Here is a 143,325-nt window from a genome sequence, read left to right on the forward strand (position 1 = left end):
CAGTCAATAACAAAGGAATTCGGAGCGGTGGAGTGTGCTGTGCTCTCTCTTTGCTAAATAAGACATAGTTTGTTTTTTTTTTCCTGCTGGTGTAAGGAGCTATGAATGGACTATTTCTCTCTCTCTCTTTTTTCTTTTCCCCTCCAAATGAAGGGAGCAAAGAAACAGCTATATTGTTTAAATCCCACCTCTTCATTTCCAGGACCATGGATCTAGCCAGAAGGCAGCAGAGACATGGGAGAAGTTATCCCTGATCTAGTTGAGGTGGCTCCAGCAAGCATATGTATTTCCTTTCCATGCACCTTTTAAAATGCTTTACTGTTTAATAAAACAAAGTCAAACTGCAAGGGAACAAAATGATTTTCATAAACATTGCTGTGGGCACAGGGGCCCTTTGGATAATAGAACTTTTATCTCTGTTTTTGAATCTTCAGGCTGCCCTAAATGCACACAATAACAGTAAGTCATTCCCAACATGCACATTCTCCCAGAATTACTGTATTAAACAACTGTGTTAAACAGGTGGGGAGGGAAGGTATATCTCCTTTTATTATCCCTGCACAGAGAAGCTGACGGGGAGGAGCTGGCCTTGCTGTCAGGGATGGAGAAGGTCTGAGCCTGTGGAGGTCAGCTCGGACGCTCATCATTTACGCTCGAAGGCACTGTGCTGTGCTCACATAAAACTGCAGGTGCAGGGATGGGAATAAATGGGGATTTTTGGGGAGCAATGGTGGGGGAAAGGGCTTTTTATTTTAAGGGCAGAGATTTATACTAACAGGCTGCAAGAAAAACTGGGGAATCCTGGGGATGAGGTTTCACTCTTGCTTAGAAATGCTAAAATAAATCCTCCATCAGCAGTCTCTGCACAACCTGTACTGCTTACAACTAAGGTCAGGCTTTGGCTAAAGCTGAAATGGCTTTTTATCATCCCAGCTGAGTCACAGAACTGGAGAGCACTGTGTGAGCTGGTGAGGATGGGGTGGGACAATGGTCCTCAGAACCTCTCCTTGTTCTGGCTCAAGTTCCTTCTGTAAGAGGTCGTGTGCAGGGAAGGGGCTGTGGCTGTAGAGATGGATGTGCTCCAGGGGTAAAACATGGGCATTCCTTGATGCCAGCCCCTGCTGAGGTGTGTGGAGAGAGCTGGGACAGAATCACACTGCAGTGCCACTCCCTGCAGCAAAGAGCCCACAGGGTCACACAGGGACCCAAACTGGAGTCCCAGCCTCTGATCTCCTGCACATCTCAAGGGGCCAGACTGAAAGTTTCTTTGCCTTTGTTTTCAGTGTGAGTAGAATCCTGTGATTGAGAAGTGCTATTGAAACAAAAGCCTTTTCCATGTAAAGTTTGGGGTCAAAATATTGATTTTTTAAAATAAAATTCCATTTTACATCCATGGAGTATACATCCATCTCTGTCCTGTAGAGATGAGTCTCAGTGTTTAGAAATCTTGCTGAGAAGGAACATCACATGCTGGAAATATTTCCTGCCACATTGAGAACTCTTTAATAAAACATTGGTAGAAAATAATTTTTAATTCTTCCTTTTCCCTTACAATGTAAAACTTTTGCTAGCACACCCTCAAAAAACAAACAAACAAACAAACAAAAAACACTGACAGAACTGAGGTGAAGCAAATTGAACAAGCAGTTATCTCCAGGGCCTCTTCCAGACTCCCTTTATACAGAAAGCCATGATAGTTAATTCTTCACTTATTTCTGGTGATATGAAGTCAGGGGTTTGAGTTACTATGGACTGAAAGCTTCCATTAGAAGAAGGTTGATCCAAGGGTTAGGAAACAGGGGTGATATTTTGAAAGCAACAGTTAAATTTGCTGTCTGGACACATCTTTTCTATGTTACTTTACAGATAAGTGCCCTCAGTCTGTCAGGTTCTCATCTATAAAAATGATAAGAATATTTCCACCTTATCCTAAATGTGTTAGGAAGTAAATCTAGAAGATTGAGGCTTTCTGTCTGTGTGAGCACATATATCTACCTGCAGTTCCTCCTCCCTTTCCACAGAGACATGACTTCATTCTTGCCGCAGATTCCCTGATTGCAAGAGGCAAAAGTGTTGGCTTTTCCCTGAGCCTCCTTTTTAATTTGCTGTGCAAAATAACGTTCTAAAGATGACACAAAATTCTGCCACCAGACATCAAGTTCATGGTGCTCTCCCTGGCTGAGGCACTGCCTGGGTGAACCCGACTGTGAATAAGATCAAAAGAGGAGTTTGTCTGTCCACGTTGTCTGGATTGAGTGGTGCACAGTGTAACAATGTGGGTCACACATCCTTTGACTGCATTTATTAATTGTGGTTATATATAATATAACCATATTATATAATATGGTTAATAATATAACCATATACTATATTATATAGTATATATATATTAGCGGAATTAGTATATTAGTATATTATAGTACAATATAATAATATATAGTATATATAATAATATATATAATACATAATTTGCTTAAAATTTGAGCATTATCTGTGTACTATTAACTATCAATTATAATTATTATTTTAATCTAAAGAACAATAATCTATTTTGGCCTAAACAATGGTGCTTTCTTCTTTTATTCTAGAACAAGTTGATATTTATTTCTACATGGAGAACACAAAGCCTGAGATTGCAGTACTGGGCTGAGAAAGCTAAAATCTATTCCAGTGATCCGTGGGGCAACTCTGATTAATGCTCTGACAGGTTTTGCTTGAGTTTCCCTACCTGCTGAAGTAGTTCAGATACAATGTCTCATAAGAGTGCAGCTGAATTTATGTTTAATTGCCTCCAGAACAGAGGTGTTTGGAGGTGCACAAAGAAAACTGTGCATCTCTGCACATTCTGAGAGCCTGGAAGAGGCTGTAATAGGATACTTTGCCCAGTCAGAGGATTTGAAACCATCTCACCTTCAGCATCAGGGTCAGAACAACCCCATGTCCTACATGGTGCCATTGGGAATACCTCACCCTGTCACCCAAGGGACCCTCAGGGTGCTGTGGAGATGCCAGCAGGCTCAGACCATGCTTGAAGTTATCTTTTGCACAATTTACCCCTTATCAATTTGGTGGTGAATGCACCAATCACGAGTTCTGTCTGTGACTAAAAACCCCACTTGAAATTAATGGGAGTCTTCCAGCGAGCAGAATTTGAGTGCAGGAGTTTGTGAGACCACTCGGGCCTCTCTGGATGAAAGGCACAGCTCTGCAGTGCAATTCAAAAAAAATCATTCTTCCACACATTCCTATTTACAGGAATATACGTGCCTCCATCTACTTCAGCACATTGAAAGGAATCTGCTGCAAGAATAAAGCTTATCAAAGCCTAAGCACATCACAATCAGCCTTCTGTGTAGATGCAAAACCTTACTGAGCAGCAGCAACACGAATTAAACCCAACAGAGGAAGACAGAGACTCATTAAAAGGACTTATAACAAATCAGTTATCAGACATTTAAACTTGTTAGAATAAACCTGTTAAAGAAATCCTCAGCAAAGCTAATTAGGTCGGTGTTGCAGTGGCACAATGGCTCCCTTCTTCCACAGAAGACTTAATGGCAGCATAAGCCTGTTAAAGGCATACACTAAATATACAATAAGCCAGCTATTTATAGGATACCTCAGTCAGTTCATCCTCTAAACTTGACCTACCTACAAATTGCCCCTGGTGAGAGAGCTCTCCTGGGCTCCAAATGCCTATTGAAAACCCAGGACCATATGCCTTGTTGTTTGTGAAAGACATCCATGGATGTGCCCCTTTTCCCCAAAAAAAGGGACTGGTGATGGCTGTGGAAGAGCGACATGATTGAGGGATTTTGTTTTCCTTTCTCTCTGTGTTGTACTCAAGGCACAGATTAACCAACAGAACCTATTCTCAGAGCTTAAATGACAATATTGATTGAGTATTGGTGAAGCAGCAAGGAAAGAGAATAAAAATAATTACTTTGCCCCTATGGAGTGGTTTTTGTCAACATGTGTAGAGATGGATGATTTGGAGATTAAAGACATTTAACCTAGGTCTGGAAGTGGGTTTTTTCCAAGTTCTGACTCTGGTTTTGTGTAAAACATGTTCTTTCTAAATCCCTCTCATGAACAACAGGGTCAGTACTGCTTCCTTTTGACTTCACCTGTTGCCATACTGAGGTTTGTGAGGCAAACCTTAGAACTTCCCTCAGGATGACCTGCAGAGCCCAAAGAGGCTTTGGTAGAGGGTGTTAGAATTCCCATGGTGGTTTAGTCCTGCTGGTGTGGATAACTGCAAACCATGGTGCTCTCAGTTGTAACATTGCCCAGAAATACCTCAATATATGGCTGCATTCATGCCTTTATGTTGTGTAGGCAAAAAAAATGGGTGGGCAACTGCAGTTAGCTCAGCCTGGCTTCCAGGTGGAAGTTACACAAACACAAATAATCCTGACAAGAGTATTAGATCTGTAATTTATCTCTTGTATTACACAGATGCAAGGAGAAGTGAGGAGGAGTAACGTGATTCCCTTGAGAATATGTGCCTATCAGCAGCAGCAGAGCTAAAAATAGATCCCAGGTGTCCAAGTTGGTCCTGAACATTTTATACAATAGATCACTCCCTCCAGGGGTCAGCTGGGTGATTTTCCTCAGGAAATGTTGGAAGAGTTAAATGCTGGTTGTCTGGGAGGGAATTGGTCTACAACAAACAGGGAAAGAAATGTTTATTCCTGGAGAAGGTGTCACAAGCATAAGAAGAGCTTGAAAACAAGAATTGAGTATGACAAAAAGAAACACTTGACAGCCACAGCCCTTTCAGCTGCCTGGAGTGTCTGTGTGCAGAATTCACTGCTGGCAGAGACTGAGCTCAGGGTATGAATCTATTGGGACACTGGGGATGACAATGCTCTCGAGGGGACATCTGGGCTGGTTCAGAGCTTCCACGGGCAAATGGATACCCAGAAGGGAAAACAGAGGGAATAAGAACCTCTAGGATTCCCCAGACTTGAATTTCCGCCTAATGTTTAACCCACAGAGAATGAAGTGATTGGTATGGAAATCTGAAACCTGCTGGTACCAGGGCATGTCTGGGCAGCAGGAAGTGAAGAAGGATTGAGGCAAAGTTCCTTGTTAGGAATATCCCCATTTCCATGGAAAAGCAGCAGCTGCGTTCAGGACTGCACAGGGAGAGGTGTGCACACACAGAGTATGTAGCAGTCTTTGCTTTGGGAAGCATCCAAATAAAATAAACGAACTGGAGTTTTTATACTTGCTCTTTAACATGCTGCTTGGGAAACAGTGCCATAAAAGCTGCATCTAAACAGCGGTGTTTCACACAAAGATCGTGGTCCTAGACACCTGGATAGGGGACACACACCACGGCTCCTTCTTGGTTTACCTGACCACGTTTCTGTAAATAGATTCCTGAATATTTTGATTTGTCCTTTCCTGCTCTGGCCACTAACCAGAATAGCCCGAGGGGCTGCATTTATGCAGAGTTTTTTTGTGAAGCACTTTCAACATAGTTCCTGAAAATCGATGGCATCACTTTGTCTTAACCAGATAAAAAGTCCCTGTTGTAGGTGAGAAATAATATTGCTCAAGGCATGTGGTTACTGTGAGGTAACAACAGCTCCACTTCTCAGGGTGCTGGAATGCACCAGCCATCAACCTGGTGACTCACTGCATACCTGAGGCAAAATGCACTTATCTCAGAGTAGCAGCATGCTCTAAGACATGGCATTCCTCACTGATTCAGATTTTCTCCTAAATAAATAACAAATAATACCCAGTGGTGGAAAAAAAAAAAAAAAGTTACTTTCTATTCCACCCTCTAAGTTCAACACTTGCCAGGTATATTGGTCCAAAGATAATGGTGATGGTCCATTCTGACCTGGACTTCTATTGTTGAAAAAAGTGCATTTAGGTTGTATGAATCTGTTGGAACATGCTGGACTCCCTGTCCTGGAGATTTGGACCTTAGGCTTCAGAAAACAATTTCCCTGCTGTGTTGTGTGGCAGAGAGCCAAGTGACTTGGCTGTTATTTGTAATCCAGGGAGAAAAAGACAAAGCCACCCCTTCCAGAGGCTGAAAACAACGTCCCAGACAGTTACAATGGATCAGATCAATTGAACAATCATGGAGTGGGATGTGTGTTTGTGGCATGACTTGGATTTCTTCTGGGGGTGGTACCATTATTCCGTGCTCACATCCAGTGTAGGGCCTCCCCTGCTGGATGGGGAAATCAAGAACAGAAGCACTGACCCTCTGACTCTCATCAGAATAAGCTCAGACTCTGGATGACAGTGGCTCTTCTGCACCTCTTTTAATCAAACTAAACCCTCTTTTTCTCATGCCTGCTTCATAATAACCACGTCTCTTGCTTTGCCATCTCCTTAGCAGTGAATTTTATGGGGGATCTGTGAGACATGAAACAGTTACAAGAACACAGATATGTTGGAGTGAGGAATAAGAAAAAGAAATCCATTGAACATTCTAGTCTCTGCATTTGACTGCACATGGGTTTCATCTGCCAACTTTTTTTTTTTTTTTTTTTTTTTTGAGTGGTCTGAAGTGCTGAGTGATTGCAGATAGAGGCAGAGTGAGGCTTGAAGCCTTCTGTGCAGCTCATGATGGGCTGGGAGTTACAAGTAGTTCCCTTTTGAAAGTCCTAGTCCAAGTTCAGAAGGAAACTAAACTGCAGGTGATGAATACTGATGACTTGTGCTTGGTCCCACACAATAGCAACAATAGTGAATATGAAAGACTGCTAATAAAGAATATGGATATGTGCCTAAATGGGAAAATCAGCAGATATAAGCTCTAAAGGAAAGTATTCAAATCCTCTGGCTTCATCCTTCTAAAATTTAGGAATTCATCTAAGCACTGATTTGGTTCCCTTTAGAGTCAACACAGAGAGAGACAATTTCAGAAGGAAATTCAAGCCATGTCAAAGACACTGTCTAAGATAACAGGAAGATTACACCTGTAGAGTTAAAATTACCACTTTCTGTTAACTGTAGAGAATGTTTAGATGAATACCTGAGACCAAATGTCTGGCCTGTTATAATTCCCCACGAATCCAATGGATCAAATCATTAATTTGCATCATCTAGTCTTGTGCCAGGAACTGTCATATCAATGACAGTTGAGAAACAGTCTTTGGAGCTGGGAAACAACCAATTCCCACTGATCTTTCTGCCCACTATATTTTCCTAGATTTGACTTCAGAGCGGTCACTGCCTTATTTTAAACTTCAATGGAAGACAAATCACTATTACTTCTTTCTCACAAGACGTCTGCTAAGAAGCAAAGCAGCAGGAAAAAATACAAAAAAAAAAAAAAAAAAAGCTAATTAGAAAGTTGGATCTCAGGAAATTGAAAATCCAATTCTGCAACCCCAGAAGGTCATGGTGCTCAGAACAAGTGTCCTGAAAGGTGGGTGCCCAGGACAGCTGGAGTTCAGTTCTGATGTTATGGCATTTCTGCCTTCGTTAGTTTGAATTTGGAAAGGGATTTATCTAAATGGATAAATTTGGGACATGTTAATTTAGGAACAATGCAAAGATGGGGAAGCACCTATTTGGAAAGATGAGTGAGTTCTGAATTTTTAAGGTATCTAAGAACTGCACTGAGAATGATTATTCAGTTTAATGCAGGGGAACTAGAAACTCCTATTAGAAAAAAAAAAAAAAAAACCCACCAAAAAAACAACCCCAAACATTTCCCAACTGCTTCTTCCCACTCTGTTGAGACCTGCCTGCATTTTGTCTTGGCCAGGGATTTCAGCCTTTCCCCAGCCACTGCAGAAGATTCAACTTAAACCTTTAAATCTGCATTTGGGGGTGATGGAAACAGGCTCTGCATGCTCCTTGCCTCTTGGCCTGACCCTTGAGCCCATTCACAGCCTTGCTGCCATCCATTAGAACAGCCTGGCAGAGCCCTTTGTGTCACCCATCCTACTTGGGGAACACTGGGACACTCCTTCAGGTGCTCAGGGATACCAGCAGCAGATGGATCTGGCTGGGGAACAGGATATCTCTGCAGCCAGCACAAAGCACAGTCTGAGTTAGATCACTGCTTGCTGTGATATTGTTTGCAGAGGAAAAAGAGGAAATATATTTCACAAGAGACTGGGAGAGCACCAGAATATCAATACAATGCTCACGAAGCAAGTTTAATCCATTTTTAGCCTGTAATAAACAATGAAGTCTGCGAAACCTTGACAAGAATACATTGTGCATCCTCAAGGAGGACAACACAACAGGATATGTGGGAAAGAAAAGTTTGCCTGTAGCATGAGAAGAACACAGAGTGGAGTCTGAATATCTTCACCAGCTCATGGGACTCTGGAGTGAGCTTTGCTGTAGAATCACAAACAGAGATGAAGAATTCACTGTGTGCAGCTGGCACATACAGCTCCTTTTGCAAGAGATAATAATGGCACTTTGTGCTGGCCTGTTCGGGGTAGAGTGAATTTCCCCTATAGCAGCTCATAGGATCATGTTGTAGGCCTGTGACCAAAACATTTGTTGCTAACACACTTGTGATTTCGATAATGAACATCTTGTTCAGCAAAGAAAAGGGGGAAAAGAGGATTTTAGATTAGTCATCTTTTGTTTAGGATCCAGCTGGGTATTGGTCTACCTGTGGGACATGGTGAGTGGTTGCCTTTGTCTCACTTCTTTTGTTTCCTTTTAGTCATCTTCTACTGCTTCAATTTTGAAATTTTTTTCTCTTGATCACCAAGTTTTCTTGCTTTTATTTGCCCTTTCCTCTTCCCCCAGGCCCCTGGAGTGTGGGCTGGAGGGCAGTGAGATGATGACTGTGCTGTGTTGAGCTGAACACTGGGGTTAACCCACACCCACAGCATACCTGGAACACACCGAGGAAACCTCTTTGTCCATCATTGGAAACCTCTTTGTCCATCATTGTGGCAGCTCTTAAGTGATCAACATGGACACTTCTCTGCTTTCTAGGTCTTTCAGTTCCATGTGATTTCTTCCTAAACTTCTAATAAAGAGTCTAAATTACTGTTTCCCCATCCTCACCACTACCATAATTTTTTGTTTGCCCATTGCATGCAAATTGCAGACTCTCTCTTTTCACCCAATGTGTTGTGAATTTCTGTTCTTCTTCTGATAGACTGGTTTCTATTTTCATCACAGGAACAATATCATAGTTTGAAGAACTCCAAACATTGCTTTTAAGATACCTGTGGAAAGAAGGGTGAAAAAAAGGATTGGACATGCTAAAATTGTTAAAAGCTCAAAAAAAAAAAAAAAAAAAACCTTACTGGAAGAAGAAATAAAAATCCTTGTTCAATGGAGCTTTGCTGATTTGGGGTGAAGATCAAGGCTTTGTTCATTGTAGGGAGAAGGTGAGTTGAAATACTCAAGACTAAAAAGAAGAGACCACTGAAAAGAGAAAGCTACTGAAGTGAAATAATTTTGTTTTTAAAAATGGCATCCAGAAACCTTATCTTTGACACATAAGAACAGACACACAGCCAAATATGCTGTAACCTGCTTAGGCTTCCAAAGCAGCAAATTAAACCAGTGGACTATGCAGTGAGTGTCCATTCAGATGAGCAAAGCTCATTGAACACAACAATACTGTAAGAGAACATGTTGAATACTCAATGCACCAAATAATCCGCTTTCGATACAGAGACAGTCACAGCTTTGGAAACGAGGCAGCAGTGGTGTACGTGTGACTGGAAGGGGGGAGACAGGGAAAACATTCTGGACAGGAAAAGCATCAGCAAAACCACTCTTTTTACATTGTTTTATCTTTTCCTCTACTTATATTTTTATTATATTGATGGAAAATCTTATTTCAAGGCAGGACATCTGCCCCAGGAGTTGGTTGACTTGGACTGTCTGAATGGAAGTGTTACTTCCTAGAGAGCTGTTATCACAGAATTACAGAATCATGGAATACCCTGAGTTGGAAGGAACCCACCAGGATCATCCAGTGCAGCTCCTAGCCCTGCACAGACACCCCAACAATCCCACCCTGTCGTTGTGAGTGTTGTCCAAGCTATCCTTCAGCTCTAGCAGCCTTGGGGCTATGCCCATTCCCTGGGGAGCCTGGGCAGTGCCCAGCACCCTCTGGGACAAGAACCTTTCCCTGATCTCCAGCCTGACCCTCCCCTGACACAGCTGCAGCCCTTGGGCAATTAAATGTTCCCTAGGTCCATGAGACCTTTGGGTGCCTGAGGAGTATCATCTCACTTGTTTTCTTTCTCTGCCTCTTCACAGGAATATGAAATATCATTCTGGGTGGTGCCAAATCCTGCTAGACCAAATCACAGAAGCCTTCTCAGGTGTAGTGAGTAAAGACACCCAGAACTGTTGCATTGGTTGAGTTGGCAAATCCTATGTGGCTGCACTGCAGGTTCATGGAGGCTTTGCTTTAATTTCAAACAGCCTCATGTAGGACACAAAGGCTCCTCTTCTACTTCTGGTAAATGCCAAGAGCATAAATGAAAAAACACACTGATAATAACCCCAAGTGCCATTTATTTGTTTAAACAGTGGCTTTGACCTTGTTTATTTGTTTTGTGTAAGACCCAGTTCCTGAATTTTCCCTGCTGTGGAGTTTCCTCTGTGGTCTTGCACCAGGGGAATCTGTGAGAATCATTTCAGTCTTTTATTTGAGCCAGTGTGACAGAATCCAAGGTGGCTCACCAGGAAGTATGCTTTGTGGCTGAACAGTTCCTTGGAAAAAGGCACAACTCTGGAGGTTTGGGTACCCTGTCATTGACATAAGATGAGCTTCAGCCCTGTCAGAACAGCTTGGGGTTTAACGAAGCAGCTTCTAATTCTGCTTAGGAAAGATTTGCTGAAGATTTAGCTTAAGACAATGTTCTGTAGCCACAGGGGAGAGAAGGACAGAGTGTCCTTGCAGGCCAGAGAAGGACTTATCCTTGCAGGAAGGAGGGCATCTCCCATTGCCCTCCTTGCCCCACACACCCTCTGTCAGTACTGCCCAGCCCAGCCCAGCCCATCCCTGCCACTGCCTAGGAGTAGTGTCTGGAAACCTAGGGGTCCCTGTCTGGAAGCCTCACATCACAGCATTGTTAAGCTCTGCCCCTACACTGGGCTGCCTTTGCTGCTCTGCTGAGGTTTATCTGGGTGGGTCATGCCCTTGAATCAGCCCCATCTCCATTCCTCATCCCAAGCCATCCCCCAGCCCAGCGGCGGGACTTTCACCTGGAGGGCACCGCCGGGCCGGGAGCGCAGCCGGCTGCCTGCAGAGTTAGTTCGGCTCGGTTCTGCTCGCCTCAGCTCAGCTCGGCTCAGCTCGGCTCAGCTCATCCTGGCTCATGTTGGCATGGCTCAGCCGGGCTCAGCTCATCCCGGCTCAGCTCGGCCCGGCTCAGCTCGGCCCGGCTCAGCTCGGCCTGGCTCAGCTCATCCCGGCTCAGGTCGGCCCGGCTCAGGTCATCCCGGCTCAGCTCATCCCGGCTCGGCTCGGCCCGGCTCGGCTCGGCCCGGCTCAGCTCATCCCGGCTCAGCTCGGCCCGGCTCAGCTCATCCCGGCTCAGCTCGGCCCGGCTCAGCTCGGCCCGGCTCGGCTCATCCCGGCTCGGCTCGGCCCGGCTCGGCTCGGCCCGGCTCAGCTCGGCCCGGCTCAGCTCGGCCCAGCTCAGGTCATCCTGGCTCAGCTCATCCCGGCTCAGCTCATCCCGGCTCAGCTCGGCCCGGCTCAGCTCGGCCCGGCTCAGCTCATCCCGGCTCGGCTCGGCCCGGCTCGGCTCGGCCCGGCTCAGCTCGGCCCGGCTCAGCTCGGCCCAGCTCAGGTCATCCCGGCTCAGCTCATCCCGGCTCAGCTCATCCCGGCTCAGCTCGGCCCGGCTCAGCTCATCCCGGCTCAGCTCGGCCCGGCTCAGCTCGGCCCGGCTCAGCTCGGCCCGGCCCAGCTCGGCCCGGCTCAGCTCATCCCGGCTCAGCTCGGTCCGGCTCAGCTCATCCCGGCCCAGCTCGGCCCGGCCCAGCTCGGCCCGGCTCAGCTCGGCCCGGCCCAGCTCGGCCCGGCTCAGCTCGGTCCGGCTCAGCTCGGCCCGGCTCAGCTCGGCCCGGCCCAGCTCGGCCCGGCTCAGCTCGGCCCAGCTCAGGTCATCCCGGCTCAGCTCATCCCGGCTCAGCTCATCCCGGCTCAGCTCGGTCCGGCTCAGCTCATCCCGGCTCAGCTCGGCCCGGCTCAGCTCGGCCCAGCTCAGGTCATCCCGGCTCAGCTCATCCCGGCTCAGCTCATCCCGGCTCAGCTCATCCCGGCTCAGCTCGGCCCGGCTCAGCTCGGTCCGGCTCAGCTCGGCCCGGCTCGGCTCGGCCCGGCCCAGCTCGGCTCTCCCGGCACGGCCGGCGCTGTCCGCGGTGCTGAACCGCGCCCGCCCGGCGGGGACGGGGAGCGGCTCGGCCCCGGCCCGGCTCCCCAAGGGGCGCTGGGATCAGGCCGGGAGCATCCTGCTCTCCCATCAGCTCCCGGCTCGGCCGAGCCAGCCGGGCGCTTTCCGGGAGGAGAAAATTGAAGGCGTGGGGGTAGAAATAAAAAAAAAAAAATTTAATAGATGGGGTCTTCCTGGAATGGCAACCGGCCCCGCTGCAGCCTCCTCCGCAAAACCCCTTGGATCCCCCCTCGGCAGACAAGTTTCGACCCCTCCCGCAGCCCCATCCCTCGGCCCTTCCCGATCTCACCCTCCCTTCCCACGGCCCAGGCTCCGTCTGGCCGGAGCTTAAGTCCCTCCTTTTTGCCCCCAGCTCCTCCCCTTCTCTAATTATGTACAAAACACTTAGAATAAAATGGCCAAGCTGGGGCCCCGCCTTGCTTTCCTCTTCCCCATTCATCCTCTCTAGCCCGCTCCAAGCCCCTCCCCCGGTGGCAAGCCCAGCCTCTCGCTTCCCTCCTGGAGCTCTTTTCATTTTTATTTCTAACCCCCTCTCCATTCTCCCTGCTGCCTCTGCTCTTTCCCCCGATGGCTACGAACTGAGCAGCAGAAGAGAGGGGGGGGGCACAGGAAGGGGGAAAAAAAGCAAGAAAAAGGAAGAAGGGGAGAAGCGGATTTTTTTTTCCTTGCCTCTGCCCTTAATGCCCGCGATCTGGATCAAGGAAGGGGATTTTCTGTCTGAGCATGAAAAGGACTGCTAGAGCCCCAGGATTTTCACGCCTGCAGTATCAGCCCCGCACCCAGTATGCGAGCTGGACAGAGAAGCTCTCCCACAAGTTCCTACCGAGCCGAATAAAACCCACGGACGAGCCGATCTCCGCCACAGAGGCACATTAGCATCAGGTAAGGCGAGCGCTGCGCTGCGGCTGCGGCGCTGCCCCTGCCCGGGGCCGGCTCCCCCGTCCTGCCGCGCGTTGTGTAACGCGCCCGCGGCCCCTCCGCCCCCCCTGCCCGCACCCCCGCCCTGGGCAGCGCCGGCTGACGAGGGGGGATGGATGGCCAAGTCCCGCAGCTCCCTTAGCCGTTCTGCGTGCGTGGTGCTGAGCGAGGGGCCGAGATTCGCGCACTGGGAAGGCTGGGAGCGCTGCTTTTTACTGGGGCAGTCCCCCCGGAGGATGCTCGGCAATCGGGGCTCAGCCCCGGCTCGGCTGGGCTGGCGGCCAGGCGGGGTGGCGGTGGGGTGGGAGGCAGCCAGGATCCATCTGTATTCCGGAGTATCGATACATCCCGGAGCAGGGGGGGGGACCGTCCCCAAGGAGATGGTGTCATCTCCACTTAATCCGCTGCTCCGCTTTCGCAAGTGACAAGCAAATCGCGGAGGAAAAGGAAAGTCTGTCGCCTCGAATCCCACACTGGGCTGATTGACTCTACTTCCAGCGGAGATGGGAGACAGCGGCAGAGCCGGGGGAGGGTAGGGATGGCGGGGAGCTGCACCCCACGGTGCTGGAGATGGGTTTTCCCCACATTCATTTCCCCGTTCAGTGCTGCTTGCGAGGCTGGTGTGGAGCATAACTTTGCCTTTTTGCAGTCCTTGTGGCATGGCGGGACGGAGGGCATCTCCATGCCATTGCATCATCCCCGGGGTCCAGCACAGGCTGGGTCTAAAGCCCCAGAGACCACCTGGAGAGAGGAGGGGGGGGGGATATAGGTGTGTGTGTTTTGGCTTTGGAGAGTTCCCCCGTGCTGGTACCTGAGAGTGGGGAAGGGCAGGAGGTGTCACTTCTTGGATGCAGTCTCCTCTTCATGGAGGGAACCCAGCAGCAGATGAAATGCTGGCAGAACTGGTGTTTGAATTTAGCCCTGTGATTGACATCTGCACTAGGCAGGACGGAAGGGTCCTTCATGCTTTACTCTGGCTGCTCATCTGGCTGCATAATAATAATGTGTTCATGGCAGTAAATCTGCTTTCCCAGGAGTTGTAGAGAAGTATTTGGAAGACAGTGAGAGGAGGAGGGAGCGAGTAAAGAGGAGATGTGGCTTTGGTGTAAGGAACATGAAAGGCTTTTGAAAAAAAAATTCCTTATAAAGGAAAAATATCGATCTGCTCTGCTTGTGAGTAGCAGACAGACAGCCCTGGACTCTCTCCCTCCCACACACCCCAGACAAGCCACCGCGGTCTCTCTGGAGCATGTACACGCCGAGCACACCCAGCACATGCTGTGGAGCTCACAGCCCACCCCAGGCTCAGACACAGCACCCCGGGCTCGCTCTGCCGTGGGGGCAAACCCCTCTCCAAGCTCTGCGGCTCCACAGCTCCCGCACGCTCAGCCACACAGGTGGGATCCACACACACTGAACGGGCAGAAATAGCTGCATTGATATTCTTATTATGTAAATCAAACCTTCAGAAGTTCACATGAGCACACACATGCTGTCTTCTTCGCAGGGCTCGCAGTAGGTGGTTTGTTCCTCCAGTGTAGCTTTCTCTCTTGTAGTTGGCTCCAAGCATTGATTTGGGGTTTGTCTGACTCCAAAGCCCTTTGCAACTCAGCAGAAAACCCTCTACATTTGGTGTGTCTACGCTTGTTTTATGGCTCTTTGCAGATTCCCAGGACTCGGGAATGATTTCACTCCTGGAAAGGCAGACGAGCAGCAGACAGGGAAGCAGGGAAATGGCTGGGGAGCGGTGGCATTTCCATACTCATCATGCCTTCTCTGATCAAGAGCTGGAGTCTGGGAGTATGGGAAGAGCTCTGCTGGAGCTACATAGCTTTCAAATATGTGTGAGTGTATATGAGCAGAACCACACACACATCTATGGCTAAAACACACAATGCAAGGCTCCACTTCAGTCTTACCCTGGTTCAGAGAAAAACCCTCCTGCCCTCAGGGGTAAGATACTCCCTTTGCATGCCCCTTTGATCAGAAATGACAGAGTGGGCACAGGGGAGATGATGTCACTGGTGTTAGAGGTGCTTAACATCCCCCTCTGACCTTCCTCCTCTTCCCCTCTTTCCATAGATCCTAGCGAGGAGACAGGCCTCCAAGAGCAGGAATAAAATGAGGCTGACTAAAGTCTGTGTTAAAACTTTGGAGAGGAAGAACATATGGTGGATTGGCTTGTTTTAGGTAAAATGTGTCCCAAAAGAAATGGCACGGGATTTGTCTCTGTTCCCTCCGAACCACCACTGTTTACTACACTGGAAGTGTGTGTAAGGCGGATGCTAAACACTACGTGGGAATGGGTCTGCCAGCAGACAATAGTCATTGTTGTCTGTGTGACAGAAATAGTTCAAAGCCAAATCCTCCCATCTTTGTGCAGGCAGGAGCCCCACCACCTACTCCAGGTGAATTGCTCAGGAGAGCATGGCAGGAGCTGACTCCAGAACCAGGGATCCGTACCCAGCTCACAGGAATGGATATGGATTTCTAGACTTTACCCAGGACTTGGTATTTACAGCTGATGCAGAGATGTTGAGAAAGCAGGAAAAAATTGATGGGGGGCGGGGGGGGGGGGGGGGGCGGAAAAAATCACTGAAGAACATAAATGAGGGTGAAGAACCCCCGAGCACCGCGAGACACAGCGTTTGGAGGCGGGAAATCAGGGAGGGAACCCCCAAAAAAGGGAACACACCCCGCTCAGCCATGCGTGGCCCCACTCAGCCCAGCTCGGCCCTGCTCAGCCCAGCTCGGCCCCGCTCAGCCCTGCTAGCCCGGTTCAACACCGTTCAGCCCCGCTAGCCCAGCTCGGCTCTGCTCAGCCCGGCTCAGCCCTGCTCAGCCCAGCTCAGCCCAACTCAGGCCAGATCAGTCCAGCTCAGCCCAACTCAGCCCCGCTCAGCCCCATTCAGCTCCGCTCAGCCCCATTCAGCCTAGTTCAGCCCCGTTCAGCCCCGTTCAGCCTAGTTCAGCCCCGTTCAGCCTAGTTCAGCCCCGTTCAGCCCCGTTCAGCCTAGTTCAGCCCCGTTCAGCATAGATCAGCCCGGGTCAGTCCCGCTCAGCCCCGTTCATCATAGATCAGCCCAGATCAGCCCGGGTCAGTCCCGCTCAACCCCGTTCATCCCCGCTCAGCCCGGCTCAGCCCGGTTCAGCCCGGCTCAGCCCGGCTCAGCCCGGCTCGGCCCGGCTCGGCCCGGCTGCGCCAGAGCGGCGGGCGGTGTCGCCGGGCCCAGGAGGGGGCGCTGTGGCTCCACGCAGCGCCGGGCGCGGAGCAGCGCGGAGCGGAGCGGGGCTCGCCCGCACCCCTGCCCGCATCACCGCCCTGCCCGCATCACCGCCCTGCCCGCATCATAGCCCTGCCCGCACCCCTGCCCGCATCACCGCCCTGCCCGCATCACCGCCCTGCCCGCATCATAGCCCTGCCCGCACCCCTGCCCGCATCACCGCCCTGCCCGCATCACCGCCCTGCCCGCATCATCGCCCTGCCCGCATCATAGCCCTGCCCGCATCACCGCCCTGCCCGCACCCCTGCCCGCATCACCGCCCTGCCCGCATCACAGCCCTGCCCGCATCACAGCCCTGCCCGCATCACCGCCCTGCCCGCATCATCGCCCTGCCCGTATCACCGCCCTGCCCGCATCATCGCCCTGCCCGTATCACCGCCCTGCCCGCACCCCTGCCCGCATCACCGCCCTGCCCGTATCATCGCCCTGCCCGCATCATCGCCCTGCCCGCACCCCTGCCCGCATCATCGCCCTGCCCGCATCACAGCCATGCCCGCACCCCTGCCCGTTTCATCAGCCCTGCCCGCATCATCAGCCCTGCCCGCATCATCAGCCCTGCTTACACCCCGGCAGCCTCCCCTGCCTGCACCCCCACCCTCAGCCCTGCCCGCACCCCTGCCCGCATTCCCCGGCATACAGTCATCCTCGTCCGCATCCATTCCTGCATCCCTTCCCGCATCCCTGCCCTCAGCCCTGCCCGCATCCCTTCCCGCATCCCTGCCCGCATCCCCCGCCCCTATCCCCAGGCACAGATAAGGCGGAGGGGCCGGGGGTGGGCGCTCGGTGCCGGCGGGGCTCTGCTCCTGGAGCCCCGGTGCGGCCGGACGGGTGCGGGCCGCGTCTTCCCGCTACGGAGCCGCGGGGCGAGCAGAGCCTGCGGGGAGCCGGCCCGGTGCGAGCAGGGATCGTTCACCCGGTGATGAAATGCAGCTACTTCTGGGACAGAGCCCAGCAGCTTTTCCGTGCCAGCAAATACTATAGGGGAAGTGAAAAATCACTTCATGCATTGGAAGTGCAGAGATGAACTTAGTGAGGCAGAATATAAATTACCCAGACCGAGGAAGCTTGTGCCCAGTTGTTTGATTTACACCATCCTGCTTGCAAAAGTATCATGAGATTTTTAACTGTAAGGACCTTGGCCCATTTCCTTCCAGACCACACAGAGCATCTTTTCAGAAAGGGAGAATATCCACACACACACACACACACACACACACACACACACACACACAGAGAGAGAGAGAGAGAGAGAGATCTGGCCTCTAAACAGATCCATGGACTGGGGACTGGTCCTGCTGTTCTCCCTCTCCCCTGGAAGATGGCTGCCAGAACAGGATGCCGAGTTAGGGAATGGTGCTGAGCTGAGTCAGGGCAAAATATCTCCTCCCGGCAATGTGTGTACTCCAGAGTGTTCTTGGATTCCAGGGAAGGTTTTCCCCTGATTGCTGTGCCTCTGCATGGCCACGTCCAGCTGATGTGCTGGGCCTGGAGCATGTCTGGCCAGGGCTGCAGCGGGCTTGTGGCTGCAGATGGTGTGGAAAAGGGAAATGCTATCAAGGAGAGAGACCTGGAGAAGCAAACTGGATATATCTACCAGGTACTTTTGTCTCGAGAGAGGATGGGAAGAGATGGACCAGACAAATAAGATGACATTCCCAGGGTTTGGAGTAGGCACAGGACAGCTGTTGCTGGCTTGATGAGCTAAGCTATGCAGTACCAGGGAAGGAAAAGTCCTGACTAGTGGGAGGGAGGAACAGGAGAAAGAGCAGAAATCGAAGGAGCAGCTGATTTAGGGTGAGCTGAAGGCTATTGAAGGACTTAAGTTTATTTCAGGAATGCTGGATCACATCCCAAGTGGAGGTGGCATAAACTGGGTATATGAACATGTCATTTTGGAAAGAAAACAAGAGTCAGGCCCAGGATTCCCCTGAGCCTGGGCTGGGGAGTTTAATACAACATTTACAGCCCCCTGCTTGGGGAGTTGTTTTCCTGCAGCCTTGAGGCAGGACCTGCAAGCAGCTTCACAGGAGAAAGATGCTTATTTGTTTTTGCTATTTGTTCTTCTGAAGTCATGTGTTCTACATCCATTTTATTGTTGCCTGCATGGTGCAGCTGGCAGAGCTCTGCTCTGCACAGAGCTGCTGCTGTGTCCGCTGCAGGGCTGGCTGAGTGGGACCCACGGTGGCACCCGTGGTGGTGGCATGTTTCTGGGTGTTGACATAGCATTTCCCACTGCTTGAACTCTCACACATGTGATTCCTGGCTCCTGTTCCAGAAAAACAGCCAGCTGCACTGCTGATGGATCACCACTTGCAGTGGCAATAGGAATAACAGTAAGTCATAGAGGAGTGAATAATCTAGAGAGGGTCACCTGCAGAGGAGGATGGAGTGAATTGCCTTTGCCAGGCACATGCTGTTGTTCACTGATGGAAATGCTGGGCAGAGGTAGAAACTGACGTGCCAGAAGCCCCAACAGAGCTCTGCAGCCCTAGAACAATTCTGTGTGTGTGTGTTAGCAGTGGGCACTATTTGGTGTAGTATTTTCATCACAGAGACATCCTCCCTCCCAGACAGTCATGAATTACAGCAAAGTCAGCTCACAGCTGACACACCAAGCTTGCAAACCAAGCTATGAGAGATTCTCACACATAAGAGAAGCTACAGAAAACCAACAAAACCCCAACAATTTGCTCCAGGACTTTTTGTTATATATCAAAAGAGAATATAGGAGTAGAGGGAGCTCTCACTCCCCTCTGTTCTCTGTACTCCCAATTTCCAGTACAGTAGCTCTGGATTCTGTAGTATTTTCATGCCTGGGACCTGTCTCATTGCTATCCTGATAGGAAGTATGTCCTTTACCCTGGTATTTAGAGAAGACACATCCTGAAGCCTTACGACAGGTCTTCTTACAGCCTGGACTTTAATATCTTTGCATATTACAGCTGGAATATGTTGTACAGCAAGTTCTTGTGAAAAGCTTGCAGCCTCTTGCTGTAAATCACTGCAGCCTGTTGAAGCCAGGGCTGTTAACTGGCTCTGTGGTGAGTGAGGATCTCTTTCTTAGGCTTTGATTTAGGGTGTGATTTAGAACCTGGCCTGTGCTCTGGACTCCACTGTGTCCATCATGGTTTTGGATGCAGTTTTGGCCAGAAGTCCTGAGTCGGCACAACCGATCCCATTTAGCCATTTCTTTACCCTGCCCTAGCTGTGTGTGTGGCTGTCAGATACATTGCTAACACTGGACACCCCTGTGGTAATTTATCTTGCAGCTGTAGATGCTGACTTGCTAAGCAGGGTAGAAGACAGGGAGGGTGAGCTTTGAAACCATCACCTCGTGCAGGCAGCGCATTCCAGGTGAGGCTGCGGGACCAGAAAAATAAATAAAAGGAATTTGTGGGAAATTACAAAGCAGCTCAAGCTAACCAGGGAAGAATGAACAGAAATGAGCTGTGACCCCAGGGAGGAGGCTGGGGATTCAGAGCAGGCAGGAGGACCAGGATGAGCAGGTGTGAATCCTTAGCTGGACTTCTGGGATCAGTGGAACAGACACCAGCAAGGCAGGACGCGGGTGCTGGAGCAGCCGGGCTGCTCTTGGCGCGTGGCTGCTCTTCAGGCAGGTACAGATGGCGAGCGGGTAAGCAGAGCCCTCAGACATATGCTGGGGTACATATGTGGCTCTGGGTCCCTCCTGGCTCAGACCACCTTCCTGCCTGGAACAGGAATGTTATTGCAGCCATTTCCCACACTGCTCTGTGCTGAGCGAGGTTTGCAGTCAAAATCAAAGGCATGTTTTGAGGGAGCAGCGAGAGCTTAGGAGATACAAGCTGAGACCGAAGAATGCCTAAGAAAAACTGAGAAAGTCAAAGGGAAGAACTAACAAAGCACAGTGTTTGTGCTAAAATTGTGAACAGAGAGAAGAAAGCAGCAACAAGGATCCCTATAACATAGCCTTAAGACGAGCAGCTATTTCTAGAATTGCTTATTGTCATGTCGTCCAAATTCGAAGTTCCTTCTGCAAAACTACTCCAGGCTTTGCTGTTTCATGCTGGAGAATGCTGATAATGTGTTTATCTGCCATTTCCAGTCTCCTAAAAGAGAATTGTAAAGTATTTGAAAATGATGGACCCTGTTTTAGGCCAGTGAATAGATAAATCTGGTCAACCAGGGAAAAGAGACCGGTTAGGATTTCCCCCCAGTATTTACCTAAAGTAACCAAAGAGTGGAAATTTGAGTTTATAAATATTTAGATAAAACTCTTTTTGTGCAATTAGAGATACATGTACATCAATCCTTTTATTTGCTTCTTGGGGGGAAGAGTTAAGGTGAAAAGACTGATTGGAGCTGGAAGTGTTGCTCAGGGAATTTGTTGGAGGATGAGAGATGAAGGAGGGATCTGTTTTGCTGATGAAGCTGGATTGGGCCTTGTTAAGACTGGAAAAAACTGAGAAGTGCTCTAAGCACAACAGTAGGACACTAAAGGGATCAGAAAGACATGGATGAGCGCTGTCACTCTTGGGATAACCTTTCACCTGTGTGGGGACATGCAAAGTCAGTGCCAGATGGAATATCCTGTGTGTGACTATTTCTTTATTGATTCCTTTCATGCTTTGTGTTTTCATAACATTCTGCAGTAATGGAGTAAGTCACGAGTCATCTATGGAAGTATTTTTGGGGGGACGGTTTAGACCCAGTACCACATAATTTCCTTGGGTGTCTCCCAGCTTTCTATGAGAAAGAGAAGGGGTGAATAACCATATCTCAATTTTCTCCCCTCTTTGTGACTGGATAGATGTCAAAATCACTCCTCTTGTCTCAAAGGCCCTGCTGCTGCAGATGTGTCACTGAGTGCTCAGATATTGCTCAAAGTTTACCATACACAGACTTTTTTCACACCTGGGCTCAATTGTCACCGAACCAGAGCAATCAGAACCACAAAGAGCCCGATCCTGCAATTGGAATCACACAGACTATTTTTTAATTACAGCCCTATGGACATAATGAAACTGATTTCCAAGACCAAAGCCTAAGCAACAGCAAATCCATACACACGCCGAGTGCAGAGTGAATCATGTTTATGGTTCATCAGTGTGCAGCTTCTTTGTTCCAAAATGCTGGTCAGGAAGGCAGAAGAAATATTCCCTGGGATATTATAAAGACTAACATATCATCAGAGGGAGAATCAATGGAGATTGATGGCAAATTAGATGGACACTTGAGACATTAAAAGGAAGGATGGAAAATAGAAGTGATATTATAATTGAACCATATTAATACATTTTAAATTGCTTTACAAATATTAACAAGTTAAATAAGGGAAGCCTGGAAATTATAGTTCATCTAGTCTGGGAAAGCTGGGAGTGAGGAGGGACATTTGGGTTCCAGTACAAAGGTATATGAAGGTTAAAATGAAAAGTGATCAGAAGTATTTTAACACTTTGATGATAGAAGAACAAGGGGATACATCAAAATTAAAGGGCACAATTTTTAAAGCAAATTAAAAGGAAATAGTCCTTTCTTCAGTGTATAGTGAAGGCACACAATTCCCTGCTGCAGGATGTCACTGAGATGAAAGTCCGGATGGATTTGAAGGCTACATAACTTTGTAGCAATTAATAGCATTTGCAGCCCTGCAATCTGGGACAATGGCAATCAGGTCTCAGGCTTCAAAGCAAAGGATGACCATCTTCTGGGGTCAGGAAGGACATTTTCTCTCTGCATAAAAAGAACATAATATGGTTGGCCAGGTAATGTGACTGCCTATGGTCGATCCCGCTGGAAGCTAAGTCAGCAAGAGATTAGCAAATTGCTTCTGTGGGTGCTGGATTAAGGTATTATAAAAAGGTTTTCATCAATGCCAGACAGAATATCAATCCAGCAATCTCTTCTTCTGTGTCAACTCCCACAAAAGTAATTTCAGTGATTAGAATAGATATTGAAGTGGGACATGAAACGGGTGGTTACAGGCAGCAGCAGTGACCCTGAGCTGCACAGCTCAGTTTCCTCTATCAGCACCAGCTTCTGTGGGATGGCACAAAGCTGGGATGAGCCTGGAGTCTCCCAGCACCAGGTTCTGTAGGGATACAAGCTCCCTATGCCCAAGGGCCTGCTGCCTGGACAGAGGAGGAGAAAAAGAAACAGAGAATGCTGTCACCTCTGCTCAGTACCCAAGCAAATGCAGCACAAGGCTTGGAGAACAATTAAAATCTTGTCAGTAGAAGCATTTCAGTTTGCAATTTTGCTTTGACAGATTTTGAAAGTAGTTGGTGACAAAAGGTAGCAGAACATTATAGAAAACAGGACCTTCAATACTGCCATGGGATACGGGGAACAATTGGAAAATCAACGTCCAAGGTGTTTGTAAGATGTCACCTTAAAATATCTGCCCAAGCTGATCCAGGGAGGCTGTGACAGAGATAAGTGGGTGCATGAAATCCTGAGACTCAACCAAAGCAGCTTGGTAGGAGTGACAGGGTGGACAGAGATCAGCTATGGAGCCGTGTCCTCTCCCCATGTTTTCCCCACAGTCCCATCCTCCTGAGAGTCCCAGGGTGACTCCCCCCTTCTGCCTTGTGTTGGGCAGAGTGCTGCCCAGTCATCAGCGTGCTGCTGGGAGGGAGGAGGAATGTGCCTGTCTCCATACCTTTCCTCTCCCATCAGCCATTCTGTTCCTGTTGCTGAAGGCAGAGGTCGGGTGAAGAGAAACAAGGCTGTTGAGTACAGACAGGGAAGTTCAGCTTCAGCAGGTGAAACTTAGTGAGGGCCACTTCTGCACTGGCCATGAGCATCTCTGTTCACCCAGAGATGCTCTCCCATGGTCAGGTGATAAAGCAGTGCTCCCTTCAGAAAGGTGGGAAGGATGGGCAGCTGATGGCTGTGAGGAAAACACATCAATAGATGGGATACAGTTCTGACAGGTGTGTGACTGGGAGGAGGGAGCGGGGAGCTGGCTGCTGGCAACAAAAGGTTTGCTGGTGGGGCAGGTGTGAATGCTCAGACAAATTGCCACATGGGGAGGAACGATTCCTTTGTTTCCTGGATGGTAAAAAAGAAGGAGATGTGAGTGGCAGGTGCAAATCTGCCGGTGAGGTGTTGTGGAGGTGTGATGATTACTGTGCTCATGGCCTGGGCTGGGAGGGATGGATGAGGGAGTTTTTGTTCTGCAAAATTCACCAGAAGGATGCAGGTAAAAAAAAAAAAAAAAAAAAAAAAAAAAAAAAGTTGTAAGGTAGGACTGCAATTTACCTGCATTATTGAAAGATTGATTTCTGATGAAACGAGCAGAGAAAGGAGGGGAATAAAAATTTATGGATAGCAAGAATGGGGATCAGAGGTCTAAAATGGCAGCTGTTAGTATTCTTGAAGGATTGGTTCAAATGAGACTGCAGAAACCAGTGCAAGCTTCTGATTCCCACCCATCTGCATATCTGCATTTAGGAAAGAGAGGGAGACCAGCAGGCTGGCCTCGGTGCAATTCTGCTGGATTTCCCCCGAGAATCAGAATTGTCCCTGCATTTCAAGTACCTGAAAGCCTTAAAACACTGACAAGGCTGAAAGGTGAGGTGAGGGTCAAAAGTGAGAACGGCTGGCAGGAATAAGTAGATTGTAGTCTAGGCTGGATAATTCAGGGATCTGTAATAAAAGTGCCCAGTGACAGATAGTGAATAAAAGACTACAGGTATATTATGGTTTACGGAGCACAGGACAGATGTGTCTCTAAGGAGGATGAGATAAGGAGAGGAAGGCAGCAGGGGCTGCTTTGGGATGCAGCAGCACCGTGTGAATAAAGCAGCGCTGTAGCGAGATAGTTCAATCATGGTTCTGTCACTGACATGTTATATATGACCTTGAGAGGGTCACTTAGGCTGGGAGCTTTGCAGAAGAGCTTTTTAAATGCATGTGTTTCCGTGCACAGGAGCTGACTCCCTTCAGGGCTGCAGCTCTGAGGCTCCAGCTTGCACAGCGGATGGGAACTACCCAGGGAACTTGGATCCAAGTTTGGCATGAGGGAAAATCCGGATTTTTTAAAGAATTCAGTAACCTCTGTCCTCAGGAAATATAATCCCCCAAAGACTGGTAGTCAGCTATGCTGACTCTTTACATTTCCAGTGCTGGGCAAAAGCAGTGCTGGTTTGCCTCTCTCTCCCCTCCACCCCAGTAAAATGGTTCCTTCTTCAGAAATCTGGCCTGAATTAATCTCTCTCCTCATCGCCTGAGATCACTGGCAGAGCTGGCTTTTTACTGGAACAGATAAGAGAAGAACACGCTAATTGTATCTGTTTGCCTCCCTTGCACACAGAAATGAGTATTTTACATGCACAAACCATAAAATGAAGTTTGCAATTGCACATACACATGCACAGAAACTTGTGCATTGTGCTTTAAGAATGCTGAATCAAGGCTGCTGTTTCATATTAATCTTTTTACCAACTTCAGCATTTGCAGTAAATAGCAATTAATGATAAAGCTGCCTGCATTAAATAGAAGAGCAAAAGAGGCTGACAAGTCCTTCCTACCAGTGGATCCTCCTGCAGTGCTTCTCATTACTTTGTGAAGTTTGAAGACAGAGATTTTGTCCGTGGCTGCACTGTTTTTTCCTCAATGCTGCTCCTCTGAGGCAGCTCTTCTGTAAAGCCTTGACAAAGTGAAGTGCAGTCCCCAAACCCTCGTGTGTCACATCACAGGGACATGCCTTTGATGCTGGGGCAGGACTCTCCCTCGGGTGCTGTGGCAGTGGTGGATGGAAGGGCTGGGGACAAACACACTCTGCTGCCTTTGCACAGCATTGCTCTGGTCTCCAGACCTCCATCAGTAATGTTTGGACTCGGGAAGAGGAAATCAACACTCTGGACTTTATTTTTAGATGTAAGTTTAAAATTCCAGGCACCTGAAGGGATATAAGGACTGATTCCCAGCTCAGTAACACAGAATTTTTGTGTTCAGACACTCAGGATGCATTTTCCTTGCCCCACGTGCAGAGTGTTCAAGCATGCAGCATGTGCTGGGACAGTGCTGCAGGACTGTGGAAGATGACAATAAACCACTGGAGGATTTGTGCTAGCTCATATTGCCCAAAACTGATGTCAATAAAGCAAAATATACTCAGAACTGGGTTACTTCTGAGGGGAAGCTGATTTCCTCCTCCTGGAGAAATTCCAAGAGCAAACTAATACAGGGAGCTGAGATCTTTGGCAGTGTGGAAACATCCAGAGATATTTAGATGCTCAGATCCTACACACATAGCTAATTTTCTTTAAATCCTCTGCATGCAGGGAGCTGAGCAGGTGCTGCTTCCCTAAATACCTCCAGGACCAAGACTGCTGTGAGCAGGGTCCTGTGCTGGAGAAACCAGGCACAGAAATGGGTGCAGACTCTGCGTGAGGAGCAGGATCCCTGGAACAGGCTGTGCCCATCCTGCGTGCCTGTGTCTCATTCCGAGTGCTCTTCAGGGTTTGAGTCAGGGCTGGCTGATGGAGGGAGCTCTGCTGGGTTTTTTTTTGTTTTTTTTTTTTTTTTGCTTAATGTCACAGGCACTTGGACATCACATGTTCCAATTTTCTGTAGGGACTTTGTGCCTGTTGGGTTCTGTGGTGATTAAAAAAAGAAAAAAAAAAGAAAGCCAGGAGAAGTGAAAAGGAAGAATTCACAGAAATAGAGGGTGAAAAGGGATGGTGCCACTGTCTTAAAATAAACCAGCAGCATATGGCAATTTCTAATGGAAAAAGTAAATTCACTCTCAGATTATTTCCTGGGAACTTTTCACTCATTTTTGATACAGGGCTTTGCTCATCTATTTTGCTGTAAATCTAATTATTTCATTTTAAGTTCTCTGTTGAATGCAGATTTAGACTAGAAGACAACAAAGGACTCTGAAAGTCGTCAGCTTAAGAAACTCAGAGAAACAGCCTTGCTGAGATCCCTCATGTTGTTATGAAGATCTGACAGTTATTGGAATTCCTAGTAGAAATAGGTGAATAATGATTTCTCTCTTTTTTTTTTTTTTCCATCAGTTTAGTTCTGGAAGAAAAAATGAAGGGAAAAAATTACTTTTAGGTATTTAAATATAATTAGAGTGGCAGGGGAAGAATGAAAAGGTTTTATATTTGAGACTAAAAGGAAAAGAGAGTAGAAAATAATTTCAAAACTTGCATTTTGTATAAATGAATAACTTTTTTTTTTTTTCATAAGTGTATTATTTCACTTTTGGTCGGTTTTGGTTTTTTAACATTACCTTCTAGATCCACTTTATAGACACCTCATCATGAAGCATTTACATTAAGAAATAATGCAGTCATGTACTTTGATTATTTTAATTTTTTCCCATCCCACTTTTTGACAGTAACTATCTAATGAATTCAATCTGAATTAATAAACACTGGCAGACAATCCCCAAGCACTTTTCTGAGCCTAATTTTAGGATGTGTTAAAAACAATGTCTCGCATCCTTTAGTGCCTATGATTGCAGTTTCCTTTTTGCTGCACACAGTTAAAGACAATTCCTACCTCAAATAACAGATACTCAAAGGGTCCAGATTGATGGGAGATAAAAGGAGAAAATAAAAAGATCTGTCTGAAATCAAAGTAAATCAGGAGCAGAGCCATATAGAGGAGAGTATGGTCTTGACTTCATTCCCTGCTTTCTCACCAACCTGGGGATTAATTATAAATCTCTTTCTCACCCATTAGATTTGCCTCATACTCCTTCTACTCCTGCACTTTCTCATTCACACCTTCAAGTCTTTGCTACTCTTCCTTTAATCCAACTTCCCTGACTCTCCAATTTTTGCACACTTTCCTCTTTTCTCCTCTGCTCCTCCTGGAGAAGATTGCTAACGAAGTGGCAAGTGTTAATAATGTGTCTTGGCTGTGCCTGCTGCGATGGAGAAAGGAGGAGCAAGGTGGGTGAAGGAAAGCTGCAAAGGAGGAGGAACGGGATGATCTGAACAGATTTCAGACCCTGGACAATGGTGCAGGAAGGCAGAGGAAGCCCCTGCACGCTCAGAAACCTCATTGCAATGGGAGCAGAGTCTGAACTGAATGTCTCAGGAGGAGAACATCAACCTATCTGCAAGGTGGGACTTGTCTCCTTGGGGATACAGGGGCCAAAGCAAAGATTCCAGGACTGGGAGATGTGTAAAGGGAACCAGCAGACCCCTGCTCTGTGCTGTGACGGGAGCTCAGACCAGGACATCCTGCACTTGATTTGTGTGGCTGGGTTTGGGCACAGGGACGTGGGGCACTGGAGGAACATCACCTGTGGATGTGCACATCCATTGAGACAGCGGTGATGATGCTCCCTGTGCTGGCAGGGGTCCCACAGCCACAGCCATCTGCTCTGGGCCACAGAGCCCCACCTGAGCCCGGGGTGTCACCACACCCCTGCCAGCTTCCTGCAGGATCCTCTGTTTGTCACTGCAGCCTCTGCTGCGTGGTCCCTGGGAAAATCTGGGCAGAACCTGTGGCTTTAGGGGACTGAAGTGTTTAAGGAGGAGAGCCCCTGTTTTGGGCTGGCAGCTGCAGCTCCCTGAGGAGCACAGGCTAAGCCCACAACAGCTGGTGGGGACAAACTGTGCTGGTCCTATGGGAACAAAGATGCTTTCTAGTCTGCAGAAGGAGGGACAAAACAAAGGTGTAAATTAGAAGGAAGCTTCCTTGAGCTGCTCTGGTCTGAGAATATTATACCTGGAATAAAATGTCCAAGAATAGCTGTCTGCATTGTAAACAGTCACGTGACCCATGATAGATAACTTCAGGCTATGTCTTCATGAGCACAGCAGACTCTAAATACTTTTCTTTCTTTGGAAACTCCTTCCCAACACCTTTGATTTCACAGGGATAAGCCAGCTGCACTCCTATTCTGCATTTAATTTAACACTCATACAAAACTATGTATCTAGCCAGCTATTTATTATCTAATTCGATGTCTGCAGTTGAGGAAAGACTATTTATCCTTTTCCATAGCAGTGTCTCTTTCTCTGGCAGCTCTGACTTTCTGCTAGATGCCCTGGGGAATGTCAAAGCAGAATTAATTAATCATGACCAGCCATGGAGGTGTTTTTCAGATTTGGGTTTGGCCAGCTGATCGCACAGGATCTTTCTGGGAGTCAGGCTGTTGAAGACACAAATGTGACACTTGCTCTGGATTGCTTTCAAAGTCACTTTGGGAAGCTGCAGAGGCGTGCAGGATCCATCCAGGGTGAGGGGTTCTAGCAGGAGGATGTGTGCAGGCTGGTGGAGGGGACTGCTCACTCCCTTTGGCAGGACACCATGCCAAGGAAACTTTAAAGTACCACTCAGCATGTTCTGTCCTTCCCCCAGCCCACAAAGGTGTGAATCTCTCAGCATTCCCGTGGAAGCCTTGTAGGCATTCATTCTGAATGTCTCCCTTGGAGCAGGAGGAGCTGTGATGGCACCTGGTACTTGCCAAACTGGAAGTCACCCCTCAGCCTGCCCACAAGTGATGGCAATGCTGGCCAACTGCACAGGCTGAGCTGAAACCGCAGTGTTTGTTTTACAAATAGCTCTCAGTTCTTCCAGACCTTCTTGCCTCCCTTTGTAGAGCCTGGTTGAGCATGTGCTGTTCTTCCTGGTCAGTGATCTCCTCCTGGCACTGAGGAAAGGTCAAGTGTCCATGCCAATTCTTTTGGCTCTGTCAGCAGCTCTCAGACCCTCTGGCGATGAAGGGCTCACTGTGATTTGCAGCGTCTGGCACGGATGGGCAATATCTCCCTGCAGGAGCATTCCTCCTTTCCAAAGACACTCCACAGTGTAACTTGGAGCAATGAAGCATTTCCCTCAAGGACTCTTCCAGAGGGTAACTCCATGCTCAGTTGTATTGTTGCTGTCAGAGGGATGAGGCTCCAATGCTACAGCTGTGCTGGTGACAAGGGGTAAGGTCAACTTTCAAGTAAATTATCCACAGTTTTCAAAATTGATCATCCTCAAACCTCCTTTCCTGCCTTTGACTTGTTCCATTGTTGCCTAACACAGAGACAAATTGAGGCACTTTGCTCCTTCCCCACCCCAGAGATGGGTCCATAAGCACAGAAATGTCAGCTGGGATGGGATGGAGCCATTTGTGGGGCGGGGAGGTGGAAACATCGGCTTTTAATGGAAGTCTCAGACTCCAGCAGGGCTCACTATTAGCCAAGAGCTGTAATCCATAGTGACAGGCCAGCTGGAGCACGAGGACTCTTCCAGGCAGATCTGCATTCAGAGGTGCACTCCTGGCAGCTGTATAGGGGAATTCAGATTTCCAGGCATGTCCTGCTCAGAGCAAAAGCAGACAGAAAAGCCCCTCTTCCACTGTAAGTAAATCTCCAAAAGTTGGGGATGCCTCTTTTTATTCCCACTGCACAAACACAGCTCTCCCTGGGAGAGGTGGTGAGGACTGATCCATCTCTCCCAGGGTGCTGAGCCTTCCTTCAGAAGGAGCAGCTCCTAGAGTGTATTGGGACTTCCTTTATCCCTGCTGAAAGGAAGGAGAGGGAAGGAGAAAGGTCATGCATGACCATGCTCTGCTCTTTCTCCATCCCCATCCCACACAGGAGTTTATTTAATAGAAAACTATTTTAAGACAAAGTTATTTACTAACAGTATATCCTATAAAATAAACAAATCAAATTCTAATTCATTTCTCAATTAAAAATTGTGGTGACAAGCAAATCCATTAATAAGTTATCATTATTTATCTTCAACTCCCTAAAGTCTCTCAGGCCAGTTCTGGGAAAACTTATTTAGTTTTCTCACTCTCTGACCAGGCTGTCACATCCACATGTGACAAACATTTTTTGAGTAATTATTTTTCCCTTGAGTTATCCTTTAACCCTTTTGGATGAAGTGCACCCAGAAGGTGGGGTCCTGCCTCTCTCCACGTTCAAAATGGGCTCTGTGTCCTCCACAGTGCTGCCTCTGTCTCTTACCCAGCCTGTGGCTGCTCAGGGGACCTCGGGGACGTTTTCCTCCCAGCAATGAGGAATGGATGGAGTTGCCTTGTTGCAGGTTCAGCTCCTCGCCTTCCCTTTTGCCTCTTGCTTTGCCCTTCTTTTCAACCCACTTTTCCCACCACCTGCACAGATGCAGCGGTAGAAATTCACAGAGAGTGATTCCCCTCTGCGACGTGCAGGGGAGCAGAAATGTGGTTTCAAACAAGCAAAAAAAAAAAAAAAATCAGGTAGACTTCCAAGAAGTCTACATCTTTTAAAAGTACGTAAGAGGTTTGGAAGACAGAGGTCCCAGGAGGTCAGTGGTATTCAGACTTTTAAATCCCTGATGCTCATGAAAACATTGCATACAAATTCCATTCCAGGAAAATCTGCATTTTCTTCTTCTTCTTTTTTTTTCCTTTAACAAGTAGAGGAGTTGGTTTTCTGGTGTGCAGAAGGGAGAGAAGCTGTACTTTGCTGTCATTGAGCTGACAGAGCTGCTTGGAAAATGGACAATTTCCTTGGGAAAATCTTGCCTTTTGATATCTGGTGTTTTTTTATAAACTTCAGTGTGAAGGAGAACCATGATCCCACAAGGCTTTTATGACCTAAAAATTTAAAAGCAATAATAATTTGAGATCATTGATATCTTGTGTTCCTTAGTGCTGAAGCACTAAGATGCTGTGGGAAATATTTAGCATTGTATGATAACACATAAAATAAACAACTTTATGCAATGTATAATACATTCTAAACATATATCAATACAATACACAATATGCAAAAATGTCTAAACAAATTAACTGAAACAACACAAAAATAATGTGTTTATTTCCTCAAAATTAAACATTTCAATATGACTGAAATGAAGAGAGAAAATCAAACCAATTTGTTTTGACACTTTAAATGTGAAAAAAGTTTGTCAAAATTGACATTCCCATGCAACGTTTCGATTTTGAGGGAACTGCGTTTTCCTGCGAAAAACTGTTCTGTCAAATTTTTTTGACCAGCTCTACTTACAGTCTATCTAAATAGACAAGCATCACAGCCAAGACTCTCAAACGCTCCAGGTGGTCAGGAGATGGATTAAGCACAGAGCAGAACAGTCTCAGAGAAGGAAATAAATAAAGCTCACTGCTCGAGGTGGCCTCGAATGTGGGTAACAAAGGGCTGCAATGCTTGAGATGCTCAGGCCTGAATGGTGTTGAACTTTAATCCCAGAAAGGACTGAATTCCTCCAGGTTTTAATTTTTTTAGCACATCTGTGTTGCAGAACTGGTGCACTGATGGGAGGGGGTGTTTGTGATGCCAGTGCAGATCCTCAAGATCCTCTGAGATTTTCTAGTTCTTGGCTTTGGTTGGAGTCAGGCTGGTACGAGCCTTCTGTGCTTGACAGATTAATACTGGTAAGGATGAGATGGCTTTATTTTCCACACATCCTTCTGTCCCAGTGGAAATCCCAGGCTTAGGGCTTGGGGAATGGGTGGAAATGCAGTGCTGCAGGTAGATTGGCTCTGGGATTCAGGGCTGCTGAGAACAGCTTTGGGTAGCAGTTCTCCCACCTTCATGATACACAGATTTTAAATCTTCTCATTATATAAATGCAGTTCCAGGTTAATGTGAGTTTCTAATTTAATACGCTGTTCCAAATTAAGAGTTAATATGGTATTTGATTACCTTTTTGCAATGAGATCCAACCCAAGGCTCATTGACTTCAATAGACTTTGCAGGAAAACCTGCAATGGCAGAGCCTGAGCTCCAGATTTCTGACTTCTGCTGCAGAAGCTGCCCATGAAATGCTGTTATTTGGGGCTAATACTCATTCTAGCTCACATTTCTAGCCTGAATTGAAGTGTAGTGCATCTAACTTCTCCTCCTTGGGGTGGCTGGGCTGCAGAAGGGGTTGACCCTGGGTGTTTCCAGCCTCAGAGCAGTGCCCTGCATACCTAGACCAGTGATTTGTGTCACTCACCTCTTAAGTCATCCCACAGGGAGTTGCAGGGATATGGAGCTCACATCAGGGACCAGCTGTGCTCACCCTGGCCCTACCTGCAGCTCTGTTCCCTGACAGAAGCCTGAGCCATGCCATCCTTGGGAGGTCCCACCCTGCTTCCAGAGTACCCTGGCAGGGGTCTGAGACAGTGGCAGGTACCAGGGGGACTAAAAGCACAGAGTTTTATGGCCACTGCAAATTCCTCATCCACTCAGTGGGATAAGGAAGGTGGAGCTCCCCAAGGCTGGAATTTGCAAGTGACAGCTCAGAGTCCCTTTTCTCTCCCCTCTTCATCTGCCCCTGCTTCTCTTGGCTCCATCCAGCTGAGTGGTGGTGAAATGTGGTGCCCAGAGGAAGCTCCAGTGGTGCCTTTCATCCTGGCAGGCAGGCTGGCATTATCCAAGCAGTAGGAGAAGGAATGGCCTGTGGATTTTAACCCCTTCTGCTCCTCCACTCTTAGAACACAATAACACAGCCAAAGGCTAAGCTCCTTTTAGAGAGACAAGACAAAAGAGAAGATAAACCATTTGCGAGGATTAGATAACCTCAGCTTCTTTTGCTGAAAGAAGCAGTGGTAGTTTGCATTTCCCAAGCCCTGTGGAGTGGGATCACTTCATGTGGAGCTTAGGTGACAAAGTCTCTTCCCAGGAATGAATTTTGGGGCAGAAATATTGCACAGACTGTCAGGTGTGGGATATGAGTTGACTTTCTTGGATTGAATATTACATTATCGCTCTCCAGAGGAGTTTTGGCATCACTTTTTATTCCTTCAGCCTCTCAGCTTACAGGTCCCAGTTGTTGCAATGGAATATGTTAGAAAGGCAAGACTGACACCAGGAAGGAGCAGTTGTGAAAGCAAAAACCAGGATTTCTGGACTCTGGCACAGGCCTCATTAAACTGAGCATTCAGATTACTCTTTCCTGAATTTCCAGTAAAAATTGAATGGAATAGTATGATTTTTGTTCAGTTTATTGTGTCTGGTCTGCAAGTGTTTCTTTTTCCAAACTGCAAGAAAAGTTTTAAATGAATTTGGATATTTCCTCTTGTGCATAAATTACAAAATTTATTTCAGCTCAGTCAAAACACACAGCTTAAGAAAACACTTGATTTTGAATGTATATTACTCAACATGTAATGAAAAACAAAACACAATCTTGAACCGATCCCTTCCAAACTGAACACTCAACACATTCTGTTCCAAAGAAAAGCTGACTTTATCAAAACGCCTTTTTTTCCCCCTTAAATCAACAAATTTCTACAAAGTGTTTTGCCTCGGATGAATTGGCATTTTCCTGACATGAAATGAGCAATCCAAAATAATTCTAAGCAGCTCTGTGGCAAGTCCCTGCTAATTCTGGAATAGTAGCATGAAGGTGCGTGGGAAGGGTACTGCAAGGAGACCTAGCACTGAGCTGAGACGGAAGAGATTTGGGTTGAATTCCTGAAGCAGTTATAAAATGATCTGGGACAAGCCATTAATCTACTCTGTGTCTCAGTTCTCATCCTGCTGAATGGAAAAAAGCAGCGTCTTCCCATCTCCTAAAGCTACTGCAAGGATAAAAATCCATTAACAGTTGTAAGATTACTGGACTTTGAGATGAGGTGTATAAATACTGAGCAAGACAGAAGATAGAGCTGCATTTTTGTGTTACTTGGAAAGAAATTATGGGGAAGTGGACTAACTAGGACAATACTTTAATGATAGTAGAAAGAATTTCAAGTTCAGGGCAGTGCTTAATAGAAATCACTGCTCAATACCCGCCATTTTTTTTTTTTAATAAGCAGTTCAGAAAAGTGCAATTTATCATTATTATTATTATCATCTATATTCATTCTATCTCTGCCACTTCACAAATGAGAGGAGTTCCTCACAAACATCTCCAAAAGCGAGCTCATTATCCAGTCTCCCTATTTTTAACTCTCATTTGTGACAATAGCTATCAAACTCTTGCCAACATTTGGGCTGCTGGTGTGCTGACACCGCTGCTCCGCAGCCCGCTGAGCGGGATTAGCTCACTGTTCCCTTGTGTTCCCCCATCTGTCCCCAGCCATCTGCTGTCCTTGCTCTCCTAAATAGATTCTGAGCTTTTGGGGGCATGGACCGCCTTGCTGGTTGCTGTCTGTGCAGCACCCACTGTTCCAGTCTTGGATTCAGGAGGATTGGTTTCAGAGTCGCAGAATTGTGGAGTGCCTTGCGTGGGAAGGGACTCTCAAGGACCAAAATCCAGCTCCTGCCCAGACCCCCCACCAACCCCACCCTGGGCATCCCTGGCAGCGCTGTCCCAACGCTCCTGGAGCTCTGGCAGCCTCGGGGCCGTGCCCATTCCCTGGGGAGCCTGGGCAGTGCCAGCACCCTCTGGGGGAAGAACCTTTCCCTGAGCTCCAGCCTGACCTGCCCTGGCCCAGTTCAAGCCATTTCCTCCAATCCCTTCACTGGTCACAGAGAGAAGAGATCCGTGCCTCCCCTTCCACCTCCTCTTGTGAGGAACCTGAATGCCACAACTTCTCCTGAGTCCCCTCTTCTCCATTCTGGAGAAACCTCAGCAGCTCCTCCTATGGCTTCTCCTCTAGACCCTTCACCATCTTCATAACCCTGTGACACTTCACCACAAACCTGTCCCATGTACATGTGTGCACGAGCAGAAGTTCATTTTAATTATTTTCCCAACCTATGGAGCACTGTGAGAAGGATCTCCTTTCCACACAGAGCCCTGACCCAAGTGCCTGTAGAGCCTGGAGTTCAGAGCAGTGACTTTGGTACCGTGGCCAGTAGATTTATGATCAGGACTTTGGGGTTTGACTTCCTCTGTCCAGCACCACCTGATTTTGTGACTTGGTGGAGTCACCTACTACTCTTGCTTGGTTTGAAGCCACCTCTCATCCACCTCATCATCACACCAGGAGTTTATAATTAGCTGAAGTGTGGGGACAAACGACCTGAGAGCAGGTACAGAGCTGTTACCATTACAATTCTTACCTCCTTACAGGCAGGGAGTAATTGGAATTTCTGCACAAAAACTGCTCCCTTTAGGCTGCTGGTTGAACTACATTAATAAAAGAGGGTTTGTGGGATGGTTTTGGTTCATGGAATATTCTGATAGTTGTAAGCAAAGTGTTGATAAACTGAAAAGAATTAAAAAAAATCTTTTCTCCTACAAGTCATTTGGGGTCAAAAGTGATATTTTTATCACTCTTCCATCTTTAGGGGATGGAAAGACAAATCAAAAGAAGAAAAACTCCAGTAGTTTCAAATAGAGATTTGGAAACCCCTTGGAGCTCTCACAACCCAAACACTGACATCTCCCAATCATTATTTTTTTCAGCATGAGCAATTTGGCAAAAATGAAGTGAATTTGTGGACTCTATTGATATTGTTGGAGAGGTATTTCTCATCCTCTCTCCTTGCCTTTCCTCACCCAAAATATTTCAGCTGATGAATATCCCACAGGTCTAACCACTCATGCATATTTAAAACTGGAGTGGTTAAAGAATAATGCAAATTTAGACACTGATCAGAGCAGAATTACTGAGATTTGGGGATGGATTAGCCAATCACTCCCCGAAACAGTGAAATCCCACTTCCCTAAAAACCAGCTTTACAACCATTTGGGATGTTACGGTGTTGTATGCCACAGTCACCCAGAGAGTCAGAGCCACTGCTGAGTTGCAGCTCCAGCCCTGAGTCAGTCAGATATCAGTGTCTGCAGTCTGAGCTATAAAGACATCTAGGTCAGAAGTGCCCAAATTCTGTTTTCCCAGAGCTCAGGTTTATCCACAGCAGTTCATATGACTTAAACTCTGACAGATTGGCTTCCCTTTCCATCCACATTGCCTGAATTCCTCTGGCCCTGACAGAGGAAAGGTGTCCCCAGCTTGGTTGGGTTGCTGGGCAGGGTTTCCAAAGGACAAGCAAGGCTGCTCCTGGCTGTTGTCTTTCCAATATTTTCATGGGTCATCTCTCAGTTAGGGGCAGGACAGAAATGTTACTGCTCAACAAGTTAAATCCTAAAGGTGTGGGGCAGCAATTAGCTGTCCAGGAATCTGAGTGGACAAACTCAAAGCAGGCATAGCTGAATAAAAGGTAGAGTAGCAGCACATCCTGTACTTAAAATTAAGGGTACACTTAATCTGTTCTCTGAAATGAGGTCAGACATTCGTCCCTTTCCAGGGCTGAGCTCTAAACTAACATAAGCTGTTTCATCTCTCCCCTGACACTTCAGTCTCTTACTAATTTATCAGCATCCTAAAGTCGTGTGTGAAGTTGCTGAAGAGCAGAACTGTTTCAGATACAAATAGCAATTGTTAGCCTCTTCCCTCTGGTAAATGGCAGCAGGCAGAAACCTCTCTCAACCTGCCAAGAACCAAATGTGGGACACAAGGAAGAATTATTGGTGCATGAAGCTTAAAGAGATACGGGACTTATTCCTGTACTGCAAATAATGTGTTCAGTAATTTCTCTTTCCTGAGTCTGCATTTCTGATGGAAATAGTTCACAACAACGAGCATGGGAAAACAGAAGGGATGTGTGTGAGATCAATTTGGATCTAATAGAAGAGATAAATGAAAGGTACAGGGTTTAGGGGAAAGGTAAGAAAATCCTAGGAGGCAGAGGAGTGTTCACAGCAAGCGATGGAGAGTCTGAGCACCTGCATCCTGCCTGTTTATAGCAGGGATCTGGGGCTGCACAGCCTCCCTTGGATGAAACAGACTTTGCAGTATAATTTTGTGCAAAATCTATCACTCTGAGCTCTCCCACTGTATAAAAATTACCTTTTAAGTGGCTAAGTAGACATCCAGCTCTATTCTTTTCTTCTTATTTCAAGAAACAATGGGAGTAACAGCACTTGCCTGCCTTACTAGAGTGCTGAGAGCTTTAATTAATGTCTCTAATTCAATTTGAACTCCTTGGATAAAAGGCACTGCCTTGTGACAGCGAAGGTATTGCTGAAAATAGAATATAATTAACACATAGATATCAATCACAAAGAAATTAAGTGTACATTCAAATACAACTTGCACTTTACAGAAAATACTTGCCTATTTTTCCTCCAAGAATCCTGAAGACTCATAAGATAAGGAACATTTAATGTTCCAGGCTGAATTGGTATTAAAAAAGGGCATCTTAAGCCACCTAACAAACTCCAAGGGGCTTTAAGAGGGATCTCCATGTGCACTGGGGGATGTGCTTCCATGCTGGATGGTGCTGGAAAATGACTGTACCATGACTCAGAGTCAGCAACATCCAACATTTTCTTCTCCCACTGCTTGTTTGCTGTGAACTGGAGCCATGTCCTGGCTCACCCACGGATCATGTTTATTAACAGATGTGATGATTGCATGATCGTGTTTGTTGACATGAGCCAGAAGGACCCAGCTCACCCACTGCTCTGCTGTGCTTCTCTTCCTTGTGGAAATGGGCTTTGGAGCTGGGTTTTGTTAACTGCTGCACTGCAAAGCTGGCTGAAATGGCTGTCATTCCCTGAAGGACAGAAACACCTTGGGAGCCACGTGGGCAGCAGGTTTGTGTTTCGGGAGGTGCTACAGCCCAATTCTGGCCTCTCCAACAAGTTCATGGTCTAAATGGTCACAAAAATCCCATTGTGACTCCATGCTGATAATTGGAAAGTGAGGCCAAGACCCCACATGTAAGGGCACTGCCCAAGGTCATAGGAGGAGTTTGGGGCAGAGTTGAGCAAAACACTGGATTCTTGGATCAAAACCCAGTGTCTGGCTCCCCCAAGCCTCTCTTTAGCCCACAGATTGCTTCTGTGCCAGATTTAGCTGTTAGCTTGCCTTGGGTCTCCTACCCAAGGGCTCTAGACTTGGAGGCATCCCCTTCCCTGCCTCTTCCCTAGTTCCTTTTGCCAAATCCACAGAACATATTTCACATCAGTGGGGCCCCATAAAGATACCTGAAAAATTAATTTCTGATTCAAGGTTGTTAGGAGGTAGATTGAATGCACCTCACAATATTGTCTTAGACACAAGATAGTCCCACTTTAGTAAGCTTTATAGCTTCCATGGGGACCAGCCCTGTGGAGTGGATTAATCTTTAATGTGAAACAACATCTCTACAGCAGCTACAGGGGGGAAAAAGATACTACTAAAAAATTAAAGTTGATGGTGTGATAGTAGTCTGGACCCAGTTGTGCTCCACCATCCTCCGTTGCCTCGGGCACCATTCCCTGCTCTCAGAACTGATCCAGGCAGCTTCCAGGCTGGAGATGTGATCATTTCTTCAGTGGTCCCGAGGCATCTTCTCCCCATATCTTACCTCCTGGATAAGAACATCACAGCCCCAATCATCCTGACTCCAACTGTGCCCCAAAGGAAAGGAAGGGAGGATGAAGAGCTGTGTGTGGGGAATTAGGGACTATCTCCTCTCTTTCACAAGCTGATGTTTCCCCAGTGTATGATATTCACATGCAGGAGGACACACTGAGATTTCTCTGAGGCCCATTTAGTTTGGCTCTTCTCATATTTCAGTTCTCACTTGCACTGTGCTGGAAACTGGAGGGGGGCTGTCCCCCACGTGGGTACACAAGAGCTCCCTTCCTCTCTCTGCAATAGAAATCCAATAGACAGTGAAATATTTAAGGGAAAACTGATCCAGGCTGGCAGATGAGGGGAATAGCTAAGGGTGAGTTTAATGAACAGACAACCAAGCAAGCTGGGACAACATGTACAGAGCAGCTGATTGTTGTCTGTGCACCCAGCTCATGGCAAATACGCTGAGTTTGCAGCTGATGGGACACGAGCAACCAGGCAGGGAAGGAGCCTGGGTGGAGAAGCAGTAGAAATGCACTCCTGAACTGGAATTTGGAGGTGCTGAGGGTGGGATGTAGCTGGGAGCATTCCCCAGAAATCACCTTGTGCTCATGAGTGAGTGGAAGTTGGGATGTTCTGTGGCCCACTTGGAATGTGTTCTGTTGCCCTCTGTGTGTAGCTAGAAACTCCCAAACTCTACATGACCTTACAAAACTGTTTTGTAAGGTAAAGTAGAACCATTCTGTGTGTGATGTGAGGGACTAAGCACTGAGAACTGCCCTGTTTAGGGGTGAAATAGGAGTCAGTGGTGAAGGCTGATGTTAAAAACATGTCTCCAGAAAAGGAACAACCTTCTCAGTCAGGAGCTGCAGGTACTACCAGATTTAATAACAGAAAATTCCATCTGCAATTAGAAAGAAGTTTATATGGGACCAACAGAAAAATCAAACATTGGCTGACTTTCCCATACTTGAATTTTTCCCCCCCATTTCTTCCTGTAATGCAACAGCTGAGTGTCATCTTTATGACTTACACCACTCGGTTCTGTGGAGTGCTGCTGAGCTTACTGCAGCTCCTTGAGCACATGCTGTGCCCACGTGCAGGCTCCCACTCTCTGGCACACACAGAGGACTCCTGAGCTGCCCAGCACATCCAGGGCTCCACCCCACCTGCACAGCAGCTCACACACTCATTGCCACGGGATGCAGCCCTGCCATGCTCCAGGGAAAGCTCCTGGAACAGAGGGATGGCCATGCTGACCACCAACACCTCTGCTCTGTGCTCTGCTCCGCACACCAGCCAAGGCTCACACACAGTGCTGTGAGTACAGGTACCTCTAGCACACCTCTCCTACACTCTTAGCAAAATCTTTTCTTTCTGGGAGTTGCAAACTTTTAGAGTGCTTGTAGAGGACTCAGGCTCAAAACCAGAAAGTTTTCTTGAGATGTACAAAGAAGCCTGACATGAAATCTCACTGTGGCAAAGCTCTGAGTCACCTCATTTCTCCTGCTTTAAAAAGTATCTGCAGTCTCTGCGCACTGTGTTTTACAGAAACAGGTGGGTATCACCTGTCCTGAGCACAGCTTGTGCTCCCAGAGTCGGGGGAGCAGCCTCAAGATCCCTGCCAGCCCACAGTGTTGGCACACCCTCCACAAAACCCAGAAGGCAGGAACAGGAGCCAGTTGTGAGCATGGAGATGGCTTTTTCCAAGCAGCTCCCAGGGACGAGGGGTACAACCCAACAGGCTGAGCTGCTGCAGCAGCCACGTTGTGCTGTGGAAGCAGGAGAGGACTGTCCTGGGTGCAGGGTAACAGCTAAGCAGGCTCCTCACCTGTCACCTGGGGCACGGTGCCAGCAGTGCCATGGTGCCAGCAGCGCCACGGTGCCAGCAGCCTGGCTGGGAGGCAGATGAGCTAAGGGCTGAGACACTGGGAATGGGAGTCAGGAGAGCAGGGCTCTCTTCCAGCTGTACCCATGGCTTGCTGGGTAACCTTTGGCAGGGCACTTTACCCCCTGATTGCCTTCCCACTCATCATATGTCTTGTCACATGCCTGGGAGAGGAGCTGGCTTGGCACAGGGCTGTCCCCAGCCTTGCTTTGCTGCTCTCCCACCATGGCAGCGAGAGTGTGCCCTGCTGCAGGTGCTGGGAAGGATCTCCCTGGCTGAATGTGCATATTCAGCCTGTCACCCTGCAGAGCCTTGATCTTGGGAAGAGCCTCGAGGTCCCTCCATAACTGAAACAGCAACAGACCCCACCCCCTGCCCCACACAGACCTCCCCAACACCCCAGCAGGAAAGCAGGGTGAGGACATTTTTATCTGTCAGAGTTTGGCAGGATTTCATAGTTGTGTGTGTCTGTGTGTGTCTGCGTGTCCGTGTGTGCTCGTCGCCAAACCTGGGTCATTATTTTGTTTTATTTCTTTTTTTGGCAGCACTTGAAAGTAAGAGCTGGGTCTTTATAGATTGCTCAGGTTGCACGGAGTATGGATTACAGATCATCAGAGAGACATGAAAGCAGAAGACAAGTTTCTCTGGCACAGCATTAAAGGGACAATAAAGGGGTAATTGTAGCCTAGGGTGCAGCCACCTCCTGTGCCTGGCCTTCACTCGCCTTTGCAGCACTGTGGAGAGCTTCACGAGGGAAATGATGGACAAGCTGGGGTGAGGATGTCTCAGGTCAGGACCTGGTTATTTCAAAGGTGGTATATGCTCAGGAGGTTAAAGGCACCACTTAAATACATGAATAAAACACTGCCAAATACTCTAAGGTGTAACACAGGCAAAGTGAGATATTTTAAAACTTGATTTTCCACATCTGTTTTCACCCTGAGAGAAGGTTGTCAAAGGATCAGAGCATTTTTAATCTCTCTCCTTCTCTCCTTCCTCCCCTCCTTTTCTCTTTCTCTCTCTCTCTCCTTCCTCCTATCCCCTCTCTCTTCCAACAGGACTCCACAGAATGGAGCAAGAATGAGAGGAAAAAGGCAGACAGAAAAGCATGAACTGGAGGCTTGTTGAGTTCCTCTACCTCCTGTTTATATGGGACCATATACTCATACAGCCCTCCCACCAGGACCCAGCTGCTACCAACCAACATGTCTCCAAGGAGTTTGATTGGCTTATTTCAGACAGGGGGCCTTTCCACCACTCACGGAGCTACTTATCCTTTGTGGAAAGACATCGTCAAGGATTTACAACCAGATATAAAATATACAGGTATGTCGGCTTCCTGCGGCTGGGATGAGTGTTTGGGTGCTGGGAGCTCTGCCAGTCCCCTGGGCTGCAGGCTGGGAGTCAATGGAGATGCACCACCATCCCTATTCCACCTGGGAATGCTGCTTTGGTTCCCCCTGGCCCCCAGCTGGCAATGCAAATTGCTTCAAAGGCTGGGGTGGAGTGCTCTGAGAGTGAGATGAAGGCACTGCAGTGTTGTGGCAATGTGCACAGCACAGAGTGAGATGAAAAGGAGCTGAGGGGGTGGGTGTTCTTCATTCGTGGTGACAGACAGTTCACAGGCAGGTTCCCAAGCAGCTTTTTCAAATCAATGGAGCTCTGGACAGCCCAAGCCTCTGTACCAAACTCGTACATGTGAACTGCCAGTAGCTGCAGGTTCACATAAAGATGTCACCACACACGTCAGTGTGACAGTTCTCACACTGCTGTGTAGGAGCCTTGGCTGTGTGCTGCCTACCACAGATCTTTGAGGATTTATCTCCATGTATAAGTTGGACTTGGCCCAAGAACTGTGATCTTGATTTTAAAAACTGCAGAGAGTTAAAAAAACCTACAGAGAATAGGCAGAATTTGGATTTTATTTTGCCTTCTAGGTTTTTAAGCCTTAGCTGTTGCTTGTTTCAAACTCTTCTTGCCAGCTGTACTATCTAGAACCACACTTTTTTCTCCTCATTTTAATCTGAAAAGCTGGGGTGCTCACATGAACGTCCTATTGAAGCAGCAAGCACTTTGGAGTGAAGGGGAATAAGCCAGCAAGTGTCAGGAGATTTGTGCTGAAACCCAAAGAGACTGAAAAACTCTCCCAGCCACGTGTGCATTTACATAATTATATGGTCCTGTTGTGCTTCAGAAAGACACTTGCAAACACAGCCATGCACAGTGGTGGGCAGGGAAATGCTGGTGAGCAGCCCGTGGCACTGTGCACATGGAGCCATGGCCATGGGGAGCAGGGAATCACAGGGAATCACCTGTGTGCAGGGAGTGCTGTCCCATGGGCACGGAGCCAGAGTAACAGAGATGTGTGAGGCATCAGCTCTGTGTGGGGAAGAAAAATGATTTGTTGTCCTGCGGCCTGAAGGGAGTGCAGAACCCCCTCTCCTTGCAGCAGCCAGGGCAGATTACAAATATTGTCCTGGCTTGTCCTCTTCAAAACACCTCAGGGGGAAGACAGCCCCAAAACCTGAAAGCTGTGCTGCCTTGTTTCCACTGGTGAGGTCGCAGTGTCTGCACAGAGCAGCAGAGAAAATGCCTTTTCCCAAAAGCCTTTTTCCCTGGCTGTGCTCTGCCCAGCTCCCCTCCTGCCCTGCCTGCCAACACACACAGTGACCCAGCCTGCAGATCCCTGCCCTGCTCCTCGCCTCTGGCACTGGCTCTGCCCTTTGCTAAAGAGCTGTGCAGCCTGGGATGCCACCACAGAGTCTGCAGGGCTGGAGGCAGAGAGCCACACGATGGATGTGTTCAGACATAGCTACGAACTGTCACTGTGGGTCAGGCCACAGATCCATCAAGCCTGGGATCCTGTCTCTAAGCATCACAGAGAAACGGGTCTGGAAGGACCTTGAGAGGTCATTTAATCCATGCCTTTTCCCCAAAGCAGACTCAGACATACCTGTGTCACATGTGACAGAGGTTTGTGGGGAACCTGGAAGGTCTCCCGTGGTGGAGGATTCACACCCTGAGCAGGCAGCCTGTGCCATGGCTGTGCCTCCTCCACTTTTATAAAGGAGCCAAAATCTTGTTTGCATGTGAAGCCTGTGATTTGTTGTTTTATCTGTCAGGGCATAAGGAACAAATTCCCTTTTGATTTGTAGGAAACTAATACGAATTTGAAGTCTTACCACAGTTCAGGATGAACTTTATGTATGGGAAGTGGAAAGAGAACTGTTTCTATGTTTCTGCTATGTGTTGTTAAACCATTTATGAAAGACACGTAGAGCAGGTGGAGAACACAACACCCTCCTCCCCGCATGGGAGAAAACAGGCATCAGCATTCTGTGTGCATGGGAGGTGTCTGAGAGGGGTCTTGGAGATAATGACCATGCTGGAGAAGTCACCATTCCCATAAGAAACTGGAAATAAGACAAAATCCAGTGGAAGTAGTTAGGCAGAGAGTTTAGAGAGGACTGCAAGAGTACCCAGGGCATCTCATGGCCAAGCACCACACACTGAGCTGAAGGAGGGAGCTGAGTGCTTGGGGAATGCCACTCGTATGTGTGGTGCTTGGAGCTGCTGGGAGCTGAGCACTTTGGAAATACAAATCTGGGACAGACCTGCTCCCACCGTGGTCAGCTGAGGAAGAGGGGAAAGCCTCACGTGCTGCAGCAGAGCAGATGGAATGTGCATCAGCAGAGCAGGTGGGAGTCTTGCTGGATGCTGGAGGGCTGTTTATTTCTAATATCTGGCCCTGTTGGCAGGACTGGTCACTTAAAAACTGAGCCCATGCATTTTTAAAGGGATATTAGACTCAGTCTGGCTATGGAGAATTAGTGGAGCCACAGCCAATTCTCGCAGTTAAGCGCTAGACTGTGCACACACTCTCCCAGAACATTCCCTTTTACTGAAACCCACAGGGGTAAAATCTCATTTTGTGGGCTCCTTAAATTGACTCCGAGAATCTGTAAAGCTGTTGGGATTTTGTCAACTGTTTAATTCCAGCATAGAAGCCTCTTTCCTACCAAAAGATGTCTCTCAATTGCTCTTTGCACTAGACTAGCCCAAGGGAGGCACATATCCTGCATTAAGGATATCAATCCTTTCCTTAGAAAAGCAGCTGATATGGAGCATGGGAATTTTCTGTGCAATCTTCTCCTTCAATGCCCCTTTCCTCCCATACTTTTTTAGGCTGGCTGGTTTTTAGTTTGTTGCTCTGTCAGGCAGTTCCTTGGGGCACTTGTGATTTTGCTGAGTGTGGTTTGACCCCTGCTCTTCTCCCAAGGCTGATGGCAGCAGATCTCAAACCAGCCACAGTGACCAAGGGTTTGGAGAGGATGTGAAACCAGTTCAGAGGACTTCACCCACCCCTAACTGAAACACTATTGGCTGTTTAGTGGTGATTTCCCTGGTGTCCTGCTGTGTGGGAACATGGATACATCACATTAGGGCCGTGTCATTTACACTGGAAAACCACCAAGGCAAAGCCACTGGTGGTGCTAAGGGCAGCATAAGGCAAAATGCAGAATTTTCTCCTTTTTGCAGGTGATGCTAAAAAGGAAGGATCATAAAATCACAGAGGAGTCCTCCTTCTACCACTAGTGAAGTCCAGAGCTTGTCAGCAGCAAGCACAGAGCCTGTTGCAGTGAGCAGGGCTATTTTATATTCTGCATAAGCAGAATTGCTGTAGAACCTCAGAGCTGATGATATCTTTCATAGAAAGCCTGGATCCAGGACTAGCATGCTGGCATGGATAGACAGTTCACTGTTACAACCCCCAAAATCTTGTTACCTCTTTCCATGCATTTCATTTCAGTGGATTTTAGGTCTCTTTCTTGTAAAACTTGGATCACTGATTTTCCTGGCACCCTCAGTCAAGGCTTACACCTTGCATGTGGCATTAGGAGGACGGCAAGCAAAGGGGGAGATGTTTTATATTAAATCATGAACAGTAGGAGTGGATACAATTGCATTAGGGAAGCACATTAGTCAGCATTGATTCATACTAATAAGGGTGGTTTAGGGGGGCCTCTGGCAGGAAAATGCTGCTTTGATCATTATCTGTGCACACTGGTGCTAATGCAAAGAGGATGGCAGATGCTGAGAGTGGTTTGTGGGATGTCTGAATATTCATTATCACCGTCCTTGTTGTTATTCCTAGTCATGAGAGCCTGGGGTACGAGGTACTGCAGGAAGGCTGGAGAACAGATGAAGCTCAGCTTGGCTTTGGGACTGGGGTCCTGCTCAGACCAGAAAACATCCTTGTTACCACTGAACAGTTAACAGCCTCAGCCCACTGCTTTGAAGTATGTTGTCATGTTGTCCTTTTTTTTTTTTTTTTTTCTCTCAGAAGTTATTTAGCTATAAGGCAAAGCAAAAAGTGGGCTGAACACTGGAATACTCCATGCAAATTGCCAGGCAGAGGCATTGACAGGAATTTCCCTGATGATGCTGCTCAGCTGAAGCAAGTTCAACTAAAAAACAAAAAACAAAAAACAAAACAACAACCAAAAAACCCCCACCCCAAAACAAAACAAACAACAACAAAAAAAAAAAGCCAAACAAAATAAAAAACCCAAACAACACCACCAACAACAAAAATCTTTCCTTAAAAGAAAAATAAAAGGCTTTGTTGTTCAGTGTCAGAGGTGGAAGGCAAAGAGGGACAAAGTGAGATGGGCACATCCAGCTGAGCAGAGGCTGCCACTGCCAATTCTATGGAAAACAGGGACAGGACACAGAGCCTTGGGAAGAGGAGCCCACAGGTAGAGTGGCGGAGATGTGACACAGGCAGGACCTGGATTTTTGCCTGGGCTTGTGGTGTTGCTGTGGGTGAGCTCATTCCTGCGTGCCCCAATTCCCTCCCCACCCCCTGAGAGAGGGAGATGAGGAGATGACAGCACTTGCCTGCTCTGCATTGCTGGGCAGACTTAATTAAAAGCTGCAAGATGTTTGGACATAAGGGACAGCAGCAATATAAAATGGATGATCACACAGGGCTGCAAGTGGAATGTGCATGTGCAAGAAGAAATGCGTATTTTCCATGCGTGGGAGTTGAATTGCATTTTCTGAAGTGACAGTGGGGATGGGGAAGTCTGGCTCTCTGTATAAGAGAGCAGGGAAACCCTGGGGTATAAAAAGGAGATCTGATCACCTTGTAACTTCTCCTGCAGTGGGACCAGTTAGAGGCTGCCTAATGTCATGAAACCTGCAAATAGAGAATCCTTCTGAGACCTCTGTCAGGTCTGCTTAAAATACACCAGCAGATTCAAAACTTAGTGGGGGAGGTGACACCAAAGCCACTCCTGCCCATTTCCCCCTCTGTAGAGTGACAGGACAGAGCCAATTGCTCATAAAAACACTTGGTACAGCAAGTTCCCAGATAGTTAAAAAGGAAAAGGAACTTCTGAGACAAGAAAGGTTGGGAGTAACTGCCTGCACAAGCTGGACAGAAATTGGTTGGGGTGCTGCCTGGGGGAAAAAGCTGATTTTTTTTTTCTCCCAAAATATTGTTTCCTCAGGAGAACAGTGCAGGTCTAGGACAGATCAGTGGAGAGGTGAGAGGTGTCTCCATCCTTGGTGGCTTTCAAGGCTTGGCTGGACAAAGCTGATGTGCTCAAGAGCTGGTCCTGCTTCAAGTGGGAGGCTGGATTAGGGACCCCTATGGTCCCATCTAACCTCTTTCTCCAATTCAGAGTGGACACTAAACTGTGTGCTCATAAAGGGATTTGCACTGGTGAATGCATTCAGCCACACTAGAGGTTTTTATTTAGTCCTAGAAAACCCACAAATCTGAGCAGCTACGTGGTCCCTAAATGTGTCATTCCCTCAGTGAAGAGGAAGAGAAGGATCCTGAAGCCAGCATCTTTGCTGTGTACGTAGCATGGGCTGCAACAGACTTAGAAATGCATATGCTGTTCTGCTGCTTGAATTTTCCCTTAGAGGAAAAAAAAAATAAAGAAAGGAGGAAAAAAGATTGGTCTCACAAAAATGTCTCACAAAACTTTCAAAGTTTTATGGCACCACAAATTAAAAACAATGAGCCAGATTCTCTGTGACATAAATACGTGAAACTGTTGACTTCAAGGTAAATTCACGGATTTATTGGCTGGTGAATGTGTTCCAGCACACCCAGCACTGCCCAGTGCACACACAGCCCCAGGGTTTGTATGACTGCCTGCCCTGGCTGGGAGGACAAGGAGCTTTTATAATTTCTGAGCAAAAGCAAAATGTGACTCTTACACCAGGCACTGGGCTTGGCCAAGCTGGTCAGTGATTGTGAGGGTTTTATGGCTGGTTTTGTATCAGAATCACAGATCACACAATTGTTTTGGCTGGAAAAGTCTTCCAAGATCAAGTCCCAGCTGTGCCTGATGCCCACCTTGTCCTCAGCCCAGAGCACTGAGTGCCACATCCAGGCCTTCCCTGGACACCTCCAGGGATGGGGACTCCAAACCTCCCTGGGCAGCCCCTGCCAATGCCTGACCACCCTTTCCATAAAAAAATTCTTCCTGATGTCCTGCCCTGGGACAGCTTGAGGTAATTTCCTCTTGTTATTTGTCACTTGTCACTCCTGTCAGGGAGTTGTAGAGAGCAAGAAGGTCCTCCCTGAGCCTCCTTTTCTCCAGGCTAAAGTTGACTCCAACCTACAGAAGTCTGACCTTTCTTGACTGGAACTTCCAGGCAAATTTCATGCAAAACTGTGATTTCTAGAGCTGAGGAACTCACCTGGCAGAAAAACAGTCTGACAGGTAATAAGAAAAGAAAAAGAAAAAAGAAAAGAAAAGGAAAGAAAAGGAAAGGAAAGAAAAGAAAAAAGAAAAGAAAAGAAAAAAGAAAAGAAAAGAAAAGAAAAGAAAAGAAAAGAAAAGAAAAGAAAAGAAAAGAAAAGAAAAGAAAAGAAAAGAAAAGAAAAGAAAAGAAAAGAAAAGAAAAGAAGTAAAATTTTAACTAGATCACTTTCTGGTCTCATTCATTCTGTGGCCAGGGGACAGCAAAGGGACAGGATTGTGCAGATGGAGGCAGGAGGGTGACAAAGGGGACAGGTGAGGCTGCTCTTTCCAGCAGCAATGTGCCTTAAAGTTCTTTTAAAGTGGTGAAGTTGTTTTGGTTGTGCTAAGTTCTGGCACAGACAAAATCTTTTAGAGCTGCTTCCATCATCTTTTCTGGCCGTTCTTCTCTCCATTCCTCATTGGCTGTTTTTGCTGTCTCTTTATTGCATTGAATTTAATCTACTGGTTACTAGAGCAGTACAAAGAATTGATTTTGTGGTTCACTGGCTGTACAGAACAAAAATAATATTAAAAATGGGTTGATATGAAATGGATGTTTGTTCAACTTTTCAGTAAAATGAAAAAAAATCGAAACATTTCATATCAGGCTCAGTGAAAGTTTTAAGCCTTGCCATTTATTTTCACTTTATTAATCCAGTGATTTTTTTCCCACAATTTTTAAGGCACTAAAGTTCATCTCAAGACATGAAGTCAAGCAGTGCCACTTCAAAAATGTCAAAAGAGGAACATTTTGGTTTTGAGTGTATTGTGTTTAGCTGTGTTCAGTTTGTTCTTCAGTTTGAATTTGCAAGGAGTTTTTATAACCTTGAGTTAGGGAAGGACTGAAAAAAAAAAGACTGACTGTCGTGTTCACTCTATGACTTTGAAATCTTGAAATTCCCTAGGGTACAGCTTTGATTTTCCCTGGGTTCAGCATCTTAGGATAAAGAAAAAACCCAATAATAATTTCCCCAGTATGGCTGGGCAAAGGAGTGAGAGCCAGGATGAGCAGCAGGAATGCAGCTGTGCCTGGGAAGGCTCGTGGTGCTTCCCAAACCCAGGCTGGGTGCAGGGACCCAGGTGCTGTGACAGTGACAAACTGCATGGCACAGCTGCGCTCACAGATCCTCTCTCACACACCCTGGCAGGTTTTCAGTCCTGTTCCACTTGATTGGATGTCTGAAGCATCCAAGAAAGCACCGTGAACGTTCTTCTCAAACAGCATTAAGGTGATGCTTAGCTCAGGTATGAATTGATGGGCACTGTTAGGCCTTTTAATCTTTGCTTAGTGTTTTTTAGTCGTGCTGAAGTTCTGCTGACAAGGTTTTCTTATTAGGGTTTTATGCTACGTGTTTAAAGGGGACATCAACTTTTTTGTTTTCCAGTCACAGGCAAGGCTTTTTTAGGAGAGACAGCACGGCAATTGAAGGACAGAGGGAGCTGAGATGAAAAGAAATTCTTTTCTACATGTGAGATGAGCAATGGAAATCCATACAGGCAAAAATACAGAATCTCCCTAGTTTATACTATGCCTGTAAACGAGTGATGTACATTGGTTTGTAATCAGTACATGCCGTGTAAATAAATGTGTGTAAACCAAAACCTGAAATCCATTTCCATAGTGCATGTAAACAGTGAAGCCTCCTAGTGTTGTCTTCGATGTAAATGCTCATCTAAAAATGACATTACTACACGTTTATGCAACTTTATGAAAGCCACAATTTACATTCCTGTCTCAGCAGCCCTAAAAGCAGTTGGCAAACAGGAACCATTCAGTGATGGGCATGAACCAGACAATTCCATCACGCAGCAGCTCCTTCAGCCCCAGCCTTCATTCTTCATGCAGCGCAGGGACTGCTGTTGTTACATCCCCTGCATAATGCAGCTCCCTGCACATGTGCAGCTTTCCATGGATTTGCATAAGCAGAATAAAGGCAGGAGCAGGGGCTGGCAGGGAATGGCTGGGGCTGAGCTGTGCAGGGCTTTGTCCTGGGGTGTCTGAGCAGGCACAGAGCTTGGCCCAGGTCAGGCTGGAGGAGCAGCTGCTCTGGCTGCCTTTGGATTCAGATGGCGACGGCTTGGGAACATCCCTGGCAGCTGCAAGGCTTGAAGAAGGACATATCTCTCCTTCTCTTTGATATTCTTGAGAACAGAGGGCAACAGGAAGGAGAGGTGGCACCAGCCTTTGATATTCCTGGAGCTGCTGAAATATGGGAACAGAAAATCTGTCCAGGCTCGGGAAGGGCAGCCCTGCATCGAAGGCAGCAGCGCACGCCCAGCCACGGGGACAGCGTGGAGGCAGAGCAGTTGATAAGTTCACATTCTGATGAGGCTCCTGTGGTTAGGACACAACAGTTCCTCTGGAGAAAAGCACTCCTGTGAGCTGTGTGCCTGGAAAGGCAGATCAGTGCCTGCCTGCCCTGCCTGCTGATCCAGGGAAGCGCTTAGCTGGATTGGCTGAGCGCTAGCACAGATCTCCAGAGTTGCATCTTCCAGCAGGAAAACTCCCCTTCTTCATCCATAACAAAATATTTTGATCCTCCTCCCGGTGAATCCCAGAAGCAGCACAGAAATATTTTAGTCACTGAACCTTTCCAAAGAGATCTGCATCCTGCTGGGCTTGGATAAGGATGTCCACATCGTGTCCCATCGGAGACCTCCTGCATGGTGGGGGAGTGTTCCCCTCCGCATGTCAAGTGGAGGCTGTGCCCAGCAGGGCTGCTCCCAGCATGCTGTGACAGCAATGACTCTGCACATTCATCTCAGATTCCTCCAGAGCAGCAGACTATGGTCCAGTGACTTGGGAACATATTTTAAAAGCTAACAAGGCAAAGAGAAGCTTTCCTTTCACTCTCTTTCTTAAGAAAAAATATTTTTAGCTGTTTTTTTATTATTTTTTAATAATCTTATTAATTCTGTTTTCAAACCAGGCAGATGCTTATTTCAGCAGAGAAGCTGCTACATTAAAATAAAAAAGTCATCCTGCTAGATAGACAGAATAATTTTGTTCGGGCACAAGTAGCACTGGGAGAAGGCATTATAGGGTTTTTTTCTTTTTTATTTCTCTATCTCTCCAATGTTTCCCTTGGGTTCCAGAAAGGATATTTTTCCCCTTTCTTTTTTGCTGATTGCTAACCACCAGGCTCTGTAAATGGAACAAGAAATGTCCACCAGGACAGCTGGAGACATCCAGGCAACTTTTCTGGGCTAAGCTGCTAAGAGCAGGTACAGAACCCAAGGACACAAAGAAAGCCTGGAATCAGCTTTGCCTGCAGCAGAGTTTGGGTCAGCCCTTTGTGGCAGAATCTGCTCTGCAGGCAGTGTGATATCAAATATTCCTGTGCAGAGCCAGCGCTTCCTTTGTGCCGCTGCCACGTGTGCCCGGGAAGGAGCTGACACAGCACCCAGGTGTCCTGGCACAGCCCAGCTTCCCTCAGGAGAGCTCTGGGCAGGTGAGACCTGCTCTGCTCCAAGGCACGGGGCTGGTGGAGGCAGCATTTGGCTGCCAGGAGTGTGCACCAGGGCTCTGTTAGCTGGTGGCCAAGCCTGGGAGCTCTTGTGACCAAACCCCTCTGACACCTGCAGCTCTTCACCCTTCCAGCACTGGCATGGTGACCACAAAGTCTTTACAAGAAGCTGCTGTGAGGTTTCCTTCACTGTGGAATTACTTTTTTCCTGGTCAGATTCATCCCATCAAGTAAAAACCATGGAGAGAGGGAGGAGAGACAAGTAGGGATGGTGTTTACACCCATCCAGCTCTCTGGGATGAGGCACTGCAGTGCAGGCTGTTGGCGGCTGCTGCCTCCCCCTCCTCCTCCTCCTCCTCTTCCTCCTCCTCCTCCTCCTCCTTCTCTCTCCCTGCCAGACTCCTTGCAGCTGCCTGGCTCTGGAACCACTATTCCAAGACGACAGAGATGCTCCCCATCCCTACGCTCTGTGGCGTGGGAAAGCCTCTGACCTGCTGCAGCACCTGCCTGAGAGGGAGCCTTGAGGTCCAGCAATGGCAGCTGCCAGCAGGGCCAGGCTGGGGCTTCCAGAGGGGTGGGATCCTCTAAAGGGTCTGTGATGCTTCTAAATCAAAGTCCTGCTGACAACACAGAGCACTAAATGCCTGCCTGGGGATCTGCTCCTACAGTCATGTGACGACATCAGAATTTAAGCTTTAATTAAGAAATGAGTGCAGGCAGGGAGGGAAGAGTCTCTAGTCCTTATGGCTACAAAAGAAAGCTTGGAAACATGACCTGAGTGCAACCAACATCTGCTTTAATGTGCAGATGGCTCCCAGCAGAGGGGTGAGCAGCCGGGAGGGGAAGCCATTCTATCAAATCCTCAATCAGGTCAAGCCAGCTTGTGCTTCTGCTTGCAATGAAAGAGCTTTTTTGGAGAGAGAGTCCAGAAAAGCTGTGCTGCAACACAATTAAATAGAACTGTGGAAGGCTAGAGAGGCTTGGATTGGAAGGGACCTTAAAAATCATCTAGTCCAGACACCCTGCCATGGGCAGGAATGCCACCCATGAGATCAAGTTGCTCAGGGCTGTCCTGCAGCTTTTCTGGGCCAGGTTACACACAAGTTTCACAGGAAAAATGTCTGGAGGTGTGAGAGCTGCCTAACTGAACCTGCCAATGGTGCACAGCACTTTTTAGGCAGCAGCATGGAAATTCTCTGCTCTGGGATTGGGGCAGGAGGTGTTTCGCCTCCTGGAGTTCCTTAGCCCAGTCTGAAGGGATGCCCTTAATGTCCCCTTGTATCCACACCTGCTGGCCCAACCCCCACGCTGTGCTTTCTCCTGCCATCAGTTTCAGCAAGGGTAAGGAACAACCAGGAATTCTAGAGGCCAGTTAAGGAAAAGCCTCTGGATACTCTCCATCTCCCAGGGATACACAAGGCTTGTTGAAAGAGAACCCCATTTGATGGCTGTGCTGTCACCAGGGTCTGGAGACTCCAAAATGCTGATATTGCAACAGGCTCTCATTCCCCTGAGTGAGTGTCATGGAAAAGCCCCTGGAAGAGTTCCCCTGTTGCTTACAGCTGTGACCAGTTCTGGACTCTGACTCAGTGAAGCGTCCTGACACTTGGAGCTTGTCATTCCTGCAATAAAAGTGTCTCTTGGCAAGCTGCAAACACAGGTTTCATGGGCTGGTAGTGACTGGCAGCTCTGCTGCAGCGTGGGTTGGGTTTGAGTGCTGATTTGAGATCTGAATATCACAGAGCACTCAGGGCATTCAGGTTGGATGAGGATGCACTGACCGGTGAGGGACACTTCCACCCCATGGCAGCCTGCAGGTGGGAGAAGCTGTGTTATCTCAGGACAGCAACGGCATTTTATTGCCTGTGCATCCCTGCAAAATTGTTTTCATTTTCCGTGCATCCCTGAAAGGTATTTTCATTGTCCATGCACCCCTGAAAGGTGTTTTCTTAGCCCATGCACCCCCACCCAACCTCACTTTGCTTTCCCTCCCCTTTCTCTCATACTGGTTATTTCCTTTTCAGCAAAGGCAAACCTGCCCAACGAGTATTCAGCATTAGGAATGTCAGTATTACCTTCCAGCTCTTGAGTAAAAACCCCAGAAAGAACATTACTTTTAACTTCCCTCAAATGTCTGGGGCTGTCCCTGGGGAGTGCAGGTGCACAGCCAGGGTTAGGCTAATCAGAGAGCTTGGTGCACAGGGAAAAGCGTGTGTTGCATGGTTAAGAGCAAGAGGGAAATACAGGAGTAAGACAAGAAGTTTTTTAGCTTCATCTCTGATTAAAGCAAAATGAATAGTCCCACACTCCTTGTTCTCCTTGTTTTCCTTCCCCTGTGTTCCTCTCCTTCTCCCCCATTCATGTGCAGACTGTGAAAGGTTCAGATTTCCCCCTCCCACCCATAAAAGACTCCTCTCTGTTCCTTGGGAGTATTTGATATTTGGAGTCTGTGCTGTACTGTTCAGCAGTGAGTGTTGCCAAGTCACATGATGAACTGTATCTCAAGACTATTTAATGTCTCTTCAAAGCCCACACTTTCAGAGTCCTGTGATTATGTAAATGTCTCAACTCAATTTTTAAAGTAAGTTTACGGCCCTCATAATTGCAGAGGAAAACTTGATAATACGACTCCTACATACTCAGAAAGCAGAAGGCAAAAAAAAAAAAAAAAGAAAAAAAACCCCTGAAGTTTATCAGATTTTAAAAGTCTCATGAATTTTAAAACCAATCTCTTAATTCTTTTTTTGAGCTTGACTCATGATTTTCAAACTGTCACCAGTGTGGCTGTAGGGATTGTAAGGCTGGTTTGTTATCTTATTAGGTAACTTACATAAAATATCCGAGCCCATGGAGACTCAGAGATGGAGTATTGCATTTCAGTGCTCATCTGGAGACAACGGTGTCTTTTCTTCTGTGGAGTTGCTGAGGATCTCCTCTTAATCCATGTCTCCAGTCACTACTGCAGCATAAATATTTCCCCAAATTATATTAATGTTAATCATATGAATGAGAATAGCCATAATATTGATCTTCATAATACTTAGGTTATTAAATTTGAGTTTGAAGGTAGTTTTGTGGTGCAATTCATAATAGCAAATCTCCTCAGCATGCATAAGCAGGGAGAGCAGGCCACAGAGCAATAGCACTGCAAACCCAGAGAGAAATATATTCCAGAATCTTCCATCCTACCACAGGATTGCACAGGGAACAGGAACTTGTGGCTAAGTTAGCAATGCCACAACTGAAGTTCTGCTAATTGTTTGATGACCTCAGATGAACTGAATTGATCTGAAAGGAGAAAAAGTCCTTTGAATGTTGAAACGAATTGTGCCAATATTTCTATGGGTATATGCACCACTCATGGGCTCTTTATTCATCACAGAATCACTGAATGCTTTGGGTTGGAAGAGATCTTAAAAAAAAACCACAATTCAAACCCCTGCCATGGACAGGGACACCTTCCACCAGACCAGGCTGCTCCAGGCTCCATCCAGCCTGGCCTTGGGCATTTCCAGGCGTGCATTTCCAATACTCCTGGAATGTTTGCAGACACAGAAGCAGGGGTGCTGGTGTGATAAGATGAAGAGGGATCTCCACTGTTACTTGCCTTCTCCACGCAGGTTTACTCAGGCTGTGTCATTCTGTTTAGGAGCCACACACACGGAAGGGTGGGGAGGTGACAGAGCCAACAGGGCTCTGCTGGTCACTCAGAAATGACTCTGTGCCCACAGAACCACTGATGTTTGAGGTGCACGCAGCTGTTGAGGTGTCTGCAGCATCTTGCACAGCCTACAGAGGATTAAATGAAATCTGAGAATGCTTCCCTGTGAAATGACTCTGTAATAAGGGACAGAAATTACCAGCTCTTGCAGCACGTAAAAAAAGAGGAACCAAGAGTGTGCAAGAGGCTGAATGCTACTATATAATAAGCTTACAGGATAATTGCCAACTGTACTTGGACTTAATTTTCTCCTGCAGAAGAGTCATAAAAATAAGTTTATTGTTTTCACTCCGGGGAACTGAGATATTTGGATCAGGTCTTTAAAAAAGACAGTATTTTATCTCCCTCTTGAACATATCAGTTCTGTTGGTGACCATCTCCTGCATAATTGTGAGTGAGCATCCAAAGGAAAAGATTTTCTATGCACAGTGGCAATCCGTGAGCTGGCACAGAAGTATCTCAGCTCCCTGTCAATGTCTCACAAGTGTTTGTAACACTGAAGTAGGATTTTCACTCATACTAGTAGGGATTGTGCACTGACAGAGGAGCAGAACTGATGAAATTCTATGAGGGTAGAAGGAAACAAATAACAGAATGGAAAAGTCTTTGTATTTTAGGTGCAATAAAATTGTCTCAGTGAGGTAGAAAAACATTTTCTCCACAGTAAGGTTTTGTCAAAATGCTTTATTTTGTTAGCAGTAGAGTGTTTCAGGCTGATGAATTGGGTTCAACATATTTTTGATATCCTAGCCTCTCTGGTCACCAGTGACTATGGTGAGAGCAAGAGATCTAAGAAATGAGCTATTTTGACAAAATTTTGTCTAGTGAAAACATTACAAGCTGTTCCAGATTCTTCCAGCATGGAACAAAGCCAGTTTCCGCAGGCCTGAAAGCAGCTACCGAAAGGAATCCTCTCCTGGGCAGCTCCAGCCACAGCTGAAGCTGGAGCTCTCCCAAACGTGAGCGATTTAAGCTTTGTCTGGAGACACAGAAGTGCAGCCCTTACCAATTACAGATGAGTTATCCTCAGGTGCCACGGGGAGAGTGCACAGGGACTGAGGAGTAAAGGATTAGCCAGTGCACACAGAAATATTGAGCAACTCACTACTACCTCCTATTGTGCTCATGCCAGTGGAAATCCTTCTCAGAACGGCATATTTTATTCAATTTTTAAGGGCTCTCAATTTTTCATTTAGGAAGGGAAGCTGGAGCAGCCTCTGATCCGTAATCAATCAGCCCACCCTCACAGGAAAGCTCCGAGGAAGAGCTCTTGCTCTTTGGTCCTTTATCTTCTCTGAGAACTCACAGAAATTGTATTTCTGAATGGGATTGAGAGTGAGGGAGAGGGAAAAGCACAGCCAGGGCAATCCTCAACTAAATCTCACAGACCTCCATCCTGTAGTAAATATCCTGTAGTAACTAACCCTAGGGACAATATCCCAAACAACATTTTTCCAGTCAGAATGTTTCCGATAAGCTTGGCCCAGACTTAAAAAAGGGTATTTAAGCAGATTGTGTGGGTAAATAACTGCCTAAGTACCAAATTCCTGTAGATTTTAGGGGGCATTACAAAATCAGGAATTTTTAAACAGGATCTGCTGCAATCTGAAATGAGGCCATCCATAACATAAGCCATGAATTTATTCTCCCTGGTAATAAATCACTAGAAATACACAATGATAAAAGGAGGAATAACAGACACGGCTCATCCAGGGATCTCAAAGCTCTTTGCAGCCATTAGATTTCTTTAGGATAGTGGAGGAGAAGGCTGGGCTTTGTTTGTTTGTTTGGAATGAATAAATTAATCATTAGTAAAATATTATGCAGTTCATCAGATATATTATTCACTAGCTATTTGTCAAAATAACAGCTCAGTCATATATCATCAGAACTAAACATTTTTAATGTGTGTATATATAGTCCTGAGATGATTTATTCAGGCGTTTGGTGCTTTAGTTTATTGACCAGTTAAAGCTCCATTCCCTTGGGAGGCAGAGATGTGGAAGGTTGGGAGCTCTTGGTGAACTTGGACCATCTCTTTCTGCTGTGGTTTTGTTCAGGACCTGAAAAAAAAGCAGAATATTGCAGCATCTGGGTTTCCCTTTGGCACTGCCTCAATAGATCAGCCTTAATTCTGATTATCTCTAGCCAATGCTAGTCTACCTCAGGTAGGAAAATCCACCCCCTTGTTCAAAATCAACCTGTGATCTGACTTCTCTGCATTCTTGCAGGACCAGTGTCTGACCCCAACACCAAAGTCCTCATCCCTTCTGAGTTATCTCAACTGTTTAGTGTCTCCCCACCTCACAGCTGCTGCACAAGAGGGTTTAGGGCTCCCAGCTCACTGCTCCATGTGATAAATCACACAATTTCAGAAATACTGGGGGAGAACAGAGCAGTCTTTTACCAGGTCCCTCCCAGCTCCCTCTCCTGTGCCAGTGAGCTGGACTCCTTCCAGAAGTGCCTCAGCAGAGTGAAGCTATGTGACTGACACTCCCCAGCTCCCCTTGTCATTCGTGACCAGCATCCCAGAAGGTTGCAGCTCCTTCCAGGCCTTTATTGGAGTCAAACATTGCAGTCTCTCCCCTGGGTTTTATTAGGGAAGCTGGTGCCAAATCACCCAGCTCCCTCCTACTCGATAAAAAATGTTTATAACCCAGTAAATTCTAACATATCAGCAGCTTGTTATGGAAGGAAAAGGTCACTGGGAGAGAAAGGGGAAAAAAAAAGTTACCCTTCCATTGGAAATGCTGGCTGGGCACAGACGAAGGAGTCAGCACCAGGAAAATATCTTTTGATATGATAAAGTCTCATAATAGAAAATGTTGCTGCAATACAGGCGTCGTTTCTACAGATAAATATTTAATATAGATCACTAAAGATTAATCGAGTACAGAAAAGTGTCTCTCCTATGGTTGGTGTAAAGAAAACATCTTCTCGTTAATTTATTATGAAATGAGAAAAATCCTATGGAGAGAAATGCAGGGTACAGTTTCCATAGAGAAGCAGAGCACCACACCAGAATTTATTTAGTGTGTGGGCAGAAGACTTCCCAGAGCCAGCTGCAGCATGGCGTTCGCATGATAAAAAATCCCAGTGTAGGAAGAAGCCTCACAGAGACACTCGTCGTGTCTTGCTGCCCTGAATGCTGCACATCCCAGGGGTTCCTGAAATGGTGAGACCTGAGGAGCTGTGGGCATTCAGAGTCTGCATGAAGGCTGTACCATGGCAGGTGTAACATCCCAGCTGCTCGCTCAGCAAGGGGCATTCAGTCCCTTTGGGGCGAGGGGGTGCCCCCAGCTCACTGTGAGGAGAGGAGCCCCTCACCCTGGAGGCTCTTTGCTTCAGCCAGGACTCCTGACAACCATGTCCCTCGATGGCTCCAAGGCACTGTGGCACTTCACAGTGCTGGGCAGTAAGGAATTCAGGTGCTGCTGTGGGATTCCCATCTCTCACAATGCTGGGACGTGTTCAGTCAGTTCCTCTGCGATGGGTAAAGGACAGGATCCCTCTGCTTTCTTCCACCGTCCACAGAAACCATCATCCCAAACATTTTGCAGCATTAAATAGGACAGCGACAGAGAATAAATCATAAATAGCAGCAGATACAGTATGAGGGGGAAAATAAGAGTCACAGGCAAGGGAGGAGAGATAAAAGATCCAATTTCAGCTGAGACTGAAATGGAACAAAGAGTCAATGAGATAGAGAGATACACGAGGGCTGTTCCAGATGGCCAATTCCACTTATGTGGAGCCTCTGGCACCACCAGTATCTTGTCATGAGCTTGTGAACAAGGGGGTACTTCTTGCTTTTAGCTGAAGTGGGCAGGAGAATCCAGCAGACCTGTCTGTGCTCAGGAGACAGGAGCTCCCTCCTGAAATGTGTATTCTAGAGAGCAGAAACTACTCTGGAGAGGAGGCTGGAACATTTTTCCACCTCTCCAAGAAGGCCACTGCACTATGTCTAGTTGTTTCTCCAGAGGTAAAACTTTCTTTTCCCCCTTGATCTTTCTCTGTGGGCACCTTCCCTGTTTAGGGAACGTTTTTGCCAAGCAGTTGGCAAAATGTGAGCCTGCATGTTTAGCTCTCCCCAGGGGACAGGCTGAGGGGAGGAAGGTTGAATGCCACCAGTCAGACCCTCTGTGCAAGGCTGGGAGGTGAGCAGGGGAGGAGCCGGGAGGAACATGGCAAAACCATGGCTAGAAGGGATGGTTACCTCCATTTCTGTGCCATATGCAGCTCCAAGAGTGTCTTCTGGCTGAACTTGCAGGACACCATGAAATCCTAAACCTCGGGGACACTGGGGGTGCTCTCTTTGCAGTCTGCATCTCTCAAGTCTTGACTGCTCCCAGAACCCAAGGAACAAGCAAAATCCTAAATAATATTTTTTTTCTGGTTCTATCACAGGCTGATGGACTGTATACAGGAGCAAATGAACAGCAGCTCTAAGCTGAGACTATCTAGAAGAAAGACCAACAGATTTTTAATAGCGGTGGGGACTGTTGCAGTCATTTAACATGAAACTATTCTGTGTTTAGAACATTTATTTGTGCCATATGGCATGGATCTGGCCAGGAGAATTACAACAGCTAATTATTAACAATTATCCCACCCATCCCACCCCCAGGATAACTCACAGCTGACCAAGGGGCTCTTGTTTTGTCCCCTGCAAGCGCCACGACTGCACTGCAGCTCGGTCCCTGTCACCTTGGTCTCTGACTCTGCCTGTCATGCTCAGCACTCCCACCGCAGTGAGCCACAGATATAATCTATGGAACACGAATATGATTTTATAATAAGTTTTCTATGCAGCCAGGATAAAATGCCAAACAGAATCAGAAAACAATCAGTCAGTGAGACTCGGCCCGGTGATGGGTGCGCCGCTGGGCACGGTCCAGTGCCCAGGAAGATTGAGGCTTTAAATACAGGCACCACCTGCCCTTCCAGAGACAGGGATAAGTGGGGCAAGGAGAGACAGGCAAAGGAGGTGGGAATACCCAGAGTGACTCCTGTTGGGGAGAAGTTAAACCAGGAACAGCTTCAGAGCTGCACCAAGACACTTTAGGGTCTCCCTGTACATGGAGATGGGATTGGGCAGCAGCTGGGCTGTGGCAGTGGCAGTGGAAGGAGCAGGGACAGGCAGGGTTGGTGCAGGGACAGATCTTAGTGAGATAAATGTGCACTTGTTGTGGAAGCCTCTGGGTGCTGCTCTTGCACAGAGCCGAATAATTCATTCTTCCCACAATTTTAGGAGCCTCCCTGCCCTCCATTAGGTTTCCAGGTTGGGAGAAGTTTATATCAGGTTCTATGTCCTGCCAAAGAATATGGTGTGTAGGACCCTGTGTCTGTCGTGCTCTGCACACTGCAGGAGCTGGGAAACAGAAAAATAAAGGAAGGTTGGGAATTATGAGGAGGGGAAGGAACTCCACCAAAAAGCAGGAGAAAGGAGAAAGCTGGATGCCTTGGTGTGGAGGGAAGTGCTGAAATGCATCCCACTGGCTGGAGCATCACTCAGCTACTCTGGAGATTTATCCTAGTTCAGAGATGGCAGAGCTGTATGCCAAGGATAATGACCTAGTCCAGGGCAAGGAAGCATCCGTTCTCCTGTCCCCCTTCCTCCTGGCACTTGCTCAGGCACTGGGGATTGTGAGGTTTCCAGTCAGTAGAAGAAAAGATCAGGACCCGCTCTCTACCAGACTGCAAAGATATTGCTTTTTATTTTCTGTTCCTCTGGTATTTGTAAGAGTTGCAGGATTCACATTTGCTTTTTTTCCTGTCTTCTTTAAGCACTCCACGCTTGAGTCATATAATTGTATAACTCACAACTTCCATTTAAAAAATAAGAATAGGCTGTCTTTTAGGATTGCGGAGGAAAGCCAGAAAATACAAGTCTTTAAATCTCAAAACACAGAAGGCAAATAAAAAGCATTGCAGATGTTGTTGTTTTGCTCAGTAGATAAATATATACATATGCATATACTTCTAAATTCTGGGGTTCAGTTCATTCTTTGGGAGCAGAGGCTCAGATCTGCAATAGTACATAATCTCTAACTCAAGTGTGTGTGTGTACCTTGAATTAGAATAGGAACTGATAATTTAACTTTGCCCAATCCTCCCCTCCTGAAATAGCCACAAGGGGAGGTTTTTCATGGAATGCCACAATGGTTTGGGTTGGAAGAGCCCTTAAAGATCACCCAGTTCCAATCCTCTGCCACAGGCAGGGACACCTTGGGGTCACTCCTCAGCTTTTCTGCAGCATCTGATGCCCTCAGACTGAATTTTCATCCTCAGAAGGATCCTGTATTTTAACTCAACACAAACTACAAAGTCTGCCATGAGAGAGAGCAGCACAGGAGAGAGGGGAAGAGTTCCCACCCAGACTCAGCAAAATATTCCCATACCACTGCGTGGGAGATGACAAGTGCCAGGGGTGTGCATATGATCCCTCTCACTTTTGGACAGGTCCAACAGCCTCCCTGTGGCATGACTCCAGCTCACTCCACTGCTTGCACATGGCTTTTGTGTGGGATTTGGGAATCTGTGCAGTGGGGATTTTTAATAGCCATATTTCTGACAGGACGTGAGGAAACGGCCTCAAGTTGCACCAGGGGATGTTTTAGGTATTAGGAATTGTGGAACAGCAGGCACTGGAGGGGCTGCTCAGGGAAGTGGTGGAGTTGCTGTCCCTGGAAGTGTTCAAGAACTGTGTGGATATGGCACTTAAGGACATGGTTAATGGTGAATGTGGTACCACCACATTGCTTGTTGATTGTTGGACTGGATGGTCTTGGAGGTCTTTACCAAATTTAATGATTTAGTGGTTCTGGCCCTGTTTCTGTTCTCTGTAGCTGATGTGGGGTTGTGTTTGCACATCATCAGCACCCTGAGTGAGGTGTGGAGGCAGAGATTAACTGAGTCCTGGGCAGGTAAAACAGGGCAGCAACTTTAGCCATGACCCCACCATCTACTTTAGTCCTTACTGGTGAAATACTTTGCCCGGTCTCTACATCTGTGTGGATTTTCTTCTTGGTTGTGCTATATTCTGGATCTCTTCCTTGGAAAAGTTGATCGTCTCCTGCTGCTTTAGCTTTTCCATCTACAGTGACACATTTGTTTAAAGGTGCTTTGAGATCCACATATCAAAGTCACAAATAACAGCTAAAGAAAACATGACTCATGATGGGGAAATTGCCAAGCATGTGCCTGAATAACCAAGTGCCTCAGAGCTTCACAAACAGATCCCAGGAAACAAAAGCATTTGCATTCACAAGTCCCTGTTCACTAGCTAGGACAGGACAAAAATAAAGCTTTTTCTTTATGAAGTGTTGCATAAAAAGCATGGTTATCTTTTCATTGCAGGCCACTTTGCAGCATGCAAAGAGATTGCCTTTCTTCATGAGTTTGTGAATTTTATTTTATTGCAGTCTTTTTATTTTCTCCATCAAAACATGCCTGAGTTTGAAATGGCATGACTAGGAATGAAAATTAAATACATCAAAACTGATTTTTGTAGAAATGAGATTTTGGAGCAACCAGGGAATATTCAAGGCTTTCTCACAGCTTGTGTTCAGTTTTTTTGCTAAAGAGGGATGTAGTCAGAGGAAATGGGTCACCTTTTTCCTAGAGAAAATTTCTTCAGTTTTACTGTAATTCTGAAATGTCATAGGCTTTTGGGGACTATTTTTTTTCTTTTTTAGTCTTGAGCAAAGCACAAATGTCTCTCATTATGTATGACTTGAATTTTGCTGCAGCTATACTCTGCAGCCTAATTTTTTTTAGCCCTTAACCTCTTATCTTATGCTATTTGCTAGTAATTTCAGACTAGTCACCATCTGAAACCTATACTGAGAGGGGACATCCTCTGCACACAGCCACTGTGGATATTCCTGCTTGAATATTGAAAGGCAGCCCTTGGCCAGTGGCCTGAGTGGAACAGCATAGCTTGGAAACCAAAGGGATGTGGAAGCCCAGCTCAGAAGGTGAAGGCACAGAACTGAGTGTCCTGAGGGACCATGAGGAGGAACCACTGTTTTCTCCTAAACCAACTCAGAGGAAATAATGTCCTAACACTATGGAAATTGAGTGTCAAGGATCAAAGCGGGAGGGAAGTGTGGCTTTGTTTTACTATTTTAACACAGTTTTTGTTCACTTGCTCTCTCCTGTCACACTATGACACAAAATAACTCACACATGGATGCTAGACGTAAAAGAGGGAGGAGAAGAACTAAAAGAGAGAACTTTATTTTCTGACTCTAAAAGTGACAGTGGATTGGAGGGTGAAATTTCCACTTCTCCAACCACACTGGTCAAACTACCAGTCTATCAATTCTCTTTACTTACAAAGAAGAATGTAAAACAATCATTAGTTACACGAACAGCGTGAGAAAAGTCAGTAGAAATATGTAAACATCAGAAGGCATAGAAAACTTTTAAAAGAACTTTAAAACTCTCAAAAGAACAGGGTGACACTCTCCTATGTCTGCCATGTACTCCTAGAAGCTTCCTGCAACGGCTGAGATGATGGAGGATATGAGGAAATGAGGATATGAGGGTATGAGGATATGAGGAAATGAGGAAATGAGGATATGAGGGTATGAGGATATGAGGAAATGAGGATATGAGGGTATGAGGATATGAGGAAATGAGGGTATGAGGGTATGAGGATATGAGGAAATGAGGGTATGACGGTATGAGGATATGAGGGTATGAGGATATGAGGAAACGAGGAAATGAGGATATGAGGGTATGAGGGTATGAGGATAGGGCATAATCCCAAACCCTGTGTCATTCTGAGCCTGGTGGCCATCTCATGGATCTGGGTGTGCCTTTGTGAGCAGGCAGTGCTTAGTCTGCCTGTCACACCCCTGCAAGTTGTCTTCCCTGCAGACGCTCTTTGTGCAGCCTGGACCACACCCTTCCACCTGAAGGATGGCAGGGCAGGGGCTGGACCTTCCTCACTGCACTTTATCTGGACAAAACCCCCTCAGCTGCCCTGCAGTGAAGGATCCCTGGTGGGAACAGGTGACTTTGCCAACTGGTGGCCTTTAGGCATCCCAGCCACCCACAGCTCCTGCCTGGAGTGCTCAGTGGTGTCTCCATCAGCTGAGGATGACTCAGGGCCCAGGGGTGGGCGACAGGGGACACTTTCCCATCACTGCCTGCTCTGCCCACAAGCCTGGCAGATGTGCCCAGGTGGCTCTGCCTGGAGCGCCTGGAGGGTTCAGCTGGGTAGAGGAGGCGGGAGCCGCTTTGTATTTAAACATCATCTTCTGTTCTTTTTTTCTCCCCTATTAAATTAGTGAATTTGAGCCTTTGCCAAGTGAGCAGCACAACTGACCGGAGGAGGGGTGATAGCTCCATTTTCTAACAACAACTCAGAGTTTTGAAACATAGTTGCATGCTGTGCTGGAGAAAATTTGGTGCTTTTTTCTTGAGAAAAAGGGCAATGAAAGCTGAATTTCTGATATTACTTTCCCAGTATTGACAAATGCTGTGCTCAAGCTGCCGGGGGTGCAGCAGCCAGGTACCCTTACCTGCCACCTGAAGAATTAAGGTTCAAGGCGACATTTCTCACTTTTTTCATCTGAGCAAACTGCGAATCATGATAAGTACAGAGCAAAGTTTGGGGCTGTGGTGTCACAGGCTGAGGTTATCAGCTTGCTACAGCCAAAATTAGGAAAAAAGCCTGTGGTCCACACACACACCTCTATCTTCAGGAAATGAATCAAGTGCAATTTAATGAAATTATTTGTTCCAAACTGTGTTCTTGTTACAGCCTTTGATTGGTGCTGTTGTGCTCCTTGTAACGCTGGCAGGCTCTGAGTCCTCATGGTGAATTTTGGGGCAGGGTAGGCACCGTCTGCTGACAGGGTCCATGGGGTCACAGGGGCTCACCAGGACTTAACATGTGCCAGTCGCCCCTGGGTGATTTGTTATCTGCTCTATAAATTAAACTCTCCCTGCCTGCCTTCCATTGCAAACTTGGTTACAAAAGATTTAAATATTCTCATGTACCACTTAGCCACAAGAGGAGGGATTTCATCAAGGGTGTAATCCTCTAATCTACTAGAGTCCCAATAAACACATTAATGTGAAAACGTCTAGTTTGTTTTGGGGTTTGGGTTTTTTTTTTCTTTTGGGTTATTTTTGTGTGTTGTGTTAGTTTTGTTTGGCTTTTTCTTTGTTTTGTTGGCATTATTCGTAGTTTTTTCTTGTTTCCCCCCTCCCACCAAAAAAATTGCTACAGCACAAGACTGCATGGTTTGGGGCACTTTTTTCTGTCTATGCCACATGTTCCCATACAGCCTTATTTGTCTCAGCATCCTGTGTCTTGGCTTCCCTTCCAGCCTGTTGTTGGCTGATCTCTGCCCTCATCCCCCTGGATCAGGATTGTGTGCAAAGGAGTGTCCAAGAAGGGAATTAAAAGAAGTGTGGAGAAGAGAACCTACAATCATGCCAGCTATCTCACCTTTCCTCAATAATACCTCAAATTCCTTAAATGACTCAGATGTTTGATTCAAATTGCTGTTCTTTGAAGCCTTGTTCTTGACAGCTCCTTGACATTCCAGGATCAGCTTGATTGTGAATTCTGGGTCAAAGTTCTAGAGACAGAAATCCAGGAGATCCTGCTATGAAAAATAATATTTGTGTAATTGTATTGGTAACTAGAGAACTCAAAATGCCTGATTCACAGATGAGTCTCTCTAGGCTATGTCAGGTATTTTAGTGGGAGAACTGTTCCTGCTGCCTGTCCTGTGATTTTTATCCTAATTCAAGTGAAGGACTGGGTGTCTCTGTGCTGTCCATCCCAGTGCTCAGAGCACAGCACCCAGCAGCCTGTTGGAACAGTTTCTCCAGCAGCTTAATAAACCATGTCTGGTCTGGGTGAGCTTTAAAGGAGCAAACAGCTCCGGAGCAGAACGTTTGCTATTATTAATAGCGTTTGTTAAGCTGCGGCGGTGCGAACAATGCTGGGAGCTCTTGGAGAGATGTCACTCCAGCTTCCAGCAGCTCCCATCAAACCCATGGAAATTACAGTGGCTCAGAAGTGCTGTCAGCCCAGCGTGGAACAGCTGAGATGGTGTCAGCACTCATGGGAACCCTCACCAGCATGTCTGTGGGGTGGCCAAGGCTGATGGAGGCTGGCATTGGGAAGGGTCTCTGCAGTGCTCGAGGTGTGGGGTTTTTGCAAGGAAATCTGCACAAATAACCTTACAGGGAGAGCTGAGGGAATGAATGTCCACGAGCTGTTTGTACTGGAACTGGTGGGTGAGATGGAAGGGCATTGCAGCAGCTGGCTCTGGTGGGATTTGGGAACAGATCCACTATTGCTGGCCGGGGGACTGTGTACAAATCCCGGGAAGGGACTGACGGGACTGCTGAGGAACGCGTCTCCAGCTGTTCATTTTCCAGCACCAGCCTCCTTGCATGGCTGTGACAATGGGCAGATGCCAGCAGCTCACATCCCAGGCAGCAGACAAAGAACTCAATGTTACAACTCACTTTAAAAGCTTTTTTCCCAATCACACAAAGCAAAAGCACACTGAGAGTAGTTCTGTCCAACCTCTATAAGCACATGTACCTTTAGTTAAAACAATGCTCGCTTATTTCCAATACAATACCTGCTTGTGAGCCTTAAGATACAATGCACAGAGCTCCATTATTAACCTTAGAACTTCCTAATATCTCGCTAGATATACTTTTCTATAGCCACAGGCAGCTGTGTTGAAGAAGTTCAGAAGTTACTGTGTGTTATTGAGGATGCAGAAATCCATGACCGGGAGGTGATGCCAAGAAGCTGAAAGGGCAGAAACCTACTGTGCCATGTTTTCATGTGTTTGGATTTGAAGTCAGGGTTAAGAATTGCAGCCACATCCTGGCCATGCTCACATTTAATAATAAACAAATTTAATAATGATCAAATTTAATGATCTATCTTTTAACTTGTTCTTACCTATGCTTAATCACTCTGTTTTGAGTCTCTAACAATTAATTTATTTAAGGTTTTTTTTTGAAAAATCGATCTTTTGGGCACCCAACAATTCCATGTTGCTTCCTAATGCAAGACCCAAATGCAGTCATATCTTAAGAGCAACATTTGGAATCATGTTTGTCTGGCTGGATTTTAATTCAGTGCTGGCACAACCTGTTTACCAAGGGGCTTTCAAGGTCACATGAAATTCCCCTAACTTTGAAGTAATTTTATTTCATTTTGATTCTTGCAATGGCCGTGTTCTTCTGGACCTCTTTTTTACCTCCCACATCCTCTCTCTCCAAAAAAAAACCCTCAGAGCTTTCAACTCTGTAACAATTTAATATCTTTAAGAAAATTATTAGAGAGATGAAAACAAAACTCTGGAGCAGACTGAACTGCTTGCTCAAAAAAGGGGGAGTGTTTGAGATTTCAGACCCCTCAGCCAACACCAAGCACGTGGCCAAAGGACAGACCAAGGGGAAAAGCAACAGGAGATTCTTCCTTTGTCCTTTGGAGCCAGTGGAGGAGGAAGTAGTCCCACAGCATTGTTTAATTTCTGCCATAGGACTGTGCTGAATGATTCAAATTCTGATTGTCCTCCCCTTGCTTCAGTCCTACCCAGGTAAATGCCCTTATAGCCATAAAGCTGCTGCAGACAGCACAGCATTTATCAATAGATCAATAGTCAATTTATTTATCTCATTCACCTGCCAGCTGTCATAAGTGAGCCTGTCTACTTGCCTGGTTGTTATGCAAAATGCTGTTAGACTTTCAACTTAAGTGATTTCTTTTTCATACTTCTCTGGAATTAAATTTTTAGGGTTTTTTGTTGTTTTTTTTTTTCCTCTCTTTCATGGCAGAGTTTCAGCCTCTGTCTAATTTGGAACTAGTTTAAATCTACAGACTGGAGGTTTTTTAAATAGATTAGGGGGGATGAGTGCCAAACCCTCACAGGAAACTAATTCTTGCAGGTCCTTTGAAAAGCTCAGCTTTGAAGAGTGACTTCTTCATGCTGGCCTAGATAGGGAAGAGGCCAAGCTGCAGAGGAAAGTGCTAAAGGAATATTGCACTGCTCAGCCTGGGGCTGTCTGGCATTTTGAGGGCACAGACTATAAATGAAATATCACTGACCCCACCATAGTCACAGATACCCTGCACAGGCTCAAATAAAGCCTGATCTGGCAGAACAAGATAAGCATTATAGTGCTGTTGTCATGCTCAGCCCTGTCCCTTGGCATTGTTTGCAGGATCCAGGGCTCACAGGAAACTGGAAGAGCCATCATCCCAAGGACTGGAGATAATTAGGACTCTGTGCAGCCAGTGGCTGGGACAATTGGGCTGGAAAAAGGAAAGGCAAAGCAAAACAAACCCTCCAAACCAACAGCTCTGTTGTAGGAGCATCTGGAAGGGTTCTGGAAGATTTAGGGCTAACACAGAACATGTTTCTTACCCAGACAAGGCTTAAAATCTGTCTGGTTTGGTTCACACTCATTCTGACAGCTACTAATATTTGTCTGCAGCACACACAGACATGTCCAAAAATATCTCTCTTAATGATGGTGAAGTGCTTGAAGGAAAACAGGGGCAGAGACACCGAAGTCCCAGGGAACATCTCTCTGACACCAGGGAGTCCTGATGACATCACAGTCAATTACGTGGGCAATATGCTGAGGAGAGGGCATGAAATGTTTGTGTCCTGCTGCTACTGAAGAGCATGCTGCCTTCAGGAAGGCCCATCACCTTTGGGAGCAGCTGGTGACTTTCAAGATAAATTTTATTCAAAAAGTAAAGAGCCATGGAGCAGAAAGGAGCTGGTGCCTTGTCCTTGCCCAGTTCCCAGGGAGGGGTAGGGCTGCTCCTTGTCCTGCTTGAGTGTGCACTTGGTGGGATGCTCTGAAGGATGTACATCCAGCCAGGAGGGGCTGGGCTGTTCTGCTTAGGTTTTCTTCAAAGCCTTCCTCCTCTGCTATTTTTTTTTTTTTTCTTTTTAAAACGGTGTCTGTCCTGATCATTATTTAATGCATTCAATTTCTTTTCTTGTTTCAAGCACCAGCCCCCAAGGCCTGTGCTGAATTTGTTTCCTCACTTACATGCTTTGGTTGCCTTGGTCATGTGGAGATGGGGAATTTAATTTGATCTGATGGTCCCTCTCCCTCAGATTTCCCTCCCTGGGTAGAGATGCTCCTGCCCTTGGATCCTGCTGTCCTTTCTGATGGTGCAGACTGGGGTCTGCATGATGTACCTATTCCAGCCTCTTGACTTTTCCTCCCTCTTCTGTAGTTTTTCCCCTGTTTTTCTGTTTCCCTGGAAGGTCATAGTGCTAATGAGCACTGAGACATTCCTAGTGGCTCCTCCTGCCCCTGACACGGTGGCCTTGATGGAAGCTCATTAATGCAGGCTGGAAGGAGCAGTATTTTCTCATCCTCAGCCATATTCAAATAAAGTGTGTCCCCTTGCTGTTACAGGGAGGAAAGCCCTCATTCTGTGCATGTGCCTCCCTGAGGCAGTACTTCAACCCTCATCCCTCTTCCCTTTCACCTCCCTTCCCCCTTCAGCACCTCCTACCCCTTTCAGCCCTTAAAGAAGCTCCTCTGTATTTTCTCTGGAGAGCAGCTGCCCTGTGCTGGCCTGGAAGGTATTCCCTGGCACAAACTGGGCTCTCAGCCCTGTTGAGACAGAGCCCCAACAAGTGCTCTCCCCACTACTCAGACCTTGGGTCAGAGTTTCTCCTTATCCCATCCCTGCCTCAGGGATACCGACCCTTCCTCCTCCTTGCTAACAGGTTTCTCATCTTTCCAAAGCCATTCAAAGCTCCCCTGCTGGCAGAAGTTCAGGTCCTTGCTCGGGATTTCCCCTGAGGGTCAGAAGACTCTGTACCAATCCCAACTGTACCAATCCTAGCTCTACCATGGGGTTCCCCCTAATCCCAGTCGAGCCTTTGCAACTTCTTCACCTGCAAAATAAGTGATGCACAGGGCAATATTCCTCTTTTTAAAATGCCTCAGTATCTGTAGAGGCCTCAGCTCTGTGTCCCAGGTGGTGGCACAGAGAAGTAAAGAGTGAAAGGCAGCCCAGGATGGTTTTGTGAGGAAAGGTTCCAGTACCCTTTGCACCCATTATCCACGAATCCAAGGCCTTGGTAAATCCTCCCAAGATTCACAGGTGGAAGGATTCAGTGGTGACAAACAGACAAGAGTATCGTTTACCTAACCCAGCACTCTGAATTCATTTTGGCTGATTTTCTGCTTCTGCAGAAAATGCAATTAAATCTAGAGTTGAAAGCTAATAGAAAACCTGTTCTTGGAGGTGTTTCTTCAGAGACTTCAGGAGTTTCAGGTTGAAACATTCCCTAAGGTCAGATCTATGCTGTTCCCTGCAAATATAATTTTTTTATGACCTCAATAATTCTAAATTATTTCAGTAGCCATATCTATTAATGTTAAGTCTATTTTCCAAAACTGAATCGTAATATTGGCCTCAGGTGCATCTTGCAGCAGAGGGTTCTGTAGGTTGCATGGAAGATTGCTGGAATTAGAGGTTTGCTTTCCATGTAAAATATTGAAATTCAGAGAGCCACGTTTAAAATTTATTTTTTGGACATTAAAAAGGAAGCTTAACAAAGCCATATCATTTGCTTGACTATTGAGGTTGGAGCAGATGACCCCACTGGTGTTCCCTTCCTTTGATTCCAATCCCAATGAATCAACAGCACACAAAGAAATAAAACAGCCAAATGTTATGTAAAACCTATAAAAAAGCTTGGAAAATGTCACTAAGTAAATTCAAATAATGCATAACTTAGAGGGAATTGCAACTGGTTCATGGATATTCTATGAGCAGAAGATAAACATCTAAGTTAGTTGCATAAATTATTCATCATAACATATTTGCTCATTTTTTCTTGTCAGCTGGGAAAGCCACACATCCAAGCATAGGGAGAGAAGAGCAGAACTGGGCTTTCACCTCCTGATGTGCCCTGGGAGCAGGAAGCCCTGAGGAGGGATGGCATCAATAACAGCTGGGTGGAAAAGCCTCCTTCACTGTCGTGCTTTAGAGGTGGATTCTGCTCAGGGCTCATCTACTGCATGAACGGGGACTGGGATTGTCCCTTGGCAGCAGGAAAGGCTGAAGAGATGACAGTGATTTCTTTTAAACTCCTGCTTTTGCCTCCTGCCAGTGGCATCAAAGGGTGATGTTGGACCTGATGTAGAAAATGAACCCACTTTCCCTTTGGACACATTGTTTATCAAAATGTCATTCTCCTTTCCTGCCTTTTCCTGCCTTCACCGCCCATCAATTCCCAGTTTGCCCTGTCCATTTCCCCACCTTGAATGGAGACACTCTCAGGCTCTGGGTGCTGATACATCCTGGAATCCTGGAGTGGTTTTAGTCAGAAGAGACCTGTCCTGGCTTGTAAGACAAGACCTTAAAGCTCATCCCATCCCATCCCATCCCATCCCATCCCATCCCATCCCATCCCATCCCCTGCCAAGGGCAGAGACACCTTCCTCTGTCCCAGGGTGCTCCAAGCCCTGTCCAACCTGGCTTTGGACACTGCCAGGGATCCAGGGACAGACACGGCTTCCCTGAAGGAGAATAGTGCTCAATACCTGACCAGCTGCACATTTCAACTCTTTACTGCTAAATTATCTATTACAAAGCAGCAAAACCAAACTCTCTGTAATTTATTGGGAACATGAAACATTCCCTCAGCCCTTTCAGAAAACAAGCTGGCTCGGGAGTGCTCTTGTCCCTCCTGACTTTATGGATACTGCAGGGAACAGGAATCTGAATGTGTGCTTGAGTTTTACAGGAAGAAATAATCCTCTCTTTGGAGAGGAAGTACAGATGGCATTCTTCCTATGCTTGCTAGTTACGATCTTTCTGATGGAACATGGTTGTGTCTATTTATTATAAAACCTTGCCTGTCTTTGAGCATCCAGCTCTGCCTCTTCCCATGCAGGACAACTGCTGAAGGGACCATTCCTTCCTCAAAGGGGATTCCCTTGTGGAACAAGGTCTGGGATTGAAACTCTAATCTTGGATGATTAGAGAAACTTCTCTGCAGTGTCAGACAGAAATGATTTGTCTTTAAAGTTTTAACTATCATTAAAATCAACTCTTACACAATTCTGGGACAGCAGAGAACACCCTCTGCTCCATAAAGGGAATACATTGGTGATGTATTTGTTATCTGCAGAAAAACTTGGGAGCAAATGATCTGTTTCAATCACTCCTTGTGTTAAGAACCCATTGTATGGGGGAGGGTTTTGCCTTTTGACTGAGGTTTTTCTAGGAAGGATGGATGTTTCTTCAGATTGCAAGGTTTGACACTAATGACACTTGTAATGTAGTAGGAGGTGTGTTTTGTTTTGGCATTTTCACTTGGCTTGTGAAAGCAAGGAACTACAGAGGGGGCATTAGCTCAGGTGTAAGGAAATATTTTGAAGTAAATAGCTGGCACTTTGCTATTTTGATGAATGTAACTGCTGTCAGGCAGCATGGAGTGTTGTGAAGGGGCACAATCATAATAAATACCTGCATAATTACTTTAAGTCAAATATCCTAACACACACAGAGTGGACTGAGTATAGAATCAACCTGGGCAGAAAAAATCGGGTTTGTGATCCTGGCTTTGCAACTGAGTCTCCTGAATCTGCCTGTGTGTCAGGGTCTCTGCCAGCCACGTGGGGTTGTTGTGTGGGAGGACACTCCCTGATGGGAAGTGCTGCCTCAGGGCCAGAGGTTGTCATTCCTGGTTTGGACTGGGTGTTATGGATTATTCACACCAGCCACAGTGACAGATTTGACCCCAGGATCCTGCTGGGAATGCCAAGTGTGCCTGATGGTTTCCAGTTAGTCTTTGCTGGGTTACAGTGTGAGCTGGGTGCCTGCAGAGAGGACTCCTGTCCCAGTTCATGCCTCAGAATTATACCTGTGCCATCTAATCACCCAATCCTCAAATCCAACCCCAAATCCTTAATTCTAATCAGTGGTCCCTAAAATTTTTTTTTTTTTTTTTTTTTTTTTTTTTTTTTTTACTGGGTCTGGCCTTCTTCTGCAGTTACTTCATTCTCTTGGAAGAGTCTCCTTGGTCCTTATCTGCATTCCACTTGTTTCTCCTGAATTCAGCTTGTTCCTTACTAGCAGCACTAATTCTCTCAAAGAAGTTTACTCTTGCTCAGCTCTTGCACATGAGGGTTTCCTCTGCTTTAGCTGCTGCTGCTGGGCCACACTAATGCTAAACAAGATTATTCCCACAGAACACCGCTGTTAAGTTTCTTCTGTAACACTGGGATAAAGTTAAATTTTTTCCATAGAAGCTGGTACGGGGCTGTGTTTTGGATTTTGCTGGAAACAGTGCTGATAGCACAGGTGTGTTGCTAAGCAGACTTTACACAGGTCAGGGCTCTTCTGCCTCTCCTCCCACCCCACCAGTGCTGAGGTTGGGATGCACAAGGAGCTGTGGGGGGGACAAAGCCTGGACAGCTGACCCCAACTGAGCCCAGGGATATCCCACACCACGGGACATCATGCTCAGCTTGTAGGGCTGAGGAAGGAGGAGGAAAGGGGGATGTGCAGTGTGAGGAAGTCTGTCTTCCCCAGTCACTCTGATGGAGCCCTGGAGATGGCTGATCTCCAGACTGTGATGGGAAGTGGGGAATGAACTCCTTGTCTTGCTTTGCTTGCCCATGCAGCTTTTGCTTATCTGCTAAACTGTTTATCTCACCTCATGAGCTCTCTCACTTTCACCCTGCTGACTCTCCTCCTCTCTAGAAGTCAGTGGCTGCGTGGGGCTGAGCTGCCAGCTGGGATTAAACCACAACACCTATAATCTAAATAAAATATTTGTCTTAAGCCCAAGTCGCAGGAATAGGTGGATGAAAAGTGACAGAGAAGCCTGTGAGCTGATGGTTTGGGAGATAACTTAAGATAGAGCAGGTGCATTGTAGGAGAATGGGTATAAATAACATCCTCTCCTTTAAGGAAGGCTTTGCTCAATATTTTTTGAAAGACAATAATAGGTTTCTCATTTTTCAGGTGCTCAGCTGGTGATGTTTCAGAGGCCTGATTTTTAGATTGCAGGTGTGCACGCTTTTCTCTAGGCATTTCCTTCTGTGTCATTTCAAAATGGATACCTGCAATAAAGAACTGCTTTTGCAAACATTAACTTTATTTTTTCCCAGTTGCTCTCAGTTTAAAAGCATGGATTTGAGAATCATTTAGGGTTTTGGTGGTTTTTTTTCCCTAAAACATGAACAAAACTTCCACTTTCATCCTGGACTCTGCTTATAGCTGAATCTATGCTTTTACATAGTTTATCTCAAAAATTGTTTTCCAAAATGCTCTCTTGCCATACTCATGGTGCTGAAAGATGAAGATGTTTGAAGAAAATGTATTTTCTTCAGCTTTGCTTTGCAAAAGTATGCTAGGAAGGCTTGTGGGCATTACAGATATATCAATGATCAGTTTGGGCTAGATCTGTGGTCTAGACCATTTGCTGACAGAGACCAGAATTTGCTGCTTTATGGAGAAATGAAAGACCCCAAAGTGTGGGAGGGTGAAAGGACCAGCCTGCTTTTATTTTAGGGAAATCCAACTCTCTAACAGACACCTCTGATGACTCCAAGGGCACCTCCTCACCACCTCCTTGTAGTGTATGGTTATTGTGCAGTAATGCCTCACTTTTCCTCTTCTCCTCCCCTTCCCCTCTGACCAGCCTTGTGGCCTCATGTGTGTATCCACGTGGGGGTGTCCAACAGGATTGGCCCCTTCTCCATCCTCCTTTCCTACCCCTGGTGACTCTCCCTGCCCCTCCAGACTGGGAGCCTCACCCCTGTTGTGTTCCTGTGTTGTGGCACAGGGAGTTTGCCCGTTGGAAGGTGAGGAACACAGCCATCGAGAGGAGGGACCTGCTCCACAACCCACTGCCCCTGATGCCTGAGTTCCAGAGGAGCATCCGCCTGCTGGGCAGGAGACCCACCACGCAGCAGTTCATTGACACCATCATCAAAAAGTACGGCACACACCTCCTCATCTCTGCCACCCTGGGAGGTAGGTGGCACCCGGGCTGGTGCTGGTCAGGGGGGCTCTGGGGGGTGGTGAAGGCACTGGGCAGTGCTGGAAATGTGTCCAGTTTGGCATGGAGCTCCTGGAGTGAGCCCAGCAGGAACTGTGGCAGTGGTGAGGGGAGCAGGGATCTGTCACGAGGGAAAGCTGAGGGAGCTGGGGCTGTTCAGTCTCCAGAAGAGATGACTGAGAGGAGACCTCATTAATGAGTATAATTATCTAAAAGGGGCATGGATCAGGCTCATCTTGGTGGTGCCAGCCACAAGGACAAGAGGAACAGGCAGAAACTGATGCCCTGGAAGTTCCAGCTGAACATGAGGAAGAATTTCTTGGGAGCATCGGAACAGATTGCCCAGAGAGGGTGCGGAGTCTCTCTCACAGAAGATGTTCCAGAACCAGCTGGGTGCAGTCCTGTGCCATGTGCTCTGGGATGACCCCGCAGAGCAGGGAAGCTGGACCAAATACCCCACTGTGGTCCTTTCCAGTCTGAGCCACCCTGTGACTCTGAAAGCAGTGGGGGCACAGGCCAGGCTACAGCTCCCCCTCCCAAAGCCCATCTGTGTCCCCAAAGAGCCTTTGCAAATGAATTCAGAGTGTGAGGTGGGAGTTGTGCCTCTGTGCTGCTCTGACCACTGTGTGTGTCAGGAGAAACACGTCCCTCAGCTGGGGGACTGTCCTGCCAGCCCTGCACCACTGCCCTCAGCTTCACAATAGAATGTGTTCATCCCCCTTTTTCACAGGATGAAAACAAATGCAGGGGGAAAACATCCTTTTTTGCTGGAACTGGAGGAATTTTAAAGAGCTTCAGGAAAAGGGAGTTCAAGGAGTTGGGCAGGGAGCGTGAACAGAGGGGAAGAGATGGCCAGAAGGCTGAATGCATTAACATGGAGCAGACTTCTGGAAAAACAGCAGTTCAGTAAAATTCAAAATGTGTATGCAAGGGCTGCAGAGAGGTCTGTGTGTGCACAGAATGTGTCAGGGATGACATCAGAGAGAGCCCTGTAGGGCCATGAACTCCTGAGCAGGCGCTGCTGGTGGTGCTGCAGGAACATTCTGAGTGGCTACTGTTGAGCACTGGAGGGGTGCAAATCAGCAGCTCCTATTGATGTTTACTCCTGGTTCTATTTTCCACTCTGTATTATTTTCATGGTTCTTTTCCCCTTTTGGGGTGTGCCTTTCTTTCATTTAAATGCTCTTCCTCCAAGAACAACTATCTGTGAGAAGGATTCTGCAGTGCTAAAGGCTCAATTTTACTTCAAAATTTATTGTTGTTGCTTCTTCTAATGTACCTCACCTCCCGCCTTGCCACATGGCCATGTTTGTAGTGAACTTTGAGGAATTTCTGACTATCTGTCTGTTCCCAGAGCATTCTGCAGACACTGGGATGAGATTATATGTGTGCATATGATTCATGCACAAATTAGGTGGTAGGTAAATTGGCATAGTTCCCCTGAAGTCAAATGGCCTCTCGTGTGGTGAAGTCCTTCAAAGATCCTTGGGCTGCTCTTCCAGTCCAGGCACCTAAACAAGTCCATTCCATCGGCAAGAAATGTGAGAGAAAGGAGGCTTCCAAGCATTGAAGAGCACAAGTGACTGCTTTCTTCAGGCCTTACTGAAGTCTGGGTAAAGATAAACTGTTTTTTATTGAGGCATTCACTTTTCAGGACCGTGTTTTACAGAGCCCAAGACAGCCAAGTAGAGATTTTTTTTTTTTGCAGGTTTACTTTTTTTCCCATTGACATTCCTCTTTTTCTTGCCACTCACCTCCATGGAAATTCAAAATAAAAAAGACCTTTGATGGTAAAAATATATTTTTAATTTTGCCTGGCTGAGGTTGTAAATTATTCACAGGGGCTTGTTTCTTCTCCTGATTTTACAACACAACAACTTTAAATATGCAGAGACTTGTCATAAGTACTGGTGTTGGAGGGGAGCACTAAACGCCCCACCAGCCCCGAGCATGGTGAGCAATGGTGGAGAGAAAAAGAGGATTTATCTCAGCAATGGCAGTCCCAGGGAAAATGCAGATGGAGCTGGGCATGCATTATGCACGGAGGACACGCTCTAATCACAGTCTGTGGGCTAAACAAGAGCTCTGGGACATAAAAGCAGACATGTCCTGGCACACTGGCTCTCCCAGGACCTGTTGTCTCCCCAGCAGAGCTACAAGCAGTTCTGCCCTGGGTTTGTAGCTCAGCTTGGTGTCTGAGGAGGTGGCAGAGAGTGACAAGCACACAGGAAATTGTCTGGCTTTGAAACGCCAGCTGCTGCACGGTCCCCAGGAGGGTGGGACGTGGAGCAGCACCTGAACACAGCAATATTCACACCTGGCCACAGGAGGAACAGCTCTTGTGCCTTTCAACCCACAGAGCAGCCAGGGCCCCCGAGAGCCCAGTAAAACCCAGCTCTGCTCCAGTCTGGTTCTGGCAAAGGCATTGGTGATGGGTCACTTTGAGGGCATCCATGCTCTGGCATAGAGCACACAGAGCTGAGAGCCAATTTTCAGGAAAATCCCTCAAGGAAAAACAACTTTGAACATATCATTCACTTAATTAAAGGAGAAATTAAGACTTAATAATGCAGGAAAATTCTGTTAACCTCTCTTGATCCAAGAGTTGCTTTCCCATGTGACCCCTCCATGGGGATGCTGTGCTTTTCCAGCTCTGCACAGAGCTACACAAAACAGGTTTTCAGCAGCAGTGTCCCTGCTCAGCACCCCTCAATCCCAGGGACAACACTGCTCCTTCAGGAAAAAGCATCATTGCTCATGGACTTCTCTGTTTTCTTCATTTGGAGGAAAAAAGGACAACTTTTGTGGGGAAATCACTGATCCCCACTGCCCCAGAGCACAGGTTTTTCTCTTCTCTGCTGTGTTTCTTAGTGCCTGGTTGGTGTTGTGCAGGGACCAAATCCAAGAGGAGATCTGCTGGTGATCTGACACCAGTGCTGCTGCCTGATGAGATTCCACCCAGGCTTCCTGCCTGCCCTCTGGCCAAGGATTCCAGCCTCAGCATTCCTCTAGTGAAAATGAGCCAGGCTGCAATGAAAAAATCCTGATTTTTATGCCTTGGCTGTTAATATGAGGCATGATTTTTTTTCCAGGAAAATTTGTTTTTTCCCCGGTTATTGGTGCAATTGATGAAGGGTTGATGGCTATGAATCACAGCTAAGGGGAGAATTATCCCAGATCTTCCTTCTCCTGCCACAGCCTCACAAAATGGTGGCGAAACACCCTTTCTCATTTCTCTCTGCTGCATCTCCTTGCAGTTAAATGCTTCTGTTACATGAGAGACCCAGAAATTCTGGCTCAAAATACACTTTCCCACTGATCCAGTCTCTTCAGTGGCAAATGAGTTAACTCATAAAAACTGACAAAGTTCCTTCAAATCCCCCTGAAAACCACAGAGATGAAACTTGAAAATGCATTGAGAGTGTTCAGTGCAGTGACCACTGTTCCTCACACCAATCACAGATATTTTATTACTCGTGCCTTGCTGGCTGTTTGCTGTACTCACCTGTTGTGTCTCATCAGATACAGGGGGTTAAATCCTCTGGAAGATGGATTGACTTTGTTTGTGTGGACAGAGCCTTGATCTCTGCCAAGGTCTCCTCACAAGCTCAACACATAAAAATGGTAATGGTGATAAAGGAAATCAAAGCTGGTCATTTTCCAGGGGAAGTGTTTTTGTGAGAGGCAACAATGATGACATTGTTACTACCACAGCTTTGATCGTGGTGGAAGGCTAGTCTGTTATTTTTAGCAAAATATTAAAGACAAAGTTTTACATGCCTAACTTCTCCACTTAGGTCCTGCAAAACCTAATTAAAAGATTTCAACTGATCAATTCTTTTGACGAAAAGTACCTACTTTCCACAAAAAAAAAAAAGAGTCCATTTTTCATCTCAAAGCCAAAGGCTGAATACTCAACACAACTATTGCTTGAAAAACTGAAATCTAATAAAAACATTTTGATTTTCAGCCAGAATATTTTTGGTTCGTTTTCAGGCATTTCGCTTTCAGATAAAAGCTGGAAAAATTCCAGGGAAAGTGAGGGGGAGGGCTTACTGGGATTTTGGGTTATTTTTTTCATATATGCAATAAAAGAAATAATTTGGATGAATCAAATTGTTTTAGATATTAAGAATTTTAAAGAAAAGTAAGTCCTTGTTCTCTTAAAAAAATATGCAAAGATGATGAAGAGCAAAATATTTTTTGGCCTTGAAAGCAGTGGTACATATTTTTTGGAGCATGCTTTCACTGCCAGAGGCAGTGTATTCATCAGTGGGTCATCTATCAAACCAGAACAAGCACCATTCTTCTCGTTGAGAGAGTTATGTAGGAATGGCACATTCCTCCTCCATTGTGTCTTCTCTTCATTTATTAAAACCTAAGTTTCACGTGTTAAGGATGCAGGATGGCATTCCACCTTTTAAGACCTCTCACAATGCCAGCCTTATGTTAAGAATGAACTGGATTTTAATGTGCCTCACCCAGCACAAATTGAATTATTAGGTAAATAGTCCTTCTCAGCTGCACGTCCTTTTCAGACATGTTTTGTTACATTCAGGTCTCTGCTGATCTTTATCAGTTCTTAACTGCTTCTCTCCCAGGTTCTCTGTGCTTAGCATTTCAAAATCACCTGCTTTTGTCCATTATCTTGTATGGTACTTTCACTCTTTACTTATATTCCCTGAATGAGACTCTGGGAGAGGAAAGGAGGCAGCAAGGGCGGTCAGTTCAGATAAACTTTCTTATTTGCTCTTTCCTCTGATTAATTCTCTTTACTCATCCCCTTTCCCCTCCTCTTTTGCAAGGCCACTGGAGGCTGAAGAGGTCCAAGAAACATTTGTTTGTCCACTGTACCTACCCACACACTGTGTTCTACTTGCAATCATCATCCATTCCCCCTAGAAGTCAGGTCAGACAGAGACTTGCAGAAAATGAGATCTTCTCCTGTCAGGTGTGCATCATTCTAGAGGTGCTGCCTACAGAGAGAGCGTGCCTCGGGTGGGACAGATGGGCTGAATCATCTCCAGCAGTTGCAGCAAAGCTCTGCTGGCTAAAAAAAATGTCCAAAATGTTGTCTACTCAATTCAGTGGAGCTGCTTTACTTGTCTGGTGGACTTGGCCTTGCTGTCTGAATAGAGGAGGAGGCTTCTGTACGTCCCCCTGGGGTCCTGGTGCTGGTGATGAAGGGTGGATTCCTCCACAAGTGCTCTAGGTGTCGGACTTTTCTTTCTTTAGGTGCAGCAGATGACACCATTTGCTCCTGTTAAGGTGGCCCTGCCTGGCAGCCTGAAATCTCCTTTTCTCTCTGCTGCAGGAGAGGAGGCCTTGACCATGTACATGGACAAAACGCGCCTCGACAGAAAGTCAGGAAACGCCACCCAGAGCGTTGAAGCTTTGCACCAGCTCGCGTCCTCCTACTTTGTAGATCGTGATGGCACCATGAGGAGACTCCATGAGATCCAGATCTCTACCGGAGCAATCAAGGTACCACATACTGCTTTAGGAGGAGGAAAAAGATTGTCTGCCTTATATTGATTCTCTAGGGATTTGGGGCAGGACTTTGCCAGTCTGATTTCCTCTTTGGTCACAAGTTGTTTTGTTCCCAGGGTTAGATTTTCTCTTATTCAATTGAAGAATTGATTTCCCCGGGGCCACTAAAGTCTGGAAAGAGGTGGGCATTCAGTGTGGTGGTTGTGTAGGATAGGAGATTTTCACTAAGTGTGACAGTGACTTCTGGAAGGGAGAGAGGGAGCAGAGGACCCAGATCAGTGATGGAGTTTGGAAGGGAAAGGCAGGTCTGTGAAATGAACAGCCCTGTGCCACCTAGGAGTATTTGTCTCCTGGGGGTGTAAGGCTGCAAAACATCTCTCAGCTGAATTTGCTACAAAAAATGGTGAAAAACCAGGTGTGGCATTACTGAGGCATCTGGGATGAAACCGACTGAGAGACAGCTTGGGGGTTGCAGCAGGAAGGAAGGGAAGCTGCTCAGAGAATACAAAATAGAGAAAATGGCTCTGCAAAGGCTGCCTTCTCTGAAAGCAATCATCCTACACTGGGCAGGGATTTTATTGTTGCTGAGTTCACTCCAGGGAAAGTGATGTGGATGGAGTCGTCATTGTTAGCCATTTCTGAAAGGTTTCAGCTCTTGTTATTGTTCTGTGCTGTCTCATGGCTGAGGCTGTTCCCTTCTGGATGGGAAATTGTATTGAGATATTGAAACAGTGACAGCAGATAATCACCCGTGGTGAATTCCGGAAGGGCTGGAAACCAACAGCAGCAGCACTGCGGGTCATCTGTGCCTCCATCCATCCTCAGCACAGGGCTGGTGTTCACATCTGTTGTGGGAGCACCAGGCACCACTGAGGGCTGGCAATCCATCTCTGTTTCTTGCTTTCCAATAAGAGAAGCCAGGGAATAATTCCTCTACAGGCTTCTGATGTTCTCCAGTGGAGATCCTCTGTGAGAAACATCAATCTGCAGGATCCCATTGCCAAGCCCAGAATAACCTGAGGTACCCTAAAGGAAGCAGCCACAATTCATTCTGATTTTTCAGCTTGCGACTGCACCAAACATTAGCAGTGTCTGTTCAGGGTGGGGCATTTTTTCCCAACTAGGGAAGACGTGTTTTGGGTTATATCAGTTGGTGACAAGGAGTCCTTGAATTAAAAGATTTAAAAAGCCTGGGGAAGGTGTGGTGCTGCAGTCAAAGGGAACATTCTTTCTTCTCTACATCCTCTGTAGGTAACAGAAACTCGGACCGGCCCCCTGGGCTGTAACAGCTACGACAATCTGGACTCTGTGAGTTCTGTCCTTCTGCAAAGCACTGAGAGCAAACTCCACCTGCAAGGTAGGGCCCAGGAACCAGGGAGGGGGGTGGAAATGGGAGAGGACTGCCCTTTTTCTGAGCCTTTCCCCCTCTTCTCTTTGCTGTGTCTGGAAGTTCCCTGAAGCTTCTGGTGGCTTCACATGAGGCTCAGCTGAGCAGAGCTAGGGCTGACCCCAATGAAGTGTCTGTCTCTGCCACTGAATTTTGATGGACTTCTGTGTATGATACACACACCAACATAAAAAAAATGTGACCTCTTCCATCAGTATTGAAGGAGAATTCTGCCCACGTCTCTCCATCCCTCCCAAAATGCTGATTTGTGTAAGAGGTTTGCAGATCAGCTTTCGGGACCCTCTAATGACCATAATCTTTGGGAAAAGTCACAGAGGTTTTATTTGGATGCTAGAAGCCATGGCTTCAGTCCCAGATGGGGAGCTAGTCCAAAAGTCAACAGATAGAGGTCATGGCTGAATTAATAAATAAATACATGCTGGTTAGCAAGAAGTCAACTTCAGTAGAAGGAGGAAATTCACTGGGCATGTAATTCATGAAGGTTATTCCCAAGTTTTTGACAAAATAAGGAAATGTGGGATTTAATTGCTCATTTGCCCAGATGGTTTTATTTCTCAAATCCTTGTACTTGCACAAATTTTAATTTTTCAGATGAATGGGCTACATTACATCTTCCGCTTTGAGTATAATTTGGCAAGTGGTGTTTTAATCTTTGGTTTCACAGAAACTGGGTTTCATTTACCAAGTAATGTTGTGGATATAATATTATTGTTGTTATTATTTGCCTTTAAAAATAATAGGCAGGTTGTTTTCACTATGGCAGTGATTATCCAAATCACTGAGTTCTAGTTCTTACCTAATTAACAATAAGCAGTTTGAGAGGGTTTTACACTGTGATGATAGCTGCTGGTAATGAAAACCCAAGGATGACACATGAGATAAGTGGGGAAGCAGCTAAATCAGTAGGCAGCTCAGGTTATAGGCAGACAAGTGGGTAAATCAATAGATCTCTACTGGTTATCTGATCCTACAAGAGAGGAGATAAACCAAGGGAGGTGGAGGAAGAAGGAAAAATTAGGAGAGAGGGGATGAGGCTGTGATCTCTGATGGGAGCAGTCAGAGGACCTTGGAGGTCAACCACACATGGGTTTCATGGAGATCTATGGCTGAACCCAGAGCAGGGAGAGGCTGGAGCCAAGCCAAAGGAGACAGCGAGGGAAGGGAGGAAGGCAGGAGCTCTTCCTAATAGAACAAAGTGACCTTTAAAGCGCCACCTGAGTTTTCTACCTAATCTGGAGTGTGGTTCTTGGGATAATTACCCAGGATCCTTCCTCTGCTCTGAGAGGCCTCATTACGAATTAGTCACAGGGCTGCAGCAGGTAATGGATCATGACCAAGTCTCCTCTGATCTGATTAGCAGCCGAGCAGGAGCTGCTGACAGAAATCCATGTTCCTGCCTTTGTGTCACTCCAGCTCTGCGCCTGGCTCAATAAAAGAGCAGCTTCTTCGTGACAGGGAGGATTTCTCTGTCTGAACTTGCTGCTGCCCAGCCCTGGGACTTAGGGTTTCAAAGCTGTGCCTTTCAGGAGAGACAATGTGTGGAATGTGGTACTGATTGCCCTGCAAGGTGGCAAGGTGGTGATCAGCCAAAGGCTGGGCTCGATGATCTTGGTGGTCTTTTCCAACCTAAATGATTCCATGAAACCATGCAGGGTTTGAGCAGGTTGATTTTGGGGGAGGATGGTACAGGGTGTCTGTGCTGTATTTGTGGTTACTGGGACAGAAAAGAATCACTAATTTATAAACCAGTATCCTTGTGGGCCCAGCATGCATGACATGCTCTGGGGTATAGATATACACCTATATATACACAATATTTATCACAGAAGGTCTCCCTTTTTCCCAGTACTCCCTGAAGCAGGATCCCTGTGGTGATGCAGGGCAAAGGGAAAAGGGGATTTGTGTTCCTTGGACAAATGTCCCGGGCAGAAATTGGAAAATTTGACTTAAAAAAAGCATCACTTTGAAGAATTTCAGGAACTCCAAATTTCAGAGGCATGTCCTGTTGTATCAATACTGTTATTGACAGTATATGTCAATATTAGAGCATAACATTATTTCAGTGAGGTATAATCCTTCTGTGCAGTTCTAAACTGTGTAACAATAAACAGGAAATGTTGCATATCAGGTTGTTTGCTACATCAAATATGGTCATATATTATAATACTATACATAATGCATGTTGTATACAATACTTATATAATATTAAATATATTTCAATATTTAATATTATATTGTTATATATGTGTAAATACCCTTTTATATTATACATCTGCAACTACATAGAGAGATGTATTATATACCTACATAGCGTATATGATAGTATAACATTAAAATTTACATTACAATTACTATTAAAGCTTTTTCCAAGATGGAAAGAACAGTAATGACAACACAAAACATTTCAGCTTTTCACTGCAGTGAAATGAGGGAGTATGAAAAAATACATTTAGAAAGTCAAAAGTGCTTTTGGAGTCAACATGCTCTTGCAAAATGCTTCAATGGAACTGCATTTTCAACAGAGAACTCTTCTGTGGAAAATGTTTCAAATAGCTCTAATTTAGAGCTGGGGAAATTTACCTCTTTTAATGCAGGAAGCCTTTTATATACAGTCTAAAGCCAAACATCTATCTCTAATAGTTTTTCTAGGTGAATTAAGGACATGTTCCCTTGTCAGATACTTCATATTCTGCTTGTAGTTATCTAAGATAAACCTATACCATATCTGTGCTGCTTTTCATTTTTAAAGAGGAACTTCATGCTTTACAAAGTGGCAGAATTCTTCCTCTGATCAATAAATTACCTTCAAAACTAAGATATTCAAGTCAGCAGCAGACTTACCTTATGCATCTGTTATCAGCTCCTGAGGCTGCTGTTGGGGATGAGCCCACTCCTTGTGTCCCCTGGCTTGGATTGAGGGATTGTCCCCATGGAAATGGTCCAATATCCCAGTTTTTAAGACCAGCTTGTCCCTCTTCTTGGCTGCTGACATGAGGTTGTTTCATCAGTAGACAACAGTGAAAGATTGAAAAAAAAAATATATATATATATGGTTTTTTTGAATGTTTGCAATATCAAAAGAAATTTCTTAGAGAACAACACAGCATTTGGGATATCTTATTAGGGTTGTGGCTGGCAGCAGGACTTTCCCAGCTAGCACAAGCTGCTCAGTAGGGCTGTTATATTCCTTGGGATTACAGCTTCCCTGCTTTACAGGTAGCAACAGAAGCACACAGAACAGTGGTCTCAAAAGACTGATGCCACCTGTGCTTTACTGGCAACCATAACCCACTGAATTCCAGCAATATTTAGTCCCTGGGCATGGGATAGAACCACACATGAAAGAGAGGATGCCAGGACTGGGTGAGGTGCTGCTGCTGGCACAGAGCTTGTAAAATCTCTTGCTGATATCTAATCACAGAGACACTCAAAACTAAAGCAAAAAAAAATTGTATGAATCTGCCCTTGTCTGGGGATGATGAGGAATCTATGAATATTTACGTGTGTGTATATAAAAGTGCTTCTGTGGAAATAGGCACAGCTGTATTTCAGTGACACTGATTTCTTCCACAAGGAAATTCCTGGCTGGAAGATGTGAGTCACATGCAATCCCAGCAGCCTGTCTAAAGCCAGGGGGTTGTGTTTGTAGTGTGCACACTGGTGCTCCAGTGACTGGCTGGATTTGGGTGTCACTTGTACAAACACAGCTCTGAGTGTGGGCTTCTCATCAAATGCTTCAGGCAGCAGATGGGTTCTAGCAAAACTGCTTTCCTGATGAAGTTAAGTATTTATAAAAGTGTTCTGTTGAGTTGGTGCTAAGTGTACAGAGGTCTGATTGCCCTTTAAACGTTAAATTATTTCTTACAAGAGGGTGTTTTCCTGGAATTTTTTTTCCAGAAACCATGAGCTTTATGGGCAAAAAGCGAGTATCCATGTGAAACACTGCAGTGTTAAAACATGTTGTGTTTTGGAGATTACAGGGTATTCATGTTTCTGTATCTGCTGGAATGAACAGTGGATGTCCCTTGCAATGGGACATCAGTTTCCCTGAAACTTCAGTTGCTTTTTTCACTCCTATTCCTTCCACAGAAAAAAAAAAAAAGAAAATAAAAATCTCCAAAGCCAGGATCATTTGTAGCTGGGACCAAACATCTTGTTGTGCTTTATCCAAGTTAGAATTCAAAGAGACACTATGGTGAACTTAAGAGCCTGAGGTAATTTGATCATATTCAAAGAGCCAGAGCAGGTTGCTCCTCCATGAAGCAGAGTGGAAAATGTATTAATGGGACTTGGACCATGAATGAAGAGTCAGTGCACATCAAGAAGTCCAGCTCTGCTCTCATGTGAGCTTGAAAGCTCAGTGAGTACAGCTGCCTTCAGGCTTTCTGGTCCCCTTTGTGAATCGGTTCTCCAATAGCACTGCACTTTCATTCCATCCTAAAGGAAAGTTTGGGATCCTGGCAGGTGGGGCCATCACCAATATCAGTGTGAGGATTTGACAGGGGACCATCCCTCTGTAGTGGTTTTTTCAGATAAATCATAGAATTCCAGAATGCGATTGGAAGGGACCTTAACCTCATCCCATTCCAACCCTGCCATGGGTAGGGACACTTTCCACTATCTCAGGTTGCTCCAAGCCCTGTCCAGCCTGGCCTTGGACACTTCCAGGGATCTAGGGGCAGCCACAGCTTCTCTGGGCACCCTGTGCCAGGGCCTCCCCACCCTCACAGGGAAGAATTTCTTCTTAATGTCAAATCTTAACCTACTCTCTTTCAGTTTGAAGTCACTCCCTCTTGTCCTATCATTACAATCCCTGGAAGAGGCTGAGCTTCAGGACTTCCTGAAGAAGCAGGAAGAAATCTGAGCTTCTTGTTGAGACACATCTCAGAAAAGACCAAAGGGACCTCAAAATAATGATCTCTGCAGGCTAGTTTTGAGGTGTTTGTAGGGATGCTGTACTGGTCAGCTCTTTGTGTGTTCTTTCTAGTCCTCAACAGCAATGCAGAAAAGGCAGCAGGATCTATGCAGAAACAGTGTCTCTGGACTGGAAGTCCTTCCCTGTGCAAGTGTCACAAACACACTCCCAGCTGGAGGGTGCTCCAAGCTCATCCTGCCTGGAGGCAGCCAATGGGGTCAGGCAGAGGGGCAGCTTGCTGCCACCAGCCACGGTGCTCATCCAGACCAGGGGGAGAGGAAACAGTGCTCCCTGTGCCTTCCACAGCCTCCTGAGCCCCCAAACCTGCTCTTCCAGAGGGACCTCATTAAGGCTGAGGTGCTTCTCTGGATCCAAAAGCAAAAGGGTAATGGGGGTCCCAGGGTCACCACCTGCTGTTTTTCTCTTGTCTGAGTTGAACACAACCCATCAGAGATGGGTCTGCACTCCTGAAAGGGGTCACAACCCTTTTTGCCATTCCTGCACACTCTCATCCTCTGAATTATTGTCTGATTTTCATTCCACCCCAGTGAGCTGTCAGACATGGATCTGGTAAGGCAGAGCAGCAGGAACACAAACAGATGGGTTAATTGACCTGCGTGCCTTCATTACACTGCAGGTCAGCACTGCCATCAACTCCTCTCACTGCCCTCCAGTCCCTGGCCTTTTCCAAGTGGGGTCCCCTGAAAGGCTCGGAGTTATTGTCCCCTGCCTCATGCACCACAGACACTGACAGGGGCTGACAGGCAGGACTGGCCAGGTAGAAGCAAACAGCTGTGAATCCTCAGGGAGATCCACAGGGAGTCTGGAGGAGGACGGGATGGAAACCACGTACACTGTGCACAGGGCAAACACTGAAACTGTTATTGCATCCTCTGGTACCTGAGCAAGGTGCGCTTACACTGATGCCTGCACAGATGGATGGATACACAAACACTTGCCATGGAGAAAGGGACAAGGGGATAGATCTCCCTGCTAATGTAAGTCTGCCAAGCAACACTGAAATCATCAGCACTAAATCCATTTGCACTTTTATAGGATTTGGCAAGTAGCCTTCCTAGCAGGGAGCAAGCTGCGAAGGCTCAGGTACCCAGCTCCTGTATTTATGCTGTAGGAGCTGGGCACTTAACTCTGCAAGGGACTTTTATAAATCCCCTCTCGTGTTATTTTCCTTTCTTCTGTTTTGTGTTCCTTCTTATTTTCCCTTTCAGTGTGTATTTCCCTTTTTTCTGTGGAACCAAACCCATTTAGTATCTCTCAAAACAGGTCAGAGCAGCATAATGCTCATTGCTTCTGGACCAGCACTTGGTTTCAGGAGACAAAAAACACCACACCTGGGAATTAGGGAGGCTTTGCATTCAGGGCCTTGTACTATGCTGGGATCTGGGAATGGGATGAAAGAGTTCTGGGGAAGGGGGAGTTTCTTGTCACCCTTCTCCTGCATAGGAGATGGGCTCTGTTCTCAGCTAGTCTCTACTGCCCTGGAGGTATTAAATTTGTACCCTCCTTATTCATGACAGCTTTTAATTCTTCACCATAACTTTCCCAAACTGTTAATGAATTGGGTTTTGAAAGAGGAACAAATACTTGAAATTACTTTTTTATTCACTTTTTTTTTTCCTCCCATAACCCTGTTGCTCTCTCTCCAGGTCTCCAGATCATCTTCCCTCAGTATTTACAAGAAAAGTTTGTCCAGTCTGCCTTGAGTTACATCATGTGCAATGGGGAGGGCGAGTACATCTGCAGGGACAGCCAGTGTGGCTGCCAGTGCTCCGAGGAGTTCCCGCAGTGCAACTGCCCCATCACTGACATCCAGATCATGGAGTACACCCTGGCAAACATGGCCAAGACCTGGACAGAAGCCTATAAGGATCTGGAGAATTCAGGTAACTGAGTAAAACTTGCTTTTTCAATTTGTGGCAGGTCGTATCAGGTAAAAATCTTTTATTCCCTCAGTATAATGCTCCAGTTTGGCTAAAAATTAGAGGATATTGAACTCAAACCCAGGATCTTAGTCTTGAGGGAATACTCTTTTTTTCTCTATTAAACACACAGACAGGAACACACATGACACATGGAATTATGTTTATTATTCCATGGAAGTATATGTTTGGTTAAAAATCTGATTTTTCATACCAAACCATCTCCAAATCTCTCTTTTAATAGTTCTACAGAGAAACTTCCACAACATGAATGATGCAGAAATTGCTTTTCAGATTTGCATGAATGCTTTATTTTGCTTTGGTGGAAGCATTTCAGAGGGAGAAGAACACACGGGCCAGATGACACCTCCTTTGAGGCAGGGAGAAGGAGGGAAAATGACTCTTCTGTCCTGCAGGGCAATGTCTGCTGCTGGGAACATTTCTTTTTCCCACTTTCTCCCCAGGTGAGGCTGGGGGTGTCATCAGGATTTGTTCTGTTTTGATGCTGGTAGTGGGAGTACTTTACCCATAGTAGGTGTCTTGTACTCACAGGATACACATTCCTGAGGGCTTGAGGTAGGAAAGAGCAACATTTTCAGTGAATTCTCTCCTTTAGCAAGTGGCCTTCCTGCCCTGAAACCACACAGGCACCAAGCAGAACTTCATCAGGAACTTGTCCTTGTGCTCTCATCTTTCAGTCTTAACCAGCCACTTTCCAAGGCATTTTCTTCAATGATTTTTGTCACAACTGCCCAGATCTCCATCTCAGGAAGGAAAACTGTGAGAAAAGGACCATCTAGCTCAATTCAAGACAAATCCTTCATAAGTTTTCTTTCTTTCTTCATGTTAAAAGTCACCTTAATCCCTTTAAAAGCTGAAATACAGTAGCCTGTGATGTTTCCTCAAAGGGCTGTTGAGGATTTGCTTCATATTTCAACACGTGGACCCTGCTGTGTTTGTGCTGCTGCACACATCCTTATGTTCCACTCATGCTGTCACCATGGTGCTCAAGCAGCCAGAGCAGCCAGGGTGGGAGTTAATGGCCCAAGGCTAATGACCACCTTGACCAGATCCCCTGGGCACCCTGGGGAGCCACAGGGCTGGGCAGTTCCAGGAGCAGGTCACCAGCTAGCGAGGTCAGATGTTTCCTGTGAGTTTCGATGGGTTCACAGATGGGCTGGGTAACACCAGGGCAAACCAGAAATGTGGATTTCAGGAGCTTTGGCCAGCTCAGTACTACACAAGTTTACAAGGATTACTGGCAGTGCCTGCCAGCACAGCTCTGCCACTGGTTATGTGTTAGCAGTTGTTAGCTCTGGCACAGCATCTTCACACAAGGTGCTCAAGAGCCACAGGTTGGTCTCATCAAGCCCCTTCCCTTCCCAGGGGATCTAACCCAGCACTGAGAAGGTGGGAGCCCTGTGGAGAGGGGAGCTCCAGTCCCACATGCTGTCCTTGCTGCACTCAATCCAAGCACAGGCTGGGGTAGATAATCATATTCAGGCTCCCTCCCCTTGAGATTTGAATGGGGGAAGGTGTTTTTCATTTGCCATGTTAAAGTGACATATTGCAGTGCAATTTCTGCCATATTCCACCCAGGGCTGGAGGCTTTTCAGGGCTAGATGGAGTGATTATCTTTATGTCTAAAGCTGCTGCATCTGATTCATCACTTTGATGCATCATGCGTGAACTGATCCTTTGAGATGGAAGTTGCTATCACAAAAGACTGCAATATTAGTGTTTTGCTTCTTTGTTTTAATAAATATTCCCAATAACTAGAGGATTTTCTTCATTATGAACAGCAGAGGAGAAATCTCTGATGACATCTGAAGGCTTTTCCAATAAAGTGGACTGAAAGGCACAGGAGTGCTCTGAAAGCAAATACCATTTTGCACAGGAAGCCACTGAAAGCCCAAAACATTTGTATTCTGCTTCTGGTCTGTGTTGGATCCTCTGTTAATTTGAAAAAATCATGCAGGGCAAATCAAGAGTTGCTGAGATGTGGAATAGTATCTTCAAAGTCAAGGAGGCTGCAGTGAACTGAAGCTGCTTTGAATCAGCTCAGGATTTTTTTTAGCCCTGTGCTTCACTGCTTGTGGGTAAATTGAGAAAAATAATGCTGCCTTATTCTTGGCATTTTCGAATGGCTGGTCAAAAAATTCAGTGATTGTAGATTAAAGAAATTGCCAACTTTTAATTAAGTCATTTGGTGGAGTTAATTTGTTTGTTTATCAAGACTATTGCTTTCTGATGTAAATGGGATTTTTTTTTTTTTTAACACTGGCAAAAGGAAAATTTCATCTGTGAAAGAAATGTCTGACCTGTCAATTCCCTGTGGTGCCACTTGTGATGCTGAGTCACTGCCATGGGACTGCCTTAGGGATGGGGTGACTCAGCAGACAGAGGCGCCAAGCTGCATCACGGGAGGTGTAGTTCCAGCCATCAGCAAGGTTTGCTGTGCAGAGGAATAAAATAACAACAAATGCAAACAGACTTGTTCATTAATTGGAAATTCTCAGGGTTAAGTATAAACTATTCCCAGAAACAGGGAATATCCCCATCCATACCACTGGTTTCCAGGCAGAGTTATAAATAAATATAAATAATGAAGAAACTATGTTGGTTTTAAAGTACTTTTCTTTTTCTTCATCACCCTAATTTTTTAACAACCCCATCCAGCTTTTATTTTGCCAGATTTGCTGCTCATTTGTTTTTCCCCTAGCGTTGCACTGCGGTAGCAAAATGTGCACACTGCACCGAAATTCCTGCCTCGCCCGTCTCGATGAAAAATGTACCACATTCATCATCAGAGGGAAAAGAGCCTGGGCTCCTGCACAAAAAGGCTTTTGAGGAAATTGATTTATAAGGGGCGGGAAGCAAATGCAAGGCTTTTACTGCTGAAAGGTACCCGGAGTAATCAGCATGGTCAACAGAAGCATTTATACCTGATGGTGGTTTCAGAGGTCCACAGAAAAAGCACAGTCAGGTTTGGGGAGGAGAAGGGCACTGGCAGCAGCATTAAAAACAGAGTGAAAACCCTGAGAGATGACTAAAAAAAAAATCTCTTGGTTATCTTTGGGGAAGAAAGGAGACAAGCAGATGTCCCACGGATGTTGGTAGTGCAGTGGTGATGATTGTTTTTATGAGGAGCTCGGTTACACCATGTGATGAGTAGGATGTGAACATCCATTTACCATCCATGTCAGGATGGGACTGACTAATGTACAGATATCCTTTGTTAGGCAGTTGAGCATGAACTGCAAGTTGATGAATAATAGGAAATCTGTTATGCAAATATCTTTAACTTTGTACTATAGAATTTAAATTATCTGATTTTTTTTCCCACTAATTCTATGGATTATTTCTTTTATTATTTGAAAAGATGTCAGCCTTTACAAGCCCTCCTTTTCTTTCTGAAAATAGGATGAAGGAATTGAAAAAAAAATATTGGGAAAGGATCAGAAATAATGTAGAAAATGTAGAGGAAAAGATGGCTATACCTCTTGTTGGCTTGTTTGGGAAGTTTATGGCAGGGTCCTAGTCCAGCCTCTCTCTAGAAGCAGGACCACAGCCAGCACTAGGTCAGGCCAGCCTTGGTTTTGTCTAGCAGAGTCTAAAATGAGAGATTTTTATACATCTCTGATCATGTTCCAGCACTGCATTACCTCCAAGAGATGAAGTTTTTCAGTAAATCATTTTAATTTCACAAGCTGCAAACTGTGTTTTGCTCCTTGTTATAGCTACTGTCTCTCAAAAGAGGAGTTTTGTTCATATCTGAGAGTACCTTTTGCTGTAATTAAATATCCCTTGGCCGCCTCTTTACCAAATGAGGCCAGTGCAGCTCCCCACACCTGACTTTGCAGAACTTGTGCTCAGAGCACCTTGGTGTCCCTCAGCTCTGCCCTCCCAGTCTCTGTTCATTCCTTTCAGGTGAGTGCCCCAGGTGTAGAACTGCCAAGAAAAGGAGAATATCCACTTCCCCCACCAGGATTCGGCCCAGTATGAATTTTTTTTTTCCAGGGAGAACAGGATGTTGACCCACCTCAGCCCCCAGGGTCTTCCTCAGCTGATTGTGCCCAAGGCTCTGCTGACACGTGGGGTTTTTCTCTCCTGGTACAAAACATTGTTCTTGTTGTTATTGCATTTTATGGAGTTCTTATTGTCCCACTCATTGCATTTCTCAAGGTCTCACTGTGTCAAATATGGTTTTCTAGCATCAAAAATTGAGTTATTTTCCCCTGAGAAAGTTGGAACCATCTGGTTTTTCCTTATCTGAGGATGTCCCAGCCTGGTAATCAGAGTCTGAGCAAACCACCCTTCTCAGGTAGAAAGGAGGGGCTGATCATAAACAGAAACAGTACCAGAATTTCTGATTGTGATGAAAAAAAAAACCCTCAAACAAACCCTGCATAACAGTGGGTTTTTTTCATTATCAAACAAAATAAAATGGAAATAAAGTGATCAAAAAACAACAAACACAACAAACAGCAACACTGAACAATATATTTTTCGATCAATTGGATTTGTTCCCTTTGGTTAAAATTGATACCTTTTGTTCTCACCCGAGCCCTGCAAACTATTTTATTTTATTTTCCTCATTACAAAATGCAACTCATTTAACTTCAAATGGAATTAAATGAGAGGTAAGAATCAGAATGCTCTTTTTAAAAAATGCAAAAGCAGGACATTTTAACAGCATCCAAAGCTTTCCTCTGGAGAATTTTTAAAGCTTTGTTTTTCCCCCTTTTTTTTTAATTACACAGCAAAATGCTTTGCCTTCAACAACAAACAGCATTTCAGGACCAGCTGAAAAACAACTTAAATGAGAACTCTTTAAGTGAAAATGATTACAACTCCCAGCTTTTTGTTTCTAACCCTTAGACTATAACATCATGTTCCAGAGAATTTCTGGTTTGTTTTTTTTTCCTCACTGTGTACATTTTAACTGTGTTGTTTCACCTTGATATTCACTATAGGGCTTTTTTACCTATATGGTATCAGCAACAGCCATGGAATTAGTGGCTTCCTGGGACAGAGGGACAGAGCAGTGAGCTAATGGACATCACCTTCCCCTGCAGAGCTGATGGCCTCGTTGTCACTGCTTTTTCTCCACCCTCTTAATAAAAGCTTTGTTACAGCTTGGAAACCTCCGTATTTCTGCCCATTTTGTCGCCCTGTTCTTTTAAAAGTTTTAAAGTTCTTTTAAAAGTTTTCTATGCCTTCTGATGTTTACATATTTCTACTGGAATTCTCACGCACTGCTCATGTAAATAATGATTGTTTTGCATTCTTCTTTGTGGGAGGAGAGAATTGATGGACTGTTGGTTTGACCAGTGTGGTTGGAGAGGTGGCAATTTCATCCTCCAATCCACTGTCACATTTGGAATTCTATATATTGTGAGGTCAGAAATAAAACTTCCTCTTTTCCTTCTTTTGCATCTTGAGTGGATGTGCGAGTTATTTTGTGCCGTAGTGCGACACCATTTCTTGTGTGTGTTCCAGATGAGTTTAAATCCTTCATGAAAAGGCTACCTAGCAATCACTTCCTGACCATTGGGAGCATCCACCAGCACTGGGGGAATGACTGGGACTTGCAGAACCGCTACAAGCTGCTGCAGAGCTCGCTGGAAGCCCAGCGCCAGAAGATCCAGCGCACTGCCCGCAAACTCTTTGGCCTCAGTGTCCGGTGTCGGCACAATCCTAACCACCAGCTGCCTAGGGAAAGGTACCTCCACCCTTTCTCGGGCATGGGGGAGTTGGGCTGAGGGGCTGGTGGAGCTGAGCTTGGGTTTGAGTCTAATCCCAACAGGCTGTGTATGGACGTAGGGGGTGTTGGCATGGGTGTTTGGGGGAAACGGTAAAATCTGGGAGTGAGTTGAAATTCCTGGAGGTGTAGGTAACTTTTGTCACATTCCTGACTACATTGATATCCTTTCTGTGTGGTTTTACCTACCTGGGGAAGGGCATCACCTATTCTTTAAGTTCTGCAAGAATATGTTTAGTCTGTTCTGCAGCCTAAGCTGTTTTTTTGTGGTATTGCCTCAAGATCCACAGCTAAGCTTTCAGCCTCCACTTGCTTTTAAAAGATACATGTGGAGCACAAGGTGCTTCATCCCATTTTTGGATTGTTCTCCTCAATATCTCCAGAGTGAAAGGAGAAGCTTTAGTTTCACTTGGAATACATCACATTTTTGCTGCGAGATGCAGTGTGAACCTGTAAAACCTCACTGAGCAGAAGCCTTGCAAGGTTATTACAGGTGAAGAGAGCAGATTTTCCATTACTGCTACAGCAATTATTGATATCTAATAATCCCCTCCTGCTGGCTCCTTTCAGCCCTGGATTTTCATAAACATCTCTTGTTGTGTCTTTCTACATTGTCTGGACTGAAGCAATACGAAAAATCTTGGGGGGAAAAAAAATGAGTCTGAGTGCATTTTCTTCTGTGCTTCTCTTGGAAGGGTCAGACCAAGTTAATATTTGAAGAGAAACTGTTTGTCCACTTCCTTCATTGCCTAAATATTCTGTTTCAAGACAAAATTGACAGATACACTGCTGTCTACTGCTCTCATCCAGTGCCCTGGCTGCTGAACACGCTGACTTCATTTCATCACTGTGCAGCTCAGAAAATTCTTCCAGGGCTTAACACCTCTTTAATTACAAAGAAATCTCATGTTTCTAGACAAAAAATTGATGGACTTACTAGGGATGAGGAGAAATATCTATTAAATATAAGAGATTATGAAATAAAGTCTTTGGAGAGCTTCCTGAACCTGGCCCATCCCTGCCAACCGGCTGAGCTGTTCTGACCAGGCTGAGTGCTAGAGGAGCCACAGGCATGTCTAAGGTGGATTTTTATTTGTTTTTGAATTTTTAACAACAACAACAACAAAGTGAAGCAGCAGCGAGGAAACCTCCATCCAACCATGTTACTACAAAACTTTCAGACAAATATGTCTTCAGCATTTATCATCTATTTTAAAAACCCAGCCAAGCAGAAAGGGAGCCTCCAACTACTACAAAGAAATCTGGGGGAAGGAGGGTGGAATGGATGATGGCAGATGGGTTTTTAACTGACTGATGTGCTTGATTTGTTTAAGTCAACATCAGCAGGCATATTATAATTTCTTTTCTTGTTTGTCATTCTGCATCTGCAGCTAGGCAGGGGAGCAGTGTGGTAGGAGCTCTGTAGTGGAAGAGGTACAACCCATCTTTCTCCTCACAGAGCTGGGAAATACTCTCATTTTCTAATTGTTGCTGTACAGAATGACAGAGGCTTATCAAGCATGCCAGTGGCTTTGAAACGATGCCATGGTTCTATTAAGAGCAAGCCTCTCTCTCCTTAATACACAGAATTGTAAGCTTGCATTATACATTCAAAGGCAATGCAAACAAAAAAACAAAAAAAAAAAAAACAAAAAAAAAAAAAAAAAAAAAAAAAAAGAGATTGCTGTTGATTGCTGTCAGGGAAAGGAAGAGGTGGTGTTTCCAAAAGGAAGATAAGAAAGGAAGAGTAGGGATTCTGGCAATTAGGCTGATTCTCCATGACCCTTTGCAATGGCTAAGGAGACAGAAATATCTATATATATATATATATATTTATTTATATATCTAGATATTTATATTTATATATCTATATATCTATATATCTATTTATCTATATATCTATATTGTATCCATGGAAATATAAATAAATAAATAAATAAATAAATAAATAAATATAGGTATAGATATATAGATACCAATATGTTTGGTCTGTACTCCTTTTGTCAAAACCCAGGAAAGATTACAGGTTTAAAACAGAGGCAAGTCTGTTGGTTTAAAAAGGAGACCACTCCTCAGTTAATAAAACTTTGATCTTGAATGATCACCCGTAGTTTTATTTTAAAGCACTAGATGTAAAATAGAAATAACATCCAACGGAGAGAGGGGTTATACTTGTTCTGGCCTGCAGCCAAAATACATCTCACAGCTGCTGAGAAAAAAAATAGCATTTTTTACTTCACTGTTCCATACAGAAAACCAAAAGTACCCCCAGAGCAGCTAGCACTGGTTGGAAAGTGAAAGGTGAGTTTACAAAGAAAATTACTTAAGTCCCTGCCTTTTTTCCTGCAAATAAAAACCAAAAATCTGTCTGGCTCCCTGTTCCCAGCATTGCCAGGGAGCCACATGTCCAGTGAGCAACAGTCAGAGAATACTGCAAAGTAATTCTTACTCAGAGCTTGGCCTGCAGATCATATTTATTTTCACTTAAGAATCATGGAATCATTGAGGTTGGAAAAGACCTCCAAGATCAATGAGTCCAACCTGTGCTTGATCCCCATCTTGTCACCCCGACCAGAGCAGTGAGTGCCACATCCAGGCGTTCCTTGGACATCTCCAGGGGTGGGGATTCCCACCACCTCCCTGGGAATATTTTAAATGAAGATCAGTGGCTACTCTGGTACTGGTTTCCAGCTATTCAACAGTGGATCTTTCCAGCATCCTCCTGCTCTGACACCTCTTAGGTACAATGCCATGAGCCTGAGGCATCAGAAGGGTGTGTTTTAACAAGTTACCTCCTGTCAGCTGAAGGACTTTGGCTGGTCCTGTGTATATTCTTAACCTGTCCCATTTGCAAGAAAAAATGGGATAATTTATACCACTTCTCTCTCACTCTCTCACACTCCCCATTGTCGTGTTTGTAGCTGATGCCCAGCTCTGCCCTAGAATCTACATTTTTATTTAATTACATCCTTTACTGCTGCCATCAGCAGATGGTGGGTAGTCTCTTGTTTCATTTTCTTCTTGGTTTTTTTAGTTCTACTTGTGTCTTTGCTGAAAGTTAAGACACACACACACCAACAACAAACAACCTCCCATCCATCCTACACAAAGTCTGTCTGGGGAACAGGAAATTTACTGGGGTCCATTGCAAGATACCAGCTGAGGTTTCTTTCCCATTTTGTTCTACTGGCTGTTAGTATAAAGAAGGACAGAACTATCCAGTGATTTTTTTTCCTAAGACAGACCACTCCCAAAATGGACAGAATGTGGTCACCTGTCTCTAATTTATACTGTGTCCCCTGCTATGGCCTGGCAGTCCTTGGCCCAGCATCTCAAGGGCATTATCAACACCTAAAACCTGTGCAAAACATCAGTCCAGCACTGCACAAATCCAGGTGCATTTGACTGGCTTTCCAAACAGGAAACACAAATCTTCAGATGGATGAAAATATATTTGTATTGCTGAAAAGTGAGCAAAAATTTACCTGTGAGCAGAAAGCAGCCTCAGTCCCTGGGATGGTTTGGAAATGCTTGTTGCTGTCAGCTTGTGGCTGTGTTTTACAGCCACACTGTGCAGTGCTGTCCCCTCCCCTCCGAGGCAGAGCTGTCCAGGAATTAAGAGAAGCCCTGTGCACATTTTTGAGGGACTAGGGCTGTCATTGTCTCCCACTACAGAAGATATTTATGGAGGTCACTGCCTCGCTCCCAAGCTCCCCAGCCAACCTTGTCCTTTCCACCAGCAGAAGAGCTTCTCTTGGCTGGGAATAGGGGAAGGAGACTTTGGCAGCCCTGTACCACAGGAAGAATGGGAAATTTGTCTGTTCCCACATCCAACACTTCAAAATTTTTCTTCTAATGCCCTTCCTTTTTTCCTCACCCTGTTTTCCCCTTCTTTTTACTCCCTTTCTTCCTGCTTTTCATTCCTGCCTGTTCTCTTTCAGTTGTTGCTGTTGCAGTTTTTCCCTTTCTCCACCCATTACTCCTGCCCACTGTGTTTCTCTCTTATTTTTCCTTTTACCTGCACATTTTCCTCTCTTTCTTTCCCAACCTTTCTGCTTCTGCTCCTTGATTATTTCTTTCCTTCCAGTGCTTTCCTCTGTTTTACACTCTCATCCCCCCACTTGCTCCCTCCCCCTAATCATCTTGCTGTTCTTTGCTGCTGTATCATTTAATGCCTTCTTTGATACAGCCTACAGCTTAATGATTATTCAGAGGTCAGGCGATGCAGGTGCCATGAATTTCACTAATCCAGCTCTGAGAGCCTCTGTCCATAATCACTCCTCCTGTTCTACAGGGGCTGAATCCTAATTTGTCATTAGCCAGTCCTCTCACTGCAGCACTAGCAAGAACTTTTTGCCCAGAGGAGACAATGAAGTATTCATTAGCCAGGGGGGAGGTGGAGGGGAGGGAGCAGCGGCTGCACAGAGGGTTCTGCTGAGGGCTGCTGAGAAAGGAGTCGCTGTACCCAGCTTTCCTGGGGCAGTGGGAAGGGGGGAAAAGGGGGAAACAAGGCAACATGGCAAGTGGGCTGTGCAAAAAGTGAACGTGGGTTGCAGTGTCATTTTCTAGGAGTTGTTCCAGGGCTGCAGGATGTGGAGTTGAAAGTGCTGATCCAGCAGCTGTGGGAGTGGTGGGGCTCAGGGGTGGGTGAGTGGGGCTGATTTTAAGGGAGAGACTCCAAGAGGTGGTTAATTAGCAGAAGTCTTTTGTGGTTTTTTTAAGGAGGAATAGTTTTAGCAGCTTTGTCTCTGTGCATCCTGGCTTCCACCCTCTTTTCTACTGTTCTGAGCTCTGCACCATAAGCAGAGGTTGCTGCTTGCTTTGCCTTGTCCTGTTATGGGTCTGTTTTTTAGAGGGTGGGGCCAATTGCCAATTACCTGAAGAGCAGTTTTCACCTGCTAGCCTGGGAGGTCTGCTGCCCTTGTGGCATCTGATAGCCCCAGAGCCTCTGGCATGGCTTTATCAGCTCCATTCCCATGTCACTGTGGCCCTGCTGGGATCCTTGGCAGGACCCAGTGCCTGTCTCAGCTCCTAGTGCAGAGTGAAGAGAGAGAGCTCAGATGAGCATTTCTAACTGGTAGCAATTTCTTAGAAGGCTTTTGCTCATCACCAAAGGAGTAAACAGCAGATTAAAGATTCAGTCTAGAAATAGACTGGAATAGCTCCCAGATGCCACGGCAGGGCATCGATGTTCCAACAGCTCTGCTTCAGAGATATCCCTGAAAACACTGTAGCTCCAGCAAGATGCCAACACCGAGTCCCTGTGCGGTCTTACAGTGCTAATTCTTCCTTTCCCTCACCTGCAGGACGATACAGGAATGGCTTACCCGAGTCCAGTCCCTGCTCTACTGCAACGAGAATGGGTTCTGGGGGACATTTCTGGAAAGCCAACGGAGCTGCGTTTGCCACGGTGGCACCAGTCTGTGCCAGCGCCCCATCCCCTGTATCATTGGGGGCAACAACAGCTGTGCCATGTGCAGCCTTGCCAACATCTCCCTCTGCGGCTCGTGCAACAAGGGCTATAAGCTTTACCGAGGCCGCTGCGAGCCCCAGAACGTGGACTCAGAGCGGAGCGAGCAGTTCATCAGCTTTGAGACGGACTTGGACTTCCAGGACCTGGAGCTGAAGTACCTGCTGCAGAAGATGGACTCCCGCCTGTACGTGCACACCACTTTCATCAGCAACGAGATCCGCCTGGACACCTTCTTCGACCCGCGGTGGCGCAAGCGCATGTCCCTCACCTTGAAGAGCAACAAGAACCGGATGGACTTCATCCACATGGTGATCGGGATCTCCATGCGCATCTGCCAGATGCGCAACAGCAGCCTAGACCCCATGTTCTTTGTCTATGTCAACCCGTTCAGCGGGAGCCACTCGGAAGGCTGGAACATGCCTTTTGGGGAGTACGGCTACCCACGCTGGGAGAAAATCCGCCTCCAAAACAGCCAGTGCTACAACTGGACCCTGCTGCTGGGCAACCGGTGGAAAACCTTTTTTGAGACCGTCCACATCTACCTACGCAGCCGGACTCGGCTGCCCTCCCTCCTGCGCAACGAGACTGGCCAAGGGCCCGTGGACCTGTCCGACCCCTCCAAGCGCCAGTTCTACATCAAGATCTCAGACGTGCAGGTCTACGGCTACAGCCTGCGCTTCAACGCGGACCTCCTGCGCAGCGCGGTGCAGCAGGTCAACCAGTCCTACACGCAGGGCGGGCAGTTCTACTCCTCCTCCTCCGTCATGCTCTTGCTGCTGGATATTCGGGACCGAATCAACCGCCTGGCGCCTCCGGTGGCCCCAGGGAAGCCCCAGCTGGATCTGTTCTCTTGTATGCTCAAGCACCGCCTGAAGCTCACCAACAGCGAGATCATCCGAGTGAACCACGCCCTGGACCTGTACAACACCGAGATCCTCAAACAGTCCGACCAGATGACAGCCAAACTCTGCTAACCCTGGACTTAGCAATGGACACTTTGGTGATTGATCCTTTTGCTGTATAAAAAAAAATAAATAATAAAACAAACAAAACAAAACCCAAAAAAAAAAAAAAGAAAAAAGAGAAAGAGAAAAAAAAAGTTAAAAGGAAGAAGTAAAAGTGGGGGGAAAGAACAAAGAAAAGGGGAAAAATACGATTTGTAAAATGTAATTAATATACAAAAGAGGAAAACAAAAAGAGGAAATTCTTCATTTGTTGAAAACTAAACCCGTTCTAGCAGCTGTATAAGACTGTCAGGCATGTTTGTTATTTCTATAATCCGTCATAAAGGGTAACACCGTACTCTCTCTTGACCTTGGGGGTATTGCTTGTGAGTCCTTAGGGGCAGCAGAGGAAATAAAGGGAGGAGCAGAGAGAGGGGCAAACTTCTGTACTGAACTGTCAAGTTTTCTGCTATGCAGGTGCCAAGACAAAGAGACATACAAAAAAAAAAAAAAATCAAAGCAAACAAACAAACAAACAAGAGTTATATGTAAATGTAAAAGAGCTACCATTATTCCTATAGTGGGAGTAAATGGCTAAAGATAAAAGATATTTCTTCTGTTGAGATTTATGCCAGCTTTATGTTGAGTTATTCCCACAGCCTGTGCTGAGCTTTGCTGGAGGACAGGAGGGGATGGCAGCCCTTGGGGAGTAAAACTGATGCCTCCTTGGTGAGACCACAAAGAAAAGGTGGAGTGTGGTGCAGGGCTCAGGTGTCCTTGCTTTGGGATTTCCATCTTGGAAGACGTTTCACCAGAGGCAGAGGCTCAGCAGATGCTGGAAAATGGGATGTGTTGGGTTGTTTAGCTTGACCTGCAGTTTGTGCCCTGCCCTGGGCTGGTGCTGCCTTCAGTGGTTCCAGAGGAGGAGCAGCACCTGTAAATCTTCACTCACTCATCTTTCAGGCCCTTCTAGATAGTCCCTAAAGCAGAGAAAGCCAAAATCATAAAGGCAAAGCTGAGTTTGTCTTTCTGCCTCAGGTGCTGGGTTTTCCAGTAGCACTGGGTAACCCTCATCACTACAAAAACTAAAGCACAATGCAAGGGAATACATTTCCAAGGAAGCCTGGAGACACTGAAGGGTACATAGGTCATTTCTGTTCACTGGGAAAGGAAAAAATCCTTTTTACTTTCTTATGTTTCTGTGGCTGTGAATAATATCCTTGTCTCACTTACACTTTGTCCACAAAAAAAAAAAAATACAGCAAATATATGAGAACATTTTATTAAAATATATGCAAAATTAGTAAAAGGGAGGGGTGGGAGGGAAGAGCACAACAATCAAACCTATCCTGAGTTTGCAAGGATAAAGCCAAATTAAAAAGAATTGAGTTATCAAAAAAATACTAAAATAACCAAAAGGTGGGTAAAATTTTTTGGAATGTGTGGGGACATGTGTTTGGATTTATACAAAAAGTAGGATGTTGAATGGAGTGTGTGAATGAAGGATCATCTGGGCTGGGTGATGAAGTCTGAACACTGTGGGAGGTGAGTAGTGAGGTGTTTCTCTTAATTTCACTGTTTTTTTTTTTTTAGTTGAAGTTGATTCAGAAGTGCTAGTGAGAAACTGGAATTCCTGCCCTCCAGAAAGGGAGAAATAAATCTCTGATCCTGATGGCTTCCAGAGGTGGAGGAGCACCCTGGGGAAAACAGGTCTGAGCAAGGGGCACAGTCCTGATCCAAAGACCAAGATTCAGGTCTGGCTCAAGATTTAACATGTTGATTCAACTGAGTTCAAAACAGTCTTGTAGGAATCTTGACTTTATTTGAAGACTTCAGCTGAGATTCTGAGAGTAACATCAGTTCATGCACTGTGGTGTTGGTCATGTGACACCAGGGGATTGGGCAATTCAGGCTGTTTTCAAGTTTAATTTGTGTGATTTAGGTTGTTCTCATCCAAATTTCCTGAGAAGGAACTGGATACCTTAAGGAAATATACATTCACTGAACTCTCCTGCTGAGCTACCAATGGAGGGCATAAGAAAATCAATTTGTGTAATCAGTAAAACCCCAAAAAGGGGCATTAGTCACCAAACTCTGTCTGTCCAAGAATGGGTATCAGAAGAAAAGCTGGGCGAATTGAACAGCAAGGATGTTTTTAGGGACATTTCCTTTAGTAGTAGCTTTTTATCCCCTACCTTGTATCAAGATCTCTCTCTCACCTGGTCAGTCCACACAAGAGGCCTTGGGCTGTGCATTTTTCCCAGTGTTTGTTTTTCATTTGCTTGGTCTTTGCTTTGTGTAGCAGAAAATCATATTAGAACGCACCATTCCAAGAGTGTTCTTTATAGATGTGACATTTCTGCCTCAGCTTTCTGATAAGAGAACATTTGGCAGCAATCGTATGCATGGAGGTGAGTTTTAAGCAAATAGTGGAGAATATTCATGGGAAATGAATGTCAAATTTGTAATTATCAGTAGAAATAATGTTCCTGACAGTTACATCCATCTAAGCAGGGAATAGAAATGTACTGTTTAAATTACATGTATGACCCAAAGAGCTGACACTTGAAAGAACTATGGTTATAGCTCTAAAAATACTGACTGCTGCCTGAGCTGCAGCCTGCATGCAATGATGGGATTTGCTCATGGCTGGGAATAGTGACCGTGCCAACACAGAGTGAAATTAATTCGATAAATTCTTTCCTTTGAGATAAGGATCCAGGTCTAGTGAGTAGAAGTCAAAGAAGCTGCAATTAAATCTCAGATCTCATGGGTAACTAGCAGCACATTACCTAAATCTCGCCTGGTATTTGTGGCACTGGTAGGGATCAAATCAATTGCCCTCATGTATCTTTAATGATGCCTTGGGATGAGCAGCCCCCAGCATTTACTGCCTTCAGCAGTGGGAGCAACTCCATAAACCTTAAGCAAGGCTTTGGGTGCCAACACAACATTAAATCCTGGCTGGATTTAAAACCAACTGGATGGTGTGGAGCTGAGAGAGGCACGTGAGGTAACATTCCCATCGTGGCTGAGAAAGGGGAAGCAGTGCAGTGAGAGGGAAGGAGTTTTGGCACAGACATGCTGTCAGCATATGGAACTCACCTTGGGAGTACCTGATGGTGCACCTGGAAATGATGGCACATCAACACCACGGAGTGGAGCCACATTCCAACATGGCTACATAAAATTTTGTGAAGGAATGCAGCAAAAATATCAAGAAAATCTCCCATGTCCTTCAAGGTAGGGAAGATGAAGCTATTTGGCAGCTCAACCACCATTTGGGCTCACTGAGAAAATAGGAAAAAACCCAAACAAGCCAATCAAATGTGGATGATTGCTTTTGATGCTAGGAAATAAATTAAATAGGGCACATGCTCTGCTTCCACTGCTCAGTCTCAAAAGCCCTTCCCCAGGCAAGGGGCAGTCTGTGACAGCCAGATCCAGAAACATCCCCCAGGTTTGGTTTAGGGAATTTGTTCTGCAGGCAGTAGGAGATGTGGAGGCATCTGACGTGTCTCAACAAGAGAAAGCAGTTCAGACCCCCAGAGAGGCCACGCCAGTGCTCCAGAGGGGTTAATGGTCTCCTGAGGAAATGATGGTCATAAAAATGTGTTTGACAAGACAGTGACTGGAATGGAGGGTAATTAACAGAGCAGGATTAGGTGGGACCCAGAGAACCCCTTCACCATAAAGCTCGACCCACTAACCTGCATGATCAGTGGGCATTGCTGTAGAGTTTAATGACAAAAGGGATGTTCATACTCTCACCATTCTCTGACTGTATGAGAACAAAACCCAGCTTCCTTCCTTGGCATGAGAAGGAGTTAGGGAGCAATCCATCAGATTGTCCAGCTCAGCTAATAGAGAGATGCTCCTACTAATTCAGGACACATACTTGTCCCTTGCTGTCATTAAATTAGGTACTGCATGAAAGCTGGAGCTTCCAAATAACCCAGATCAAAAAAAAAAAAAAAAAAAAAAAAAAAAAAAAAAAAAAAGTCAATTCCAGGTGTCCCAAAGCCAAAGCAAGGAAAAAGCATCGGGTAAGGCAGAATTCTGCTTCCCTTCAGATGCAGAAGACTTCTGGGACAATTTTCTTCCAGTCACGTGACAGAAATTCATTGGGAGCTTCCTAAGAAATCTGCTCTTTTTAAATTATTCAAATTTAGACTCACCAGCCGGTGTGGCAGAAAGCAAAAGACGTCAGCAAGACTTATTAACATGCTGATGCTATGGATTCAGGAGTGTGCAGAATGTCCATTTGGATCAGGGCTAAGAGCACAGCATGAAGTTGCCATGGAAACGTGGGGAGGCCATTAATTAGCTATCAAATGGAATCATCAGGAAGAATCTGGACCTCAGCAGCTTTGGCCTCCTCAGAGGCAAAGGGCACAGCCCCAGAGACCCCCCCCAGTCAGGCCCAGTGACCCCTGCACAGCTCCAAGAACAACCACATTCTGGAGCAGAAGTGTCCTCTTGAAGGGATGGGAAGTAGGTGGACAAGAAAGAAGAGGGGGCAAGCAGAGAAGTAGATAAAGGATGGAGATAATTCCCCTTTTTCTTGCCCCTTCCCTTTCCAGGAAGCCTGGCTGCTCTTGCATAGAAGAACACAAGAGATCTGCTGCTTTTTGAGCTGACAAGGCTTATGCCAGTGACCTCGAAGATGTCAAGAGCAGCCCCAAGGCCCTGGCAAATCCAATTAATGGAGTTTGCATCTTCTTGGGTGGGCTGCACCTGGGCTGGGGGAACTCCAATGCTCTTTAAAGCCATCCTGCTCCCTAAAGCCATCTCAGGCCATGCTAAACCAGGAGTCCCTTTCCCCAAAGATAAACATGGGCAAGTAACAGAGGCTTCTTGGCCACTTGCCCAGCCTCCCTTCAGAGCCAGAATCCTGTAAGCAAGCTGTGATGGACTTCAGCTGCCATGGATGGGATGTTCTTTTTAGCTCCTTAGCCTACTTGCTAAAACATGGCTCAGAAGGACATTTGGCAGATGGTGCCTCCTGCACAGGGGTGTAGCAAGATGCCCAGCCTGGCTGCTCAGTCCCAGTGCTGCAGGAGACACGCTGGGTGCCAGTCCCAGCTCCGTGCTCTGTCTCCTGAAGCACTTCCCTTGAGGAATTCACCCTCATTGAAAGGAGGAAAGGGCACAAGGAAGAGGTGCTGCAAGTCTGAGAGCAGAGACACAGGAGGATGGTCTGTGGTGTGTGTTTTGCGGAGAGGCTGAAGGGAGACACAGCAGACAAGGCACAAGGAGGTCATGGGGGAGGCATTTCCATGTTCTTTCTACCTTGGAAAATTTGAAATCATAGATTAACTGTTGGAGCCAGTCAGATTATAGACTTCTTGTCCAAGAATGCACATATCAATCATCTCACCCTCACAATTTCTTTGCCTTAATCTAAATCTTCTAATGTCACCAGAATTATTATTAATCTGTGAATTAAATAAATATGGAAATCAATGAGGACTAAAATACTATAAAAAAGCCTTATTGGACACTTCAGTCCTTCCTCCCGAATTTTTAATTGGAACAAGATGGGTGCTTTGTACAAATGCATTGTTCAACCAGACCTTCCTTCAGTGTAACAAGAAAAAATGGCAAATTATCCAAGTCTCTGCCCCTTGGATATTACAGACATCTCCAGGAACAGCCCCAGGCACTGTTACCCATCTTTGTGTCCCCATCCTGAGCATTTATCTGTAGAGCAGTGCAATCTCCAGGTGGCTCCTGTCCACCTCCAGCACTTGCTTGTAAGCCAGGAAGGAAATTTGACCTTGTGTAGAGCCCTTAAAAAAACAGGCCATGGGTTCCTTCCCGGGAGAACTACAAAAGGTATAGCTGGAAAAAATCACCACGGCAGCAGAATCTGTGGAGGAGCGAGATCTTCTGAGGTGACCCTGAAGAGATACAGACAGGCACAAAAGAAATTGGAATACTGACCTCACTCCCCCAGCCCATCTTGTCTCTCATCACCTCCTCATTTCAGTTTTGGCTCAGTGATAACAAAGCCAGCCCAATAGATATTTTTATATATATAACACACATCATGCAAGCAGAGCTTAAAATAATATTTCAATTCTGAAAAAGTCAAATAAATCAAACTGAACAAAAGAAAGCAAAATGAGATGGGAAAAACACACCAGCTCATTTTGTTTATTAGAGATGCTTTTGCCAGTGATAAATCTCTGTGAGATACCTTAATTTTTAACTACACAACAGCTTCCAGTAGAAAATGTCCAACTGAATCATTTTGGCTGAAATTTTAGGTAAAGATTTCTTGACTGACAAACGTGGGAGGGGTATTACTTTTTGAGAATCTGACCTAACCCTGTGTTTTGATACTGTCAATCATGTTGTCTAGAACATTGATTTGAACAGGAAAGAGAAGCTCAGCTGGGGTGATTTTCCAAGATGCTCACACATCTCCTCAAACAGGGTGTGCCAAGGGGAGTTGAAGGTCAGGAGTTCTCAAAGCTGCTGCCAGGAACAGAGGAAAGAACGCCTGGATTTTGGTGCTGCTGAATTCAAGTGAGGGAGCCAAGAGACTGACTGTGACATCAGAAACACAATTACACCTTCTGTGTTTCTAGATGCAGGTTTTTGTTAAGTTTTGATATGTGTATATTATTGACCTTTTAACTTATTAACAGACATCTATTAATTTACCTATTAATCTATATTTTGAGGGCTCGGTGACAATCCAAGTCTCATTGTGCTTATTCCTGGGCATACACTGAATTAATACAAGGTTGCCACTTACACAGACATTGTCAGTTTAGGACTGCTCTGACTTTAGAGGTGGGAAAAAGAAGTCCAAAAAGGACAGAGAGTGACTGGCTATGGCAAAGCCTGCCCAGAACTGTGAGCAGAGTCTCTCTGGAGTCTCAGGCCTAAGCCTGACCTTTGTATGAAGATGAGGAGAATGTCAGGGTGGGAACGGTTATTCCAGGTGTGCTTTAGTTCCATAGCCAGTTTCTGGTGTCTGACTGCCCCACTCACCCAGGCAGGGACTGACCTTGAGAAGGATGTACAGTGGTGTGCTGCCATGATGTGGTTTTGTTTCAGACCTCTGACATCCCAAATGCTCACGTCCAGCCTGAAAGACAGTCGTCACCTGATTTTGGGATAAAGTGACCCCCATGACAGAAATTTCCTGGAGATGAAGCAATCCTTATTTCAGCCTGTTTTCTGGAGCAGGTGCCTTGACTTCATTCAGCATCTCCCTCTTTGTGGGGTTGTGACACAGTTTAGGACTGAATCTCATTCTGCCATGTGGTGACAGGATCCTAGTCTACAAATGTCAGGCATCTAAGGGCTGAGATCTGGCTTTCAAACTTCCCTAAGACATTTAGACTCAGTGTTCTGTTAAGATTCATTCCAGGGTGAGAAAGAAAAACCTGGATATTGCCTGAGTTGAATTTAGACACTAATTCTGACCTTTTGTGTTTTTACAAGCTACTCAATTAAGGTAGATCACTCCTGCCTCACTCCAGGATACTTGTGAACTATCTCCAGACTTTCATTCCCTCTTGATATGAAAATCTAATCATGTTCATTGCTCAAAATCAACTCTGGTTGAAGACTAATGCAAAAAGGCTCAGCTTAAGCAAGCAGCTTGTTCAGGAAATGTAGATAAGAAACCCTGGCGGGTTGCTTTGAAAGTCAATAGACCTGGATTTAGGAGGATTAATGAAGGGCTCAGTCCTGCAAGGTGCTGAGCACAATGAGTTGCAACACTGAGGGTCTGAACGTGTGTGGCAGATGTATGAAAAGTCAAAGGGACTGTTCAAACCCCTCAGAGTTAAGATAATGCCCATACATTATTTTGGCTGGAATTCAGAGTTCTCAATAACTGGTATCGTGCAGGGAGAATCCCAGATCACAGGGCTGAAAAGGCCCAGGAGTCCCAGGATCAAAAACCCAACTTGCCAGCCTGAATGAGTTTGTTCATCTGAGCAGCTGGTGGGGTGAGGTGAGCCTGGGCAGCTGTGATGGAAGGTGCACAGAGCCTTCCAGCCCGAGATAAACCATCACTGTGCACCCAGCAGCCAGCGAGGGGCACAGCACGTGTCCAAATGAGCACTGATTGCATCATTTCTTAATGAGAATTAATATCTCTGATGTAGCACTGAAGGACCTCAGTCGCACACCAAGACCCCAGAGGAGCTGGCATTTTACTTAGATGGAAGAAAAAGGAGATCTGGTGTCACAAAGTCTATCAGAAGAGCACTAATTAAGAGGAAAATGCATGTGGCACCATCTGAAGTTCCCAGTGGGTTTTCAGGGGTCAGTCCCATAAAGGTGGACCAGTACTTCATCTGTTTTTTAGAGTGGTTTTTTTGCTGCCCCTGGAAATGTTGGACAGGAGCCATTGCTTTTACCATTTCAGTATAATTCCATTCAGAAAGTGTTTTTATACCTCTCTGATATCTTTATAGAGTGAGCAGCATTTCCTTCAGGTCAGCATTACTTGTGCATATATTACAGGATCCAGTTAATAAAAATAAAGGTCAACAAATCCAGAACAAGAAATAACATAAAAGCCAACCAGATGACACAGACAGGACAAACTCATGCTCTAAAACTATATGTTTAAAACAAGAAAGAGGGCAGAAGTAGATATTGAAAGAGCTGCCCATGGTCACAGAGTTAGGCAGTGACAGAGGGAAAGGGAGGAAAATCTAAAAATGGATCTCTTGCAGACAGCTGTGGTCGTACCCATCCCATGCCTGTGGTTTTCAAAGTCTGTACCTAAAGAAGCAACAGTTAACTGGGAAATGTAGGCTTTGTTGCCAGGGTGAAGGGAGCTAAGGAACCAAAACCACATCTACTGTGTGACTAGCTGTGGAATAGCTCACCAGTTGTGGAAAAGCTCCAATTTATTTGAAATATCAGGCATTGGCCAGAGGCAAGGTATTTCAGACCAGCGTACCCAGCTGTTCTAATGGCTCTGGCATATTCTAAATTTCTGTGCTCTTCTGTAAAACAATAATGCCATTTCTGCCATCGTTATGCATCACAAATCAATCTGGCTGCTCGTGAAGAGCTCTGACCTGAATCTGTCACATTACAGCAACCTCCTGTAGGATTCCAGGTTTACAGCCATATAAGTGCTTTATTAGACATGGAAGGCTGTAATAAGCTGATTAAGAAATCTTTCTTTCCCGTTTTTTTTTTCCTTTAAAATACTTAACATACACTTTTCTGTCATCAGATCAGTACAAAATAAACCTGAAACTTCACCCAAAATGCATTATGCAAAGAAATCTGTCACTATAAAAAGCCTGAACCACGCAGGACTCCCTGTACCAGCTCCTCTCTGCACCGCCTTGGCTGCATAAGAGGGAGTCCTGTTGTGGCAACTGTTAATTCTTTAAAAGCCTTGAGTCAAACCATGCTTTCTGTGATTCAGCTGCTGCAAGACACATTTTCTCCCTAGAAATGCAGCTTTCTGGAGCAATAGTTTCATTCCAAGAAAGGAAGTTCTAAAGTTAAATGGAAAACAGTGTTCTCAAAGTTTTGGGTAAAAGGCAACCTTCTGTCTTATTTCGTCTCAGGAATCTCAGGACAGGCTTCTTGAAGGGAAACTTTGGTGAATGATTTAAGAGGCAAGGGCTTCTCTGCTGGGTTTTGATTACTTCAGGCCAGATGAGACAGAACCAGCCAAATGCTAAACTGGAAATGAAGTGTTTCAATAATTTCCCATTAGAAATGTCAACAAAAATGATATTTTGCTGAATTTGCATTTCTGCAAGAGAAAACTGTTCAGCTGGGGAAAAATGAATTGGTCAGCTCTGTCAGCAGAGAGTGAGTTGAGAAGTGAAGTTCATCCCATCTGGGCTAATGGGGTGTGAAAACTCGGCCTTGCTGAGTACATGTAGATGTTTCTTAGTGCTCCTGAGAGGCTTTGGGGAAGGATCACTCCTTGATTGCTCTGCCTCCTGTCCACACAGCTGGAATGTGCTGCTGCAGACAGGCATAGGGGGTGAAAACCCCGTGGTGTTGCTTTCTGTATTTCCAACTTGATTATCAGGCAGTCTGCAAAAGCTGCCCTCCACCACACATTTCCATGGCTAATGCTCCTGGGAGGGAATTAGCCATGAGGGCAACACATCATACCTCACCCGAACTGGCTCTTGCCACTGCTCTAGAAAATGATTGTGTGTGTGTGTTTTTTCACCTGAGTGGACGTAGCAGGGTTGTGTCCCAGCCCTGCTGGCACAGCACAGAGGACACATCTCGGGGATAGCTGGGTGTGGTGGGAAGAAAGGAACACAGTCTGTTCTGGTAGTGGGGAAGAACTGTCCTGGATAGAGAGAACCAAGCCTGGCAGACATATGGGTATCCAAAATAGACCTAGCAGCAAAATTTCCTGCAAACTACAGCAGTGTGCAACTGGGAGGGAACAAGGTGGCTGCTCCAAAAGGAGCTGGCTACTGTGTGGGATGTGATGGCTCTGGATATAGGACCTGGGAGCAGGATGGTGGCACATATGGCCAAGCAGAACAGCATTTTTGCAAAACAGAAGACAGCATTGTGAGGATCATCTGCAATATTTTAAAGCACAACTCTAGTTGGAGCCCATCTTGAAAGATAGAGGAGGTATTTTGAGAGTCACATTAGAGCCATTGATGGTGGCAGGGTTTTGCAGTGTGTGCTCTGCAATCAGGGGACAAAAGCCCCAGATATTTCTGGTAATCAAAGCCCATCTTTTAAATCAGTTATTGAGTTTTTCCTCTTGTCGCAATCACTGCCCAGCACAAGCTGAATTACTGTGTTCTTTATTAACCAGCACTGCTTGCTTCACCTTAATTAGTGCAGACCACTGGAGTTAAGGTGAATGAGGTGAACATTAGATGCAATTTTATCATTGATGTTGAAAAGACAACCAAACCTCAACTCCTCTCTCTGTGAGTGCCTGCCTTGCCTTTGTGAGATGATCAATAGCCCTTCCACTGGAGGGGGTGGGCAAAGCACCTTTCAGAACTGATAATTGTGCAGGATCCAAGTGTTTTCTAATAAAATCTTTCAAAACCTTCACAAAATTTCTACTGAAGGCCAGATTTCCTGGGACACCTATAATTATTCAGAGCATAAGAGAGAAGAGATGAGAGTTATCAGCCTGTTTCACCTAAAGAGGCCCAATTCAAACAAGGGACCAGAAAGACCAGGACATGGATAATCAAAGGAGAGTGAAAGAAAAGAAATGATAATAATAAATAATAATGAAAGAACAAGGATCAATATCTTGAAGAGGGGAAAAAAAGCATTTAATTTTACACAAACCATAAAGTGTACACACATTCTGTGATTTCCCAGAGGTCTCCTAACTGATTCTATTTTCTTGTAAAACCCACATCTTTACACACCACATCCCCAGCTCCTGTCTTTGCAATACAAATGTACATCCAGACTGCAGGACACCCCAAGGGATTTATTCCCATGATGCTGCTCTTCATATTCTCTTTTTTTCATGTCCCAAAGTCAAATATTTATCTTTTGGCATCTCCTATGTTTTACTTTGTTCCCTGAAAGAGAGAAAATTCCTTTTCCTTGCCCTCACTATGGAAAACCATGAAGGCAGAGGCACTGTGGCTCTCAGTGAAGTGGCCAGCAGGACGCAGGAAGACAATCAAATTCACACAGCAGATGGGAAGATGGCTCCAAAATGATTGTTTTCCCCAAACTATGGCAACATGTCAACATATTGACACATTCAAAAGCTTGGCATCCTGGCAGAAAAATGCTAATTCAGGTTGAGGAAGACGCTGGGACATCTTCCCTTACCTTTGAAAAGAGATGTTTCAAATTCACAGCTTATGTGTTATGGTATAGCGTGGTTTGTGCTGAATTGTTTTGGAGATCTGGCCCTTTCTAGAAGAGTAGAGAGCAAAAAAACCAGTGTTTTATACACAGTATAGTTAGTGCATCCCAGGCTTTTTTCTGCAGCTTTAGAGATAAATGTCTGTGTGAGGCCTGTCCTAAGTTTATCCTGATCCAAAGCTGTTTTCCTACACCTAAATTTGCCTGGACTGTTGTCCAGACTGTGAAAATGATGGTATTGATCCCATCTCCTTGCTGACAAGGTGTGACATGGATAATTGGTGAAGCTGTAGGGCAGAGTGTGCAAAAAGAAAATGAAAAATCCAGTGATGTCCCCCTCTCCCAACACTGGCAAACACACCCAGGCCCCTCAGGCAGCTCTGCCTGTGTCTTCTGCCTCTGGTGGAGCCACTGCTCCTGCCCCACATGTGACACCCCTGTCTGTGATGTTCCAGCCAAAGCTGTGTCCTCCTGGCCCCTCTGTTTTTCTTTTTTTAAACTTGCTGGCCTGGGGAAGCTCAGTTTATCATCCTTCCACCTCCTGTGAAGGCAAGAGGAGACCAAAAATAAAGAAAAAGGTGAAAAACCAATCAAAGAGCAGGGAAAATACCCACTTAGCAATGACTGGAGATCTCCTTAAATGTCCAGACAAGCACCAGACTTTCAGAGGTGCCTCAGTGTGAGCAGAGGCTCACACACAAAGACTGGAGGTGGGAGAAAAAGGGAAAGAAAAAAGTCCTTACACTGAAAACTCACTTGAAAGAGGCCAGGGAAGGTGGGTCTGAGCCAGGCTGCAGCTGCTGGTTTGAGCTGTGCTTATCACTCTGTATAGTTCAGGGAGCTTTCAGGTGATTGCTCTAAAAATACCTTATCTGCAAAGGTTAAAAATAATTTCCTCCTTTCTATTTATTGACCTCCCTCTTTACTTTTATGACCTCCCATTCCCAAACATCTTCCAAGGATTTAAAAATAACAATCTGTCTTTCTTCCTCCCCACCTAATTTGATTAATGTACACAGCTCTGTTTAATTGGGTGTGTGTGGAAAGTGAAGACCTGAAAGAGGAGCATTGCATCACTGGTCTGACCTCCCAGAGGAGTGAACAACACTCCCTGCACACTGTCCCTGGATAAGTCAATTAATTCAGTGAGTTTTGGGTGACTCAAATATGACCTGCTGTCCTTTGAGCTGCTGCTTTGCTGGTCTGAGGAAGAGGGTGCTAAGGGAAAGGGAGACACTCCAGGTGGAGGGCAGAGCAGAGAGAGCAGCAAACCACAATCACTTGCTTTGTACATGGATTAATGGCTGTACTTCATCCCAGGTGCAGCTTTTTCTGGCTGTGCCTTCTCCTGCTGTGTGCATGGTCCAATGTCTTCACAGAATGGGTCAGGCTGGAAGGGATCACAGTGGAGTGACCTGGCCCAACCTTCCTGCTCAAGCAGGGTCATCCTAGAGGTCTTCTCAGACCTTGTTTAATTGTTGTCTCACACACTGTGAAGTGTGTGAGACAGCACACACTTTTACATTTACTTCTTCATGTTGATCTTCTGGCAGCAACAGGAAGAAATCTCCAGCTCCTCAGAAAGGATGAATTCCACAGCCCTGCCACTTCAGACTGAATTGTTTCTTTAAGGCACCAGGGAGTTTCTTTAGACATGGAGTTACATAAGGGAGAAGGCTGTGCCTGTGGGAGCCCTGAGGTGCCGGTGTGGAAGGAAGAGCTGTGCAGAGTGTCTGTCCTGGCTGGATTTGGAAGGACAATTCAGAGTTACACTCTTCAGCCTTTGCTAGAGACAGGGTATTATTTAGCAAGAAATAGTATCAAACACAGGGGGAAAAGAGTCCAGCAGAATGGATACAGATGCATTTCATTTAATTTAGTACTTTCCTGCTCCTCACTCCGTGATTGGGGACACAGAGAACAGCAGCCACTTCGTGCTGCAAGCACAGCTTTTTATAAGGACTTTGCAGTACCTTCTGCCCTATTAACACTTGCTGTATTCTACTCCCAGGCTTAATTATTCATCTTATACCCAAAAGTGCAGCAATGATTAAACTGAAGAGCAGTTAGGCATTTTCAAATTGAAGTAATGCTGCAGTGGTGGAGAGACGCGTGTTTCAAGGGTATGAGTTTGTCCCTCTCTCCGTGCCCAGATCTCCTCTCCACTGAGCTCTGCCTCTGTGCTCCTCCTCTGCTCAGCCTTTAAAGCACCTCTCTTTGTTCCCCTTTCTCCCCTCATCTCACAATTACGTCTTTTAGCTCTCTCATGCCATTACCTTTCCCCTCTGTTGATTTGCCTCTGCAGCTGCATTTCCTCTATTGCTCTCTCTCTGCAGGCTTGGATCAAAGCCCATTGAAAACAACTGAAATTTTCTTACTGACTGTAGGGAGATATTGTTGAAGGAAGGAAACATTAAGAATAACAAAATTGAACTGCAGTTTTCTATCTGTGGATTAGGGATGGGTCAAGTGACTTTCTGTTTCCAACAGCCTTTAATTTCTCTGACTCCATGAAACTTGAGCAAATCATTTCAGCCCCATTTTTGAAGGGCAAAGATGTGCAGATTCCAGGAGAAAGCACAAAACAGTCCTTTGAAGTGCCATTAACTGAGAGAAGTCTTCTCACCTTGCTCTAATTGTGGAAATAACTTGAGACAAATGCTGGTGACACTGAAGATGGCTAACTTCTGCCACCACGAAGTCAGGCTTTCAGTTTAACTAGTCATTTAAGACAGAAAGAGACTGTTACCTTTGGAGAATGACTCATCCCACCCACTTCAGACACTGTACATTAGAAGAGGTGACTCATGCTCTGGAGATTCCTCCCGTTCTCCTCGCAGCCTGTACAAGAGGGCTGGATCACTTGCTTAGACATTTAAACTTTTACAGGACTAAAACTGGGTAAAATTAATCCCCCCTTAGCTGAAGACACCCAGGTATTTCTGTGCTTCACAACAAGCATCGTGATGGACACCAGACCACTGCTGCTCTGTGACCCTGCACATGGAGCTTCAGGATGGATCTCCTGTCTTGTCCTAACCAGGTCTGAAGGAATTGATGCCCAACAGGCAGTCAGCTCAGGTACAAGCTAAATCGTCCAGGAAGACAGCAGGAATTCCTTTTGTGCTTCCTCCTACAAAGCAGTAGGTGGACACTCAGTGTCCAGCTTCATTTCAAAAACCTCTTCCTTCTCTTTTGCTGCCCCACTTGGACAGTGCACCCTGTTGTGCCTTCATTTCATTGAGCTTCTCATCCTTTGAGAATGGAATGAGAACATAGAATGAGGTGAGAATGTCACCTCATTCTATGTTGATGGCTCTAACAGGTTTGGCTTAATGTCCCTGACTTAACTAGGATATCCCAAGATCCTGAGGCAGGTGGGAATAGGGTGCAAGACCTGGTTTTGTTTTCCAAATGTCCCTCCAGCTGGGCTGTGGTCACACTCCCTGTCTCTGAGTGGAAGGATCCAGTCCAGAACTTCACACAAATACTGTAGCACAGCCAGTCCTCTGGTGGAAGAGCATAAGAGCAGTGCCCAGACTTTTCATTTCCAGAAAATCACATGATGGGAACAAAGTTAGGACATGCTCCTGCTCTCTCTTGCTCATAGCTTCTCCCATGCATTTTTGTTGAGGGCTGCATCAGAATATTCCTTTGTAGAACTGACCTGAAGACAAATGCACACAAGCTTTCCTTGCCTTCCCACTGCTATCTTGGAGGCAAGGCTCCAGTTTTAACCATATGACACAGCAAGATAAGCCTTATAATAAAAAGCAAACAATGCAAGGCCAGCCCTTGGCGTCTGAGCCGCGATCTCTGTTTGTTCAGCGTTTTCCCAGGAGGTTGTGGGAGATACCTGTGAGTGAGGCTGAATGCAGAGAGTCAACTTTGCTGCAGCAAAGAGCAAAGAGCATTCTGGGTTATTAAACCATTTGTCTTCCAGCCCTGGGGAAAAGGAGTTTGCCACAGGAAGTCACAAGTGGGCTGAGTTTGTGTATCCCAAGCCTGTTTCTCCCCATTCTGCTGCATCCCCCAGCGTGGCTCCGTTGTGGCACGAGCACCAACTCCTGGTGAGAAGGGAGCAGGGGCTGAGAAAGGCAAAAGAAGGATGTGCCTGACAGTTTTTGAAAGTGTGTCTGGCTTTTGTCTGTCTCATCTCCAGATCTCCCCTCAACGCGTTTTTTGGTTGTTCATGATAAGTTGAGGGTTTGTGTTTTTTTTTTTTTTTCAACACAGACTTAGAAGAAGAGTTAATACTGTCAAAAATTTCACTTTTGGAGTAAACTATATTCTCCATGGCATGATAGTACAATATGCTGTTAAATTCTTTTACTCAAGAGGGAATAAAAGATATTTGAGCATAAATGCATTATCCACAATCCACAATAGCACAGCCTATACCCCTGTGGATAATGCTATTAGTGCTACATTTCAAATTAAAAAGCATATGCTCTTCTTTCTAAAACAAGGGAGTGCTGCCCACTGCCTTCACTAGACTAAGAACAAAAGCTTTTAAAGTGATAAAACAGCACTCATTTGATACAAACAACCATCTGTATCTGATTTAGATAAGTGTTCATATTTAAAGACAAATTGCTGTTTTGGGAAAATGAAATACAAGTGGGAAGGTTGACTTGATCTGACCACAAATTGGTGTCTGCTGTCCCCAGCAGCACTAATCCAAATCCTGACAATAAACCCTGACCTTGAAAAGCAAGTCTTGTGCAAGGGCTCTTTAAATCATTTTCTTAAAACCCTTCAAATAAACATGTTCCTAAACTCACCCTCTGCCTTCCCAACTTATTAGTCTGTATTAGTTAAAGTGGGCTGCTTATTAAGGGTTTTTTTTATATCTTCAGAATAATTTGGAAAGACACCAAGCTCTTAATGTACCAGATTCTCATAATGCAATGTGATATTAACAAACATCAAACTCCATCAATGATCTGTGCAGCAGGCACCCTTAAAGCATGTAATTAAGATAACAGGAGATAACATCAGCCATGGAAAAAAAGAGAGCGGAGGAGGGAACACAAATGGAGTTTTTCTGAGGAGGCTGCATTGAGCCCAACCTTTTGAGGTCAGGACATAGCAGCAACATGGGAACACTGCAAATGGTGTGGTGATAGAGTACCAAGCTGGCATGGGCACTGTGATCATCCTCAGAACCACAGCAAGAAGCCCAGCCAGGGTAGAAAATGAATATTCACATACACACATATCCTCTTAGAAATGGTTGTGCCGGCTCTTGAGGAAAAGACATCAAGTGTTATAACCTTTCCTTGATTTTTAAATTGGTGACGAATATAATAAAGACAACAGGAGCCACCTGTTAGTGCTTTCATCAGCAGGCCTTACAGGCTGTGCAGAGAGGGTCAGTGTTATGGATTCCACACAAGTTATCTCCACTGCTCTGTTTCCTCTGCCACTCTGCTGGGCACTCCCAAAGGTGGATGTGCCCATGGAAGGGGTTGAGCTGCAGGGCAGGGCAGTGCTGGCAAAACACAGTGAAACCAAATTCAATGCTATTATCACTTTGTGCTGCCAAGAATCACCCAGAATCCCCCATCTGCTGGGCTATTTCTGCTTGCTCTAGAAGGAGAGAAGTGGGAACAGTACTTTCTTTCCAAAATGTTCCCATAGGCTTGGAGAAATGTTTGTGGCTGTGCACACCTCCTAATCTCTTTTCTCTGGTAAATGGCTGGATATTTTTGTGCTGGAAAGTGTGGATGTATGTGCTGTTCCTTTCCCTAACATAACATCCATACACAACTGAACATTTATATTTAGCTGTTAAATTAAAAAAAAAAATCCCAGCATATCATGATAACAAGTTTATTTCCAACCAGAAGCTTCCATCCATTTGGGCAAAACTCACTGCATGTCAAGGCTGTAAGAGACAAGGCCAAATACATATTTTAAATAACATCAGAGAAGAGAGTTTACACAGCATATTTCAGATGCATAAGTCCAGGCTAATAAACCCCCTTTCCCTACACAGAACCCCCGGTGTCAGGCAGAAAAGTAAACCAATTTGTCACTGCTGCTGCCTGGTGCCAGGATAAAAGTGTGTGCTATTCCCACCCCTTTGCCAGAGGTCACTGGATGAGTGCCTTGAAGCCTGTCTGATGGAAAACAAATGAGTTAAAATGTTCTAAATGGAACAGAAGGATCTCTGTCGTGACTGGGGGAAAGGCAGGGGGGTGATATCTTTGGGGGAGCAGGAGGAAAAGAGCTGTGCATGGTTCATGTGGCACAGGAGTGCTGTAATCACTGCGCAGGGGGACGGCTGCTTCCAAGGACAAATGGATAATACGTGTTCAGCTGGGGTGATGGTGAGACAATGAGGAGCTCTGAATGCACTGATACAGCAATTAAGTGAACTCCTGTCCTTGGGCAGTTGCTGAGGTTTCTTAGAAGTGCAGTTTTAGACAGCACTTCAAGACTTTCCTCTGCAGCAGCAGGGATGCACAGAAAATGTGCTCCTGTATGTGCTGGCAGGAGCAGGACATCTGTCTGGGGACACCATTTCCTCCTCCAGGGATATAGTCAGGGACCACAGAGCCCTGACCTGACATGTTCCCTATTCTAACCTGCCCCTTCAGAGGGTTAGATTGGATAATAGGAAGAGATTCTCCCCTGTGAGGGTGGGCAGGCCCTGGCACAGGGTGCCCACAGAAGCTGTGGCTTCCCCTGGATCCCTGGAAGTGTCCAAGGCCAGGTTGGACAGGGCTTGGAGCAACCTGGAGTGGGAGGTGTCCCTGCCCATGGCAGGGGCTGGGAACGGTCTCCAAGGTTTCTTCCAACCCAAAACATTGTGTGATTCTGGGATTCAGAGGGACACCTCAATGCTGATCCCATGTCAAATACAGAGGTGCTTTCCAGTGTTATGGGTAGCAAGAAAAACCAGGAATGTTTGTACCCTGGAGCTGTTGCCTGTAGGATAAATTAATCCACAAAAATGTGCAACTGGGCTTGTTTTCCTGTGCAGCTTGGACAAATTCGTTTTATGACCTTATTGAACTAGATCCTTCTTTTCATATCCCAAAATGCACAGGGATGAGTCCAGCACGTCCTGTTTCAACCAGCAGTGCATGCACAGCAGATCTCTGACAGTCTGCAGAGGAGCAACAGCACAACAGATGCCATTTTGGCTGACCACAGAAATGGGAAAAGAGCTCCGCAAAGCTGGAAGTCTTACAAAGCTTAACAGCAGCTTCTACAAAGCCAGTGTTGTTCTCTGACCAGAAATGGGTGGGCACACATGGACACAGCTGTGGTCTGGTGAGCTGTGGGCTGGGGGAGCATTTTTGCCCAGACTAATGCATCCCCACTGAGTCATTGTCCACGCTCAGCATCGCCCCGAGGGAGGTGACACTGAACCTGGGCACTGCACTGATCGACTTATAGCCACAGGTTTACCAGGCTAATTTTGCTTTGTAAATTCTTTCTAATTTACTCGGCTCATTCTGCCTTTCTGTGAGTTATCCTCCTACAACGGAATAATTATTTGTGTTTATTTGCCAAACATTTTTTCGTGGAATTATTTTTTTCTGTGCCATAACTTGGTTGAATTGTAAGGTTCTGTGGTTGCCTTTTTTGTTCTGTTTGTAGTCCATCCAGCACTTTGACTGGGGGCACACTCTCCCTCTGTGAGATATATCTATTTATATAGATATAGATACATAAAATAGGCATTACATTGTCAGTACTCTGCATCCCATGTTCATGTTGTGCTGGTTGGTTCTGACACAACCCCGAGTTCCCATGCTGAGTATCAGCCACCTGATTTCATACACATTTCTCCATCAAAGCAGGTTGTTAGGGGTAAAGCTGAGAAACAAAGTCAAGTTCCTTCTAATTCCCCAGCAGTCATTTCCAAGCACAGGAAAAGGAGTTCAGCCACTGAGCAAACAATAGCTGTATTAATTAGGCTGCTATATCTGGAAAGTATTTTGAGGTATTTTCTCATTGTTATTTTGTTCCCTTTTGTGGAATGCCTGTGCCTTGTGACCCCACCTGACACTCTCACCACCATCCTTGCTCTTTCAAGGTATCTTTTATTGCCAGACAAAGGGAGAAATATCTATTTGAATGTGGCACCAGATAGGCCATTGCTAACATCTCTACAATAGAAAAAGGCCCTGCAGAATAAAGCCATCCTTGGTATTATCAGGAAGCCAGTGAGGGCTGAGAGGACTGAGGTGTTGTCACACGTGTCAAGGATTAAAGGTTGCAGCCTTGGCTTTGGCCACACTAGGGCAATTCTCAGCTGGTGTAAACTAAAGTACCTTCCATGGAACAGGACTGTGTCTGTTATACCCCATGACTTCATTGGAATTTCAGGGAACGTGTGATGGAAGGAGCCCTCAAAGGTCATAGCATCCAGTCCCTGCTATCTTGGGCAACTGTTCCATGCAAGCCCACTCAAAAGCTGATCAAGCTTCATCAGAAAACCCATCAGGCTGCTGCCTGCCACCCACTCCTCTTGCTGAAGGCCGTCCCAGAGCTTCCCTCCTCTGCTAGCTGCAAACCTCCCAGCTTTCAAACAGAATTTATTACATAGAATCCATCCCGGCTCGCTTTCTGAATACACAATTTTAATTCAGCTGGGGGAGGAAGCAGAGGATGGTGGGGCTTGTTTGCATTCTTTTTGTTGCACAAATCTAGGAGAACATTCCCCTGGTGTGGGGAGCCCACTGCATGGATGAAAGGTGGGGCTCAGCTTTCAGTTCTTGCATTTCCTCCTCTATCTGCAGGTAACTCACTGCACTACTGAGCTCTCTGCTGTTTCATTGCATCCTTTCCTTCCCAAATCACTTATTTCTTTTGTAGGCAGAGCTATTTCCTCATAGCAAGATTTATCTCAAGACAATTAGCTGGACAAGGAGTCATTATCTATGCCAGTTTGTCCAATATCCCAGATTCACCACAGGCGGTTCACTCACCAGGGGGGCACAGGATCACCAGGCCAAACTTGAACATGGTTAAATGCTGTGAGCTTCAATGTGAGGAGAAAGGTGGGTTCCTTCTGCATTATGCCTCCTGAGTGTGTTATGACCCTTTAACATGCAGAATAAATCACACTTTATTCATTCAGATTAATTTAACTATGATATTTCATAGTGGGTGCACCATCATTTTGACCAGCTGGGAACATGGGACAGCTTTAACACCATCAGGAGCATAAAAGTCCTCTCAGTCTTAGCAGGTTAAAGCCTGATCCACCAGGACAACCTGAGCTCAGCTCCTCCTGAGAACACTGTGGTTGTGTTTAGTCAAGAAGACTTCAAAGCTTGGACACACATTGCTTTTCTCTCTGCATAGAAATAAACCATATTTGACCAGCATTTTCACCTTGCTGAGTGTTGAAAATATCAAAGAAAATGTGCTTTATAGATGTAAAAAAATCAGCTCATCAAAAAGATTTCTCCAGAGGGATGCGATCAGAAGGGAAAATTCACTGCTGGACTTCCATTTGTCTGCAGAAATTATAACTTTGTTTTTGCTAGGTTTTTTAGGACTAAAATGACAGTGATTAAGAGATTAATTTAGTAAGCTTATGCTTCTTCCTTTCAGGCACACTCTCCCTGGAGGAGTTAAATTGGAAATCCAAGGAGGCTTCTGAGGGTGGGGAGCTCAGAGGAGGTGTGGAGAACATATTTCAGCAGTTCCTGAGGTGGCAGGTAATGATTTCAAGTGAGAAAGCAGGAGAAGGTTGGAGTCTCTGATCAACCCTGGCTAGCTTCCAGCTCTCAGGGCCCAGAAGTGGATGTAACCATGGGCCCAACTCTGCTAAAAGAAGAAATTCTTCCCTGTGAGGATGGGGAGGCCCTGGCACAGGTTGCCCAGAGAAGCTGCAGCTGCCCCATCCCTGGAAGTGTCTAAGGCCAAGCTGGACAGAGCTTGGAGCAACCTGGGATAGTGGGAAGTGAAAAAGAAAGGCCTCTAAATCACAGCCCCAGAATGTTAAGTCACCAACTGGAACCAGCAGCTGCAGGAGGAAGAAGTACAAACTCTTTTTGCTGTACTTTTTCTCATTTCTTTATCTTCCTCAGACTAATTTCTCATTTTTCTTCTTTTTGCCTTCTCTCTTTTCTCCTTCCCATAAACATTTCTTCTTCCAGCTCTATCTCCTGCAGCACAATTTTATATTAACACCATCTTATCCCCCTCTTCTGCGTTCTCACCTTTTTCTGTCCTGATCTGACATGGCAAATCCCATTCTCCAGCTGTACTCTCACTCTTTATTCTTAAGCCAGTTCCAGCCCTTACTCCTGCTGCTTACCTGTCACAGCTTTTCTCTGCCTGGCTTCAAGGCTGTCCCACTCCTGGGCTCCAGGGACAGGGGATGCAGCAGCTGACATTGGAGTTTGAGCCTGGACTCAGGTGATGCTGCCTGGTTGGGCTTTTTGGGAGCCTTGCAAAGTGAGGCCACTTAACCAGGACAGAAGAGCACACCTGCCCCTAACAGGCTTTGAAAATTGACTGCAGATGCATGAAGTGGGTGAATATAAACAAGAAATGAAACTGATGTCAGAGGTTGTCTTTATTTGACAATAAATTGTTTCCTGTGCTTGAATTTCTCTCTCAGCTGGGAGGCCTATGGCTCTTGGCCAAGGAAATGGGCCCTGCAGCAGAGAGAAATGAGTAGACAGATCAGGGGACAAGAACCAACAGGGCTACCAGCTGCCTCTACCTTGCAGGTGACCCTGCCCAAGGTACCCATCATTAGGCCAGTCTAAGATGTAATAATATATTTGTATTTAATTATTTAATTACTGCATGGCGGTATTTCAGATTATAAAATACTATCAGAGCAGGGGGTGTGCGTAATAACTCTCAACAAAAAGCAACACTGCTGGAAGATTTCCCCTTTATAGGTTTATTTTGTCAAGTATTGTTCCACATTTACATTTTTCCCTCTCAAACTAAGAAATAGATCCTCCCTCTGCATTGTGAGCAGCACCTTTTGAAGACAAGAAAGAAAGAGTGGGAACAAAATAGCAAAACATAAAACAAACCCTCGAGCCCATGCCTCTGCTGCCATGTAGGAGCGGGTTTCAAAGGGAAGCATTTATGATGTGGATTTCTGGGCAGCAATGCAGAGCAGCCCCACCACTGACTCCTTCCTGCTGGAGATGCTGAGGCTGTGCTCCTGATGTGGTGGTGACAAGATCTGGGAATAAGCCCGAGAACAGCAACCCAAACCCTTCAGCTACTGAGTCACAGGAATTCTGCAAGTCATTCCATGACTCAGATCAGGGCTGTCTCAGCCTGGCTCCCCTCCACATCCCTCCACATCCCCTGGAGATGCCAAATCCTGCTCCACTGAGGAAACTGCCTCAAGCTGCCACTGTCACCCACCAAAAAGGACCTGTTGCTGTGGCAGACAGCTGGATGTTGTTAATGCTTTTCCTACAGCACACTGCAGAGGGGCATAGCAAGGCCTGGGGGGGACACCTGGAGCAGATCCAGGGCCCCCAGGATGGGTTTTACCAGGAGAAAAGGGATGTAACCAACACCTCAGGGCCCAGCCTGGATGGAGCACTCGGGCCGCTGTACCCATGGCAGGTGACATGGCACTGGGATTTTGTTCTGCTGCAGCCTTCTACAGCTGCAGATGGCACTTGCTGTGTCATTGCCTCACTAAGCTGTGGTCTGAAGGCGTTTCTCTTGCTTCCAAGCTTGATTATGGACTTCAGTGGGGCAATTAGGACAAGCTTTAATTTTGTCGTAGCTCAGTGATCCTTTATCTTCTCAGATAGTGACACAGTGAATTTCCACCTCCCAGCTTTGTCACTGCCAAGGACCACTGGCCTTACTCTGCTCCATGAAAAGCACTCTGTCAGCACAGCAAGGTGAACCCAACTCTCTGGTTTTAATTTGGATGAGAAATTAATTGCAATAAGATCCCTATCACCACAAGCAACCCCCTACAGCTTGGAGATATTTGAGAGAGAGAGGTACTGAACAAGGGGAAAATATAATAACAGGGGCCTGGCTGCATGCTCTCCACCTGCTCGCCCCACAAGTGTTTATTAAAGGTAAATCCCTGAGGGTGTTTGGAATCTACCTCTGACTCCTAGAGAAAATAATATTGAAACCTTTGATAAGAGTGGCCTGAGCTCCCAAATTTCTGAATCTATATGAGTTTTTGAACTCCTGAGGAGTTAATATATCCAGGTGAGAGAGAGGACAACTAACCTATGGACATCAACCACCCACACCACCACAGCTGGAGCTTCAGGAGATGATGTGGATCACAGGGCACCCCTTTCACAGTCCTTGGGCTCCTTCAAGCCCTTCTGCAGCTCCATTTCCAGGGTGGAAATAGCAGCAGCAGATGTGGGTGTGCCCTGGGATGGATGTGCCCTCCACCATCTACTCTTGCCTTTGGGGGAGCAGGGCTGCTGCCTCTCACCCTGTCCTTGTGCAGCACAGTGGCCAGAACTCAGTAATTTGGAAAAGCGTTGATTTCTGCAATATGAGGCCAGGGGTTTGGCCACCACCATCAGTGCCAAGATTAAGGACACATCATTTGAAACTAAGGACCACTGAAAGTGGCTTTGTCTCACAAAAGGACCCTCCTGTGGCTGCCTCCTTCTCAATCAGTGAATCAACCTAATCCAAGTCTCTTCTTAATGCAAGATATCACCATATCCATTTTTCCTGGACTTTTGCAGTCCTATTTCTGCTCCCTTTGCTTGAACTCCTGGTTGGCAGGACCTCTCCTAACTCATGAAGGTGTGTGCTGTCACAAGGTTTGTCACTTTTCCTTGTGCACCTTTGCTCTTATACAACAAGATCCTGGCTGTATTTGAAGTCTTCACCAAACTTTATATAAATATCAAAAAACGCAGTGAGTTATATCTGAAATAATCTGTGTAAACATCTTCTGAAAGTGTGCTCTCCAGTCACAAATATACTGCAGCCTAACAAATATGATCTCCCTTGGGTTTGAGGAAGTGACAAAAGTTCTGTGTCTTAAATTTCAGAAGCTTTTTCCATTCTGACTCAAGTAATTTCAAAATCATAAAGGGTAAAAATCTTCACCTCTGGACAATGTGGAGGATGAAGGTTTGGAGCAGAGGGATCAGAAATTAACAGGCTGAAGAACACAAGGGTCCTGAAAACATCCAAGCTGAAGAGAGGCTTTCCCTCTCTCCATTATTTTGTCATCCTTTGTGGTCTGAGATGAAAAGAAATTGCAAAATTGTTTAATAGTTTAATTTAAAATTGGGAAGTTACATAACTAGAGCCATAATGAGAACAGTGCCTGGACACACAAGGACAAGAACCTCCTGGCTCTGACATGCTGAGAACACAAGCAGGCCAGCTCATGTAGAAGCAGGACAGAGGGAGGGACCTCACCAGCTGTTCTCCACACAGACTTTGTGCAGTTAACAGGTGCTGTAAATGAAGAAAAGCCAACATGACAGTCACAGCTGCATTGGCTTCCTTGCTGAGCAGTCTCCTGACCAAGTGCAGACATCAGCATCCCTCCCCTTTCTGGGGCATCTCTGAAAGCCCCTCAGAGCCCAGCTCAAGCCTGACCTCTTTTTACTTTCCAGCCTCTTGCAAAACTCACAGCTCTGCCCATTTGGGGTGAACTTTACTGAGCCACGCTGGCAGTAGCAGCCAACAGCTTCTGCTGATCCTGGGAGATGGATTCTCCTTTCCAATCCTGTTTTTGTTCTCTGCTGCTGCACAGCTCTCTTAACATCAAGCAGGAAAAAAATGGATCAGGTGGAAATTCAGGGAAATGAATTCACAGGTTATTGTGATGGAAATAGTTTAATTTCATTCAACTTTATCATTAAGCTGCTTTCAGAATCAGTGGTGTCTGAGGCTCCTCCTCGTAGAGAGCTGGTAACACTGCACACTCCGTTCCTAGGGACAACTTCCAAGTTCACCAGGTGAAAAGCAGGGGAATAGGAAAGTGTACTAGTTTGGAAGCAAACCAGTGGGAGATCCCAAGTCAGAACTACAATTTAATAGGAAAATTGAGATAAAGGCAATAATAAAGAAGCACTGGCTTAAATTGACAGAGTCAGGATACAACCTGACACCCTGGGGCTCAGGGTGGTGGCAGCAGTCCCATTAAGTGGTGGCTGCAGCCCTCTTGCAGTGTCAGCTGTGGCTCTGTTGGAGCAGGGATCCTGTAGAAGGGTCTGGTCTTCCTCTGAAGGTCCAGGGGTGGTTATGGAGCTCTTCTCCTCTGGGAATCCAGTAGAAAAGGCTGCTGGGGTGTTCCAAATCTCAGATTATATCCAGGTAGGAATGCTTGGCTCCTCCCCCTGTGTGGAGCATCTCCCAGTGGGATGATGTAATTTTATCAGTCATGCAGTGACACTCAATGGCCCATTAACAGAAGATATCCCCCAGAGTTATCAGGGATATGTCATGGAAGAGATAAAGAACACTGCCCCCCCTGTTTCAACAGCTTATGAAGATGGTGATACAATACATACTTTTGGTTACATCTCACATTGTAACCTAAGACAGAAAGCCAAGCTTTGCCTGCTGAGTTCTCCTCCCTGGATGTACACAGAACATTAACAACCCTTCAGGTGGCAAGATGCATTTCCCCCTTCTTCCTGCCCCTTCTCCAAATCCCTTCCATTGTCTCCTCCATGCAGCTTTCTGTTCCCTGCCAAAATTCTTCTTGTACAGGAGCTTCAAACTCTTTCCTGCAGGATATCACTTCTTTGAGGGGGACTCCTTGCTCCCAGCTGCTGACATGCTGGTCAGGATATCAGTGGCCTAATTAAATAGATTTATTCCTCCATGCTCCCCTGCTGCAGTGGGGAAGTTCTCTGTAGTCCTGTGGCTGTCCTTCCCTTTCCTGGAGTTGGTGGAGGCTGCTTTGAGGCAGTGAAGGGATGATCCATGTCCCTGAATATGACCCTTAGTGACACTGAAGCTCCACGGGGATACAGGGGATGCACAGCCTTGGAGAGGGAAACATAAAACCAAAGTGACTAACTGCATTTGGGAGAACCACAGGAATGGCTCAGAGGTGGATAGTGATGGCAATGACTGAAGATTGGGTTCTTCAGTACAGCCCCATCTATGCTGATTATATTTCCATGCTTTCCTGCTTCCCCCTGATCTACCCTACAAAACCTGCATGTGTCCCCTGAGTTGCCAGCCTGGCAGCCCCTGATGATGGGCTGCTGATCCCACAAACTGCAGAGCTCCTAAGCCCTTTCTCCTCCCTTCCAAACACATCCCTTTGCTCTGGATGGTGCAGGGAGCTTCTCACACATCTCTCGGTTGCCTGGTTACCAGGTTAAGGCTGGTGACAAATGCTGGGTGACAGTTTGCTTAACACTGCTTCCTCCATGACCTGGGATCCAGCCCTCTTCTTTCCCATCCGTCTGTGGTGTCAAGTCTTCAGATGCTCTTCTTCACACTCTCTTTTTGGTAACTTAACTCCTGCATCCTCTGTTCTGTTTGGTCTGTCCTGTAATCTCCAGTGTCCTGCAATTGAATTATCTCCTCCCAGACCAACATCCCCAGGATCTCTCAAAAAATTCTGATTTAATGCCTCCATTCTCAAGTTGGCTGTTGCAGGAAAGATCAATATTTTTTCTCTCTTCCTATACTAGAAAGAAGATAAATCCCTATATCATTGATCCCATACCTTATAAACCCCCAACCTTGAGATGTCTATCTTGACATGTTCACTTGTGACCTCATACAATAGGATAAAATCTCACTGTTGCAACTGTGTGATAAAGGAATAATGTCAATAATAATGCACAGAACCACCAACATCTCCTTCCACCATGCATTTGCAGATGATGCCCTTTAAATTAAGGCTACCTCTCCTTTCTTTATTTATAGAGTTGGGTACAAAGTGGATGCTACATGTTCCTATAACACAAATAGGACATGGAGGAGTGACAGGACAATAAGAGATGGTGTTAAACTGACAGGGACAAGGCTTAGATTCAATATTAGGAAGAAATTCTTCCCTGTGAGAGTGGGGAGGCACAGGGTACCCAGGGAAGCTGTGTCTGCCCCTGAATCCCTGGAAGTGTCCAGGGCCAGGGTGGACAGGACTTGGAGCAACCTGGGATAGTGGAAGGTGTCCCTGCCCATAGGACTTTAAGATTCCTTTCAAAAGAAATTCTGCCAGGATTCTATGAAATAAAAGATGTCTTGAAATTCAGATTTCCTTTATCTCTAAAATTTGGAAGGGTTTTGATATTCCTTAAGTTCTTTCTGTGTCTTTGTCTTTTGTAACACTATTGGAGATGCTGAGTGAATGCGTCTGCTTTTGCAACTCCATAACTCCTTCTGAGAGAAAACAACTCCAACCATTAAATTCTCCCCTCTCCTGGCCCAGTGAGATCCTGCCTCCAACACTTCAGAGCATCTTCTTCCTCTAAAATGGGACATCCATCACCTCAGACCCAAAATCACTTTACAAATGAGTGGGCTGTTGCAGAGAGGTGTCTCAGGCCCTGTGAAAGAGGAATTTGTCCAGCTGCAACCAGAGTGACCAAAACACATTCTATTCTTCCCCTGCTGAAGCCCAGAGCTTTTGGATGAATCTGAGCTTAACTATTTATAATTGACCTTTGCACAAAGGAACATGAAATTTTTATAGCCTAAATCCTCATTTATTAACTTTACTGGAGTGTAAAATATTGCTGTTTGCTATAAATTTGTACCAGGACAAACAATATATATGCTAATTAGTGGCTGTGCAGCCTTTTGGGGGTGTCTGTGCTCACCAGTCCTTTCCACCAGGCAACAGAGAAGAATGGAACAGACAATTGAGAGGTTTGATGCTCTCTGTTCAAACTGTGGAGTTTGAAGAGGTGAATTAATGGTGTTCATTATAATGAGTCCATTTCCTTTTCATTTCCTTTATAAATTAGCCCAGGTGCCACGCTGTGTCCCTGAGAGAGCCCATCAGAGGCAACCTGCTGAGATGCACCTGCAAACCCATCACTCTGGAGTTCTTTCATCACTCCTTACTCAGCTTTCCCCTTCCTTTGCCTTCCTTCAGCCCACCCATTCATCTTCTCCATTCTGTCTCCTCCATCTTCACTTTGTCCTTTTAGACTTTTCTCTTTCATTTTTGTATTACTCTATCTTTTTCTTTGTCTCTCTTTTCCTATTTCCCCTTTTTTTTCCACTTGCCTTTATATTGTTTCCCGCTTGGTTTTCCTTGCCAGACATTATCCTACTACTGCTTTGAGGATCTCATTGTTATTTTATAAACTTTGGATCATCCAAGGGCACATATCCGTAAGGCTCATCAAAACTCAATGTGAAATAGAACCACAGAGGGAGGGAAATAGAGTGAGATGTGTTCAGTTTTCCATGGCTGAAGCAGCTATTTCATGGTTAGTTGGCTCTTGGTGCCAAAAAATAAGGTGGTGGGGATAATAAAAGGAGCCTGTTGGAAACATCTCAGATTTTCCAGGATCTGCAGTTGCATCTGATTTCCTGTTTCTGTGTTTGCCACAGAAATATGAGCAAATACAGGCTGGAAAAAGGAGTGGCAACCTGCTAGGAACGAACATGGATGTTCACAACAGTGGCCCAGGGATGGGGAAATGGGAGACAAAAGCCCTTTTAGGGCTGAGTGGTCACAGGATTCTGACATGGATCTGAAATGATGCTCCTCAAAATCCATCCTTCCTCTTCTCCTGTCTCCCTGCAGCTCTTCACTTCACTGTCTGCAGGATGCAACAGGATACCTAAAGGAGGAGCACCCAAAATTGTAAAAAAGCTCAATCATCTGTGGGAACAGCACAAATCAGAGGGGCCGTGACCAAGGAAGATCCGGATGTAATAAACCCAATAAAAATGTGTGCATATTTCCCCTGGAGACAGATTCTGGATGCTGGTTTTCACGGAATTTAGACCATGCAAGGAATCTAATTGAGTTCATTGAATTGTGGGAAATTGCTAGGGATTTTCCATCAAAATATTTGCAAAGTGGTAGTTGGTTTCTATCAAAATAATAAAAAAAAAATCAGCTAAAAAATACCAGCGTCACAGAAATTGCTTCAACATTTCCTTTGAAGTAGGCAGGTACAAGCCCTATTCTGAAGACCGTGGGAGAGAATGTGTCCCAAAATATCATTATCACGAGCCAAAATGACATACCTGGAGGATTTTAACTTAAAATAATTTTTTTTTCATTTTCAAACTACCCTTTTTTTTATATTTTTTTATTGCAGCAAAATTGCATTTCTGTTCAAGTTTTTCTGCTATCAGTCTTATGGATACATTGAAATATCTTAGTAGGGCAAAATTTGGCAAGTGAATCAAGTCTGTGGTCTGGTATAAATGTTAAATAAAAGTATTTCCCTACAGCTACAGGCTTGCTGCTTCCTAGAGAGTAATATAAACCCTGCTGCGAAGATATCCTTGGGTATTTGTAAAGGTAAATAAATAACAAAATACTTCATTAGCAGAAGGTTCGTGTAGAAAAAAAATAAAATCAGATCATCAATCTCTTTGAGTATATACATATTGAAGTAAAAATCTTCCTGTAATGATTTTTGTTTTCTTATTTTCCCGCATTAATTTTAACAAACTTTAAATGAACACAAGAATGTACCAGAAGCTCCAGGGTTTTTAATTCTAACAGAAAGGCTGCTGAAACCACAGCTTTTGCTTCCTCCTCATTTAAAGACAGGCTTCCACCTAAAGCAGAAGATTGATTTTAAGGAGAAAATTATTTCAATGAGTAGGATATGGGGTTTGGGGTTGAAACCTTTATTGTTATTATTGATATTTTTAATTGCAGGTGTCCCCTCCACAGCTCAGTTTACCCATTGAAGAGGGAGGACGTGACACACGTGAAGCAGACACAATTTGGGCAGATTTTCTTTCAGTGTCAGTGGTTTGGGAAGTGTATGCGGGGTTGTTTGACAAGGAGGAGGGACAATTCAAGCAGCCCACAGGGAGGGAACAGTGACCAAACACCCACTGCCTTCAGATATTTTGTTTTAAATTGCTGGTCATGAGAAAAATTATGGGCCAAATTATCTGCTGATGTAGCTCATCTCAACTCCAGCAGAGTTATAGCAGGAGAGATGTCAGCTGTAGCCAGAGTGTGCCCAGCTTTCTGTGTTCAAACAGCGTGAGAATGGCTAAAAAAATGCATTAGGTTTTTACAAGCGGGTTTTGAATTCTCATTTATGTGTCTTGTCTATTTTAAATCTTTAGGATATGCTGGGATCATGGTGGTGGGGAGTTGTGAGTTTGGGTTTTTTCCAGCTGCATATACAGAAAAAAACCACAACAGTGCATGCTTTGCTGACCAAAAAGAGAAAAAAATGTTGCTTAATATACATTGTTGAGAACAGGGGATTTATCTGAAAAATCAAAGCAAGCTGGTACCATTGGGCAGTAGTATGAAGGAGGAGATATTTGCAGGGATTGCTGTGTGCAGGGCAGTGCTATGGAAGTACATTCCTGTTAATCTCAGTGTCATGGATACTCTCTCCAGTTTCCTCTCACTGGAACTCTGATTTACCAAATCAACCTGGAGATCTCCATGATCACAGAACAGTTTGGGCTTGAAGGGACTCTAAAGATCATCTGATTCCAACCCTTTTGGCATGGATGATCTTATTGGCACTTCTTTTCACAACCTCAGCAGGAGATGAATTGTTAATGACCCAAATTATCACCCTCAAGACTTGCACCGGCCCAAATCCCAGACGTGGCCCTGGCAACTTCAGTCCCTTCATTGTGTCATTGACTTGGTGTTAGCTGCTACATTAAATTCATCAATAAAGAATTTAAAAGATCTTCCTTCCATCCTTTTTATTGTCATATAGGAACTGCATTATTCACATGTCTGGACGCTTAAACATAACCTGAGTTTTATGATCACTTTCATTCAATTTTTTTAAGGCAAACAATATATCAGTGAAGGCATCATCATAAAGATATTGACCCTGTTCATACCTGGCATAAAATGCTATTGATTTCTGTGGGGTTGTGGGGCTTGGCTCACTCATATAAACACTTCCCATGAAGTCCTATTCAACAAAGTACCTGCAAACCCTCCTTACTGGTGCCTTACATAACCATGGTGCAGCAGCAAAGCCACCAGGACATTTTCCTGTGCTGGGGAAGCTGCTGATTCAAACCTTTCCCCAGCTTTATGCAACTCTCCTGCTTCATCTCTTCCTGGGATGACATGCTGGAGCCAGGGGAGATGGGGGTGCAGTAAACATGTGGACACGGGAAGGCTCCTTCAGCCCAGCTCCCTGCTCCCACACAGCTCTGCCTCACTCACTCCCTACACCCGAGGCAGAAAAATGTCATGCCAAATGCTTTCTCACTTGCTTTCAGCTGCAGAAAGTGGCCTTTAAATGTAGTTTTATCCCTAGTCAAATTAATAGTGGCTAAGACTGGAGCAGCTCAGGCAGCCTCCGAGCTGGACAGCATTTCTGGATCACATTCAGCACCTGACAGGCCTGGCAACAGTGCCCAGCTCTGAGTGCTCTGAGTGAAGGCACTGCTTGCCTTGACTTGTCCCATGCAATGGCTCTGCTGCCACTGCTAATATTTGAACAATGTGTTTGCCAATTACCTTAATAGGAACAAGACCCCTGGAGCCCCAGGAAAAGGCTGAGCGAGCCCAAAGCAAAAGAGATGCTGCAGCTCTGGCTGCTCTGCAGACATTCCTGCTGCAAGGCACCGATAAGGCAGAGTTCTCCATCAGATCCCCATCTCTATGGACAAGAACAGCAGGAATGATGCTCCTCTTTTCAAAGGACATTGTGTTTCCAGCTCCTTTTCCCTTCAGATCAGACCTGGAATTTCCTCTTGTCGCTATTGCATTGAGGATGGCTAAATGAAGTGACACATAGACTCCAAGGTCTTCAGAAGGCAAATGCAATTTTATTAAAAACCACACACAATTTTATAGACAGTTATGATACAGGTGGACCTGGCTGGTCCTCAATCAATCACCCTCGTGCCATTGGCTAATTAGGAACATCACCTTTCTTGTAAACATTTTATGAGAAAACAACACCAGCTGCAAAGATTTGTTTTAATTCCTTCTTTGAACTTTCCCAGAACTTCACAGAGCAATGCCTGGGAAAGTTTATCTGACTTTCTTCTGTGACCAGTTCTCAGCATCCACATCCTCTCCCTGGGAAAGCAGGGAGAGCTTGAGAGCACTGCAGCCCTTCCAGCTTCAGAGCACACACCTCCACATCCACATGCACATCCTGACATTGAAAATTGGCACAGACCTCCTCACTGCTGTTCTCGTGCCACACAAAATACTGCACAGCTGGTTTCATGGCATTTAAAACTCCCATTTGGCACCATCCAGGAGCTCAGCCTCACCATTCCAGATGTGCTCATAAAGCTGTTACCATTAATTGCCACATGCTGCCACCACAGTGTCCAGGTCACATCACCAGGAAGAGGAAGGCCACTTTCCCCTGGGCTCCATCACACACCTGGAGATGTTGTTAATATCTTTTTTAATCCCTGAGCCAGCACTCCTGGCTTCTTCAAAGCAGCAGAAAATCCTCCTGCTATACCAAAGTCCATGTTCTTCCTGCCCTTGTTTCAGGTCCAAATGCACATCCATCTCCAGCCATTTCCTAAATTATGCCCGAGCAACTTCCATTTGTTTCCTTCCGAAGCTGCTCAAAAATTGTGGGTTTAAAAGTTCACTCCAACCTGGCCATAAGTGGCTTTGCTTCCACTTAGGTGAAACTGTGAGCAACAGGAGCAGAGAGGGGCAAGAGGGAGTCCAGAGAAGGAGTAAACAAATTAAATGCCAGCAGAGCTCTGAAAGGTATTTTCAAGCCCAAATAAAAAGTACATGTTGCTCTTTCAGTTTAGATAAGAAATAGGTGGTTGTTGTTTTGGGGTTTTTTTCCCCTTTTTTCCATTTTTTTTTCCTTCCCTTTTAATGAGCCATCCTTAAGGAGCTCAGTAAGGTGGTTGTGGAGATGGAGGTGAAAATACAGCAGAGTGACAAAATAAAATGAAGAGAGCACCAAGATCTGGCAGGCTGTCCCTGTCCATGGCATTACTTCTCCCTGAAATGAATTCTGGCCAGTGTTTCCCCTTGGCTGTCCTCCTCTTGCAGGCTCTCCTCTGTCCATAAATCAATCTTGCATCTCTGTGCTTTGGTCCTACATCCTTTATCCTTCTTCTCTGCCTCAGGCCAGTGCTTCTGGTTTTCACTACTATCTCTAGGAAGATTTTTTTCCTTCAAAATCCTCTGTTCCAGCCCTTCTCTCAGTTCCTGAGATGCCCCACTCCTTCCCTGCCCCATTCATGTTTATCAGCAACATAATGGATTTGGCAGTTTTGCCTTTGCATTAAGGCCTTTCAGAGATTCCCTCTGACTGCTCATTTCATCCCATAATTCTATTTTCTGTCATTTTATCTTTTCTTCTATGTTGCCATCTCACACAGGCTGCCCTTCACCTTCAGCCCACTCTCCTCCCTCCATGAGCAGCCCCTCACAGCTCTTCCCCTTTTAGCCATTCAGACTCAGTCCTTCCTATATTCCAGAGTAACACCAGCTTGCAGACACTCTTCTGCTTCAGGGTCCACTGGTTTTTTGGTATTACATGCGCCATCACGCCACGCTTTTCTCTCTGGAGCTCACTAAAGGCATCTCTTGGGTGACCTCAGGCTCAGCTCTGCTCTCCAGTGCTGTGTTTTAAAATCCCAGCACATACATAAGGGAATTTCTTCCCTCACATGATCTCTCTCCCGGTGGCCAGCTCCTGAAGCGTGAGATTAGGGGAAATGGGAGGCGTAAAACTTCACTTGGAAAGGAGATGTAAACAAACCACAGCCCCAGGGAGGACATGACTGGAATTCCCTGGTGAGCACTGGACCAGCTGGACAAGGAGGGCGAACATTTCACCACTGCCAAAGGGCAGGAGTCAGGCAAGAGTGCAGAGGAGGATTGCAGGGAAACACAGTTGGATATCTGGGCAGGAATATACAGATATATGGATGTATTGATAGATACAGAGCTGGAAAAAAATATTTCTAGATTTTCTCCCTTTCTCCCACTGGACTGCACCAATACCAGTTTTAGCTGGGCTCCAAGAACAGCAGCACATCTGCAGCCAGAGCTGAACCAGATCTCAGCAGCCCAAGTGACAGTGGGCTTGGGGACTTAAGTCTACACATGCCTCAGGAGACCTTGTTTCCAGTTTTATTTATTTAAACCCCTGAGTGCAAAGGGCTGCTGTACAGAGGGTGTTTCTATAGATCCCACTTTAAATGCCAATAAAAGACCCCTGTGGAAGTCTGAAGTGAGAGCAATTCAGATCAATGTCATATTGGGAGCAGCTTGTTTGAGAGCAGGAGAAATGGAAGGACATGAGCCTTTTCCAAAGGTTTAATTTGGAAATATTCTGAATAAACCATGATTTATGCTTCTTCATCAAGGCATTTCATCCAGGGGTAAATAACTTGTCACAACTCCCTTACTTTGAGTTTACCCATAGACATTTGCAATCCAGGGAAGGAAGGGTTATATCCCCTCTCCCCGCCTATGAAAGAAATTAAACAGTGAAATGAGCTTTGCAGCTAAAGGAAACTGTGCATTCTCTTGCTGCTGGGCAGTGCTATGAATGAGTGGGCTCATCACTGCATCCTTCAGAGCCTTGCAGATGTCTGAGAACCTTCTCAAGAGCCCAGCGAAACATTTAAAAGAGAAGCTGCAGCATTTTCTTTTGGAGCTGCTGTTCTGCCTGCAGTCACCTGTGGGAGAGAGAAGCCCTCTCTGACCCTGCTCCCTCAGGCTGGAGTCCTCAGGGAGCCTCCCTAAACACCACCCACAGGACACAGCATTTCAGGAAAGGGGCAGGAGGGTCCTGCACAGCCAGAACACAGCCCAGCCTGTCCCTCTGGCAGTGTCCAAGGGATGGCCAGTCCACACCTGCCCCTGTGGGAGCTCTCGGGACTGGACACCAGTGTTCTCTTCCCACAAACATCCCGTTACTGAGCTGAGCAGAGGCAGTTTGGGGATATTTTTCATTCAAGGAGCAGCTGAAGGAGCTCCCCTGCCCAGTACTGCTATTTGTTGGATTAAACTCTTTTCTGACCCAGAGATGGGGCAACTGAAAGGTGTTTTAAAAACTTTTATTCTATTTTCAGTCTTATGTGAAGAGTGAAATAATACAGATGTTATAATTCACGCCATTACAATCAGAAGCCAACTATTTCTTAATTACAATACACTATAAGTGTTTCTTGCTCTATCAGCTTTAGAAGATCCATTTCCCACAGCTATTCAGTTTGGTGCCATCTCAAGAGGCTGTCACTTTGGCCCCTCAGCTTTTCATTCAGTGCCCACCACAGACCCCTCTGCCCACCTCCTCTCAGCAGTGACTCTGCCAGGTCTCAGTGCCAGCGAGCTCTGAAAAACCAGACTGGGCATCTCACCAGACATTTGAGATGCCTGCCATTAAAAACACCCACTAATTTAATTTTCCTCTGGATTTATTATCTACTACTGCATGACAGGCATTTTCAAGAGCCTCTTCCTGACCTCCTCCCAGCCACCAACCAGAACAGATGTCTTCCTTACAGGGACTGGAATCTTGGGTTTCCCTTTGCACAGGGACAGAAGAGGAGAGGGAGGAGGGGGAAAAAAAAAGTTTAAATTAAAAGAAATACAAATCCTGAAGCCTTGCACATCACTAACCATAGCAACAGCACCTCAATGCTGCAATCTCCATCCTCCCTGCACTTCTCCCCAGGGAACAGATCCCTCCTTGTGCTGTGTGTCAGCTCAGAGAACATGGATGTGCCTCTTCATTATTGTGGCTGCTCTAACTTTGGAGGGAATTCCATGATATTCCTTGGTATTCTGAAAAATCCCAGCCCTTGGAGTAATGCTGCTTTGTATGAATCAAATCCAGGTTTCCCATCTTGTCTTTTAAATACATTACTATTTTATTGCTTTTAAAGATGATTCTTACAGGCATGCAATTTTCAAAGGTAAGTTAGGCAATTTAAACAGAGACAGAGCAGAAATTTACAGAAACCCTGCTTATTTACTCAGCTTTAGCATAAAATATCATTTTCCTCATAATGAACTCTTAATTTTTTGTGAATTTGACACTTTTTGGGGCTGGAAGTGCTACTACCACCAAGTTCCCTTTACCACAGCTGTAGTAATAAAGATTAATTAGTAAGATGGGATCATAGCCCATAAAATGGGTTCATCCAAGACACCACCCAGAGCTCCTGGATCTCTGAGAATGAACCTGAGGGCCAGGGGAGCCTCAAGAGGAGGAGGGAACCCCCTCAGCAGCCTCATCTGCAGACAGGGCAGGTGGGATTGAGGCTGGCGATTTCAGCAGTCCTGGAGAGAGCAGTGGAGATTCTGTGGCATCCAGCCACCTTTCACTCTCTGGCAATGATTAATTATCCCCTTAAAAGTAGGTTTCACCTGCTGGCTTTGTGTCCCCAGGAATCTGCTGTGTGAGCCCTGCTCCTGTGCATTCTGTCCTGCTCTAATCCTAAACAAACCTTCAGGTCAATGATAACATCCATCAAATGACCACACAACGTGAAAATCCATTGCAGGGTGGATATTTTTTTAGCACTGCTATTGAACAAATTAACCAGGTAGCACAGCGGTAACCTTGGGATAAATTATTAGGTGGTTTTATTTTTAAATTTGAAAAAAAAAAAAAAAAGATGATACTGTTTTATCATATTTATAATAAAAGTCATTGACATAATAAAACACTGCCATCACATCAGTATTCATTTCTGCAAATAGAGCTCTGACGTTTTATAATATTAACATGTGCTATAAATGTCACTGATATATTAAGATTTTCAGTCTATCTAACCAAAAATATAGAGAGATGACTGAGGAAGAGATGACTAATTCTGAAAGATTAAAGAGAACATTTTCCCATGCAATTAAATAATCTGCTGGTGATTGTGAGCTGAGGGTAACACACAAAAATCCGATTCTGTGCTTGTAATTTTTACCACCAGCACAGAATGGCCTGGAGCCCCGAGCAAGTGGGATATTGGGAAAACTTGTTAGGAAGGATGTGAGCTGATGAGCTGGGCAGGCTGTGTATGGCATCAGAGGATGGCTACACCTGCCTGGGCAGTTTGGACAGCTCAGGACCCTGAGAAGGGTCTTTGGGTGCCTCCTTGAACTGGGATACACTGGAGGAGGGCTGGAGATCTTCCTCCCATCCCCTGCGATATCACCCAGGAAAAAATCCCTGGGCTTTGTCCTTCACAGGAGCAGCTGCATGGAGGTGAGTCCTGAATGGCACATTTGCAGTTCCTGGGAATGCCAGGGAATGCCTGGGAATGCCAGCCTGTGGCACGAGCTGCTCCTCTGGCAGTGGGGAGAGTCCAGATGGCCAACAGGAGCACGACTGGAACGTGACAGGGTCAGGACACACCAAAACCCCAGGATAGGTGTCAACAGGGCTCTCCCAGGAGTAGGAGCCCTGGGTGGTGACTGAGAGACAACGATGGGCAAGGAACAAAGCAGCTCCTTCACACCATGACTGACTTTTCCTAAGAAAATCTTCCTGAAGTTCCTGAGTCCACCAAGCTTTTGTGGAACTTACAGATTCTCCCAGGCCTTGGGCTTACAAAAAAGCTCTGTGCTAACTAAGTATGTTTATGTTTCAAACCCTGTACATTCTGGGAGGAAATCCAGAATAAATTAACATATAATAATAATAATAATAATAATAATAATAATAATAATAATAATAATAATAATTTAATCAATAATGATGAACTCGTTTATTCTTTGAGTTTGAAGTTCCTACATAATCCAGTCTGAGATTTTCATCCCATGATTTTTTTTTTTTCATATGATCTGGAATTTTTGTCTTACTATTTTTATCAGAAGGAGCTATTTGTGTTTTGAAAAGGTCAATACAGAATTTTTACACCAGCACAGTTTGTGGCTCAGTTATGGGGACTTTTCCTCTTTTAACCAGCAGCTAAAGCAGTGCAGCACCTGAAATACATTCCCTGGCAGCTGACACATCAGTATTAATTATTTTTCCTCCTCCATGGAAATTACATCTATTTATACAATACGTAGTTTCCCTAAAAAGCTTACTGCAAAAGGGTGGGAGAAAAGAAGCAAACTGTAAATCATTTTTATACATCTATATCTATGGATATATCTGCATATCCATATCTATCTGCCTATCAATCTTTCTTAACCTCCTCTTTTCCACTGAGATGCTGACATCTTCAAAATGTTTTTATCAGCTCCCCAAATGAATATCACAGACATTGCCAAATTTCAATTCACAGGAGAGAAAACGTGTGTACTTTATTTTATTCATTTATATTCAGGGAAACAGTGCTGGTGTAATTATGCCTGCATAGCTAGAGGGGTAGGGAAGGCCTAAATAAATGTATTCCTAGACAATTGGAGAAACGAGTTTTAATTAGTTTTGCAGCTTCTTCTAGTTCTGTTTTGCCAGTGTTGCAGCTCCTGATCTTTGTCTGGGAGCAGGCAATGGGAGCTAAACCAAATAATCAAATTACACATACATACACCTTGTTGACCTTCAGCAGTGACATCCTTAGTTACTGGAGACTGGAGCATTTGTTTAAGGGTAATTTGATCATGGATGTCCTCCTGGGGTTCCTGCTGCTACAGGACCCGAGAGGGGTCTGGCAGGGGTTATTTGTGTCACTTGTCAGGGTTTCCTCTCCTGGGAGTCCCAATTACAGCCATGGCAGGGAGGTATAAATTTAAATCTCCAGGCTCCACGTTCTCTGCAGATGAACTCATTGGTACCCACAAGAACTGTTCCCATTATAAAATGTCATGTAAAACGACAGAGACCTTGGATGGCTGAGAGCAGGAAAAACAATAAACATCCCACAGAGAGGAAATTAATTTCTTCTCCCCCTCCTGCCTTTCCTTTTTGCTCCAAAATATAATAACAGGGAGTGTTTGGATTGCAGGGGCTGCTGGGGCCACGGGCAAGAGGAGGAGGGAAGGAGAAGCAAAAGCAGCAGAAATGGAGATTTTGTACTTACTAAAGCAAGTTATTTTTCAACCTGCACACAGCTCGAAAGTTCACCACTGAATTATTAAGTGTGGCAGGCTTAGAATCTGCTTCAGCAAATAACACCTATATTTCTTTGGGAAAGCAGGGGAGCCCAAAACTTGAGACTGTGGGAAAGCAGAGCAACTCCAGTGTATGGAGCAGAGCCAGAGCCTTGACATCATCCCCAGGAGGAGGTCTGTGGCCCAGAGTACTTCACTTTGTCACTGTCCTTCCCCCTCTGTGGGCTGCTTGTCTCCTGCCTCAGGCTGTGGGGAAGAAGGGATCATGGAGCTGGCAGCAGGAGAAGCAGATGGAATAGATCAGAGGAGCTGGACTTATGTGAAGGCTCCTCCTCTAAAGAAAAGATCAGGATTAATGGACAGATAGGGGTAGAAAAACAAGGTGATGTAGCTAATCTTGCACTTACCTAGGTGTTGCCAAAAAATCCCATTTTGCATAGAGTTAAAAACCACACAAACATGCACATTCCTGTCCAAATGATGTGAGGGGCAGAAATGCCACCTCCTTGCCCTTATCCACACAGTGCACCTGGTGAAGCCAGCCACTGCATAATAACAGACCCTGCTGATCCCTACAAACATCTCTCTGTTTATTCTTTGACTGCAGCTGCAATTCTTCCCATGGCTGACCTGGCAGCAAAGCATCTCCAGGTTTCTGAGTGCTTACACCACTGGAATGAGAAGAAAGCTCCGAGCTGCTCTCACAGCTGAGCTGCAGGCTCAGGCCAGCATCACTGAGAAGATGCTGTTTGATTCACACTGTGAAGATTCCTCTTGCTACTGAAGTGCTGAAGACTTAATTATGTTTTTAGATGATAGCTTAGATCCAGGAGCACAAGCTGCATTGTACAAACAAGGGAGCTGACTCAAGCAGACACCCGAGACAGCCCAGCCCAGCCCCCTGGCAGCGATGATTGCTTCCCCTGTGAGATTAAAAAGTGAAGCAACACGAAGGGTTAGAGTGTTGCACAATGAATCCTGATTTATCAAACATGATTAGTGGATGATGAATATGGATGTGATTTCTAAAACCAAAAGTAAGTTTGTGTGGTTCATCCTTCTTTAAAAGATTAATTTAAACTCAAGGAGCTGTAACAGCCATAGGAGCAGATCGTGTGAATGTCAGGAAATGCAGGAAAGGAGTGAGGGAGAAGATATGGAAAAATCAGGTGAGCTCTAGCAGGTCAACAGTGTCCAGGGATTTACTGGAGTCTTGTACAATTAAATACAGTTTTAGAAGGGAATAGAGTTGTCTAAAATCTGTTTTGACGTTTGTTATTAAGCCTTGTGCTTTAATTTACTCCCAGATACCAGAAGCTCAGATTTGAGGGAGGGAGTACTATCTCAGCCATGCTATTTGTCTTTTCCCCTTTTTCCCACAGACACAGCCCTCAAGGTGTGGCATCAGTTCCCATCTGGAGGAGCCATAGTGGAGGTTCTTTATCACAGACTTCCCAGAGGCCAGCAATCTTCCTCCAGATGCTTAAACTGCCCTTAGAGCTGTGTTATAGCACGAGAGGGGCATAAAGGAGCAATTAGGGGCCAAGAAGACACCCAGTGTGCTTCTAGCAGGGCTGCCTGGAGATGAAAAGATGCTGTTTTCCAAGCGTGGAGCTTAGTGTGAAGGGTAAAGTTTCTCACTGAAGGCTGATGATAACAATAAAAGCATTTGAGAGCTGGTTGCAAACCCACCACGTCCTGGACACTGGAGAGTTGACCATGGCTAAGGCCAAAATCCCAGGTTTTCTGCCTGAAAGGAGAGTGAATCTTGTCCTCAGAGCAGCACAAACACAGCAGTGCCCACATTTCTGTGCCGTGGACAGGAAAGAAGA

General features: G+C 45.7%; 1 protein-coding gene and 3 long non-coding RNA genes across 9 annotated transcripts in view; 2 read left to right on the forward strand and 2 right to left on the reverse strand.

Annotated features, from left to right (window-relative positions):
- Positions 1–12,844: 12,844 nt before the first annotated feature.
- Positions 12,845–102,221, forward strand: BRINP1 (BMP/retinoic acid inducible neural specific 1). Of its 4 annotated transcripts, none has more exons than XM_068211449.1 (8): positions 12,845–13,259; positions 41,709–41,976; positions 75,443–75,633; positions 80,973–81,142; positions 82,400–82,505; positions 89,139–89,375; positions 94,914–95,136; positions 100,482–102,221. In XM_068211449.1, the coding sequence occupies exons 2-8, from the start codon at positions 41,759–41,761 to the stop codon at positions 101,620–101,622; spliced, it is 2,286 nt and encodes a 761-aa protein (XP_068067550.1). In that variant the 5' UTR covers positions 12,845–13,259; positions 41,709–41,758; the 3' UTR covers positions 101,623–102,221. The 4 variants fall into 4 exon arrangements, with proteins under 4 accessions (XP_068067550.1, XP_068067552.1, XP_068067553.1 ...); XM_068211451.1 differs by lacking the exon at positions 12,845–13,259 and adding an exon at positions 39,514–39,634; XM_068211452.1 differs by lacking the exon at positions 12,845–13,259 and adding an exon at positions 39,519–39,620.
- Positions 36,110–39,426, reverse strand: LOC137486032 (uncharacterized). Of its 3 annotated transcripts, none has more exons than XR_011005555.1 (3): positions 39,182–39,426; positions 38,989–39,056; positions 36,110–38,772 (listed from the first exon to the last, which is right to left on the reverse strand). It is a non-coding gene; the product is annotated as an uncharacterized lncRNA (long non-coding RNA). The 3 variants fall into 3 exon arrangements; XR_011005554.1 differs by having other exon boundaries at positions 36,110–38,812; XR_011005553.1 differs by having other exon boundaries at positions 36,110–38,764; positions 38,933–39,056.
- Positions 102,222–120,895: 18,674 nt separating the features above from the next.
- LOC137486284 (uncharacterized) lies at positions 120,896–123,918 on the reverse strand. Its single transcript, XR_011005657.1, has 2 exons — positions 123,710–123,918; positions 120,896–123,216 (listed from the first exon to the last, which is right to left on the reverse strand). It is a non-coding gene; the product is annotated as an uncharacterized lncRNA (long non-coding RNA).
- A 15,673-nt stretch (positions 123,919–139,591) lies between these two features.
- The window catches only part of LOC137486286 (uncharacterized), a 4,336-nt gene continuing 602 nt past the window's right edge, over positions 139,592–143,325 (forward strand). Inside the window, exons 1-2 of the long non-coding RNA XR_011005659.1 lie at positions 139,592–139,697; positions 142,101–143,325. The exon at positions 142,101–143,325 is cut by the window's right edge and continues 602 nt beyond it. This is a non-coding gene — a long non-coding RNA (uncharacterized lncRNA). The remainder of the gene's footprint in view (positions 139,698–142,100) is intronic.

This window comes from Anomalospiza imberbis, chromosome 21, assembly GCF_031753505.1.
Source record: "Anomalospiza imberbis isolate Cuckoo-Finch-1a 21T00152 chromosome 21, ASM3175350v1, whole genome shotgun sequence".
In the NCBI taxonomy this organism is placed as follows: Eukaryota; Metazoa; Chordata; class Aves; order Passeriformes; family Viduidae; genus Anomalospiza; species Anomalospiza imberbis.

What these genes read in the sequence shown, in the direction of transcription:
- BRINP1 (XM_068211449.1), top strand. Translation starts at nt 41,759, where the DNA reads ATGAACTGGAGGCTTGTTGAGTTCCTCTACCTCCTGTTTATATGGGAC. An exon ending in CATCTCTGCCACCCTGGGAG is followed by an intron (nt 75,634 to 80,972) that starts GTAGGTGGCACC and finishes TCTCTGCTGCAG; the next exon opens with GAGAGGAGGCCTTGACCATG. An exon ending in GAGCAAACTCCACCTGCAAG is followed by an intron (nt 82,506 to 89,138) that starts GTAGGGCCCAGG and finishes CTCTCTCTCCAG; the next exon opens with GTCTCCAGATCATCTTCCCT.